The 117144-nt window shown below is 45.3% G+C and overlaps 3 protein-coding genes and 2 long non-coding RNA genes across 7 annotated transcripts; 2 read left to right on the top strand and 3 right to left on the bottom strand.

Annotated features, from left to right (window-relative positions):
• Window positions 1-15867: 15867 nt before the first annotated feature.
• On the bottom strand, window positions 15868-20734 carry PSMB10 (proteasome 20S subunit beta 10). Of its 2 annotated transcripts, XM_003758431.4 has the most exons (8): window positions 20391-20720; window positions 19966-20053; window positions 19732-19829; window positions 19257-19397; window positions 18958-19073; window positions 18129-18187; window positions 16191-16342; window positions 15868-16046 (listed from the first exon to the last, which is right to left on the bottom strand). In XM_003758431.4, the coding sequence occupies exons 1-8, from the start codon at window positions 20444-20446 to the stop codon at window positions 15935-15937; spliced, it is 822 nt and encodes a 273-aa protein (XP_003758479.1). In that variant the 5' UTR covers window positions 20447-20720; the 3' UTR covers window positions 15868-15934. The 2 variants fall into 2 exon arrangements, with proteins under 2 accessions (XP_003758479.1, XP_012395781.1); XM_012540327.3 differs by having other exon boundaries at window positions 18958-19397; window positions 20391-20734.
• A 5469-nt stretch (window positions 20735-26203) lies between these two features.
• On the bottom strand, window positions 26204-31586 carry LCAT (lecithin-cholesterol acyltransferase). 2 transcript variants are annotated; one of them, XM_003758436.4, is made up of 6 exons: window positions 31373-31586; window positions 30649-30805; window positions 29760-29875; window positions 29469-29564; window positions 29143-29367; window positions 26204-28704 (listed from the first exon to the last, which is right to left on the bottom strand). In XM_003758436.4, the coding sequence occupies exons 1-6, from the start codon at window positions 31527-31529 to the stop codon at window positions 28079-28081; spliced, it is 1377 nt and encodes a 458-aa protein (XP_003758484.1). In that variant the 5' UTR covers window positions 31530-31586; the 3' UTR covers window positions 26204-28078. The 2 variants fall into 2 exon arrangements, with proteins under 2 accessions (XP_003758484.1, XP_031806096.1); XM_031950236.1 differs by lacking the exon at window positions 29760-29875 and having other exon boundaries at window positions 31373-31522.
• Window positions 31587-37103: 5517 nt separating this feature from the next.
• On the bottom strand, window positions 37104-92649 carry SLC12A4 (solute carrier family 12 member 4). The gene is made up of 24 exons (XM_031950235.1): window positions 92465-92649; window positions 70285-70379; window positions 67961-68092; window positions 58982-59128; window positions 58538-58592; window positions 55107-55237; window positions 53999-54240; window positions 53267-53481; window positions 50549-50713; window positions 50307-50405; window positions 48908-48965; window positions 46640-46814; window positions 44824-44942; window positions 43978-44076; window positions 43463-43582; window positions 43123-43227; window positions 42586-42754; window positions 41813-42008; window positions 40679-40848; window positions 40365-40496; window positions 40177-40284; window positions 39668-39852; window positions 38523-38656; window positions 37104-38019 (listed from the first exon to the last, which is right to left on the bottom strand). The coding sequence occupies exons 1-24, from the start codon at window positions 92586-92588 to the stop codon at window positions 37928-37930; spliced, it is 3267 nt and encodes a 1088-aa protein (XP_031806095.1). The 5' UTR covers window positions 92589-92649; the 3' UTR covers window positions 37104-37927.
• On the top strand, window positions 57929-63428 carry LOC116421324. Its single transcript, XR_004231646.1, has 2 exons — window positions 57929-58018; window positions 62939-63428. It is a non-coding gene; the product is annotated as an uncharacterized LOC116421324 (long non-coding RNA).
• LOC111718689 lies at window positions 90732-108829 on the top strand. The gene is made up of 2 exons (XR_002769201.2): window positions 90732-91233; window positions 107806-108829. It is a non-coding gene; the product is annotated as an uncharacterized LOC111718689 (long non-coding RNA).
• The last annotated feature ends 8315 nt before the right edge of the window (window positions 108830-117144 follow it).

Raw genomic sequence — 117144 nt, 5'->3', positions numbered from 1 at the left:
TTAAAACATATGCTACAAAACTCCAAATAAATATTCAACACAAATATAAAAGATCATATCACAAAAATAATTAGCTAATAAAAGATGCTTTTCATACCTATGGCTAGGGGGAGAATCTTGTGCGTGTATGTGAATGTGTGTGTATCTATATCTGTATATCTATATATATATGCATAAAAATGAAGGAAGCATTTTGAATTATATGACATTAAAAAGCTTTCACATGAACTAGAATAAGAGAAAATTTCTAATATGGGGGAGAGGATATTTACATCAAATATTTCTGATAGATATTTTGTTCTGGATATATGGGAAATTTGCACAAATATATGACCAAGAGTTATTTCCCAGTTGATAAATGGCCAAAAAATAGAAGTTTTCTTTTTAAAATTTGATTTGATTTTCAGTTCCATATTCTTTCCCCACCTTCATTCATTGAGAAGACAAGAAAAACAAAATTCATTACAAATAATAGAGTAGAGTAGTCATACAAAACAAATTCCCTCTTTAGCCATGTTTCCCATCGGCCCTGCCAACAACAAAAACAAAAACAAAGAAATAAAGAAAGAAAAAGAAAAAAAAATAGGTTTTAATCTGCATCCTGAATCCACTAGTTCTTTACCTGGAGGTAAATAGCATATTTATCTCTTTTGGAATTGTAGTTGGTCAATAGTGTTAATCATAATTACTAGTTCTTTCAAAGTTGATTGTCTTTAAAATATTGCTGTTACTATATAAATTGTCCTCCTGGTTTTGTGAACTTCATTTTGCATTGCTTCATACAAGTCTTAGGTTTTGAAATGAGAAACTTTCAAAAGAAGTTGCAAACTCATATGAAAAATGTCACAAATTGCTGAAAACAAGGGAATGAACATTAAAGTAGGTTCTTTAAATTAATCAAGAAGATATAAATGGAATTGGTCTAACCATTCTGTAAAACTATTTGAGAAATATTACTAAACTATTCATACTGTTTGACTTCAAATATGTAGCCATATTAATTTTCATATTCATATTCACTTTAAAAAGATCTGTACACAATCAAAAATTTAATTTTGAAAAATTAAATCTTAAAAGTTTAAATCATATAAAATACAGTATAGTATCTTTATTTTTATTTTAGGGTCATAATGCTTCTTTATTTTGTATATATATCTGTAATATTTTTTCTTTGAAAACACTTTTACTGGTGTTTTTTGTTTTTGTATCAGTTATATTTGCCATTATATTCCTCCCCCTTCTTTCTTACAAAGAATCATCCCTTATAATGATTATTCAAAATAAGAAAGAAAAAAGGTTCCACAAAATTAGCTAACATCAAAAAAAAAAGTCTGATATTAAACATATTATTTCACATTCATGGTCCCCCTAACACCAGTAACAATGCCCTACTGAGATCATCTTTCCACAAGTCTTCCACATTAATTATTCCCATCTGTTATTATCCTTGCCCAGTTTACTGGGTTTGAGGTAAATTTGTTTTGATTTGCATTTCTTTTATTATTAAAGTGATATGGAATATTCTTTCATGTGACTGTGAATAGTTTGTAATTCTTTTGAGAACTGTTCATATCCTTATCCTATTTCTCTGTTAGGGAAATAGCTTTTAGTCTTATGTTTCTTTTCATTTCTATATATTTTAGATTACAAATCATTATCAGAGATATTAGATGCAATGATTTTTTTTCAATCTACCATTTCCCTTCTCCTAGTTGTATTAATTTTGCTCATGCAAAAGCTTTTCAATTTCATATAACAAAATTACTTATTTTATCCAGTACAGTATTTTTTTAAATCATTCAATCGCTACAAAAAGGCTAGGGTCTTTTAAAACAAGGTAGTCTGTATAAGAGTAGATGGAGCGGAGATAGTTGCTATGGAAACAATTGAATGTAATGTTAAGTGTGTATTGTCCATATAAAATGTCTATGTCAACATAGTCTAAATGTGGCTCATAGTGAGACATTAGTAGTTATTTCAGGAAATTTCTCCCTTCCCTTCCCAAAGAAAATTATGATTTTTTTTCCCCCTGGAGATAGAGAAAGGTAACAGGGCTAGCCACTCTCTTCTTTTCAGAGAAAGTGGGGTACCAGATTAGATTTATGTCTGTCAGTTCCACTAAATGTATTTGTCAAGGGTCATTTTTTTTTGCATTCAACATAACTTTCCTTATTAATATACCTCAAAGGGGAGAATGCAGAACACAAAATTTTTAAAAATAAGTGCTAAAAATAAATAGTCCTATGACAAAAAAAGAAAGATAAAATTTCCCACAAAAGATGTATATGTATATATTTTAAAATCCTTTAAAAAATTGAGGGGATCCTCCCCAAATTGGGGAATGACTGAATAAATTGTGGTGCATGATTGTCTTGGAATATTATTCTATGGAAAAAAGAACCTGGAAAGTCCTCCATGAACTCAGGGAAAGTGAAATGTACTGTATACAAAGAAATAGCAATGTTCTGGGATGACCAGCTGTAAATGACTTTGCTATTTTCATCAGTACGATAATCTACCACTACTCTGAAGGACTTAAAAATGAAAAATCCTATCCATATTCAGAGAAGGAACTGATTGTATCTGGTTACAGATTGAGTTATACTCTCTCTCTCTCTCTTTTTTAATTTTATTTTTCTTGAAGGCTTTTTAAAAAAATTGGGGTGGAAAAATCTATGTTTTCTTTTACAATATGATTTATATGGAAATGTTTTTGCTTAAAAAAAAGACTTTAAAAAATCTTTTAAAGGGGAAAGGATAACCCAGACTTATATCCATATACTGGTTACACAAAAGATCATCCCAAATAGTGAATAGTGAATAAACTCGTTTATCCTCACAAAGAGCAAATAGAAATTGGAGAAATTATATATATTAGAATATATCAGTCACAGAATATATAATATATATTAAGTCATAGAATGAATGAGAATGAGATATCTCAGCTCAACCAAGAAAGAGATCTTGATCACAGAAACTCCCCAAAGTCTCTGTGGAGGCAAGCTAGAAACCAAGGACATATTGATGTGCTGACTTTCCTCTGTATATTTGCCTTTTAAAATATTTTCTCTTTTCCCAGAGTAGGTCCTGAAGAGAGTTTGGAACTATATGTGTGAGTGTCTCTTTTTCAAAACAGGAATGAAGAAGAATCTCTCTTCTTTCCAAAGCTCCTGGGTTCATTCTGCCCCTCACACAAGCACACAATGAATAATCATTCTCTGTATAAGTCCAGAATCGCACTTAAATAGTAGTCCACAAAACGATCCCATTTAAAACGGTATGTATCCAGCCAAACTATTGATCAGAAAGAAAGAATAATGACTTCTATTGAGGTAGGGGGGGAAAAAAACCCATGCATAGGTGACAGGAAAATTGAGGATTTAGGCCTAGATGAAAAATAGTGAATTTAGATTTAGAATGCATAAGTTCAGGCATGGCTCTTAAGAGGAGAAATGAAAATATCCCATCGCACTCCTTCAAAGAGGCAGGAAGTCCACAGTGTGATATTGCATGTTTTCAGATTTTTGATTTGTTAGTTTTGCAGATTTTTTTTTCTGTTTTCCTTTTCCTTCCTTCCTTTTTCTTTCTTTTTCTTTATTTCCTTCCTTCCTTCCTTTTTCTTTCTTCCTTTTTTCTTTCTTTCTTTTTCTTTATTTCCTCCTCCCTCCCTCCCTCTCTCCTTTTCTTATCCTTCCTTCCTTCCTTCCTTCCTTCCTTCCTTCCTTCCTTCTTTCCTTCCTTCTTTCCTTTCCTCCTCCCTCCTCCCTCCCTCCTTCCTTCCTTCCCTCCCTCCCTCCTTCCTTCCTTCCTTCCTTCCTTCCTTCCTTCCTTCCTTCCTTCCTTCCTTCCTTCCTTCCTTCCTTCCTTCCTTTTTCTCCCTCCCTCCCTCCCTCCCTCCTTCTCTCCATCCTTCCTTCCATCCCTCCTTCTCTTCGTTCCTTTCTTTTTTAAAATAGTATTGGTTATGTATTGGTCAACCTGCCATCTGGGGGAGGGAGTGGGTGGAAGGAGGGAAAAAATTGGAACAAAAGGTTTTGCAGTTGTCAATGCTGAAAAATTACCCATGCATATATCTTGTAAATAAAAAGCTATAATGAAAAAATAGTATTTGTTATATGAGCTGGCCTTCTGAGATGTGGAAAGGGAAACAGTGGTAATGTTAAAAACAAAAGATATACATGAAAATTAATTTTAAAACAAGATCAAAACTTTATTGTCACTTTTTGATTGTGTAACCTTCATAGTCACTTCTCTGAAGTTTAGTTTGTTTAGCTCTTAAATGATAATAATAATATATAATGTTATGCCCAGAGTTGAGAAAAAGTTCTTTACAAACCTTAAGATGCTATAGAACCTACCTTCCTCCTAACTTCCAACTCAGAGAGCTAATGTTTCCCAGATTTAGGTGATTCATTGAGTGTGGCAGAGTTGGAGGGCTTTAAGCCAGCCACCAAATGATCCTAGTCATTTATAGAACCTTCTTTTATTGGAATTCAGACGTATACCTGGCTGTGCCTCCCAGTCTCCTAAGTGTGACTCCTGGACCTCAGTATTTCAAAGATCTGTGATTTCATTTCCATTATAGATTGCAGCTCCTCCATGAGCCTGGTGGTGAACCTCCTGGAAAGGAGATGTCAGGATAAAATGATTAACTGCAGCATATTGAAGGATATGAGACTTGGAGGTAAAGGATATCCCTTAACTACTGCCTTTGGTCAGTTGTTGTTGTTTGTCCTCTATACTCGAAGAGGATTGATGACATCTCCATGTCGGGGTCAAGGTACAGTGTGTCCAGTCCAGTATGAGCTTGAAGGCTGGACTACAGCTTGGACACAGATAGTCTGCTTATCTTTGGGATGGAGATGGCTTTAGATTTGCACATTTCAGGTTTCCTTTGGGCTGCTCCATTGTTCCTGAGTTCTCTCCCACCCATCCATCATCACAGTTCTGGTGGGATAGTTGGGGGGAAAGTATGGAAAAGTTTTCAGTTGGATGTGATGAGATAAGGATATGGATGCCTTAGGTCATAGGAAGAGGGAGGGAATTGTTAGGTATTCATAGATATGATTTGGAACTGAGATAATCTTAGATATCATAGATTTAGACCTTAGAGATCATTAGGTCCATTTTAAATATAGCAAAGGGTAATTAGACTGGACTGAGAAATTTCCCATGGTGTTGCAGAGTTGTCCCAAACTAATCCCCCAAACAAGGCTATACCAAAAATCATTGGTGACTTCCAAGTGTCAGGAAGAGCCAAACCCCACCTAATCTATAAGAAAAGGAAAAGAAATAGTTAAAACCTTTTTTGAGATTCTTTCCTAGTGTTTTCTCTTCTTTGGATTTCCAGAAAGGGAGAAGGGATTTCTTTCCCCATTTCTCTCATTTTGCTAATTAAAAGATAGGTGTCTCTGCTAACCAACACTGGTTCAGTCCTGAGGAATCTGACTAGAGTTCAGATTTCTCCAGCTCTGGATATGTCCCTTGCCTGGAGCAATTCCAGGAAAATTGCTAAAGTGAAGCTTAGGTTGGCTAACATGACAGGAAAGGGAAATTATAAATGGGGACGGTAAGGATAATAGGGAAAAATAGGGGCAATAATGCACTGTTGGTAGACTTGTAAACTGATCCATTCATTCTGGAAAACAATTTGGAAATATTGCTAAAGAAAAAAGAAGAGGATCCAGATATACAAAAACATTTGTAACAGCTCTTTTTCTGGTGGCAAAGAATTAGAAATTGAAGAGATGCTCATTAATTGGGCAATGGTTGAACAAGTTGTAATATGTGAGTATAATGGAATGCTGTTGTGCTGTGAGAAAGGATAAGAATGGTGATTTCAGAAAAAACTTGAGAAGGCTTATTTAAACTGATGGAAGGTAAAGTGAGTAGAATCAGGAGATCATTGTGTACAGTAACAGCAATTGTCTAACAATGATCAATTATGAAAGATTTAGCTACTCTCATTAAGGCAATGATTTAAGACAATTCTCAAGGACTCATGATGAAAAATGCTATCCATAGTCAGAGAGAGAATATTGAAGCATATGAAAATATACTTTGTGTGATTTCACATATATAATGGGAATTATATTGCTTGCCTTCTCAGTGAATAGGGGTAGGGCTGGAGAGAGTAAGAGAATTTGAAACTGAAAATTTTTAAATGAAAAATAAAAAATTCAAGTGTAGCATATGGCCCATGTCTAGGGACATGCCTAATTGGTGGCAACAGGCTCCCTTGCAGAAGTGACACTCATCATACAAAATGGATATTAGGCATAGGACAATCATTTATTCATTCATTTATTTATTTATTTATTTAATAGCCTTTTATTTACAGGATATATACATGGGTAACTTTACAGCATTAACAATTGCCAAACCTCTTGTTCCAATTTTTCACTTCTTACCCCCCCCCTCCCCTAGATGGCAGGATGACCAGTAGATGTTAAATATATTAAAATATAACTTAGATACACAATAAGTATACATGACAAAACGTTATTTTGCTGTACAAAAGAATCAGACTCTGAAATATTGTACAATTAGCTTGTGAAGGAAATCAAAAATGCAGGTGTGCATAAATATAGGGATTGGGAATTCAATGTAATGGTTTTTAGTCATCTCCCAGAGTTCTTTTTCTGGGCATAGCTGGTTCAGTTCATTACTGCTCCATTGGAAATGATTTGGTTGATCTCGTTGCTGAGGATGGCCTGGTCCATCAGAACTGGTCATCATATAGTATTGTTGTTGAAGTATATAATGATCTCCTGGTCCTGCTCATTTCACTCAGCATCAGTTCGTGTAAGTCTCTCCAGGCCTTTCTGAAATCATCCTGTTGGTCATTTCTTACAGAACAGTAATATTCCATAATATTCATATACCACAATTTATTCAGCCATTCTCCAACTGATGGACATCCATTCAGTTTCCAGTTTTAGCCACTACAAAAGGGCTGCCACAAACATTCGTGCACATACAGGTCCCTTTCCTTCTTTATAATCTCTTTGGGATATAATCCCAGTAGTAACACTGCTGGATCAAAGGGTATGCACAGTTTGATAACTTTTTGAGCATAGTTCCAAACTACTCTCCAAAATGGTTGGATTCGTTCACAACTCCACCAACAATGCATCAATAGGACAATCATTTATTTTCTCTACCACAGAAACTGTATGAAATGCAGAAAGACTCATAGGTACATAACAAATTCAGAAAACATAAAACAACAACAAAGATATCTTTGTAGGAATGCTCAACAGATTGTTTCCACATTTTTTCAATTTAATATTATTTTATTTTTTTCCATTTACATATGGAGATAGTTTTTCAACATTCACCTTTCTAAGGTTCTAAGAGTTCCAATTTTTTTCCTCTCCTTTCCTCCTCTTACCCCTCCCCGAGAAGACAAGCAATCTGATACAGGTTATATGTGTCCACAGATTGTTTCACATTTACTTTAGTAGACATATTTCTCAACTAGCTAGCAAATGGCTATCTTTAGTCTTTCAAAGACAGGATGATCCTGGAAGTGTTCATCTTCTCTTCCAAAAAATCTTCTGTTAAGGAAATCTTCCTCCTTCTCATCAGCTGATACTTAAATCCCTAACTCAGAAATGTGACCCACAAGCAAACTTTGCCTAGGCTTGAAATGTCCATATTCAGCTTCACTGGTCACTGGCTAATGCTTAGGGAAGGAAATGGAAAGAAGGTAGAAGAAGGCAGCATGACCTCCAGGCCCAATTTCAGGTCTACCTAGACAAAGACATTTGTGTTGCCCAGTGCTCCTGCGACGAGCTGCCTAGGAGAAGAGAAAGAAAGCCCTGCTATCTTCTATTTTTCTTCAGATTCTTTTGTAAACCACTGGAGTCTCTCCTCTGCACTCTCATCTTAAATGCCTCTTGTCATTGGAGACCAACCAATTGGGAGTTTCCTTGTGTTACTCTCAGCAAGGAGCTCCCTGGACATTGCTCCTGGTCCAGAAAATTAGGGCTTTCCTTGATCATCCCTGCTATGCAGAGATAAGGAACTGGGCCCACAAAATTTCAGAGGTGGAAGGACTTTAGTCCAATGGGAACCCTTTCATTAGCAGCCTTGACTAGTGGCCAGACAACTTCTACTTGAAAGCTTCTAGTGATGGGGAACTCTACTTCCCCAGGCTCTGTTAGGAAGCTTCGTTAGGAAATGGTCTCCCCAAGATCAAGAAGCAGAGCCAGAATTCCCATTGAAAAGGTCCAGTCCTCTTGTGATAGCTTTAGAATCCAGACTAAGATTATAAGCACATGAAGGGCATGGGACGGCATCCAACAAGATGAAAACTGTATCAGCGATAAGCCGTCCCACCCCCTTCTCCTGGGGGTCCCACATTGGACACAGGAGGCCATACAGGCTAAACTTATGCACCCAAAAGGCACTGGGTCTCCAAACAAGGTCTAAGCATGTTGGTCAGGATCTGGGCCCTGGGTTCAGCCTCCTTCTGAAACTTCCATTACGGTAAATAGGCACACAAGAAAGTGAGGAGCAAAATGGCTCCTAAGTGCTCTGCGCACCTGGCAGGAAGGATGACCAGCCTGGTAAAAGAGAAGGGGTGTTTGATGGCTGAGCCCCACTGTGGGTCTACCCTGAGCAGTGCCCAGGTAAACTGGGAAGACAATGACCTTGCAGAAGAACTGGCCATTACTCTGTGCATCCAGAACAAAGCAGACAAAGAAAGGCCGTCCAAGCAGGGATAGGCAGTCAGCTGCAGCCAGGTTCTGGGGCTAGCAACCACTAGATCCTTTCAGCTTTGGGTCACCCAGCAGCGGGGTGCAAAAGTTCCCCTGTGGTGAACCTTAACCACTAGGGATGTACTCTGTGGGATGAGCCCTTTAAGATGATTCAAACTGTTCCTCACTTAGATGGCATTTAATTTTTTACCAAAAAAGAGGAAGGACCTTGGAGAAGTTATTTTTCTCCTTTTTAGTCACTATTTTCCCAGTCTGAACACACAGAGAAGCCCAAATCTGGGCTCCTTCCTTTCTCCTTCTCACTGACCCAATAAAGCTGAATGGCCAAAATTAATCTGTTAACAATAATTCCTAAGGGGTTTGTTAAGAGATAATAATGCCTTAAAGTTTTGCCAGCCCCTTCCAGGATTTTAAAAAAGATGGGTCTTAAAAGTTCCAAAGAGGGGCAGCTAGTGGTACAGTGGATAAAACACCAGCCCTGAAGTCAGGAGGACTCGAGTTTAAATGTGATCTCAGACACTTAACACTTCTAGCTATGTGACCCCGCACAAGTCACTTAATCACAATTGCCTCAGCCAAAAAAAAAGTTAATGGTGGGTAATACAGGCAGAATGCAGGAAGGTGGAAGAGATCTTTAGGGGTCAGTTTGTGTGGGCTCTTTCTCCCCTTCAAATCAGGACACACTTAGGGAGGGTAGGCAGCCCAGGGTCAGAGTGCATATAGGCAGTGTGTTTTAGAGATGGTTCTGTTCCTGAATTTGATGTTTGGGGGAGACTTCCCAGGGCTGTCTGTCTTTGACAGGAGACATAGGAAAAGGATGAAGAGCTAAATCTTTCTAGGCTACTACTAGAATGGGAGGTGAGCAGAGGGCAGGGACATGGATTTCTTTCTGAAAAAGATCAGTAAAATGAGGATTATCATAGCACCTACCCCCAGCATTGTCATGAGGATGAAATGAGTTCATTGTAAAGTGCTTAGCATAGTACCTGGCACATAGTTAATGCTATAGAAATGTTAGCTGTTATGATTTAATCCGACCTCCTTATTTCACAGATGAAGAATTGCCCAGAGATGATGCTAAATGGCTTGCTTAGAGCCAAGCAGATTAAGTAGAAGTCAGGAGCTCTGACCCCAAATAGGTAGAAGTTTGATTCCAGATTCTCAGAAACCCAAACCAGGATGTAAGCTCCTTTCCCTAGTTCCGGAGCCCAATTGGAATTGTTGCTGAGACTTCCCTGATAGACCCACCTGAAGACTGGGCCCTGCAAATAGTGACCGAGCTGCTTCCATCTACCTCCTGAGGCTGCCCAAGAATCAGGGTTCTTGAATCGCAGCAGCAGGAGATAGAAGGAGAAAGAGGGAGGGAGATGCCCTAAGTAGATTTTAGGGCAAAGTTCTGCTTCCGGATAACAAAGTGGGAGGTGTATAGAGTGAACCTGGTATGCATGGACTACTATGAAAGGCATTCACTGTGAAACTGAGAAATCAGACTTCTCTTTGACAGGTGCAAAGTCTCATTTAGTGAAATTATAGCCATAAATCATGTGGGGGAATAAGGGAGGGCAGGAAGTAACAGGAGTTCCTTAAATTGGTGCATTTTGGAGAAACTCATATTTTCAAAGTACTGAAGGATTTGCTAAGCACTTGCCTCACAAACATTTCAGTGCCTCCTCATTTGCATCATCTCACTGGGGCTCTTCAACTGGGGTCCTTGAATTTGGTTTTTTAAATATCTGGACACTTGCATTTCACTTGAATTGTTTTCCTTTGTTAATCCTATGTATTTTATTTTATGCATTTAAAAATGTGATTCTGAGAAAGAATTCATAAGCTTCAGCAGACTGGCATAAGGATCCAGGACCCCCCAAAAAGGTTATCCCCAGCATGACAAATAGTAGATACTTAATAATTGCTTATTGACTGACTATACACTCACACACAGGTACTACTGTCTTGGCAGGATGAAAGTCACAGTTGGGAATGGAAAGTCCTTACTGCCTCATCCATCAAAAAAGAAATATAGTCACAGGTAATTTTGTGCTTTCCACCATTTTCTGTGATTTCCTTCTGGGATTTCCTCTGGGATGAATTGGTATCTAGAGTCTGTGACTGTGTAAAATGTTTATAGTATACTCAAATTACAAAGTGGTATCCTGAAAAGCACCCATCCCTGGGGGTATCAGGACTTATCTTGGCACCCAGAATCTGAGAAAATAGGTACTGTCTAAAACCAGACCTAAGGAAAATATGAATGATCTTTGGATACAGAGTGTGTCCTTCAATTTGGCTCTACCAATAAGCTAAGACTCAAGGCAGAATGAATGGCATTGGATTGTAGAAGGTCTCACAGGAAGCTAAGTGAATCTTTTTCTTTTAAAATTTATTAGTTTTTTGACATTTGTTTTTAAAAGATTTTGATTTCTATTTTTTCTACCTCCTTTTCCTCTCCCCTCCCTAAGATGGCAATGAATATGATGTAGGTCATACAAATACAATCACATTAAACATATTTCCACATTAGTCATGTTATGAAAGAAGAATCAGAACAAAAGGGGAAAATCATGAGTAAGAAAAATAAACAAACAAAAGTGAAAATAATGTGCTTTAATCTGCATTCAAACTCTGTAGTTCTTTCTCTGGTTGTAGAGAGCATTTTCCATAATGAGTCTTTTAGAATTGTTTTTTAGATATTGTATTGCTGAGAAGAACAAGATCTATTAGAGCTGATCTTCTGCACAATGTTGCTGTTGCTGTGTACAGTGTTCTCCTGATTCTGCTCTCTTCACTCAGCATCAGTTCATGTAAGTCTCTCCAGGCTTTTCTGAAATCTTCCTGCTCATCAGTTCTTATAGAGTAATAGTATTCCATTCCATTCATATGCTATCATTATTCAGCCATTCCCCAATTGATGGGCATCTTCTCACTTTCCAGTTCTTTGCCACCTCAAAGAGAGCTGCTATGAACATTTTTGTACAAATGGGTCTTTTCTCACTTTTTATGATCTCTTTGGGATTCCTAGTAGAGATATTGATGGGTCGAAGGGTATGCGTGATTTTATAAGCCCTTTGGGAATGGTTCCTAATTGCTCTTTGGAATAGTTGGATCAGGATGAGTCTTGAAACAGAAAAAGAAAGGCAGTCTTTGCTTGCAGCTTGGCTGGACAGGTTATACTCAAGGAGGGATAGCGCTTGTATAGGTTAATTAGGATCACAGGTGTAACCCTTGGTGCATGCACTGTGACACTTAGAGCACTGAGATAGCCTAAGCATCCCAAGTCAGCTCATGGGTCACCTTCAAGCCTCTATAGGAAGGCAGTATGTTACTCTATAATTAATTATTCAAGAGAAAGTATTGTCCACCAGGGAGCACTGTAATCAAACCGGTAGCCAAGAGGTCTTTTCAGTCTCTCTGGCACATGTGACTACCCTACATCTCAGCTTAAAGCTGGTACTGATAGCCAAAGGTTAGTTTGAAAACTAAAGATGACCGTCTTCTGAATTTACCCAGAGAATGATGTGAAATACTCCTCAAAGACACTTAAAATAATAATGTATGGTTCTGCCCTCACCCCATGTCTGGAATTTCTTCTCTCTGTTGAAGGACCTCCACATTTAAAGGACCCTGGGAGTCAATATTCTGTGGTCATGTAGTAGATTAAACAGAGCAAAAATGATCTTGATCTACCCATGGCCAGGCAGGTTCTCTGGTGGAGGCAGATAATGTCTCAGACTAGGGCAGTCTGTGACCACCATTAACACATACCCAAAGACAGCTACTGTTTATCTCCTGGTGACAGCAAACCCTATTCCAAAATCAGCCACCGGCAATCCCAGTTCCCCATGTGGTGAGCAAGATATCTGTATGAAGGCCCAAAGGAGAAAAATAAGGAAATAACTTTCTGTGACTCACAATTTTGTTTCTCTTTATGGGAACTTGCAGTGTTTCCCTTGGTTCCCCAGAGGAATGGACCTCGTTGCAAAAATACCTCCTACCTGGGCATTTATGTCTATAAGAGGAATCAGGGGCATTTATGGTCCCATCCTCACCATTTTGCAGCCTCAGAGAGATGAGTCACAAAAGAAGTAAATAATAGATGGGAATGGAAACTGGAACTGTGATTTCATTTGCCTAGGGAGCTCAAGTGAGGAAACTCTCTTCTAGCAGATGGACGCCTTCTCTGAAATGTATACTTACAGAGGATCGCCAAGATATCTAGGGGTTTAAGTGAAGGTTGAAGTCTCACAATGTCCTTCTTTGAGGATCATCCAATCCCATGTTATCACAATTAAGATTCAGGTAGCTGTCATCTGTTGACCACTACTCCCTCCCAGGACATTCTTTTTTTCCCTCCTTACTGGTTCAGTCTTTCTCTTCACTCCAATTCTACTCCTCAAACTAGGCTTCTTCAATATAAACATTGGCACTTTCAATGCCCCAACTTCCTAATTCTTTAATCTAATTAATTCCCATGATCTCCTCCTCGACCCCACTTCCGAGGTTTCACACTTTTGGTCTTACCATCACCCATCGTATTCTACTTCCATGTTTGTGAACACTGGAATTCCTTTTTCTAATCATATTTTTTTCATTCCAAGATTCCTACTGCCTTATGTTCCCGTTTACCAGTTGCCTCCTCCCCTCAGTTCTTGTCCAGGCCATTACTTCTGCATTGACTGTGTTCTTTTCTCTTTCCTATCTCTACTCCACAGTGAATCAGGTCAAATCTATAATTGTCCTTTAATCTTGAAACCTGTCTTTCATTCCATTTCTGATCCTCCTTTGCCAAGCACAAGTCCAGTATTACTTGTATTATTCCCATTCTCCACTGCCTTTGCTGTTATTCACATGCTGCTGACTGGAGGTGGAAGAAGTCAAGGGGTGGGCTCACTCCACTGAGTATATGTATTATCTCCACTGGGCCTTTATTGTGTCCAGACAATCCTTTGGGTTCACTCTCCCACTCACCACAATGGCTCTCCCAAGCCTTTTCATCCCTGCTCAAGCCCCCTTCTCTCCACTCTCTCAGCTGAGAATCTAATCTCAGACCCAAGTGAAAAAATTGAAACAATTTGCTGAGAGCTCCCTCTCTTTCAAGTTCCTCTCATATCACTTAGAAATCTTCCTTTATATTTTCTCTTTCACTGCTCTCTCATATATAGAAGTGGCCTTTCCTCTTGCCAGAGCAAACCCCTTTAGCTGTACAAGTGGTCCAGTTTTCTTGGGCATTTCCCATTCTCTCATCCTACTCTCTGTTTCTCCCTGTCTCTCTTTCCTACAAATAGAGTGGGTCAGTTCTGTGCTGATGATTCTCATATATATTATATCCATCCCTAATTTTTAGTCACACATCTCTAACTGCCTTTAACTGAGTGTCCCAGAAACATCTCAAACTCGATGTGTCCAATTTATTATTTTTACTCCAAATCCTCCCTTCTTCCCAACTTTTCTATTACTGTTGAGGATGGCATCTTCCTCTTGGTCACCAGGCCGATAACCCGTGGGTCATCTTCAATTCCTCACACATACTCACCCCATGTATCCTATTGTTTGCCAAGTCTTATTTCTACCTTCTCAGTCTCTCTAATATCCACCCCCTTTTCTCTAATCACAGAGCTTCTGCCCTGGTGCAGGCCCTCATTACTTCATGCCTGGACTGTCGGAATAGCCTTGGCTGATCTCTCTGCCTTAAATCCCTTTTTATTTGGTTCCATCTTTCATTCAATATCAAAATGACTTTCCTAAAGACAGTCCGACCACGTTGCCCAACAGGGTGTTGTTAAACTCCAGTCGCTTCCCATTACCTCCAATATCAAATATAAAGCCCTCTGTTTGGTATTCAAAGCCCTTCATAGTCTGTCTGTTTCCTACCTTTCCACTCATCTTTTTCTTGCTGTTTTTCAAATATGACCCTTCATCTCCATGAGTTCAAGAAAAACACATTGTTTGTTTCCCCTGGCTCTCCGGTCTTAGAATGCACCCTCTCTTCACTCTGTCTTCTCACTTCCTTTGGACTCAGCTCACATTCTATCTTCTGCAAGAAGAGTCTCCTGTGGAACCCCTGCTGATCTTCTAAGAGCCCTTTCATTTATTTATCTTGGGTTTATAACTATTTTTCATGTTGTCTCCCTGCTTAGAATGAAATCTCCTTGAAGGCACAGACTGTATCCTCAAAACTTAGCTCAGTATCTGGTACATGGTAAACCTCCTAATAATGCTTTTTAACTGACTGACGGCCAGTATATGTTGGAGGTGGGCTTTAGGCTCAGGTCTAAATGACTTGTCCATCCATTACTCAGTATGCCTCTCAAAAGTAGCAAAGCTGAAATTAAATCTTGGGTCTCTGGACTCCAGAGCCAGCGCTCTCTCCACTATATGCCATAGATGGAAGTTGGGCCAGGACTAGATGGGGAGAAGCATGAGGGGCAAAGTTAAGCTTCATTTAGGCTACCGGTGACTGTCCAGGATGATGAGTGGGGTCAAGGAAAAAAATAGAATGCCTATAAACATTAGTCATAGAAAGGGATGTGCAGGGGTGTGAAAGCATCTGCAAAGCAGCCTGTATTTGGGGAGGAATCTCTGTGACTAAATATAAAATTACTGCATCCGGATGAGAGGGAACCTTAAAGGTCAACTCATGCAGCTCCCACCTGAGAGGAATCATAGATTGATGAAAGGATGGAGAAGGAGATGGGTGGAGAGATATAGAGAAATAAACTTAGTAGTCCAGATTTAGGATGACCAGGGCAGGAGGGCTCCCCAGCCCAGAGCCAGAAGTACCCTCAGGAGACTTGTGTTCTACATTCTCTCCAGCCCTACAATTTCCTATTTACTCAGCTTTTCGATGATTATTCAGTAAGGCATCTTCTGAAAACCCCAGCATTTATCTGGGTTGAACTAAGAAAAGAGGTCCTAGTGAATCGGAGGAGCAGAGCTTGGAAGGTTCCATGTGGTGGCAACAGCCTCGGGATGCCCACTTGTTAGAGGAAACCTTGGGGAGAAGGCCCTGGGCTTTAGTCACCCTCGGGGCTGCTCCCTGCCACCCTGTCAACAGTTATTTATTAAGCACCTACATGTATTCGGCATCGCCTTTTTATCCCCACCATGAGGGGATACATGGTCTAGAAACTCTTGGAACTCAGGAGTTCATTTCAAAAACTTTTATTTTCTGGAGATTTCCTGGATGGGGCCCCGTGACCCTTGGGGCTCACTTACTCCACCTCCATTGTCTGCACAGTCTCCTCAATCATCTCCAGTGCCAGAGGTGTCACGGTCTCCTTCATCACTGCTGTAGTTCCCTTTGGGTAGCGATACTTGCCCTGTCTGAAAAGTAGGGGATGGACCAGACCCTTTGTAGTTATATCCTTCTTGCCCTCCCCATAAGCTGCTCCCCCATACCTCCCTTTCCTTGTGTCCTCCCATCACCACACATTCCTCCCCACCTCCACCTGCCATCCTGCTCCTCACCTCTTAGAGATGACAGCTGGGGTGCTCACTGCCCTCTGGATCTTGGCACCAGCTTGGGTGATCACACACATATCCACGTTGCTTCCTGAGCCCAGGTCATCCAGGATCCCAGCAGTCACAGCCTCCACTATCAGCTGCTGCCCTTCCTCCAGCTGGGAGCCGGTGGGGGAGACAGAGGTGGGAAAGAATTAGGGATGAGAAGAGTGAGCTGTTCAGTTGATAGAAATAAAAGAAATGAAAGAAAAATAATAGAATAAAAAGAAATAAAAGAAAAAAGAAAAGTGGTGCAGTGGATAGAGCACCAGCCCTGAAATCAGGAGGACCTGAGTTCTAATCCAATTTCAGAACACTTAACATGTCCTGGCTATGTGACCCTGGGCAAATCACTTAACCCCAATTGCCTCAGGGGGAATAAAAGAAAGAAAGAAAGAAAAGGAAATGAAGGGATTGAAAGAATAGAGGATAGACAGTTAATGAGAGTTCATAGAATAAGAAGGTGAGTGGAGGTGGTGAGGGAATAAGATAGGAGAGGGTGAAGGGACTAAGATGAAGGAAGAGACGAGCAATTGAATGGACAGAGAGGTGAGGGAGATAGAGGTAAAGATGGCAAAGGGGGACAAAGAGGGAACAGAGAATTGAAGGGAATGGGAGAAGTGAAGAGGGTATGAACAGAGCAGAAAACAGTGTGAGTAAGGGGGACGGAGGAGTGAGGGAATCCCTGAGTTAGGATGTGATCAGCCTTTCCAAGCATCCTGGCCCCCTCCCCCATCCACCTATCCCCCAATTCTCCCTGGCATCTCCCATTTCCTCCTTTGCTCTTTTTCCCCAAGTCTCATTCCTTTGCTCTCTTCAGGAAGGTGAGGCAGCTGATCCCCCATCTCCCTTCTCCCCCTCACCTCCAAGCTCAGTCTCTTATGGCACTGCGATCCAGCCCAGCCCAGCCCAAGTATGGACAAAGTCCTTTTATTTAATGTAGTTGCTTCTCTCATTGGATTATCCTGAGGAAAGAACTTTACTGATCTCATTGGCCTTTGGGGAACATGGGTGGGTGGATTGAGATAAGACTTTTTTTACTAGAATTAAAAAAAAAAAAAAAGACCTTCTAAAGGCCTTTCTCAAGGAAACTAAGGTCAAACAGAATCAGAACTAAAAGGCCCAGAAGAAATGAGTCAGTGGGCCCAGGGGCTGGATCCCAAGGGAACCAACCACAGTCTGGGTGCAGAATCTGATTTCCCCAGGCCCTAGATCTATTCTTCATTCTACTTTGCTGAGGGTTGGGGGCTTAATCTATCCTAGAACGAGGCTGGCTTTCTTCACTTATTCTGAACTCTCCTTGCCAGATGGCCTTGGGAACATTCAGTCAAAATCTGCCTCTCTACAATTTGTATTCAGTGAACCTAGTTCTGTCTCTGGGACCCAGCAACCCCTGTGAACAGTTCCTCTTTCCCTCCTCCCCCACAAAGTTTCCCCGGTCCATCTACAATTTGCTCACTCTCTCCTATCTAATAGGGAACACACTGAAGCATCTTAAGGTTTGCAAAATGGTTTTTTTTTTTTTTCTTTTACAGGCATTCTATCTTAGGAACAGGCTGTCTTCTCCTCCCATTTCAAAGCCATCCTGTACTTTCCACTATTCAGCTCCCTAATGTGTTCTCATTTCCTGGCTGAGGAAGCATCTGCCACTCAACTCATTTACAGAGCAGGGGAGGTGGCGGACAGGTCCTGAGCTCAGCCCGTCCCATCTTCTTCCCACATCCCCCAGGTTCTTATTGCTAGCCTCTCAGTCAGCCCCAAGGACTCTTCTTTGATGTGTTTGCAATAAGAAAAACATGTAGTGTTGCTCCCCATGGTAAAGGAAGCTGGTTTCAGGAGAGTGCTGAGAAGATGAGGAGGAGGAGGATGGTGGCCCAGGGACAGGATAGGGGAAGGAGTTCTCACCGTCATATTTGGTTTGAAGCGATCCTCTAGCACAGAAATGGCTGCTTCCTGTCCAGAGCCTTTTGGAAGGTGAGGGAAGGTAGTAGTGGTGAGCAGTGTTAAGTACTAGGCAGCCTCCCTTACCTTTCTCCCCATGGACCCTTTCCACAATCCCCTAAGACACACCTCCTGTCCTGGTCTGTTGCTATATATACACAGGACTTAGAGGTTTGTTTTTTGAGGGAAAAGGGTGAAGAGGTAGAGTTGGGGGAATATCCATAGAGACATTTGGTCTCAGAAGTCTCAATTAATTAATTATATTAGCTATTATTTTCATAACACCTTAAAGCTTACAAAGTGCATATCTCACTTGGATCCTCATGTTAATCCAGTGAAAGAGTGCTGTTAATGAACTCATTTTATGGGTAAGGAAACCAAGGCTGAGTGAGACTGGGCACATAAATTGCCAAGAGTCACAGGGATGGTAAGATAAGGACCCTAACTCAGTCCTTCTGATTTATAACTCTGTTCCTTGTGCTGCCTAGCAAACATGGAGGTTACACTGGAGCAGATTTAGATTGAGTGTTAAAGAAACTCTTTCCAACAATTATTGGCATCCTGTCTAGAGAAGCAAAAGGGGGAAAATGTCAGATTTGAAGTTGGAGGCCCTGGATTATTAGAATCTGGACTTTTGTATTTACGTATGTGACCTTGGGCCAGTTACCTAAGCTATCTGAATCTCTGGTTTTTTATTGTTAAATTGGGGGGGGGGTGGATGTCCTCTGGGTATTTTCTACCTGAAATTCTGTAATTCTGGGAGTGTGGGGTGGAGGAGGGATCAGGGACTCACCCAAAGCAGTGAAAAGCAGACGGCTGTAGGAGCCATGGGGATGCACACTGTAGAGAAGGGGGCCTGTGATGTCCACTCCCCCCACAATCAGGGAGGCCCCAATATGGCCCTGGTAGCTGTGGGGAGATATCTCATCATTTCTTCTCCCCACCTCACGGTTCCCCCAACCGGCCCATTTCCCTCGGGCTCTTGCTTCCCACCCATTTATCTTCCAGCCCCATCCCAAGCATTCCCTCTCTCTGCCTCCCTCCCAGATCTTCCAGAATTGTTTTAACTCCCCCACGCAGGTCCCACAGTACCGGAACAGCATCTGGCGGAGCATTCGCGTGACGGTGACCACCCGAGGCTTCCTGCCTGTGGACAAAGCGTGGAGCTCCATGTTGGACGCCATCATTTGTGTGGTCATCTCAGCGTCCGCTGCTACCCCTGCCCCGCAGCAGCTGGGAGGAGAGTCGGCGTTAGAGAAAGAGGCTTGTAGGGGGAGGGTCAAGCTAGGTTAGGGTTAGGGGGACAGGGAGAAGCCTGGAGTAAAAGGTCTGCTCGTATTAACTATGGAAAGAACTTGGGTTTGGAGCCAGAGGGATGATTTTCAATCCCAGGCACCTCTAACTCCATCTTTAACTCGCTTCTTTCCTTGTGGACTCAGTTTCCTCGTTTGTAAAATAAGTGGGTTGGTCTGGGTGATTTGCGATGGACGCCTCCAGCTCTAACTGCGGTGCAAGGAGGAGGTGGCGGGGATGAATCAGGGGAGGGGAGGTGGGAGAAGGGACTCACTAGATGTTGGGCGCGATGAAGTGGATTTTTTCGCAGTTCTTGTCGGCCACGACGGAATCATTGGTGGCCCGGGTGTCCGCCCCGAGGATGACTCCATCCTAGAAGGCAGGTCAGGGTTTACTCCAGCCCTGGGACTACGGGGACTTCCACCAGCGCCATCTCCCCACTGCCCCGAGAGCGATTCCCCTCACCCCGCCTCCGGCACTCTCCTCCGCACCCCGCCTCCCCCCTCACCTGGAACACAAGGCCGGCGATGGTGGTACCGGTTTTTCGGGCGTGGGGGACCCGGAGTCCCTTTAGGGAAGACTCCAGAAATGCATTTCTGGGGTGTGGGAAAAGGAAGAAAAGACCCTCTGGAGTCAGAAATCGCATTAGAAGGGGTCCCCAGAACACAGACCCTTTCAATCCAGTTTATCGTTTTTTCTCCCCCTCTCCCCCGCCACCCACACACCCGTGAGGCAGTCCCAGGACCTTCCGGGTAAAAACTGCAGCAACCCCCAAGATTCCCCCTCCCTTCCCCCACCCAATCAGTTTCACTTTTCACCCGAGTTCCCAGAAACTCAAAGCAGCTGCCCCGAGTCTTCAGAGAAGGGGGATCAGGGACGGCCCAGTGCCCTCCCTCAGGCCGGAGCGCCCTGCCCCGAGCGGCTCCCTCTTACCTCTGGCAGTTTTTGAAGGAGAAGCCCCCCTGGGGGTTCCAATCTGCCTGCAGCATGGCCTGAGCTGCGGGGTCCTGCGGCGGAGCGCGGGGGAGGAGGCTGCCCCGGTCTCGGCAGGTGGGACGAAGGGCGGGGCTGAAAAGGTTGGGGAGGCAGACAGGGGCACGAGGGGCGCGCCGGGGTCGGGATCCTGCAGGACTGCCAGGGGACTGTGCACAGATAACTTGGAGACTTCCTTTTCTTGTAATTTCAGCTTTCGCTTTCACCTTGGCTGCTGGCGGAGGAGGGGCTGGGGTGCTGGTGGGAGGCGGAGGAAGGAGGGCAGCAGGGAGGCCGCCTGGGCTGTCAGCCGGAGCAAACTTCCCTCCCCAACCCAACCCTCCTCCCACTCCCATCCCGCCCTAGGGCTCCCACCCCCAGGGAAGCAGCGGCAAATTCGGGGGTTCCTGCTGCCTCCGCTACCACCTGTGAGGATTTGGCGGGGACAGGGGCCTCTTGGGATCGGTAGCTTGGCCACTGGCCGGCTAGGCTAATGACGCTTAAGGTGGTCAGAAGAGATTTTGCCCCTCTTTAACATAGTTTCCTTATCTTAACCTGGGGGGTTGGAATTGATCTCCGAGGTTCTTCCGCCTCCGACGTTCTGATCTTCGGGGCCTGTCCCCTTCCCTTCCTTGCCCTCTTCTCCATCAAGCGTAAACGTGGCTCTAAATACAACAAAGCAGCAGGGTGGAAACAATGTATGTCCTACAGGGCCAGAAAGCACGGAGAGTAACGAGCTAGTTACATCCCCCTCAGGGGCCGCGTCACTGCGAGATTACTTGGTCTCAGATTGTTCAAACCCAGAGACCTTCTGGTAATAACCACAATCACTTGTACATATAGAGCATTTTTAAAGTTTGCAAGGGGAAGAAGGTGCTGCTATCATCTCTGTTTTAAAGAAGAAACTGAGTGAGGTAGATGGAAGTTAAATGCCTACGATCACACAGGTCTTCCTGATGTCAAGTCCAGTGTCTATCCACTATGTCACCTGGCTACCTCTGAGGGAAGAATCTATATCCTCAAACCACCGAGTAAATAAAAATCTCTAAGGAACAGGGAACTCTCCCTCTCTCCTCTCTATCTCTCTGTATCTCTGTCTCTCTGTCTCTCTCTCTCCTTTCCTCCCTCCTCCTCCTTCTTCTCTATCTCTTTTCTCTCTTCCATCTTACTCAGCCAACTCCCACAAAAAGTTCTCCATTTGTGTTGCCTTTACTATCTCACTTTATTCCTTTGCTTCCTATAGCACCACTTAATAGAAACCTCTCTCTCCAAAGAGGTTATTGGTAACCTCATAACTGATAAGTTGGACGCCTTTCCTTATTCTATTTTAAAAGAACCATTACCTTTGCAGTTCCCCTGTCCAAAGTAAGTTCATGGGGTTTCCTGAAAAACGACACTGTGGGGAGGCCTACATTAGGGAGACGTGACTTGGCAGGGAAGCTCAGAAGAAAGAATCAGGTTCAGGGGAAGGTGAGATCTATGAAATGACTCTCGGGAATCCCTGGAACTGAGTCCTAGGAAGAAAACTGCACCCCTCTCCCCAGCATCCTCCCCAACATGTCCTGTGATTCTTAGTGCTTGCAATCCCTGCAATTCACAGATTTCCCAGATAAAATGGTTTTCTCCTTGGTGAAACTGAAATTTCATCTCATTCCCTTTCCTCTTGTGTGTTCTTTCTCCTAAATGAGTCTGTACAGCTTCCCTGATCACTATTTACTGCTTACATTGATAAATGTATCCTTGCTGTCCATGATGATTGTCTTTTGTGTATCAGGTTTGGGAAGGAGAGAATCAACCTGACCAAGAGGAAGCTGCTAGTTATCCTTCCATTCTAAGGCTCCAGGACTGTTTCCCACCTGGAACAATTAGGGAAAGGGACTTTTATCCTGAATTCCCAAAAGAGCATCATATCTGTAGACCAAAATTATCTGATGTATATATAAGTATCTTCTTGTTTATTCAGTTGTATCACTGTTCTTCATGACCCCATTTGGAATTTTCTTGGCAAAGATACTGGAGTGCTTTGTTATTTCCTTTTTCAGCTAATTTTACATATGAGGAAACTGAGGCAAGCAGGGTGAAGTGACTTTCCCAGAGTCACACAGCTAGGAAGTGTCTGAGACTGAATTTGAACTCAGGAAGATTTTTCCTGATTCCAAACCCCATGCTGTATTCACTGTACCACTTTGTTGCTCACAATTTGTTGTTATTCAGTCATGGGTAACTCTTTGTGATCCCTCCCCCCCTCATTGAAAAGGCAAGCAATATGATATCAATTATAAATGTGAAATTATGCAAAGCATATTTCTATAGTCTCAATGGTGAAAAAAAAACAATTAAAAAGAAAAAAGCATAAGGAAAATCTGCACTCAGAGTTCATCAGTTTTTTCTCTGCAGGTGGATAGCATTTTTTATCCATTGGATTTGTCTTGGATCACTGTAGCCACTGTATCAATCAGAGTAGTATTAATGTTACTGTGTACAATATTCTCCTGGTTGTGTCCACTTCACTTCACATCAATTCACATATGTCTTTCCAGATATATTTTCTTTTTTGAAAACTATTCTGCTTATAATTTCTTATGGTGCAATAATATTCTATCAGAAGGCAGCTATGTGAAGAAGAATGCTGGGCTGGAATCAGGAAGACTCATCTTCCTAAGTTCAAATCTAGCTTCAGTCACTTTCTAGCTATGTGACCCTGGAAAAGTCACTTTACCTTATTTGCCCCAGTTTCCTTATTTGTTAAATGAGTTGGAGAAGGAAATGGCAAACCACTGTAGTATCTTTGCCAAGAAAACTCCAAATGAGACTATTAAGAGTCAAACACAACTGAAAATTATTGAACAATTTTATTACAAACATATACCACAACTTGTTCAGCTATCCCCATGTGAATGGGCATCCCCTCAATTTCCAATTCTTTACCATCACAAAACGAACTGCTAGAAATTTTTTTGTACATATAAGTCCTTTCCCATTTTCTTTTATCTCTTTGTGAAACAGATCTAGGAGTCGTATTGCTGGGGCAAAGAACAGGCACCGTTTTATAGGCTTTTGGGTATAAATCTAAATTATTCTCCAGAATGGTTAGACCAGTTCACAACTCTACCAGCTGTGCATTAATGTCCCTATTTTCCATATGCCCTTCAGCATTTATTATTTTCCTTTTCAGTCATATCTGATCATGTCTGATAGGTATAAAGTGGTATTACAGACTTGTTTTCATTTGCATTTCTCTAATCAATAGTCATTTAGTGTTTTTTATGTGACTTTTGATAATAGCTTTCTTCTTTTGCAAATAGTTCATATCTTCTGACCATTTATCAATTGGAAATGGCTCTTATTTTTATAAATATAGCTGAGTTCCTTATATATGAGGTCTTTGTCTGAGAAATTTACTGTAAAATTCTTTTCCCCAATTTTCTGCTTTCTTTTTAATTTTGGCTGCATTTGTTCTGTGCAAAACTAATGTAAAAAACTTATCCATTTTATTTCCCCTGATCTCCCCTCTCTCTTGTTTGGTAATAAACTCTTCCCTTATCTTACATCTGAAAGGTATAATTTTCCATGCTCCCTTAATTTGCTTATAATTTTTTCCCTTATGTCTAAATTGTATACCCAATTTTGACCTTATTTTGGTATATGACATGTTGGTCTATGCTTAATTTCTGCCAAGTTGTTCTCCAATTTCCCTAACAATTTTTGTCAAATGATGAGCTCTTGCCCTCAAATCTTGGATTTTGGGGTTTAACACATACTAGATTACCATAGTCTTTTATTACTATGTATTATGTACCTAATCTGTTCTCCTGACTCACTGCTCAATTTCTTAGCCAGTTTCAGATTGTTTTGATGATAACCACTTTGTTTTTTTTATGTTAAATCCAATATATTTATACATATTTATATAATTATCTTGTTACACAAGAAAAATCAAATCAAACCAGAAAAAAAAGATGAGAAAGAAAATAAAATGCAAGCAAACAACTACAAAAGAAGCGAAAATGCTATGTTGTGAACTACATTCAGTTCCTCTCTCTGGGTGTAGATGGCTCTCTTGATCACAAGATCATTGGAACTGATCTGAATCATCTCATTGCTAAAGAGAGTCACGTCCATCAGAATTGATCATCGTATAATCTTGTTGTTGCCATGTACAGTGATCTCCTTTCACTCATCATCAGTTCATGTAAGTCTCTCCAGGCTTCTCTTAAATCATCCTACTTATCGTTTCTTAGAGAACAATAATATTCAATAACATTCATATACCCATAACTTATTCAGCCATTCTCCAACCGATGGGCATCCATTCAGTTTCCAGTTTTCTGCCACTACAAAAAGGGCTGCCACAAACATATTTGTACATGTGGTTCCTTTCCCTCCTTTAAGATCTCTCTGGGATATAAGCCCAGGAGTAACACTGCTGGATCAGAGGGTATGCACAGTTTGATAACTTTTTGAGCATAATTCCAAATTGCTCTCCAGAATGGTTGGATTCCATCAACAATGTATCAGTGTCCCAGTTTTCCTATATCCCTTCCAAGGTTTGTCATTATCTTTTCCTGTCAACTCAGCCAATCTGAGAGGTTTGTAGTGATATCTCAGAGTTGTCTTACTTTGTATTTCTCTGATCAAAAGTGATTTAGAGCACTTTTTTGTATAACTAGAAGTGGTTTCAATTTCTTCATCTGAAAACTGCCTGTTCATATCCTTTGACCATTTATGATAACCACTTATGAAAAACCATTTATGAAGTCTAGGCCATCATCCCTCACTTTTTTTATTGATTCCCTTGATATTCTCAACCTTTTGTTTTTCCAGATGAATGTACCTAATCTATTCCATTGACTCACTGCTCAATTTCTTAACCAGTGTCAGATTGTTTTGATGATAACCGTTTTGTAATATAGTTGGAAATCTAGGCCATCAACCTTCACTTTTTTTTTTATTGATTCTCTTGATATTCGCAACCTTTTGTTTTTCCAGATGAATTTTATTATTTTTTTTTCCTAGCTCTGTGAATACCAGTACCAATTCTTTGGTAGTTTAATTGGTATAACACCGAATAAGTAAATTAATTTAGTTTGAATTGTCATTTTTATTTTGTTGGCTCAGCCCACCCATGAACAATGAACATTTCTTCAATTGTTTAGATTTGTCTTTATTTATGTAAAAAAGTGTTTTGTAATTGTGTTCACACAGGATACTGTCTTGGCAGGTAGATTCCCAAGTACTTACAATGTTCATAGTTATTTCAAATGGAATTGTTTTTTTCTATTTCTTCCTGCTCAATTTGTTGATAATATATATAGACATACTAGTTATTTATTATGTTTTAATTTTATATTCTTCAATTTACTAAAATTTAAATTGTTTCTAGTTTTTAGTTGATTCTCTAGGGTTCTCTGAGTATAACATGATAGCATCTGCAAAGAGTATAGTTTTGTTTCCTCATTGCCTATTTTTATTTCTTCAGTTTATTTTTCTTGTTTTATTATTATAGTTAGCATTTCTAACACAATATCAAATAATAGTAATGATAATGGACATTCTTGACTTACCTCTTATCTTACTGAGCAGACTTCTGGCTTATACCCATAATGCAAGCATTATGCAAGCTCTTCATTTTAGATAGATACTTCTTACTATGCTGAGGAAAGCTCCATTTATTCCTATGCTTTTTATTGTGTTTAAAAAAAATAAGAATAGATATTATATTCTGTCAAAAAAGTATAATTTCTTTTAAAAATGAAATGAACAGAGACAGGAGAACGATTTCCACAATAAATAATATTGTAAAGATAATCAACAACGAAAGATATGGTAACTCTGATTAACCATAGTTCCAAAGAATGATTCAATATAGTATCCACTTTCAGGCTGAAAGTTGATGTAGAACTCTAGTGCAGATGGACACATGGTCTTTTCCTTCCTTTTAAAAATCTTGAACATAATCAATGCAAGGATCAGTTTTGCATGATATATACATTTGTTATAAGTTTTATATTTCTTGCCTTCTTCATGGATTAGGAGTGGGAGATGAGAGAGAGAATTCAGAGCTGAAAATAAAATTGAAATAAAAAATGTGTGAAGTGTTCTAGAAATAAGGCAATGGTTGGGGAGGGGTGGAGAAGGGAGGCCATGGGCCAAGTACTGAACTTAGAAAGGAGGGAGAATGTCTTGGGAATTAATAGATAATGACCTGATTGACTAATGCATTTTGATTGCATGAAGTTCACAAATGAAGAGGTTCCTTGAGTGATTGTGACAGAGAGAGGATCTGGAAGTGACAACTGGATTCAAGGAATATTCTGATTCCTTACCATAACCAGTCTGGGATAAGAAAGTAGAGTCAGTACCTGAAGGGTGGTCAGAGATGTAGTGACATCCAGAGGGAGCAGGTTTCAGGGAGAGCTACAAGATGGCAAGAGAAGTTTTAGATGAAAGGAAGTTAGTGATTTGTGGACAAAAATTCCACAGAAGGCATGGGAGAAAGGGAGAGCAGATCTGGAGCAGGACATTGGGAAATAGGGTTGAAGGTGTTGGTGTTTGTCCTTTATTCTCAAAAAGGTCCAAGAGTTCACCAGGAAGATGATAGCTTGACCTGTAAGTGAATTGGCTCTAAGTGCAAAGTCACCAACTTCAATCTTCTTCAGAACCATCTGGTTCCACTGCAGGATATAGATTAGGACAACTGGAGATGGCTCTGTTATGCAGTGGGAAACTTTAAAGTTTCTAAGCTAATATCTTTCCCAGCTGTCATTTTGTTTGATTAAGGCTAGGTTTTAAAAAAATGAGGCAAAAAATGAACTCTTGCCTACTTAAAAGAAAAGAAAATCAATCTGGAAGGGGAAAAAAAAATCAAATTAACTCTTTTTGCTCCATGTAATTAAATTCAGCACTGGAAAAGCAAGCCTATTGTTTTCAAATGGAGCTACCTGACCATATCTTAGATCCAAATCATTCTGGCTCTCACTGGCTAGATCTCAGTCCGAACCTTATTTTGATCATTATTTGGGTTTTGATGGCTCCAGAATGAGAATGGGAAGGAGGGCCCAAGTAACTGAGGCTGTGGAGGAGGTTTGTTCTTATGAAACTGGTGTTTCAGAATCCCAAGGATAGAGAACTTTAGTATAGAAGGCTGCAGAAAATTCCAGAGGATGAGGGCTAAGGGAAAAAAAATCACTAAGTCTAGAAATTGAGTATTGTTGACAACATTTATAGCCCGCAGTTCTAGTGAAGTCATAGAGGTGGAAGCCACTTTTTTACATATGCAAATGTACTTATATAGTATTATGTATCGTAGCTACATTTGTGTCTCCTCTCCTTCTGGGACTATAAAAGCCACAGCGAAGCTTTCCTATCTAAACTTTATGTTTCTCCCCGTCCCCCATCACCTATCACAGTGCTCTGCACACAATACATGCTTAATAAATGTTTATTATTGTTCTCCTCCTCCCACTTCCAGAGAGTCGGGCTTCCTCCCTAGTCACTCCAGAGATGGACTTCAAAGAAGAGCTTTTGATTCATGTTGTCCGATGTCCCCTAGTCCCAGGCAGGGGAGACCCAAAGTCTGGGGAGGAGCCAAGCTTCTAAGGGACGCGGTGCTCCCGCCCTTTCGGCCCCCGGGTGTGGCCCTCGGCTCCTCATAGGTGGTCTGTGACCTTGTCTGTGTCTGTGTCTGTGTCCCGGGGGGTCGAAGCCAAGGGGGGATCCCCGGAGGGGGCAGGGTCCGGGTGGGGGTCCGTTGTTCGATAAGCCCCCAACAGGATGGAGTTGATGTAGTCCAGCGTCTGGTTGTTGAAGACCATGTTGAGGTGCTGCAGGCCGGGGATGGGGAAAACGTGGACGGGCTGGGGCTGCTGCTTGCGCCAGCGCGCACAGAGCTCCATGCTGCGTGTGGCTACCGTGTCGTCCCCGTCTTCGTAGAGGATGGATACGGGGTCGTTGTAAGGGAAGCCCTCGTCGTAGATGTAGGTGTGGGGGGTCGGCAGCCCCACGCCGTACAGGCAGTAGACCTCCACGCCGGGCGCGGGCAGCCCCGCAAACAGGTCGCGCGTGTGCAGCCACATGTACCAGCCGTCTTCGAAGCGCAGGTCTGCAAAAAAGCGCTGGAAGTTCTGGAAGGTGTAGTTGACGGTGGGCGTGGAGAAGAAGACGTGGTCCTCGGGCCAGGCGAGGCGGGAAGGGAACATCCATGGGGAGCTGGTGCTCCTCCGCGGGCCCTCGCGGAGCTTGATGTTGGACATGATCGGGATGCCCTGGTTGTCCCCTGCGGACGGGTACAGGGTGAGGGGCTCGGGCCCACCCAGGGCTAGCTAGCCCTGCCAACGCCCCCAAACCTGGCTCTGCCACTATGACCTCCGCACCCCTGCACCCCCCCTTATCCATCTCCGCAGAGAGCCCCGGGAGGGATTCAGGAGGCGAAATCTCCCTCCACAGGTGTGTTGGATAGGAGGGCCTGGCAAGGGAGCCAGAAAGGCTGTAGCCGCCCCTAGGTGGGTCCTATCTGGATATGGGGGATCCATGTGAACACTATTAGTGGGCGGAGGGACGTGCAACTGGGGGCCGGTTCTGTTCCTGAGGGTGTCTGTCTGTGAGTGCCCTGGCTCTGGGTCCCAGGGATCTGGATGTGTCTCCCAAGGTTCCTGAGGATTTTACAGGTGGGCATTGACGCGTTTCCCCATATGGCAGTGGCTGATGCCCTTACCAGAAGTGAGGACCTTCATGGGTTTGATGGAGCCAGCCCAGGGAGCTCCCAGGGCAATGAAGCCGTCAATGAAGCGGTCCTTCCAGGCCTGAGGCTGATGCACAAGGAAGTAGAGCAGATGAAGGTTGCCCAGGCTGTGTCCAATGAGGAAAACGGGCTTCCCGTAGGTGGCGTACATCTCCTCCACCAGCCCCGCTAGCTTCTTAAAGTATTCTTCCTGCTGGGCTGGGGCCAGAGAGAGATGGGACACCAGCCTCAAGGGCTTGCCCTGGGCCCCCTATTTCTCAGATACCACGCCCATCACCCCCCACCCCTACCCTACTCACTGGGGTCTAGTCTCCAGTCATATGGCGCAGCCCGAACCGTCTCGTCCCGAACGTACCCATTGTTGACGAGATTTTGGACTAGTGTGTGCATATAGCCTTCATTGGGTTGAGGAGTGGGGATGGAGATACAGATAAGGGGGTTAATGACAGTTATAGGGGTACCCTCCAACCCAACCCTCCAGAGTACGGGGTCTTGGGGAATCTCCCTCTAGTTGGACCGGGACTTAGGTGACAAGCAAGCCAGAGTGGGTTCCTGGCTTTTGGGCAATCAGCCTGGCCTCAGCTTCCTACCTGCCAGTTTTTTGGGGTCCAGATACTCCACGGAATAGGTTTTGCCAAAGCCTGGGACCCGAATCTGCACCCCAGGGGCATTGGACATTTGCCCTGTGGTCCTGTTGTAGACCACCCTGTAGAGTCAAGAAGGAGGCTCAGGCTCCAGAGGGGCATGTGTGAGTGTGTGTGTGTGTGTGTGTGTGTGTGTGTGTGTGTGCAAGCACTGTGTGTTGTGAGTGTGTGTGCAAGCACTATGTGTGTGAGTGGGAGTGTACAAGCACTCTGTGTGTGTGTGTGCAAACACTGTGTGTGAGTGTGTATGTGTGTGTGCAAGCACTCTGTGTGAGTGTGTGTGAGTGCAAGCACTCTGTGTGTGTGTGGAGGGGAGATGTGTGCAGGTATAGAAAGGTGGGATGTGCTTGTAAGTGGATGGTGCAGTCAGCACCCATGGTCATCCCCAGCCCAGTCTCTACTGAGCCTCTCTGAGCTGAGAGTGGGCAGCTGGATGGGACATGTGGATGCCCGTTCCGGCCCCAGGAGAGTCCCCAGCAAGTGTGACTCCTTCCTGGAGCCCTGGGTAGCTTTCCTGCTTTCTAAAATGAGGTTGGTAACCCTCTTGGGCCTGTCCTTTGGCTCAAATGGACCAATGGATTTTCTAAAAGTTGATCATTTTTTGGAGTGTGGAAGGATCTGACCTAAGGGGTAGGGGGTAGTTGGGAGGCTTCTTGGCTTTGGGCGTGGCTGGGGGGCTCCTTGGCTTTGGGGGTGACTGGGGGGCTCCTTGGCTTTGGGGGTGACTGGGGGGTTCCTTGGCTTTGGGGAGTGGTTGGGGGGCTCCTTGGCTTTGGGCGTGGCTGAGGTGCTCCTTGGCTATGGGAGGGGGCTGAGGGCAGTTCTCAGGGCCCACCTGGTGTTGTCAATCCAACAGTCAACCCCGAGGGGCAGGAACATGTTGAAGTCAAACCAGATGGTGAAGAAGTCCTCTGTCTTCCGGTAGCACAGCCAGTTGACCACATCTGGCTTGTCCAGCTTGGCCTCCAGTTGGTTCCCCAAGCAGCCAGGCACTGTGGGCAGGAGGACCCTCACCCTCACATCTCCCCCTCCCACGCTCTGCCCTCCCCTGGCCCCTCGTGGGGAAGGGGGAGGAGCCCTGGGCTCCCACCAGGAAGAGGGGGTGGTGTCCCTGACCCCCACCTAGGACAGAGCTAGATAAACACAAACATCCCCTGTCTTCCCTTGGGGCCTCGGCCAAAGTCCAGGCTGGAGCAAACAGTTTGGGCCTGGCTGACAGGAAGCCACCAGAGATAGAAGGCCGGTGTGGCGGTGGGCTTTGGGGTGCAGGGGACAGAAAGACCCAGGGAGCCAGGACTCCCTTCCTTTGTCCCAGCCCAGGCTGCCGTGGGGGGCTGCCCCAGGAACCACTTCCCCGTCCCCCCAGGGGGCCTTGGGTTTGGAGGAGCAGATGCAGCTTCCCAAAGCCAGAGCCACAACTGCAGCCCACCCCCGCGAGACCTTCTCCTACAGGCTGCATCCCTCAGGGGGCCCCAGGGCCTGAGATGGGGAGCAGGGCCTCACCCCCGTTTCCCATAACCACCAAGCCCAGGCCGGAGGTGGGGCGGGGAGAGCCTTACCCAGCACCACGGGTCTCGTGTTGTTGTTGAGGGCAGCCTTGGGGGTGGCATTTGGGGGGAAGAGGACGTTCAGGAGCCAGAATGGGGTGGCCGAGGGCAGCAGGAGGAGCAGGCCCAGGAGGGAGCAGCGGCCGTGCAGCCGCCCCAGAAGCCCCATGCTGCACGCCCGGAGATGGGCAGGCCACACTGGGCCCTTATCAGGGGTGGTGGTGGGAGGGACCGGAGGAGGGCGGCTGCTGGAGGAGCTGGGCCCTGTGCGGGGAGGACCTGGGCTCTGGGGGCGGGAGCCGGGGGGGAGGAGAGGGGCAATGTGGGAAAACTGGCCAGGACACTGACCTTTTCCAAGTACTCAGGGACACGGAGCCAGCCAGGACGCTGCCCTTGGAACCTGGGCCAACAGAATAAATGCTGGACTTGGGCAGGGAGGAGGTCAGGGAGACACGAGTTCAAAAGCCACTGTGACCACTGGGCTTCGGCATCCTCGGGGTAATGGGGGCGTCAGCCCGGGGCCATTACAGGCACCAGTGACAGAGGGGGGAGCCCAGGGAGAAGGCGAACTTTCACTCTGTTGTCTGCTTGCATTTTGCTTTCTCTCATTTTTCCCCTTTCTGACTGGGTTTTTCTTGTGCCACGCGGTCATCGGAGAAATGTGTATACGCATAAAAAACGTTGGCTAATATTACTAAGGGGCCAGGATGAACTGGTGCCCTTTGCCTCTGAAGGGAACAAATCCCGTCTCACCTTCTTCCTACCAGAGCAACAGCTAGGCAGCTCTGCCACTCGGGCTGGTTCTTCCTTGGAAAACCAGGCTAGGACTGATGTCCTCAGACCCTTGAGAAGAACAATAATATCCTGAAAGCAAACACTTGTCTAGTGCCAAGAACTGTGCTAAGGGCTTTACAATCATCTTACACGACCTTCCCAGCTATCTGGGGAGGGTTTGGCTCCTCGGGAGCATGTCCGACTCTTCCTGGCCCCATCTGGGGTTTTCTTGGCAAAGATCCTGGAGCCGTTGGCCATTTCACAGATGAGGAAACTGAGGGAAACAGGGACCTGCCCAGGGCCACACGGCTAATGTCTGAGGCTGGATTTGAACTCGGGCTTTTTGAATCTAAATTGGGTGCTCTATCCCTGTGTCCCTAAGGAGCATGGCACAGTGGTTCTCAGGTTGGACCTAGGATCTGGCAGACCAGAGACTGTATCCCATCTTTAGTACTTACCTTGGGCAAGGCCCTTAAGTTTGGTGAACTTCAGTTTCTTCATCTGTAAAATGGGGATAACAGCACTCACATCATTGGTTTGAGTCCATTGAGATCATGTATACCAATTTCTTTCTAAATCTATTATGTAAATGTGTGGCAATATTATTGTCAACCCAAGATCTGTTGATCTGTAGGAATCTAGTCCAAGTTCTGGTTTTCCCTTTTAAAAAAAAAATCTTAAGGGACCAGAAGAGTTCTGAGCACCTAAGAGCACTCACTAAAGTGTTCTTGATAAATCACTTTTTTTTTTTTGTCCTCTGTAAAAACTGCTGTACATTTGGGATTTTTTGTTTTGTATTTTTTTGGAGGAGATAATTGGGATTAAGTGAGTTGTCCAGTGTCATACAGGTAGTGTCTGAGGTCACATTTGAACTCAGGGCTTCCTGACTCTAGGGCTGGTACTGTATCCACCTCACTGCCCCTTAATTTATTCCTAATCTCACTTTTATTGACATTTTTTAACAATGAAATCTCAGGTCCATGTCTTATTTCTTTTGTTATTACACCACTTTCATTTCTAAATATGTTTCTCCTCCCTCTACCCAGTGACCCATCCTTTGTAACCAAGGTTTAAAAAGGGAAAAAAGGTTCAGTCAGAAAGCATTTGTACCATTATATACCTGGACTTTCCCACCTCTGCAAAGATGGATGTATTTAAAACCAACTGTGTCTGAAAGTGCAACATTATATACTCATAGTTCCCTCACCTCTGCAAAGATGGTAAGCACGTTTAAAATCAGTTGCATCAGAAAGCATATGCAACATTATATACTCAAACTTCCTCACCTTTGAAAAGACAGAAGTGTTTAAAACCAACTGCATTTGAAAGTGTAACACTAGCAAAGTTGTAGGATACAAAATAAACCCACATACGTCATCAGCATCCTTATATATCACTAACAAAACCCAACAGTCAGAGTTACAAAGAGAAATTCCATTTAAAGTAACTACTGATTGTATAAAATATTTAGGAATCTATCTGCCAAGGGAAAATCAGAAACTTTATGAGCAAAATTACAGACCACTTTTCACACAAATTAAGTCTGATCTAAACAACTGGAAAAACATTAAATGCTCTTGGATTGGGCGAGTAAATATAATAAAGATGACAATGCTACCTAAACTAATCTATTTATTTAGCGCTATACCAATCAGATTCCCAAAAAACTATTTTGATGACCTAGAAAAAATAACAAAGTTCACATGGAAAAACAAAAGGTCAAGAATTTCAAGGGAATTAATGAAAAAAAAAATTAAATGAAGGTGGCCAAGCTGTACCAGATCTAAAATTATATTATAAGGCAGCGGTTACTAAAACCATCTGGTATTAGATAAGAAATAGACTAGTTGATCAATGGAATCAGTTAGGTTCAAAGGACAAAACAGCAATAGCTTTAATTATCTAGTGTTTGACAAACCCAAAGACCCCAGTTTTGGGATAAGAATGCATTATTTGACAAAAATTGCTGGGAAAATTGGAAATTAGTATGGCAGAAACTAGGCATTGACCCACACTTAACACCATACACCAAGATAAGGTCAAAATGGGTTCATGACCTAGGCATAAAGAATGAGATTATAAATAAATTGGAAGAGCATAGAATAGTTTACCTCTCAGACCTGTGGAAGAGGAAAGAATTTATGACCAAAGAAGAAATAGAGATCACTATTGACTACAAAACAGAAAATTTTGATTATATCAAATTGAAAAGTTTTTGTACAAACAAAACTAATGTAGACTCGATTAGAAGGGAAGCAATAAACTGGGAAAACATTTTTACAGTTAAAGGTTCTGATAAAGGCCTCATTTCCAAAATACAGAGAGAATTGATTCTAATTTATAAGAAATCAAGCCATTCTCCAATTGATAAATGGTCAAAGGATATGAACAGACAATTCTCAAAGAAATTAAAACTATTTCTAGCCATATGAAAAGATGCTCCAAGTCATTATTAATTAGAGAAATGCAAATTAAGACGACTCTGAGATACCACTACACACCTGTCAGATTGGCTAGAATGACAGGGAAAGATAACATGGAATGTTGGAGGGGATGTGGGAAAACAGGGACACTGATACAGTGTTGGTGGAATTGTGAACACATCCATTCTGGAGAGCAATTTGGAACTATGCTCAAAAAGTTATCAAACTGTGCATACCCTTTGAGCCAGCAGTGTTTCTACTGGGCTTATACCCCAAGGAGATACTAAAGAAGGGAAAGGGACCAATATGTGCCAAAATGTTTGTGGCAGCCCTGTTTGTAGTGGCTAGAAACTGGAAACTGAGTGGATGCCCATCAATTGGAGAATGGTTGGGTAAATTGTGGTACATGAATGTTATGGAATATTATTGTTTTGTAAGAAATGACCAGCAGGATGAATACAGAGGCTTGGAGAGACATGACATGAACTTATGCTGAGTGAAATGAGCAGAACCAGGAGATCATTATATATGTCAACAACGATTCTGTATGAGGATGTATTCTGATGGAAGTGGATTTCTTCGACAAAGAGAAGATCTAATTCGGTTTCAATTGATCAAGGATGGACACAAGCAGCTATACCCAAAGAAAGAACACTGGGAAATGAATGTAAACTGTTTACATTTTTGTTTTTCTTCCCGGGTTATTTATACCTTTTGCATCCAATTCTCCCTGGGCAACAAGAGAACTGTTCAGTTCTGCACACATATATTGTATCTAGGATATACTGTAACCTATTTAACATGTATGAAACTGCTTGCCATCTGGGGGAGGGGGGGGAGGGAAGGAGGGGAAAAATCGGAACAGAAGTGAGTCTAAGGAATAATGCTGTAAAAAATTATCCTGGCATGGGTTCTGTCAATAAAAAGTTAATAAAAAAAAAGTGTAACATATAATCTACATCTGATTGTTTGCTATTTGGGGAAGTAAGGAAGGGAAGGAGGGAGAACATTTGAAACTCAAAAAGCTTATAGAAAATGAACGCTTAACACTATCTTTACATGTAATTGGAAAAAAATAAAAGTTTCCTAAAACAGCAACAAAAATACGGAAGAAATATTCAATGCTTATGGCTAGGCCATGCCAGTAAAAATTGATATTACCCCCAAAAGCATATGCAACATTATGTATCTGTAGTTTTCCACCTCTGCAGAGATGGGAGGTGTTTTTTTCAACTCTTCCCCCAAACCAAGCTTGGTCACTGTGATTACACACCACCACGGTCTGTTTTTTTTCTGGCAAAGTGGATTGAAAAAGGAACTGGAGTCAGAAGACCAAGGTTCAAATCCCAGGAAAGATAAATGTTTGAGTCTGGGCAAGTCCCCTTTAGTTTCCTCTTTAAAATATTATTCACAGCAGGCTTGTTGTGAAGAACAAATGAGGAAATATTTGTAAAGTCCTCTGCAGCTCTTAAAATGCCAAATAAATATTAACAATGCTTGTTGTTGTAGCTACTGGGTAGGCTGGATTCTATCTCCTCTCGGGCTGGTTATTATGGCTTCCATGCTTCTCTGAAACCTTCACATTCATTGTTTCAGAGAATTCAAGAGCATTGTGGCCCATTACTACGTACCACAACTGCTTTGGCCATTCCCCAAGCAAGCCCTTCAGCTCTGGGCAAAGACAAGGATTGGGTTTGATACCTTAGAGGGAGGAAAAGGATGTAGCTACAAGGGAGGGGTGATGAATTTGCAGAAGGGCAGCTGGGTGGCACGAGGGAGGAGGGGAAGAGAGGGAGGGAGAGAGAGAGAAAGAAGAGCGAGGATGGAAGGGAGAGAGAAAGAGAAAAGTAGACAGAGAGAGAGTGTTAGAGAGAAGAGGATAGAGAGGGTGGGAGAGAGGAAGGGAGGGAGGGATAGAGAAAGACAGAGAGACAAATACAAAGACTGATGGAGAGAGGAGAGAAAGAAAGAGAGGAAAAAAAGGAGAGACAGACAGAAAGCCAAAGAGAGACAGAGAAGGAAGGAGGGAGGAGTTTGCAGTATAATTGACAGAATGCAAGATATGGAGGCAGAGGATCTGGATTCAAATCCCAGCATTCCTATTTATTGCCTGCAGGACCGTGGACAATTCACTTTCGCTTAACAAGAGGTTCTAGGAAGGGGAGGAGGAAAGAAATAAAATAAAGTGACTGTTTTCTAAAAGTTTCTTGAAGCTCTCAATCTGTAGAGCACAACTCACTTCCCTATTATAAAACTTCTTGATGCCTGGAGCTGGCCCCCTGGGGAGGGGATGTGGAAGCTTGGGAGGTGAGACATTTCTACCCCTCCCAACCCCCCTAGGAGTCCCCCTTTCTGACAAGTAGCCAGATCTCAGGGCAGGAGGCAGAACTGGGGCAGGGATCGTCCCAGACAAGGAGGGAGGCTGGGCTGGGGCCAAGCCAGCTCCAGGGGCCTCCCAGCTGTTTTTGAAGCCAGGCCTGTCTCTCCCTGGAGCCCACTCCCTTCTTTCCTCTCAAAGCAAGAGGAAACAAAACCAAGTCGGGGAGTAGGAGAAAAGTCAGTAAACAATGTTTTATTGGGAAAACAAACAAACAACAGCCCCGACTGGGGACCTTCTGCTTTGTTCACTTAGGTTTCCAGGGCAGGGCGAGCCCCGAGGACGGCTAGTGAGGAGGGAGGGCGGGGGTGTCCGATGGGGGCTTCCCTGGCACAGTCTGGGCCCTCACAGCCTGGCGGGTTCCTCGGGGCAGGGACGTGCCCGTGGTCAGGGGAGAAGCCTCGCCCTCCCCCCAAGCATCTGTCTTCCTGCTCTCTTGCTCCCTTGTAACTTTCCTGACCAATAAATACACAAATAAATAGGACGCGGTCCCCAGGCCACGGCCACTTGCAAACATAATCCTCATCTCTCTCAGCGTCATTGATTCCCGTCTCTGTTGCCGCGGGCCTCGCGGCCCAGCCGAATGGCCCCCGCGGCCCCCTCCCCGCTGCCCAGTGGGTCTAGGGAGTCAGGGAGAAGGGGGCCCGGGAAGGGGGATCAGGAAACAGCCTTCAAGGCCCGACCCCAGATCTCCTAGCAAAGCTTCCAAGAATAGTCCTGGGAACGGCCTTCTCCTCAGCCCCCACTATCAAGCCCTTGTCTACAAGGAGTTAAGTTTCAAAGTCGGACACTGTGGGCGGAAGGTGAAACCGGAGGTGAGCAGTGTGGGAGGGGCTGGGGGCTTCCTGTGGGGAGGGGGATGCCCGGCTCTCCCCCTCAGCCCCCGAGGGGCCCAGAGCAGGGCAGCGTGGGGGAGGGGGCAGAGAGGGAAGCAGGAGCTGCTGCTGTCCGGGCGGCCCTGGAGTGTCCGTCACTGACCAGAGAGGCCCCGGCTCAGGAGTAGATGGTGATGACCTCCCGGCCCCCGCCCCTCACCAGTAGCACCCGCTCCAGGCCCTCAGTCAGCACCTCCAGGAACTCCATGTCTGAGCAGGCAGTCAAGGGCCGTACCCGTGCCTCAGGGCTGCCAGCAGGGCCCACCCCCCACATGCACATTAGCCCACACTGTGACCCTCTCCCCGGCTAGGCCAGAAGCTTCTGAAGGGGGCAGCCTGTGACTAAGGGCCTGGGTGGGCACCCCTGCCTTCGGACACCTGGGCTGGTGCCAGGAGCTTATGAGCAGGCTCCTTCAGGGCCTACACAGCGACGAGAGCTGGGGGAAGGCACAGGGGCTCCCTGCAACACGTGGGGCTCTCAGCCTGTGGCTCTGCCTCCCGGAGGCCCCCGACCCAGGCCCCGTCAGTGAGGAGGCCCCCAACCCAGGCCCCATCAGTGAGGAGGCCCCCGACCCAGGCCCCGTCAGTGAGGAGGCCCCTGACCCAGGCCCCATCAGCGAGGAGGCCCCCTGACCCAGGCCCCATCACCAGCCAGCAGGGAGGCTCCCCCCCCCATAGCTCCCAGGCCCCCCCATGAACATCTCCAAGGATACAGTTCTCGTCTCCGTCGCTGTTCTTGGGCGGGCCGGGCATGTTCAGAAGGACGAGCCTGGCATCGTGGGAGCGGTTGACAATGACCTCATTCAGTTTGACCGCTGTGTGCATCCTTCGGACGTTGGACTGGTCTCTGTGAAGCAGCGGAGGTCAGGGTTGGGCTCAGTGGGGAGGGCGGGGGGGGGGGAAGCAGAGATATCCCTTAGGTCACCCACGTCGTACCGGACAAAAGCCCCCTCCCCTCTTTTCCTTCTTTCCTCTTCCCACTCCCTTCTTTTTCTTCTCTCCCCCCCTCCCTTTCTCTCTCTCCTCTCTTTTCCCCTTCCCTTCTTTCCTCTCTCCCCTTCCCAGAACCTCTTGTTAACACCATGCCTTCACCTCCCTCTCAGCTCCCACCTGGCTCCCAGTTTTCCCTTCCCCACGTGCCAGGGCACACACTCCGAGGGCCTGTGGCTCCGTGAGCTCTCTTTTCTCCAGACTAAATATCACCAGCTCCTTCGACTCCCCTTTATGGCCCCGGCTGCCATCGGCTAAGTCTGCTCCAGTTTATTTATTTAATTTAAAGCTTAAGACGGCCCCTCTGCCCATACGCCCACCTCCCCCAGACGTGGGCCTCCTAGTGTCCCGTGCCGGCCGATACCCCCCACTCTGCTCCCCCGGTCTCTCCACACCCTCTGCCCCTGGCACATCCACAGGACTGCCCCTTAATTTTGTCTGCCCTCCTCCCCACCCCAAACAGGTAAGAGTTGTGTTTCCGTCTGTGTTGGGGTCACGGGCCCTGCCGGACAAAGCCCACGAAGGCAGAGACCACGTGTTTAAGCTCTGCAGCTTCCCTTGGACCCGCACAGTGGGCTTAGACCCCGGCCCTCCCACCTCCTGTATGCACACATACCCCTTCCCTGAACCTCCCCCCTCCAATCCCTGCGAGATCAGCAGTCCCCGGATCCCTGAGGGTGGGCCCAGATGGCGGCAGGGCCTCCTGGCTGGCCCTGAGAGCTTCCGCCCCACGCCCCGGCCCCAAGGGGGCTCCAGCCCTGAGGGGGCCTTGACACCGAGGGGGCCCCGGCCCTGAGGAGGCCCCAACACCGAGGGTGCCCCAGCCAGACTAGGTGTGCACATTGGGGGTTCTGCCCCCGGCACTCACGGCTTGATGCTGATGAGCTCCCGGAAGTTTTCCAGAGTGTTGCCCCGGTTCCTCCTCTCAGCCTCGTGCCTGTCCCTGGTCCAGGTCATTTGGACCTTCTCGGGCCTGGCTTCCCCCTCATCCTCCTCGTCCGAGTAGAGGCTCTCGAGCCGGATTATGGAGTGCCGGTCCTTAACCAGCTGGGCCTGGGGAGCGCACAGAGCCGTGCGAGGAGGCAAGGGTGAGGTGAGGGGGCAGCAGAGGAAAGGGGCCCTTGCTCCCAGGCTCCGCTTGACTCCTGCGCCCCATCCCCTCCTGTCGCCCCCTTCTACAGCCCCTTGGTTGTCTCGTTCTCCTGCTTCAGGCTTCGGCTCTGGCTCCTGCCTCTAAAGCCCGGAGGAGGAAGAAGGCCGGGTCACGGGGCAAGGGGTTGGCGTTGGCCCTGATGGGACCCCCAGGATCTCTGCGGAGGCCCCAGCTCCAGGAAGCCAGGACCAGACCAGCCTCTCTCTCCCGGGAGGACTCCCTACCTCCCTTTCCCTCTCTGTCTTAGTCAGCCTCATCTGCCTGAGCATCTGCGACCTCTGCTCCATCATCAGCGTCCGCTCGTAGGTGTAGGCGGAGATGTCGCTGTTGTGCTGGGGGGGAGACAGAGCGGGCAGTGGGCAGCTGTTCTCGGCCGGTCACCAGGGCAACCTGGGGCGGGCACAGCTCTTACCATCTCCACCACCTCCACCTCCGCCTCGATGCGCAAGTGGTACAGGAAGGTGGCCAGGTCCTTCTTCATCTGGATGCTGTTGTCGTCCATCTGGGCCACGGTGAAGATGCGCATGCGGCACTTGCGCCAGACCTGCGGGTGGGGGGAGGTGGTCAGGGCTGGGAAGAGTGGGCACTCTGCCTGCTGGCCCCTGCCCACCCACCTGCTGGCCCCCTGCCCACCCACCCGCCGGCCCCTGCCCACTCACCTGCCAGCCCCCACACGCCCCCTGCCTGCCAGACCCCTGCCTGCTTGCCCACCGGCCCCAGGGGCACCTTGTGCTGCTTCAGGAGGAAGGGGAGCAGCATGAGCATGCCGCCGTCGTGGACGATCCACCAGACGTCGATGTTGCCCTCATTGTAGCGCTCGTGGTTGCTGGGGTAGAAGGAAACATTCTTGGGCACCAGCAGTGCCAGGTGGGCAGCCGTGGTACAGCGCACAGTGTCTACAAGGCAAAGGTAAGCCGGGTGACGCCCAGTGCCCCCAGGATCCCATAGCCCATCTTTGGGCACCAAGGGGGGTGGGGTGGGCACAATCTCTCCTCCCTCCTCCCACATCCCACCTTGCAGCCTTCTCCCTCCCTAAGAACTGACACCTGTTTTCTACAGTCCAAAGGCCCTCACTCTAACCAAAGCTTCAGTGATATCAGCTTAAAGTGCTTTTCCACATGCAGAGGGAAGTGGGAGGAGGGTATGATGGGCACAAAGCTTGCCAGGTTGTGCCCTCAAATTGTCTCACTCTAGTAACTTATCTATGCTTCCAATTCTTTTTTTTTATAATAGCTTTTTACTTTTCAAAAAACATGCAAAATGTGTATAACATATATTGGATTATTTGGAGGAATGGGGGAAAAGGGGAGAAAAATTTGGAACACAAGGTTTTGCAAGAGTCATTGTTGAAAAATTAATCATGCATGTTTTAAAAGTAAAAATAAAATAATTTAATAAAAACAATACACTTAAAAAACAATTTAATAACAAAAAATTCAATTTTAAAACTTAATAAAAAGGATAATTGAAAAGGACTAATAAAATAAATAGTAAAATAATTAATGGTTTAATAAAAGATAATGAATTTAACATAAAAAAATAATTTAACAGGGGAAAAAACCCAAAAACAATACATGCAAAGATAGTTTTCAACTTTCACCCTTGCAAAACTTTGTGCTGTGTTTTTTCCTGCCCTCTCTCCCTCCTCTTATCCCTACACAGCAAGTAATCCAATAATTTTTCTCAGCATGGTTCCACTTTTATCATCATGCTTCCAAGTGTTATGACCGAGCCGGTGGGAGACCCAAAGCTCCGAGGGCTCTGTCTGCTCAGCCCCCGTTCGCACCCAGCCCTCCCAACGGTGCGGGGCGACTGCTTAGCGAGGAAGGGGTCTGCCTGGGACCAGCGCAGGAAACTCACCAATGAAGGTTTTCCACGCCCGGGGGTCCTCGCTCTGCCGCCAGCCGTAGGGCCAGCCCAGCACCACCGAGTTGTGCTTCATGCCCCCCAGGCCGCAGGACTGGATGAGGTGGGCCAGGCCTTCCCTCACTTTACTTGTTACCACCACCTGGCAGAAACCCTTCACCTTCTCAATCTCAATCATGTTCTTGATTGTCTGAAAACAAGAGGTCGCGGTCAAATGGGGCAAATCAAACCGGGGTTTCCACGTGTTCCCCCGGAAGCAACATTCTAACTTTGGTCCCACTGAGTGCCTTCAGACGTGAGTTACTAAGGGGGAAGGAGAAGGATACAGGATGGGGCGTAGGAGGACTCGGGGGGGCACTCAGAGCCCACCCTCTCTCTTCTCCTTGGCTCCCGGAGCTCTGGGAGCTCCTGCCACCCCACAGGCATTCATCTCCATACATGTCTACGTTAGACCGTGAGGTCCTGGCTCTGCCCTCCTGCCACGAGCAGGAAGTGCCTGGGGCTGGCTGAAGTGCCTGGGGCTGGCTGGATGCTGTCGCTGGGCCCCTGGGAACCGAGCCTGGACCGTTAAAGGCGTTTGTCTTGGGGAGTACCCGAGGGATGGAAAAGGGAACATTCGCTTCCAGCTCTCCCCAGAAATCTCCAGCCAGGCCCAGGTGCAGTTTTGCTCCTCTGGGCTGGGCCACGGAGAGTGGCTTGGGCCCCCCAGATCCTGACTCGGGGGCCTCCTCACAGAGGGGCCGGAGGGAACCCCAGGACGCTGCTACCTGCTCAGCCGCCTGAGCTTCCCCGTAGCTTTCCAGAAAGTTGCCTTGGATCACGGAGCCGATGATGGTCAGGCCTTTGCCAGCCTTGAGCTGGGAGGCAAACGTGAGCAGCCGTGGGTACTTGACGTGGAGATCTTCGTCCAGCTTCAGGAGTACCAACAGCTGGGGCCTGTGCAGGAGGATGGGGCAGAGGCCCCCGTCAGCAGCAGCACCCACGCCCCATCTGCTCGGACCCTAGTTCCGGGGGCGTCAAGCCCAGTCTCAGATAACTTCAGACAACAGCAACTGGGCCTTAGAGCGAGCATTTGGGCCTTCCCTTTCCTATCCCCTCACTCTGGGGGCTACGGCTAATGACAGTCTTAGGCCAACAAACTGCTTCGACTTCGGCAGGATCTCATCAGCTCCAGTGGGAGGCGCAGCCACCCTGGGCCCGTCCAGAGGCCCGTTCCCTCCCTGACCCCCTGCCGGTCTGTCTTTCCCCCTTCCCGGCCCCATTCGTCCGGCAGAGCTGGAGGGGGCTCGGGGCTGGCACCTTACCTCCAGTTCTTGGTATGTGGAGGCCCCTCCTCCAGGCGAAGGAGCGCATAGCGGGCTGCGCTCAGGGAGAGGCCCCGGATGCCGTCACCCCATTCCTTCTCGGCTCTGCAGGGAGGAGAACTGACAGTTTGTCCCAGAAAACTCTTCCTTTCCTGAGTCCCTGCAGGACACATTCCCTTCCACCCCGAGGCTGGCGGCAGCTCCCCCCGCTCTCCCACCACCAGGAGAAGCCCCTCGGGCCCCTGACTTCTCACCCCTGGCCCAGCTAAGCCAGAAGCCCCCTCCCCTTTCCTTGAAGCCCCTTCCACCCTGAGACCTCCAGACCCCGAGCCCAACTCACCCCTGATACTCAATGTACTTGTAAATCATGCCCGCAATCAGCATGGCCACCAGGGCATAGTACCAGGAAGAAATGAACATCAGGGCGAGGCAGATGCTCATGCCCAAAAAGGACAGGGCCCTGAAACAAAGTCAGCCGTCAGTCAGCGAGCACTCAGTAAGCACTTACTGTGTACCGGGCGAGGGGGTAGCAGAAACGGCCCCGGACCCTGAAGCGCCTCCATTTCATCAGCAGGTGTGTCATCTGCACCCACACTCTCCACACACACACATTCATTATGAGGCTTCTCACACCTGGTCCATCTTTCCCCCTGGAAGCCTTATTGGCCCTCCATCTATCCATGTCCCAGTGGGGAGGAGAGCCAGAGGCATCCAACCCTGGTTTCCGGGGGCTGAGGGGGTGGGGTCAGGGGCCCGCGGGGAACGCGGCAGGGGCAGGACGGGGAGACGGCGGCTTCCACTGTTGTCGTTCATTCCCGAGGGATGTCGAGTCCCATAAAATGACCTTTAACTTACCAGTGGTAATATTTGAAACGGGGCCGCCAATTGGGGGTCCTCAGGAGCGTCTGCACCGCGCAGGCCAGGTTGACAAACAAGTAACACATGAGGAAAAACCTGTGAAGTTGGAAGGAGCCTCAGAGTCCATGATCTCCCTTCTGTGGCCAAAAACCCAAGGCCCAGGCTCAATGACCCTGGGCCTTAGGGCCCTGGATATGAACTGTGATGGAAAGGAACAAAGCAGGGAAGAGAAAACAAGGGAGGAAATGAAAGAAAAGGGAAGAGGGAGGGGAAGGTGGAAGGAGATGGAAGAGAGGGAACACAGGAAGGGGGAAAAGGGGTAAATAATAGGGAAAGAGGAAGGGCAAGTGGAAGTGACCTGAGTCTGAAAGATTTTTTTAATTCCTTAGCCGGATCATAAAGCAATGTGTGTTAAAAATCAATCAATCAATCAATTAAAAAATTTCCTAGCTGGGTCTTATTTAAAAAAAAAGAAAAAGAAAAATTCCAACTGAGATTTGTATGCTGGTTGCCTCGGCAACCAGTGCCGCTTTTACAAACTGCTTTCTACTGCAGCCTGCCCTGCGGGAGACTTCCAAGCTCATAGCAGATCCCAGCTTTTAAAAACACTGAAACAGAGAAAGCACAGGCTGGAAATCTGGAAGCAGACCAGCATCTCTGGCTGCTCTTTCGTTAAGTGCTATTTTAATGGCTGTCCAACGCTGGGGACCGACAGCGCAGGAACTGTGAGACGCTTGTAAACAGCCCTCGCACACGGCCCCTCGGCTGTGCTGGGAAGGAATTCTGTGGAGGAGGAAGGGGAATTCGGAGCAGCGGGGGAGACAGACTCGCAGACTCGCTTACATGGACAGAATGGGCGCCACCATATCCAGAGAAGCGATGAGAATCCCCAGCTCGGCGATGAAGGCCGTCAGAAGCAGAGCCCAAGTTGGTTCCCCATTTGCCTTCCCGTGGCCAAACACCTAAAGCCAGAAAGAGGTTGGAGGGGAGGAGGTCCCTGATCTCTAGGGTCTCAAGCGCCTCCCTGTCCTTTCCCCAAGTAGCCACTGCTGGTTTGGTGACTTCAACACTGACTTAGATTCAACTCCCCACTTTGGATGGGTCTTCACAGATACTCTGACCCGGGGAAGCCTCTCACCTCCTGCCCCTTGATTCTTCCTCTCAAATCCACACAACAACAGGGGAACATCGTGGAGATCTGAATGGAATGGCCCTAAGAGCCCAGTGTATTGGCCAGGCCAGGTCTCAGACCTGGTCCTCCATCTTTCTCTCTCTCTCTCTCTCTCTCTGTGTGTGTGTGTGTCCTTCGGCATGGGACCCTCATGGATCACTTCTCAGAGAGGGTTTTTAAATAAGGGAAAGAAATTCCATTTTAAGGTCTTTTCCCATCCAAGTTCTTGGACTGCCTGAAATCTCTCCCTCAGATTAAGAACTTCATCCCTGGATCCCCTTCTCTCCAGATTAGGAACCTCTGTCCTAGGTTGTCCCTCGGTCCCCTTCTCTTAGGAACCTCTGTCCTAGGCCGTCCCTCGGTCCCCTTCTCTCCGGATTGGGAACCTCTGTCATAGGCCGTCTCTCGGTCCCCTTCTCTCCGGATTGGGAACCTCTGTCCTAGGCCATCCCTGGATCCCCTTCTCTAAGCCCCCCCCCCCACATTCAATCCTGGACTTTCCTAAGGGAAACACACTTCCCAAAACAGGACCAAATCACATTAACATCAATGTCTCAGTCTGTTATTACTGAGTTCTTTCGACTGTGTCTGACTCTTGGTGAACCTGTTTGAAATTTTCTTGGCAAAGTTACTGGAGTGTTTTGTCAATTCTGCAGCTCATTTTACAGGTAAGGAAATGGAGGCAAACATGGAAGTGACATGCCCAGGGTCACACGGCTAATAAGTATCTGAGGCCGCATTTGAACTCAGGTCCCTGACTAGGGCCTGCGCTCTATCTGCTGTCCATCTCAAAATGTGTCGTGTTTCTAATTCCTTGTGCTCCACATTGCCTTTTCTGGGTCAGAACCTTGCCAGAAGGTACCAACAGGATGAATTACAGAGGCTCCCCTCCCCTTCTCCCATCGATCCCTGGCAGGTCCTGACCCCTGCTTTGCCCTGGAGAAGTGGGGCAGTCTTTTGGTCCTGTTGGCCGGGTCTGAGTGAGTGAGCCAGGCAGTTAGTGCCACCAGCCGGGTTGTGCCCACAGAATATGGGAGAACATGGGGAGACCAGGAAGGGGTCAGAAAACCTGGGTCCTGATCCTGTCGGGGACCTTGGCCAAGCCATCAACTTTGCCATCTATAAAATGGGAACACAAATACAAAGGAGCGAGCTCCCCTACTCTACTGATTCTGTCCCATGGCCATAAGTCAGGGATTTCTGAACTAGGTGGAGGCTGGCTAAGAAGCCCTCAGAAAGCCAATGGCTTCTTGTGGCACAGGGAGGGTCCGACTGCCTGTATGTGCATTCAGAGGAGTGTAAGTGCTCTGGGGCTCAGTTTCCTCATCTGTAAATCAGGGGATTAGCTTTAATGGCCTCTAGGGTCCTCCCCAATCCGGATCTGTGACCCGTTATCCCAGAGTTCCCGGGAAGGCTGAATAAGATCATGGCTCCAGAAGCGCTCTGATGGGTCTGGAGGACCCAGAGCCCGTGAAGGGAAGGACAAACCCGCAGGAAAGGGATGATGTTGTCCTTGGCGATGGCCTGCAGCAGGCGGGGTGCTCCCGTGAGGCTCTGCAGGCCGGCCCCACACGTGGAGAAGAAGGAGCCAATCACGATGACCCATGGAGAGGGCCAGGACAGTGTGCCCACCACCAAGTTCTTATTCACCCCGTCACCGTACCTGCGGGGGATAAGACGCCAGAGTGAGCCTCCCATCAAGGCCTCCCTGCCTCCCCCCCCCAAAATCCTAGAGCAGGGGATGCTCACACCCCATTATTTATCCAAAGGGGAAGCCAACCAGGAGACCCAGTGTCCCCAGCAGGCCCCAGACAAGTTAACAAGCATTGTCAGACACTGTGCTCAGGGCTGGAGATAGGAAGAAAGACAAAATGGCTCCTGCCCTCAGTTATGTTCTAATTGAGGAGACCTAAATAACTAGGCAGATAAAAAATATGGCAGATGGAGGTCCTCACACAGGTAAGGGGGTGACCCAGGGCCTGAGGAAACCCAAAGGAATTAAGCAGTACAAGGGAGGGGGTGGAAAGTCCTAGCACAGGGCAGCGACGAGAGAGGGGTACGTGTTCAAGGGACTGCACACTTAGGCCAGGGCGGCTGGGTCACGGCGGAGGCAACCGGTCCCATCTGGGATTTACCAGATTCCTTCTGGCAAACGTGTGGGTATGGGTGGAGTGGGTGGGAGGACCAATTGGAAGGCTGCTTCAATCACATGGATCTGAAGGCTGAACAAGGTCAGGGGGCAGAATGGAGGGGAGAGGGCATCTGCAAGAGGCGGCAGGGAAGCCGAAATTAAGGACCAAGAGTGAGGAGTCCCACTAGACAGCTAGTGGGCGCCATAGAGCACAGAGCACTGGGTCTGGAGCCGGGAGGACTCATCTTCATGAGTTCAACTCCAGCCTCAGATATTCACTAGCCACGGACAAGCCACTTAATCCTGCTTGCCACAGTTTGCTCATCTGTAAAATGAGCTGGAGAAGGAAGTGGCAAACCCTCCAGTACCTCTGCCAAGAAAACCCCAAATGGAGTCGCCAAGAGTCGGATACGACTGAAAAACCACTGAACGACTTGGCAAGATGTTATTTGTACATGTGATTAAACACTGATGATTATTTACAATTTAACACCAGTTCCTACTATAAATGAAAGAGATGGGATTAATTTATCAAGTTCAAGGGCAAGGTGGGAGATAAGAAGCATAAGTAGAGATGGAAAATTATGTAAAAAGCCAGGGTAACCATTCAGTTAGTGACTACGAAATGTATAATTTTTCTTATGTCAAAAAAAAAAATAGGATTTGGAAACGGTTTCTATATATTTTCAGAGAAACCAATGTTTTCAACACTGCTACTTTAAACTATGACTAAATATATTCCAGGAAAAAAAAAATATATATATATATATATGAAAAGCTGGGAAGTTTTGGAAGAAAGATAACGAGTTCTGTTTTGGACATGCTGTAATTTGAGATGCCCATGGGACGTCCAACTGGAGATGTCCAAGAGGTGGTCAGTGCTCTGGCACTGAAAGTTAGCGCACGGGGGAAGTTCTCCCTGGCCCGCCGTCTGGCACTGGCATGGGGAGAAAGGAGCAAGGGCCACGGCCATCTTGGTGCTATGGGGCCGTCCTCACAGATGGGAGGAGGGTGGACAAATGTCCAGGCAGAGGCCGCTAGATCTGGCCAAGCCCGGGTGCTCCCGGCCAACCCCAGGGCCTTTCTTTCTCCTGTTCCCCTCAGCCCCTTCTAGCATCCCCTTTCTCTGCTTCTCCTCCTTGGTTTTCCAGACCCCGGATGTTCCAACAGGCCATTTGGGGCAGCTTCTCCCCAGAGGGAAGGGACCACTGGCAGCTGCCAAAGATGCCGAAATCAAAGCATCCCCTGGAGGTAAAGACTGGACCCCAAGGCTATACTCAGAGTCGGGGCTGGGAGGGCAGCATCCTGTAGATGCGGACACTGAGGCAATAAATTGCTTCCTTGTTTTTCTTTGCAACCGAGAAGAGATCAATCTGCCAGAGGGAGGGAGGGAGAGACTTCCCACCCCAGCTGAAATAACTATGACATAAAAAGGCATCAATAAAAGGTATCTTTTTACCTTTTTTTCTGGTGAGGCAATTGGGGTTAAGTGACTTGCCCAGGGTCACACAGCCAGTGTTAAGTGTTTAGAGGCTGGATTTGAACTCAGATCCTCCTGACTCCGGGACCACTAGCTGCCCCAAGATATCCTTTTAAAAGCAGAAAACAAATTGTAAACCACTCACTTATCTCTGAGGACTACACCCTCAATGCAGGCTCCAAAAAGCACCACGCTGCTAAAGTCTGGGAAAGGCAGTCAAAGAAATTGTCAACGGTTCTCCCGCCAACCCCCGGCCCAGGTGCGGATTCCGGGGTCCCCGTAGGAGGAGGTGGGGAGGCCTGAGCTCCTAACATGCCAGAGGAGCCCAACTGGAAAACCTGGGTTCTGTCATCTCTGGGGCCTGGAGCCGATCCCACCCACGGGTGATGTGGCCCGTGGGAGGGGAGGGCAGGAAAAGAGACGAGACTGGGGCTAGAGGAGGGGATGGAGCAAGAACGAGGTAGGGAAAGTGGACGAGAGAGCGGGGAACAGGTGCCCGGGAGGAGTGCTCTGTGGAACAGTGTGTGCATGGGGAGCGTTGGGATGACGGGAGGGTCACTGCTCGGGGGACGAGGTAGGCAGGGTCTGTGCATGCAGGCGGGGGCAGAAACGGTGCGGGACATGTGTATGAGGCGCGGGGGGTGTGGGCCCTGTGACTCCCTGCAGGTCACAGTGGAATCGGACAAAAGCTTTTTATTTGTGTCACTGAAATCGCTTCTTTTGTCCGTTGGGATCTGCTGAGTCCCTGGTCTGGGCAAGGGCATCCCCTTAATGTGTACTGCGCAGGGCCCAGCTTCGTTTTATGCGTTGCTTGAAGCCATTTGGGGCTCGTCGGGGTGGGGACGTCAGAGTCAGCCTTAAGCTGTTCTCACTAGTAATGTGTGTTTGGGGTTCCCTGAATCCTGAGCCGGGGGTTCCTTGTGGTCTGTTCTGTTCCCCTTTTCTACGTGTAAAAAGGCACCCGTTTGTTCCCTGCGGCTTTAGAATGATGTTGGGGGAGACACAATTCAGCTGAGGAATAACCAGGAGGCCACAACAAGGTCACCCCTAAGACCGGGCCAAGGAGGGGGAGCCCCAGGGTGGAGGGGGCCCTGCAGCTTTCCCTTGCCCAGACTCGGCAAAGCAACCCCAGCACCCCCCCACCCCAGGATTCTTTCTGACCAGCCTTGGAGGGGTTCCTGGGGCTGCCAGCAGGTGGCGCTGAAGGCCAGTGTAGCCCAGCAGGGCTAACAGGGCCTGGGGCTGAGAGGGCCGGGGCTGGGAGGATCAGGGCTAACAGGGCCTGGGGCTGAGAGGGCCGGGGCTGGGAGGGCTGGGGCTGGGAGGATCAGGGCTAACAGGGCCTGGGGCTGAGAGGGCCAGGGCTGGGAGGATCAGGGCTAACAGGGCCTGGGGCTGAGAGGGCCGGGGCTGGGAGGATCAGGGCTAACAGGGCCTGGGGCTGAGAGGGCCGGGGCTGGGAGGATCAGGGCTAACAGGGCCTGGGGCTGAGAGGGCCGGGGCTGGGAGGGCTGGGGTTGTGGGATCAGCATTTTAAAGGATACAGACTAAAGAGGTGGTGACGATGGCCAGGATGGTCCCCACTGGAATGGATTTCTGGGCATCCTTGAGGTCTCCAGACCGGTTTGACCCAGCCATGATACCTTCAAGAAACAAAGAGCGGTTTTTCTCCCCCCACCCCAGGGGGCCTGAGGGGCTCCTCAGGAAGTCTTGGATTCCTGGAATGGCTGGGAGGTCGAAGGGAAAGGGTCCCACACGGCTCCTCCCCGCAGGGCCACGGCCTCACCTGTCACGGAGGGGAAGAAGATTCCCACCAGCACCGTGAAGGACGTGGCGATGTCCGCAAAGACGTAGAGTGGGAGGCTGCCCTTCTGGCCAGGGACGTCGACGGAGGGCATCCCGGGCTTCTCCAGAATGTCGCCCTTCTCCAGGTAGCTGCTCCACAGGTTATCTTGTGGGGGAAAGAGGAACATCAGCCCGAGGTAGGGCCGGGTGGGCAAACCCGAGCTTGGAGAGCATGTGCCCAAGGTCCTCCCCACTGAGTCAGCCTGGCAGACAGAGCTCCCCAGTGACCTCCATTTCCCATCAATAAAATAGGAGGCCCGACTGTCGGGACATAATGCCGCCAGAGGACTTGGATTAAAATCCACATCAGAGAATTACTAGCTATGGGACTGTGGGTACAGGTCCCTTTTCTGGGCCCGTTTCCCTGGCCAGCTGCTAGACTCCTCCCCACTCCAGATGGATGATCCTGTGCCTTCTTCCCCTCTCAGCTCTCTCACCCACAAACTGTATCATCTGTGGTCACCTTTGTCCTTGGCCCCCACCTACTCATGACACCTGGGGGAGAAGCGCTTCTCCAGCACCTGCTGAATCACACAGCTAATAAGCCAAACTTGGATTCAGGATTTCCTGACTCCTGGCCCCGTGCACTATTCACCAACTCTCTTGGTACAGAGAGTCTCTGAGGTACTGCTGGTGGGCAGGGGTTCTCCATCTCCTCAGAACATTCTGGGCTTTGACAATGCTTATTTCTAGAACAACCAAAGTTACCGGGGATCATTCTTGCAAGTGTCAGAATTATACCCCCATTTTACAGATGACTGAACTATCTACAGCCCTGAAAAGGGACATAGAAACCTTCTGTGATAGCCTTTTTTGCATAAAAGGTAAGTGATCCCTGGACTTCTGTACATCTCATGTGTTATATTTTGTTTTAATTAATGATCAGCTATGGAATGTAATATTTCTGGTATTTATATATAATTTGTGTATAATAATTTATACAGTTTTTATAAATTTACATGTTTATACATTTATGTATGAATGATAACAAATATGGATTGTAACCATTTAAAAGAGGGAACATTTGTCACTTTTTACAGAATAATAAAGGAATTTCATATTAAAAAACACTCAGGAAAGATCCTTATTGATCTGATATATTGTGATGGCAGGCATGAAGACTGATTTCTCGATGTAAGAGCGTTTCTAAAATGTGTTGGTGAAGGACAGTGTACAATCTATCACATTTCTTCTCTTATCTATAGTCCTCAGTTCCAGTAATTGTAAACTCTTGGAACAAAGGGACTGTGCTTTATTTCTCTTTACAGCTCCCAAAGACAAAGTGCTCTGTGGACGTTTGGGAAGGAGTGAAGCCCCCAACAGCTCCCTGGAGAACATTCAGGCCCACCAGCCCTATGGGATGGGATCCAAAAAGTAGCTAGAAAGTGTGGATGTGGGGGCAGCTAGTTGGTGCAATGGATAGAGCATCAGCCCTCAAGTCAGGAGGACCCGAGTTCAAATCTGACCTTGGACACTTAACACTTCCTGGCTGTGTGACCCCGGGCAAGTCACTTAACCCCAATTGCCTCAGGAGGAAAAAAAAGAAAAAAGAAAAAGTGTGCATGCTGAGACTGCAGCCCCCTCACAAGTGACCTTTAGCCAGCAGCCCTTAGCATCATGAACCTGAGCAGACTGAATGCCCAGTTAGCTGGCTAGCCCCAGGCCCTCGCTCCTCACTTCCCCCTGCTGAAATCCTTTTCTCCTCCCTGCCCAAATTTGGGGGCTAGCCTGCCCTGGCTGCTAGTTTTCTTCTGCTTACATTTTCCTGGAGTACTTCCTCACTTGTATCTGTTTTCCCTCTGCAGGGAATAAGGGGACGGGGAGCTCGAGGACAAAAACCATGCCATTTTTCATCATGAAATCCCCAGCCCTTATTAAATACTGACTTGAACTGCTGGAATAGTTAACGACATGGCTCGGCAGGCTATTTGGAGATCACCCGCCTCTTTTGGCCAACGGCATTTGGAAACATTACTCCAGAATCTCAGAACTGGGGGAGCCTCTCAGCAGAACTGGGGAAGTCTCTCGGTAGAAGTGGCCATGGAGCCTCAGCCAAGAAAGAACCATGAGCTCCAATCAATCAATCAACTGATAAACATTCAAATACCAAGACGCGCCCGCCATCAGAGAGCTTACGCTTGGCTCCAGGTTAGAGTCTAGGGTTCCAGCTTCTTACAGGAGGCCTGGGATCCTCTGGGGTCCCCAAGCCTCTGGATCACGCCTACCACTGGTCCCAAGCGCCCTGTGAGGCAGCCCTGAGGTTGGCAGCCCCGCCCCACAGGAGCCAGGCCCGAGCCAGGGTTCAGTAGGAGAGCGCTCGGCCGCTGCCAGCTGCCTAGACAGAGGCCTATTATGGGCTCTGGTAGGAACTTTTCAGGCCAGCGTCACCCGGGCCTGACTCTCTGAAGGGAAAAACATCGCCCGGTGGCTCTTGTCCTGGGATGCTGGGAAAGGGGCGCGGGCTCAGAAATGCGTTTAGTCACCAGGACAAAGCTGCTTGGAAAGCCTAGGAGGCCGGGCCAAATGTCCCCGTGACACTGTGCCCTGGCGGGGGGTGGCTGCAGGGAAACTCCTTTTTGGAGGCTGGTCCCTGCCTCCTCCCTTTCCCAGGAAGCGAGGGCATCCGACTCCAGCGGGGGCACCCGCTTTCTGCACCCACCCTGGAGAATCCCGCTGGCGGCTCCAGGGATGCCAGAAATCTCGGTGACGTTGTTGAGGAGGAAGTACTGGTCGCAGCCCTCCGAGGTGAGATTGGCGGTGTGGCAGAAGAGGACCCAGAGCTTCGTGGCCACCGTCTCGTTGTCCACCACAGTGGTCTTGGCGCAAACATCAAACTGGTCCCGAGACAGGGTCCTGTTGCCCAACATGCAAACTCTGATGGGAAGAAAGGTCAAAGCGTGCTAAGTCAAGGGTAGGGGGCCATCGACACGATCCTGCAGCCAATCTGTCGCACCCGTTTTGGGCGGGACAAGGGTCCTGGAGAGCTCAGGACCCAGGGGGCCCGAGGGGTGCGTTCTGCACTGACAGGGGAGGAGCCTGCGGCTCGTCGCCTTCCCCCCATTAGAAGAAGGGACAACAGATGGGAACAGGGATGAGTCGGAGTCCTGCTTGTGATACTCGTTGGCTCTAGAACAAATCAGCCTCTGCATCTCCTCCCATGCATCCATGGAGACTGGATCAGATCCATTCCTGGTCTCCTCCGTGCATGAGCCCTGGCCCTCCCCCTAATGTGGCTGCTTTCCCTTTCTCCTTTCTCCTTCCAACTGACTGACCCGTCCTTCTGGGAGGGCCGGGAGCCCTATTCTCAAGGACTCATGAGGAGCCGACCCAGCCAGCCCGAGTGGCCCCTTACACTCCGGCTCCCCCTGGCTCTGGCACGTCCCTCACTCACGGAAACACCGGCGGGTCAAAGATGGATTTGATGCCACCGGCGTAGATGGACAAGATGGAGATAATCACGCAGGCCAGGAAGAGCGAGGCGAATTTGTTGACATACTTCACGCCAACAAACACCACCACGGTCATGAAGGTCAGAAAAATGGTCCCATAGACGCGCATGTTGTTCAGGCTGGCGCTCGAGGTGTCGTGAGCCCCCGTGGGGTGGAAGATGGCGGCCGGAGGTGCAATGTATGTCTGAAACAACAAGAGCGGGCTCGGGGGCGTAAGCTCCGATGCTACCATCTCGTTTCCCAAGGACCGGGTGGCCAGGGGCCAAACTCCGCTCCATTCCCAGGGGCAGGTCTGAGGCGGGAAGTGGTGACTCCCTTCCCTCTGTGGGAACCAGGGTGGGGCGAGGAGGCCTCCACCCCACCCCCCGGACTGGGTGGGGTACCCTAAGATCCCCGGTCCGTGGCCCCAGCTTCCTGCTCAGGCTGTCCTGAGATGCGGCGGCTGCTGCCAAGGCTAAAACTGAGCCTGGCCGGAGCTGGGGGAGGGCTCGGGAAGCCAGATGTTGGCTAAACAAGCAATTTCCCCAGGACATTAAAAAAAAGTCCGGGCTCTTCTTGTTGCAAGGGGCTCCTCCTCTGCAGGAGTTGGGCCAGAGGGAGACAAGGTCCAGCAAATGTGGACACGGGCAAGCAGACAGACACAGACACTGACAGGAGGAGGAACCAGGAAGAACAGATGGAACAAGATGACACGGATGCGACGCTTGGTGTGTGCCGCCAAGTGAAAATCAGGCACGAAATTAAGCCCTTCACAAAAACCAAAGCTTCCAATCCCAGCCACAGATAAAATTATTCTTGGCCATATTTAAAGAGGCAAAGACAAGGCAGATGTGTCCGAGCTGCCCCCGTCCTTCCCCTTCCCCCCCTTCTCTCACCGGCTCTCAGCCAGAGGCTCCCTCCCTCTTCACCATTGGCCCAAAGGGCAGATTCCTAGGAGCAGGGTCCCAATCCCACCCTCGCCTCCCCCCAGGCCATCACTGGCCACAACTGGGCCCTGATCCTGGCCTTTATGTTTGGGATGGGGGTGGGGTGGGGCCAAGCCGGACTCACCAGCAGGATCTCTATGGCTCCCAGGATGTACATAGCGGCTGCGAAGGTAGTACCCAGGTAAAAGCACAGGCCCACGGCTCCTCCAAACTCGGGCCCAAGGGAGCGGGAAATCATGAAATAGGAGCCCCCAGCTAGCAGGGACAGAGAAGACACTGAGTTCGCTGCTGAATCACAATTCTCCCCAAACCCCAATGGTTCCCTCAGCTTCAGAGCTTGCATCACAAGGGTCCACACATTCGCAGCAGCCCGAGGCCATCTTGGAGGCCCAGATAGCCCTTCAAGGACAAACCCTCCTCTGCTACTCACTAGCTGGATGCTTCTGGGCTTACTGTTTGTCCTTTGTTCTCAGACAACCATAACCTACAAGTGAGTTAGATTTGAGTGAGTGTGAGCTGTGCAAAGTCACCGGCCTTATTCTCTCCTCCAAGAGCCATCTGGGTCCAATGGCAAAATATACATCAGATGGCCCTGGATACATGGGAGATCTTGAGTTTTCTAATGCCCTTAACGGGTCTCAGTCTTATGGAGGCATCTGCAATCACTTAACTTCTGGGGGAAATGTCTCAGTTTTTTCTTCATCTGCACTTTACAGCGAGAAATCTGGCCTTGAAGGCCACCTAAGTTCTAGGACTCTGAGGACTTAAGAGGATGGAGTGAAGGGAATGGCACCGTGAAAGACTGTTACAAGGGAATGGCACCGTGAAAGACTGTTACAATGAAGAGATGTGATATTTAACCTATGTTGGATTACTTGGGGTCCAAGGAAGGTGAGAAGGGGGAAGGGAGGGAGAAGGTTTTGCAAAGGTGAATGTTAAAAACTATCTTTGCATGTATTCTGAAAAATAAAAAGCTGTTTTAAAAAAAAAAAAGATCAAGAGATGCAAGAAGCCAGCTTCTGAATCAGTAGCCTTGGGTTCAGGTCCTGCCCCTGATACACACTGGATTGTGTGACCCTGGACTGATTTCGTAACTTCTCAGCCTAACAGGTAAAATTTCCCCTTTAGCTGCAGCACGCTGACCCACACCAGTAAATGGCTTCCCTCCCTGCCGCCTGCTTCTCTCGACCTTCTGTCTGGCAGCCGGACTGCGCAGGGGAAAGCGTGCTGGCTGGGCTGGGGGTCAGAAAGCCCTAGGTTTAAATGTGGCCTTAGACATTTAGCAGCTGTGACTCTGGGCAAACAATTTCAATTCTGTCTGCCTCCGCTTTCTCAGCTGCAAAACAGGGATAGTAAGAGCCTTTTCTCCCAGAGGAGATACTGATAAAGCACCTAGCACAGTCTGTGGCACTTGCTTAATAAGGACTTACTTGTATCCTTCCATCCTTTTTGAGCTCGGTGTGGGCCAGGATGTCAGTGAGACTGGGGCAGCTCCCACTGCCCCACCTCTGCTCCACCATTGCTGGGCTGTGAGGTCTGAGGTAATCATGCCCATCTCTGGGCTGGCCTTGGACCCAGATACAGACAGTGGTAGGACTTCCTGGCCTGAGGCCCTTGTTCACTTTTACCTTCCTGTGCTCTCCTCTGTGCTCCCCCGGGGGTTACAAACATGCTTTTTTTTTTTTTTTTAAAGCAGCGCCTGAAGCTTGTCTGAACCCTCAGGTTCTGTGGGGTCCCTCACACCAAATGGAACCGTGATCCCCGTGGTGGGGCCGGCTCTGATGGCCCCGCGAGACTCTGCGGGAAGAAAGCCCCAGTCTGCGACCCCACTCTCTTCTGCCAGATGACAGAACTGAAGCTCTGGGAACTCAAATGATGTGGCCAAGAAATTAGCATCAGGGTCTCCTGACGCTCAGTCCAAGAGGCCTTCATTTAATTTCTCCCCAGGGGAACAATGAAAGACTCTGAGGCAAAGTGTTGGGACTTGACTCTTGCCTCGTTACCCAGTCCCCGTGTGACTCTGGAACCCTATTTCTGAGCCACCGAAGCCCTGCTTTAAAAGCCAGGGTTTGAGAGTGTTTCTTTACGGCCTCATTTGAGTCCATGAACGCACTCTTTCCTCCTAGTCCGCTCCATTAGCTGGTAAATCATTATTCTGAGGCCCTAGCTGGCTGGGAGCCACAGCAGCAAAGAAACTAGCCCGGAGGAGGGAGCCCGGCCAAGGTTTCAGGCCAGTCCCCCAGCAGGCTCCCCCAGAACAAAGGCTGCAGCCTCTAATCCTAGGGCCCTTTCTGTGGCCGCAGTCTCTGGGCCGCTCTGGCTTCAGAAGCCCCGCAGGCGATTGTTTTAGCCTGAGAAACTCCGAAAGGGTCATTGACCAGAAGGGAGAAGTAGCAGAGGGAGACGGGTCGCTTCCAAGTGAGATAAAACTGGCTCCTTTCCCCCATGAGTGAGTGCTAAATCACCCCTGCCATCTGGCTCCACACTGGCAAGGACAGTAACGGTCAGCAGCCGCCCAGCCAGAGAAGATAAGCTCTCGTATCAGGGACGGACCTCCCAGCAGGAGGGCGGGGGATGTGGATGGGGCGGAGCCCGGCCAAAGATGCTACCAGGCTTCTGAGCACCAGACCTGCACTGGGATGGGCTGCAGAGCTCAGTGACTCCTGCACGAGCGGGACCCGCAGGTGGCTACCTGGACCTGCCGGGAAGCCCCCCGACTGACTCCCTGCTCTACCGGACCCCTCACAGACCTGCTGAGAAGCCCCCCGACTGACTCCCTGCTCTATGGGACCCCTCACAGACCTGCCGAGAAACCCCCCGACTGACTCCCTGCTCTACTGGACCCCTCACAGACCTACCGAGAAGCTCCCTGACTGACTCCCTGCTCTATGGGACCCCTCACAGACCTGCTGGGAAGCCCCCCGACTGACTCCCTGTTCTACGGGACCTCTCACAGACCTGCCGAGAAGCCCCCTGATTGACTCCCTGCTTTCCTGGACCTCTTGTTGAGGTTACTCAGAGCACAAGCTCTAAACAGTAAGTCTCTAGGGTCAGAAGAAGGGGCATTGGACCAGGGCCTGGAAGGAACCTGGACACTCATCCTTCTTATTCTACAGGAAATGAATCTGATGCTCCTGAGGCCCAGAGAAGGGGACATGGTTTGCCCCATGTCGTGGAGCCAGGATCTGAATTCAAATCTAGTGCTCTTTCAAGTTCACAAGGAGCAACAGGAGCCTGGGGAGCCTGGGCTCCAGATCTAGCTGTGCCATTGCCTGTTGTGTGATTAATGGTGGCCACATCACTTGAATTCCCAATCAGTTAGTTTTCCTCATCAGGTGAAAAGTCCCTTCTGGCTCTAATGATTTGTGGGTACCGGGATGACCTCTGAGATCCCTTCCCATTCACAGACTCATGGAACTTCAGAGCTAGGAGGGAACTCAAGAGGTCAGCTGGTCCCCATTCCCTCTGTCTGGAGATGGGGAAGCCGGTTCTTCTAAGCTCTGGCCCAGAATACTGTATCCCAGAACACCAAGTATCACATCTATAAACAAATACCTGGAACTACCCCATTGGTGGCGATGGCACTCATGGATATTGCTGTCAGCAGGGTCTATAAAGACAAGAAATTGTAGGTTACGAAAAATTCCCATCAGGAAAAGCCTCCATTGTTAGTCAAAGAAAGCTTTCACAGATGTGTCAAAGGGAGGGTCAGTCTGTTTTTTCAGTATTTTTTTCTTTAATAAATCAAACATTCCTGCCCCAATAATGAAGGAAGGGCTAATGGTGATGGATGCCTCAGAACTGAAGCACTGAGTTCTACGGATCAGAAATTTCTTTCCTCCTGACATCTGTTATTCTTCAGGGGTTCCTCACTCCTGCCCCCCAAGGGTCTCACTCTAGCCAGCCAGGCCAGCAGAGCAGAGTCCAGATGTCTGCCTTTTGGGTGGGAAAAGAAATGGAAAGCGGTGCCTGTGGTCAGATGGGAGGGCAGATACTCACACAGCAGCAGCAGATGAGGACGATGAGGAAGGACTGCAGGACGCCGGCCGTCCCCACCATCCAGGTCAGTCGGAGGAACAGGATCACCCCGAAGATGTTCTGCATGCAGGGCAGGTAAACGCCCATCAGGGTGCCCATGCTGGGTGACTGGAAAGCAAACAAATGCCCCGTCTGAGTCACCCAAAGTCACATTTTTGGCCCTCATGATGTATTCCTTGTTCAATGTAAAGCTCTTGTGAAGCACCATGGTCAGGACAGTTAAGGATTCCGGACCACAGAGAGCGACTTTCCCATTTTGCTGGAAATGACCTATAGACCCACTGAGGGCATCCTTGATGATCTTCTGAAAGGGGGACAGCAAACAAGCTCCCTCCAACAGAGCCCCTCCCCGGCCCCAGGCCAGGGACCCGCAGGATTCCGGGTGATACCACGACAAGGACAGCCTTATCTGGAGACCCAGCCTCTGCTTCTACCAGCACAAGAACAGGGCCAACTTGAAGAGGCTGGACCAAGCTCTCGGCCTCTGTAAGGACTTCCTGCTGCTCTCGTTGGCGGGCAACACTACGCTGACTGTCCTAAAGCCCTGCTTGCTTCAGAACATCCCAAGGAGGAAGGACTCAACAGTTTGGCTTGTGTGCCAACAAACAAAGAGCAAGATGAATTCACAAAAGTCCAGGAAGACGTGGAGTGAAGGAAGCAATGGAGGAAGGAAATAATATTCATTACAGCTTTAATGGGCACTCATGGAAAGAACGAGAAATACACAACAAGTAAAACGGAATGTGGCAAAATTACAGAGAATAAGCTTGGTGCCAGGAGGAGCCATTTCTCCCCACGCCTATGGAGAAATCACAATCTGTGATTATGAATTTATGAATTTTTTTCCCTCTTTTTCTTTCTGTTATAAGGGCTGGCTCTCTGGAAGGAAGGTGGGAGAGAGAGACACAGGGAAATCTAGATGATACAAAATGGCAATCAAATCTATTTTTAAAAAGGTCATCCTAATCATCCATACATAAATGGCTAAGTGGATGAAAAATGAAAAATGAAGTCAGATCAAGGGTCTATAAACCTGTTTTTTTTTATTCTGAGAACTTTTTCAATGCAATTGGTTTTGTTTATAATCCTGTGTATTTCATTTTATACATTCAAAAACATTATTCTGAGAAGGGACTCAAAAGGCTTCACCAGATTGCCAAAAGAGTCTTTCATAAGAACCTCCACAAGCTGTATGGAGAAGCTAGAATGCACATAATGTATGTACCCACACATACCCATTGTGTATGTACATATGTAGGCTATCTATATACCGTATACAATAGCGTGTACATAGGTGTATATAAAATGTACATGTGTGTGTACATACGTGCCCATATATGCATGTGGCAGGTCTGGAGTCAGGAAGATTCATCTTCTTGAATTTAAATCTGGATTCAGGGACTTACTGTGTGACCCCGGACACTTCACTCTGCCCCATTTTCCTCATCCACAAAATAAGCTAGATTAGGAAATGGCGAACCACTCCAGTGCCTTTGCCAAGAAAATCCCAAAGGGGGTCGCCAAGGGCTGGTCGTGACTGAAAACAACTGAACAATAACGTGTGTATGTGTGAACACGTAAATGTGTGTGGGTGCACAGATATATTTGTGTTTCTCTCTCTCCCTGTCTCTTTCCTCTCCTCTACCTCTCATCTGATGCTGCAAATGGACAACGATTTGGGCTCCACGTTCTCTAAGAAAGGAATGGGCTAGAAACTCGGGACGCTTAAAATTTTAAGATGACCCCAAGCCTCCCCCTTAGTAAAAAGGCTCCTCTCTCTTTCTCGAAGACCATGTTATTTTGCTGGGGTGACACGGTTATCAGTCATGGAGCAGAACAGCCTCTGAAGGCCCAAGGGCCATAGAGAGGTCTATAGTAGCTGGAAGCAGGCTGAACTACGTGACCAATAAGGAGCTGCAAAGGAGAACCAGAGCAAAGGAAATCTAAAAAGAAAGGAATGGGGAGAGGACAAGGGACAGGGGGCAGCTCCGGGTGCTCCAGGAGCATCCCTGGGAATTCAAGGGAAAGTGAAGGGGGCTCCCAGTGGGTCCCTGCCACGGCCAACTTAGGGAAGGACGGAGGAGAGTCCTAGGGCATGGAGGGCTGATGGGCCATCTCATGGGAAGGAGAGGTACTTCTTTGAAGTCACTGAGTAATGGAAGGAGCCACCAAGTCTACCACCCACGGACACCAACTGAGGGCCAGGGAATCCTTGCCTGAAAAGGGGCTGGGCACGGGGCAAAGATGACCAAGTTTAACGTCAAGAGACGTGGGCCTGAATCCCAGGGGCGCCCTGACTGGTCCTGGCCACGTCAGCCAACTTCTACGCTTTGATTTCCTTCCCTATAGAAGACGAGGTTTGTTGGAACTGAAAATCTTATAAAAGGGAAGGAAGAAAAGGATCTTTCCTTGGAAATGGAAAAAAGTAAAATACTATTAAGTGTGTATGTGGGGAATTAGAAAAATACAAGGAATTTGGCCCAGATTACCGCTTCTGGCTATGAGTCTCAGGACACGACTGGAGGTACTGTAATAAATAATGTTCAGGGAGAAGGGAACATCCAGCTAGGCTAAGTTAGAACAGATCACGCCTCGGAGAAGACACAAAAAGGAGCCATTGGGGGCTTTGGGAACTTAAAGGAGAAATGATTCAATGAAGGGGGTGGGGGAATAGTGGGAGAAGGAACTAAGAAATGACTCAGAAGCGTGGACTCACAGTATGGGGGCAGGACAGAGCTCTATTACAGACCGAGGGAGGGAGGAAATCCACGTCACAGAGTCAGAGAAGTTAGTGGGAAGTCCCTGGGAGTCTCATAAAAGCTGGGGGGGATGTCACAGGAATCCAACAGGAAGGAGGAGGACTTTGTTCTAGGAGCCCTTCCACTCTGACGTTCTAGGATCCACAAAGATGGCCCTGGGAGAAGGTACAGAGATCCCAGGTGGGGCAAGGATGGAGACAGGGACTGGAGTCAGGAAGACCCAAGGTTAACCCTGCCCAGGACAATTCCCAGCTTTGTGCCCTGGGCAAGGAATGTAACCTCTCCTTGCCTAGTTTCTTAATGTGCAAAAAATGTGCAGCATTTACCTCCAGTGAGGATCAAGATAACATATGTAAAGGGTTTCACAAGCCCTTTTACCTTTTTTTTTTTCTTTTTTGCTGAGGCAATTGGGGTTGACTTGCCCAGGAAGTGCTAAGTGTCTGAAACTAGATTTGAACTCAGGTCCTCCTGATTTCAGGGCTGATGCTCTATCCACTACAACCGAGCTGCCCTGCAAGCCCTTTTAAAAATAATATTTTATTTTTCCAAATACATGCAAAAATAGTTTTATCAACATCTTTGCAAAAATCTCATGTTTTTCTCCCTCCCTCATTTCCATCCCTATCCCCAAGACAGCAAGCAAAATGAAAATGGGTAAAACATGATGTTTTGCAAACTTTAAAGCGATTTACAAATGCTAGCTATAATTATTATTATATAGTGCTTTCCTAAACCCATCCTGCCTCTTTCTCCTACATGGATCCCTCTGTAAAAAGGGCAGTGAGGGAAAAAGCAATGAAGAAAAAATTTCCTAGGTCCTAAAATAAGTTCGTAAATCACCTGGAATCAGAACCCCCTGCTCCAAACAGACCATTTTATCTTAATAAGATCATCCATCTCCTTCTCCAAAACTACCAAATCTGACAAAAAAAATAAACTGGCCTATCTGTAGCACAACTGCATTGCAGGATATTGAAAGAACTGGTAAATGTGACTGACTCTTGTTGGTAATATAACAACTCCCACAATAATAACAATAATAAAAACAGGAAGACATAATGCTTTATGGTTTGCAACATGCTTATATATTCTCTCATTTAATCCTTACATACAATCATGTAAGATAAGTGCCTTTTTTTTTTAATTCCTATTTTTACAGAAGTAACCAAGACAGATAAAAGTCAAATTCAGGACTGCAGAATTTAGAATCAGAGAATTAAGCTCATCCAAGTCAAATTTTGACAAATGAGGAAACCAAGACCCAATGACCTGATGTGACTTGACCAAAGATGAAGAAGAAAAGAAGAATTACTTTCGCATAATGAGTCAAAGGGCAGGAACAGTTTTCAAGTGGAGAATTGCAAACAATTAAAAATCACATTAAAATGTTCCAAATCACCAATAAGAGATTCAGTATGAGACAAGTAATTTTTATAAATTAAAACTGACTCAGCAAATGTGATAAAGGACAAAAGTAATCAGTGCTATGTGTGGTCAGGGAAGGTTATATGCTAATATGCTGCTGGGGGAGCTACGAATTGGTCCAACCATTTTGGAAAACAATTTGCAGGTGTGAGAAAAGCCACTGGAAGGTCCATACCCTTTGCCCAGAAGTCTTAATATGAGGTGTATGATCCAAGGATGTCAAAGGCAGGAAAAAAATGATACACACATTTGATATTATTAAGTTGATTAAATTGCATTTGATTCTTCATGACCCCACTCAGAGTTTTCTTGGTAAAGATATAAATGTCGTTTGCCATTTCCTTCTCTAGCTCATTTTATAGATGAGGAAACTGAGGCAAAGTTAAGTGACTGGCCTAGGGTCACACAGCTAGTAAATGTCTGAGGCCAGATTTGTGCTCTTGGAAATTAGTCTTGCTGATTTACTGATTCCAAACCCAATGTTCTAGCTGTTGTTCTATGTGTATACAGAGGTATATACACAGCCAAAGATACACACACACACACACACACACACACACCCCACAGACAGACAGATGGAAAGATTATGAAGAACAACACAGCTAACAGTATACAAATACATGAAGAACTTGTGATTTTGTTGGTACAGGAGCTCCCAGTAGGAACATCCCCAAGAGTCCCTGCAGGGACCCAGAACGTAACCTGCTTATAATGTCTATTCTTAGAGCCCTGCCTACTGGGAAGTGAAGTGACTCATCCATGGTGAGAGCAGCAGGAAGTGTCAGAGAAGGCTCCAAGGGTGAGTGCCATCCACACCTCCACACCACCTCTCCGTGACAACTAGAATACACACTCAAACAACATCAGAACGTGACAGAATTTGTATGAAACACAATGACCACCCTTGGTTCCAAAGGGCCACTGATGGAAAGGAAACACACACCCCTTCTCTAGGGAGAGAGATGGAGGTCTCCAGTGGGGAAGCTGGCCTGCTGTCAGAGGGAACTTGTAATAATGGCTGGTTTTGCCTAATTTGTCTGGAGAGTTCTCCGAGTCAAAGGGGCACTTATTTGGAATCTGACTAAAGAGGAAAAACCCCAAAGCATTCCTGAGATGTTCTTTTTCAAATAATAAAAATAAAGGGACTTGCCTAGGTTCACACAGATAGAAAAGAGCAAAGCCAGAATTGCATCTTACAATTTCTGACTTCAAATCCAGTTTTCTTTCTAATACAGCACACAGAACTCTGCAGGGGTAGTGTCTTCAGTCAAGAAGTACTGAGTATCCACTGTGCGTAAAATGTACCAAGTACTATGTGCAAGAAGTACTGAGTATCTACTTTGCAAAAAGCACTGATTACTGACTATGTGCAAGAAGTACTGAGTAACTGCTATGTATAAAAAGCACTGAGTACTTAATACGTGCAAAAAGCACTGAGTGCTTACTATGTGCAAAAAGTAGAGTACCTAATATGTGCAAAAAGTAGAATACCTACTATGTGCAAAAACACTGAGTGCCTATTGCGTGCAAAGAGTAGAGTATCTTCTATGTGCAAAAAGCACAGAGTGAGTACCTGCTATGTGCAGAAACCAGTGCAGAGGGGGACTGAGCCCAACGGGGCCCTGAGGAGAGCAAAGGGAGGCACCCTTTGTTGAAAGACCAGTTCTTCCTCTGCCCCATAGAAAGAGCCTTGCTAAAAGTCCTCTTACCCACAGAGACTGAGCTAAACGCCAAGGCTGCCTCAAGAAGTCACTAAAAAGCTGCTGGTGGCTAATTGGCCTCCCGTTTCCTGAGCTCACAGCCAGAGGCTCCCCCAGCCGCCCCAAACATCTGTACCACGATGGCTGTGGGGGTTCCGTGCTGGGCAAAGACTGGCCAGGGGGAAAGAAGGGGTGGGAGCAGGCTCCCAAACACAAACCCAGTCACCCCCTGCCTGGGCCTGATATTGCTCCCTCACCTGGTCTCTTAAATAAGGCAGGCCCAAGAAAACACTAACTCCTCAGTTCTCTCTTTCCTGGCCAACAAGCCGCCCAGTGTTCTCCTTGGCAGCTGGAGGAGGGGGGTCAGCTTGAGCAGCAGCAGTGGGGGGGGGGGGAAGCAAAGAATACCCAACGCTCTGGGCTGGGGGAGGGGGCACCCTGAATCCTCACATCTTCCAGGGTAGCTGTGGGGAACAGGAGATAGGGAGCTCCAGCCCCAAACAGTTAATCCGCCCCTCCAGAATCAAGCTGATTCACTGCGACTGGCTTGCTCGGCCGAGAATGATAACAGCTGCCTCTCTGTGCTCTGGGCTCGCAAAGCCCGAGTGGTGGGGGAATCAGGACACCCGAGCCCGAGAGGGCCCAGAAAGGGTGGGCCCAATCAAAGGAAACTCTGTATTTACTGAGTGCGTTTCTGCCACCCAAAATGGCGGAGAGGAAGTGATTTTGTGGCTCTCTGGGCCCATCTCCACAACCTCCCGGCACTGATCCCAGGGGTTCTCGTCCCCATTCATTCACCGACAGTGAATCCTCAGACACCAGTGACATCTAACATTTTACTCTACAGGGGTAGTGATTCAAAATCTAACATTTTCCATCCTATGCCTCAGAATATTTGCCGGTGAATTTTTGTTAAAATGAAAAACAAGAAGAGTATAAAATGGGTTGCAAAGTGGTTAAACGGTGATGATTGTGTTCACTATCCCTTCCCTTAGAAGTCTTGGGTTTAAGTCCCTTTGGCAGCCTGGAAGACCCACCAGATGGGTGTTACAGCCCCTGCATAAGCATCTTTGGTGGCCTTCAGCATAATCCACTATGGTTGTGTTAGGTGGTTTTTAGTCATTTCAAACTGTGAACCTTTTGGGGTTTTCTTGGCAAGGACACTGGAGCCATTGGTCATTTCCTTCTCCAGCTAATTTTACAGATGGGGAAACTAAGGCAAACAGGTTGAAGTGGTTTACCTAAGACCATTCAGCTAGTAAGCACCTGAAGCTGGATTTGAAGTCAGAGCTTCCTGATTCTAGTCCCTATATTCTATCCACTCTACTGGCCAGCTGCCCATAATTTACTACCAGCGATGTCTAAATCCAATGTCATTATAGCCCAATTCTATCAGCCTCATTGAGACCAAAGCCCTTCCTGGAGACAAATGGAAACTAACACATGCTATGTTCACTTTTTTTCCTTTTTTTTTTTTTTTTTTTCTGTCTCTCCCTTCCTCCCTCTTTCCTGTTTTTTTGTCTCTTTCATCTCTCTCCCTGTCTATCGCTGTCTCAGTCTCTCTCTTCCTCTTTCCTTCTACCTCCTTCCCTTCCCTCCCTCCCTCTTTCTCTCCTCACTACCCTCCATCTTTCTCTCTCCAATATAAATGACATGTGTCATCCAATCTTTCTTGGAAGACACTAAGGGAAGGGATCCTACTACTTCATGACGGCCATTGCTTCTTCTTTCTGTTGTTCAGTCCTGTCTAACTCTCTGGGACCCGATTTGTGGTTCTCTTAGCAAAGATACTGGAGGGATTGACCATTTCATTTTCCAGCTCATTTTACAGATGGGGAAACAGAGGTAAGCAGGGTTAGTGACGTGCCCAAGGTCACCCAGCCAGGAAGTGTCTGAGGCTGGATTTGAGCTCAGGAAGGTGAGTTTTCAGGACTCCAGACCAGGAGACCACCTAGATGCTGCTTTAACCTGAGCCTCTTGGTCAGTCCCCCAGGAGCTCCAGCAGAGCATGACCCTCCCTTTGGCATTCCACAGCCCTCAGACCTTGAAACCAGTCCCTGTGTCCTTCTCTGCTCCAATAACTCTGGTTAACCCTTGCCTGATCATGAGGATGGCCCCCATCCCAGCCACCCACCTAGGGACCCTCCAAATGGTCCATTTCTTCCCTATACAGGGCGCCCCAAATGAAGCCCACCTCCCGGGTGGTGTCAGGCCTACAGCTACTCCAGCCTTTATGGGAGGACACTGACTCACAGCCCCTCTGATGTCCGGCCTCCTCATCCTTGTTCTCCCTAACTCAGATTCCTTGCAATGACCTTTGCCTTCTGAGTTTCGGATGGTTTGTCCCTCCCGGGTACCCCAGGGAGTTCTCTGAACTCTGGGAGTGGGAGGGCTGGGTCCCCTAACACTGGCCCGGGCACTTCCAACAAAGAAGTTTAATACATGCTTGGGAACAAATGATCACCAACAACCTGGGCCTTGGACATCTTTATGGAGATCAAGTCAGATAAATTTAATCTCCAGGCTTTTCACCCAGTCTCACTTATCTTGAACTATTGTTTTGAGTGTGCACAACCTCCAATACCTCTTTGTTTAACCAACAGAGCAAAGGGCATAGCCCAAGTGGGAGGAGTGGCTGGGGCCCAGGCCGCTGGGTTGGCACCCTGGGACACTGAGGTAGGAGCTTGGGGTCTCCAGCCCGCTCTGACTCAGGAGATCATTTCCCCAGGCAGATTCATTTGGCAAATGCAGAGAGCGGCTGTCTAGAAAACCACACTTCGGAGCACCCCCAAAGCAGCAGAATGGAAGTGGGGACTGCTGTCTCCCCAAAAGTGACCTTTCCTGAGTTGGAGACCCCGGTGCCTTGATTCTAACCCAGCACCTTCCAATTAAAGCAACAAATCAGGCTGCCGGCCAGTGACCAACACCCCCAGAGCCACCAAGCTGCCAGAGGGACCCGAGCAATTTGGCCGGCTCATAAGGCCTGGCTCGGACACCCGGGAGTGGCCGGCCGTTTCTGGGCAGAGGGGGGTGGCTGAGCAGGCCGGCCTACTCACTTTTGAAACTTTTCTCCGAGACCCCTCCACATTCTCAGCCTCTTCGTGTTCTTTGGCCCCCTGGGTGAGGTTGGTATAACTGACCAGCTTCCCGAGGAGAGATGAGACCTTTGGGCGGACATCGAGTTCCTCCTGCAGACAGAGCCAAGGAAAATGTGAACAGGACAGCCCCCCTCAGATGTCTTTTGGGGCATTCAAAAAGCCAGGTCCTAAGTCAGGGAAAAGGGAGGAAGGGAGGGAGGGAAGGACAGAAGGAGTGAAGGAGGGAAGAAGGAAAGAAAGGAGGAAGGAAGGAAGGGAGGGAGAGAGGGAGGAAGGAAGGAAGGAAAGAAGGAAGGAAGGAAGGCAAGCAGGCAGGCAGGCTGGCCCTCAGTGCTTCCCCCTCCTCATTGTTTTCTCCCCACCACTGCCCTTCCCCCCAAGTTCCTGCTAATATTTTGACCCCAACTCATATCTCATGATTAGCTATCACAAGCCCCCAAGGATTAAATCAGGATAAACTAGTACAGGTGCAAACAGCAGGAACTGGGTTTGAAATCAGGCTCTCTGTAACCCCAAATTCACTAATGAGGCTATTAATGCCGGTACTCCCGGCTCACGGGCTTGTTAGATGGAAAGTGCTCGGTAATGCTGGAAAGCTCATTACTGTAATTATTAACAAGTATAACAATGACTATCATGATAATGATTAAAATTGGGATAAAGACAACGACCTCGGACCAACCGGCCCTGCTTCCAGTTCCTCCTCTGGCTGCCCTTCCCCTCCACTTTGCCTGCTGTACCACTCTGGGCTGCAGCATCTGGGGGGGGGGGGGACAACGCTCCTTCCCCCCACCCCAGAGGCCCATAGACAGACCCTCAGCCCCAGACCAGGGCATTGCAATGTTTCAAATCCATTTGTACAATGAGTGGCTGTGAAAACCACAGCCCCCCAAGGGATGCTGGGGTAGGCTCCTGTACAGGCCGCTCAGCTAGAGGCCTCCTCTCTGCCGGGGCTGGGTCTCCCTTCTGCTGCCCTCCCCAGTCCTGCCCTCACTTACCCTTTCCTTGCTCCCTCCCCAGAGGCGCTCTGCCACTGCCTCCCATCTTCCCTCCTATCTCCTTACTATTTTCTCCCCGCTGCTGCTCTTCCCCCCAAGCGCCTGCTAATATTTTGAACCCCTACCTCATTTATGATTAGCTTTCAAAAACCCCCATGGACTAATTCATAATTCAGGACTTGCTCAAGGGGCCATGAAGCAGATGAGGTCATTCTCAGCTTCTGGATCTCAACTGATCATCTTGGTCAGATGAAAGTTCCTTCTGCTACCCCAGCCCATTCAATTCTGTTCAACAGACATTTATTAAGTGCCTGCTGTGTGAACATGGTGCTGAAGAGAGGATTATAAATGACACGGTCCCAGAACACGGTCTGGTTCCATGCCATTCCAACAGCAGAGCTAGGCCTGAGAATGGACTAAGGTCAAAGGTGGGGGGGTCCACTGAGTGTATCCCAACCGTTCCACAGAAAGAAGCAGCAAAGTCTCCTTCCTGTCACTTCCCCATCCTGTGTGTCCTTCTGGACCTTCCCGCAGCTTGGGAGGTACTGACTTGACACTGGGCCTGGGTTTAGCCTGCGGGCCTAGGAGGGTGGAAGGAGTGACGCCCCCAGATGCTACAGCCTAGGGTGGTAAAGCGGGCAAAGCGAGAGGAAGGGCAGCCGGCGGAGCCGTCTGGTCTGAGGCCATCCTTGTCCGGATTTTAATCGTTACCATGATAGTCACTGTTGGGCTTGTTAATAATAATTAGAGTAGTAATAAGGCTTTTCAGCATTACTGAGCCCAATCTCGTTCCCCCACTTGTGACTCTGTGTCTCAACAAGGGCCCATCTTCAGTAGGAACAGGAAGAACAAGGGATTCCACCATCCCTCAGCTCATGGTGAAATAAAGGCACCCCTACCCTTGCCTGCAGTGGGTCCTGCTTCAGGTCTCCGGTCCCCAGAGCCAGTTCTGCCTCTTTCCCGGATCTCTGGGCAGCCTTTTTCATGGAACGTTTCCCTGACCACCTCAGGGCCCACATCTTGTCCAAAGGTCTGCCTCCTTCTCATAGAAGTGACCCATCTAGCCTCCCTACTAAAGGGGCAGAACCTCTCCTTTCCTCCTCTCTGTATTCCAGGGATGGCTGCACGAATGAATGAACGACTGAGGAATTAATCCAGGATCTGAAGCTGAGAGAAGGGACTAGGGACTCCACCCTTGAACCCTCTTCCCTCCCTCTGACTTAGCAAAAAGTCCAAGTCCTTAGGGGTTTAGATAATAAAGGAGGAGGAAAAGCAACATTTTACCTCAAAGAGGGCCAAGTTTCTATCATAGTAATCGCTTCCTTTACTGGCTTCGGAGCAGCTAAGGAAAGGGCTGCTTTCCTTGTGATTGCCGTGACCTGCGGAGAGAAAGAGAGGCCGTTGTCGCTGGCTGCCCAAAAGCCCCCTTGATGGGTACCTGGGGGACCCGGAGAGCCTCTCTGCCCCCCTGAAGCCACTGGCTGTGGAGCATCAAGGCAGGGACTCCAGGAGAACCTATTTCCCTAGGAAGGAAGGTAAAGGAAAGAAATGAGCAGTAATAAAGCACAGACTGCGTGCTAAGCACTTTTGCAAGAGATCCTTATAACCACCCTGGGAGACAGACACTATTATCTCCATTTTACTTTTTTTTATTTCTCCATTTTACTTTTGAGGAAACCCAGCTACTCCTAGGAAACTAGTTACTTGTATATTTTTGTAAATTATATATAATATATATTTATATTATATATATAACTTGTACAAAGTTGATATATATAAATATACATATTATATATAAAATATGTTACATATTATATTATGTAAGCTATTCCTATAAACTAGTTACTTGTATATATATGTAAATTGTATATAATACATGTTTATATTATATATATAACTTATACAAAGTTGATATATATAAATATACATATTATATATAAAATGTTACATATTATATTATGTAAGCTACTCCTATAAACTAGTTACTTGTATATATAATTATATATATTTATATTATATAGTTTACATAGTTTATGTATATAAACATACATATTATATATATATATGTTACATATTATATTAATTATGTTATATATATATGTATATATGTAAGCTACTCCTATAAACTAGCTAGTCTGAGGTAGATTTGAACTCAAGCCTTCCTGATTCCAGGTCTAGTGCTCTCCACTGGGCTACCAGTTGCCTCTAAAACAGGACAGGACTTGGCAAAGACAATGCTTGGGAGCCCAAGAATACATTTAGTTCCCTCTAAAACCATTCTTAGGGACGGCCAGGCAGCTGCAGGAAACAGCTGTCTCACAGATTCATTCTCACACCAATTAGCAGAGGGCTAATGTTAGACCCTCTGGCCATCCTGCAAATGTCCTCAATGTCAGTCAAGGCCGTCCGTGGCACAGGAGAGAGGGCGCTGGCGTGGGAGGCAGAGGAGCCGGACTTGAATCCCAGTTCTGCTGCCGTTACCAGTGTGACCTCGGCCGGGCCCTTCCAGCCTTGACAGCCTCCTCTGTAGAGGAGGAGGGATGGGCTGGGTCGGACAGTCCCCAAGGCCTTCCCCAGCTCCAGAGTCTATGCTCCTGCCCCCAGGTACCAGAGTTTGCACAGGCAGAAGTCTCGAGAAATGTGCTGGGCAGTCCGGCCAGCTCCGCGACCCCTCCCACGGCCCCCAGACCCTCCCACTTAAACCTTGTCTTTTTTTTTTCTTTATTAACCTTTTTATTTTTCAAATCACATGCATGGATAATTCTTCAACATTAGCTCTTGCTCCAATTTTCCCTCCCTTTCCCCCACCCCTTCCCCTGGCCTGCATGCAATACTGTGATCATGGGAAGGAATAAGGGATTCTGCTTTCTGCATCATCTCAACCCCTGACAGGCCAGCCATCTACAACAGGAACTTCTATCCTCTCTGCCCTGACCATGCATCCTCCAAGCAGCCCCTAAACTGATTTTCCCATCATCTCCTACTCAACACACTCCACTGGCCCCCGCGACCGATAGGATCAAATACAAAGGGGTCCGTCTGGCATCCAAAGCCCTTCATCCCTCAGCACCCTCTACCTGCCATCTGGTTACACCTTCCTTCCCGAAGAAGTAGGCTCCTTGATCCAGTAACCCTGGCCTCTGGCTATTCCACGGACACAACACTCCAAGGTTCAGGCCTTCTCTCTGGCTTGTTCCCCAGGCCTGGCACCCAATCCCTCCTGTCCTCCCATTACTGACCTCCCAACTTCCTTTAAGTCTCAACTCAAATCCTGCCACCTCTCCATTCCAGGGCTTCCCTCTCTTAATTATCCCCCATTTGTCCTGCATACGGCTCGATTCGTACACATCCGTCTGCGTGCTGTCCCTCCCACTAAACCGTAAGCTCTTTGAGGGCAGGGACTGGTCTTTGCCCATTTTTTGCACCCAGTACCCAGAAGGCACTTAATAAATGCTGGATGATTCATCTTCGAGTATATCAGAATCTGTCCTGAAGAAGACAGTAAGCACTTAATAATTCTGCTTGACACCTGAGGGTACAATTCAGAGCAAAGCCTCCAACTTGCAAAGAAGTACATTTTTGTTCGATTTAAGAGAAAAACTTCCTGATAATTATTGATGTTCCAAAGTGGAAGGGCAGTCCACTGCCCCATGAAAGACAGTAGCTGTCTATTCAATGGAGATTTTTGAGGGGAGATTGGGAGGGGGGCACTTTTTGAGAATGTAAGCTCCTTAAGACTGATGATTATCTCCCCCAATTTTTTGAGGGGGGAAAAGAAAAGAGAAGCTGTGTTATCTTTGCTAGGGAGGGGAGGGAACATAACTGGAATCTCTGCATACAGTAGGCACTTAATTAATGTTTAAATAGAATTCCTATTCATGGTAGATCAAGGTAAATGATTAACTCAAAACAATGTCCCTGATATTAATGCCTCCTCTCCTAGGGATGGCTGTATTCTTGGACAACTAAGTTGTATGGTGAATAGAGCACCAAGAATGAAGACCTGAGTTCAAATCCAGCCTCAGACACTTAGTAGCTGGGTGACCCTGAGCAAATCACTTAACCTATATAGGTCTTAGTTACTTTATCTCTAAAATGGGGATAACAATAGCCCTTGCCTCCCTGAGCTTATGTGAGGATTAAGTGAGATAACAGTCCCTGGCACATAGTAAACACTACATAAATTATTATTATACTGTATTTTAAATTTATTTTTCTTTGTTATTTTCTATCCAACTGGAATACAAGTTCTTTGTGGGGCAAGGCCATTAAAACGAAAATCTTAAGTCTTTGTATCGGCAGCTGCAGTACACAGTAAACGCTTAATAAATGCTTGTTGAATGAATGACCTCCTGGTACGCTGGGTGGTTTAATTAAAGTCTGAGGCAGAGTACCTGAGTTCAAATCCCAGCTGCTATTTTGCTGCTTGCATAGCTTGTGTGAGGCAAATCATTTACCATCTCTGAGCTTCAGTTTCCCTATCTGTAAAACAGCGGTGGAGCAGGCTGAACTAGATAATATCCAAACTTCTTTCCAAATTCTAAATAGACTTATGGTCTCTCCAGGGTGGCCAACCCTCCAAGATATTATTATTGGAATATTATTATCATTCCTATTTTGAAGGTACAGAAACTCAGAAACCCAGCTTCTCTGGGTCTTTTGGTCCAGTCCAACTCCCCTTTACGCCACTCTAAGTCTGGGCCAGGGTGCAAGGTCTGCTCCAGGAAGGCCAACCCGCCCCTTGTGCCCAACTCCACAGCCATCCGCCTGGAGGACAGCCCCGTTACCGGCTGGTCACTGTTGGTTCTGAACAGAGTGACCTTGACTTGGGAGCAGCAGTTGCCCGGGTCTGTTGCAACCAGTGAGTGTTGGGAACAGTCACTAATTATCCACGGCTCCCTCTCCACGCCCCTTCTCTCCTTCCCTTTGTCCCTCTTTTGCTGACCTGAGATACTAAAGCCACAGAGAGCGCCCTTCCTACCCTTCCAGCCCAGTGGTGGTCTGCGACAGACCAGTTTGGGGTCCGTGAGCAGTTTAGGCCAGACATCAGACAGGACTGTGATGTCATGATAAAATAGAAAAGTCAAGAGGATGAAGAGCAAATCCTTCTGATCAAGGGACCGCCCCCCTGCCTCAGTTTCCCTCATTTAGCAAGAGAGGATTCGATGAGCTTTTTGATGGAACTTCCCAATCAGATGCCTGTTTCCTTACTTATAAAATGAAGCACAAAAAACCCAGCTCCAAGACTGGATCGCAGACAAAAGCTAGATGCAGACCCCACAGGCTGGATCGCAGAACCGGGAGGTGGGCTAGAGAGGAGAAGGAATATGAACCAAATTACAGGACCCTGGGAGTGGGTTGTCCAGGTCTCAGTCTCAAAGAATAATAATAAAACAAACTAACACTGAGTGCAGAACAATAAAAAACAACTCAAATTTCCACAGCACTTGGGGAGTTACATGGCTGAATCCGGGGGTAGGGGGGACAAATATTATCTTCATTTCACAGATGAGAAAACTGAGGCTCAGATTAGTAAAGTGCCTAAGCCAAGGTCATACCCTAAGAGATGGTAGAACCAGGATGAGAATTCAGGCCCAAGTTTCTTCCCACTATACTTTCAGGCCTTTCAGTCAGTCAATCAATCAACACTTATTAAGCAAGCACCTACTATGTGCCAGGTATTATACAAAAAGGCACGACAGACAGCTCCTGCCCTCAAGGAGCTTCCAATCTAAAATAGTTCCTGCCTTCAAGGAGCTACAATCTAAGGGCAGGGGACAAAGAAAAATGCCAACGCCCTGAAGGCTGGGGCCACCATGAGACTGATACCAACCCTGGGCTCAGCAAGGCAGATGTCAATGAGAAATGACCTCTTGGCCCCTGCCTTTCCCTCCTGGAGACTGGCCCCCTGCCCAGAGCACTCAGCAGAGGCAGGGTTGGCTGTGACTCTGCATTAGGGGGAAAACTTCCCGAGGGGAGGCAGTGGGGCCAGAAGCTTCTGGGCCAATCCCTGGATTTAACAAAAACAAACCGAGGCTTGTTGGGGTTAAATTGCCCCGTTGGTTGTGTTCTAGCTACAGCTCTTCCCATATAGGGACCATATTGCTCCCTAGATGGGTAGTAATAATGATGACGATGACAGTAATAATGATAATAATGGCTAGCATTCGTATAGTACTTTAAAGTCTATAAAGCTCTGGACAGGTATCTCATTGGATTCTCACAGCAACCTTGGGAGGAAGCTGCCATCATCATCTCCATTTTACAGATGAGACAACTGAGGCTGAGAGAGCACTGGTGACTTTTCCAGTTAGGAAGTGTCTGAGGTGAGATCTGAATTCAGTACTCAAATCCACTTCTACCCCTCCATCTCCTGCGCTGTCCAGCTGATCCTTGAGTCCCGCTTTTCCGTTTTAGAGGAAAGGAATCTGAAGAGGAAAAGGGATTGGCCAAGTAACAGTGAGTCTGCAGTAGCCGGGGCCCAAGACCTGGCTTCCTGCCTTTGCCAGGCCACCTCCCCGGGGCTTTTGGGTGGATCTAGTCCCTTCGAGGCTCCGGCCCCTGCCTCCCTCTGGCCTTTCCCCCCAGAGGTCCTCCCAGAAGTTCCTGCCCTCCACTCCACATTTCTGGCTGTAGGAGTGGAATCCACATTCCACATTGGGCACTTCCCTTCCTCCTTCCCTGATGTTCCCAGGGGTTGGTCACACCCTGACCCCGAAGATCCTGAGGAAAACCAAAACCTCACAGACAAGAAATCTGCGGCTTCCCTAGAAGGGCCTGACTGGGCTGGGCTGGGTCAGGCTGGGTCAGGCTGGGCTGGGCTGGGCTGGGCTGAGATGCCCCCGGATAATAATGACAAGACACAGAGACCAATGAGAGAGGACATAGCCTCAGCCTGCAAGCCAAGCAAGATTTGGATTCAAGCTCTGCCTCTGTGGGCTGGTCACTTAAACCATCAGGGCCCCAGAGCACAAACTGCAGAGAAGGTACCGAGCTGCACAGGAACGGAGGAAGCTTCCTCCCCGGGGTACCCTGCTACCAGGGAAATCGCGAAGAACAATTACTATCACAGCTATCACTTATGGAGTCACTTCTATGTGCAAGGCACTGGGCCAAGCACTTTACAAACATAATAACAATAATAATAGGAGCTAACATTTATACAGCATTTACTATGGGCCAAGCACTGTGCTAAAACCTTTATAAATCATAATCTACTACTACTACAATTACCATTATTGCTGCTGCTGCTGCTGCTGCTGCTGCTGCTGCTGCTGCTGCTGCTACTACTACTACTACTACTACTACTATTATTACTACTGCAATAGGAAAGCAGGTTCAGAGGTAGGAATTACCTGGACACCAGCCTTGTTTCTCAAAGGAAAAGGCTTTACTGTTGTATAAAATAGGATGAAACCAAGCAGCATCAGAAGGCTGGTTGGTCTGAGGGGTTACTTCAAGATGAGTATTTTATAGAGAAAAGTAAGGCTGCAGAGGAGATGTTACTCTTTATCCACTGGCTAGTCTCTCTAGGGAGATGTCCACCTCCCAACCATTGGCCAAAATTTGAGAAAAACAAGAAATAGAAATGTATAGCAGGATCCAAGCTTCCCAGCATCCTGCTTAGCAGAATCCAAGCTCCCTGCCCCTGGGTGTATGGTACTACAACCAAGTCCTGTTTACCACAACTCAAGCTCTCCGTGCATATCCTGGTGGGCAATAACAACTTGTTTCTCTTCCCCTGTCTCCGACTACAAACAGAGACCTCACTGGGGCCCACGCTACCACCACCAATACTACTACCGCTGTTGCTACTGAGACTGATAATTACAGCTAATATTTATATAACTGACTGTGTGCCAGGAACTACTATACTATTGATAAGGGAAGCTAATATTTATGTAATTTACTATATGCCAAGCACTGTGCTAAGAATTTTACAAATATAATAATTAACAATGAAAATAATCTTGGAAATAATACTAGTAGCAGTGAACATTTATATACTATTACTAAGAACCAAACACCATGCTAAGCACTTTACAATCATTATCTCATTTGCTCCCAATTCAAAAAGAAAAAAAAAATGCTCCAATATTTCAAGGCTCCCTGATTTCCTGTCGCCCCACTTTTTTTTTCCTTAGCAAAGATCTCAAGCAATCCACAGTTTGGCAAATGGTTTTCTAAATTTTTGTGCCCAAACCTTTTATCAACCGATGGACCAATTTCTCCAGAATAAAACCTCTCTGAATTTTAGCTGCACTGGTCCTCAGAAAATAATCCACACTCAAGCCAACACCTGCCATTTTTCTCATTTGGTAGAACGAGAATTCTTATTCTCATATGCACAAGCAGAATCAAGACTTAAATGTGTATCTATGTCATAATAATCAGAAAGAACTTTACAAAGACAAAGTAAAAACCAGTCCTGCTCTCAAGCAACTTATAGTCTAGGCCAAGAAGACAACTTCTACTTATATACACGTGTTTACACATATATGCATAAAGACATAATCAACAAACTTCTGTCACTGTACATACATGTGTACTTATTTATACATGCATGTATTGCATAAATACAAGTAATAAAATACACACAAATATAGGTGAGTCTATATATACAAATGCTATATACGTGTATATGTAGAACAACATAAGTGTATATAGAGTAAATATGTGTATATGTAAATATATATGTGCACATGTACACACATACTTGTCTCTGTGTATGTATCTGATTTGGGAGGGAAGATATTAGCATCTGGAGGAGGTGGACGAGGAAAGACATTCTGTAGAAGGGAGTTTTTGATCAGAATCTTGAAAGAAACAAGAGATTTGAGAGATTCTCAGGTGGGGGTAAGGCGTGGAGATGATTAGCTTGGAAGAGACCTCAGAGATCAGTTAATCTAAGCCCTTTGCTCTACAGATGAGGAAAATGAAGACTCAGGAGGCTGGTTTGCCCAAGTTTTCATAGGTAATTAACAAGTGGCTTAAAATAGGATCCAGAACCAGTAGGCTTTACCCAGATGGCACTGAGTGAGAAACTGAGGCAAGAGGTAAGGTGAGAGCATTCCCTCTTGGCAACCTACCCAGGGTCCTGGGCCTGATGAGCTCAAACTCCTGCCGGAGCAGCTCAGCCATTCCACCTTCCAGGCAGATAAGGTCACAGAAGGAGCCATCAGTAAGGGTGTCCATAGTGGTCACGGATGCTGCCCGCTCCTCCTCCACCCATCCCAACATGTCCCCTAGGAGTGGGCAGAGAGGAACCCCTCAAGCTCCCTCTATGGTAAGAGCCTGGAACATCCAGAGGTATTCTGGGATAGCCCCTGTGGAAGCAGCCCCCAGAGGTGGGAAGTGGGGGCCTCCCAGCTGGCTACCATGGCAACAGCACAGAGGCATTCCAGCCTCCCAAGGCCAGCTAACCAGAACTTGAAGCCCTAGGGGCAGGAGTGGCTTTAAGATCCTTCCTCTTTTGTAGCCCCAGGAGAATGGTCAGGAAACCAATTTACAAAGAAGAGCATGGAAGAGAATCTTGGTTATGGCATCTGAGGATTTAGAGATGGAAGAGGATTTAGAGGTTATTTAGGCCAAGCCATTCATTTTACAGATAAAATGGAGGGGGGGGGAAGAAAGGGAGAAGAGGAAAAAGGGGGGAGGAGAGACAGACTGACAGAAAGAGAACAGTGAGAGAGAAAGAGAGAGAGAGAGAGAGAGAGAAAGAGAGAGAGAGAGAAGGAAAGAGAGAGAGGGAGGGAGAGAGAGAAAGAGAGGAAGAAAGAGGGAAAGAGAGAGGGAGGGAGGGAAGGAAAGAGAAAGAGGGAGGGAGAGAGAGAAGGGAATAGACTTGATCAATGTCTTACACACACAGAGAATGAAACAGACTTGCTCAATGTCACACACAGAGAGAATAGACTTAATGTCAGAGAGAGAGAGATAAGGAAATAGACTTGATCAATGTCACAGAGAGAGAGAGAGAGAAGGGAATAAATTTGATCAATGTCACACGCATACAGAGAAGGATACAGACTTGATCAATGTCACACGGAGAGAGAGAGAAAAGGGAATAGACTTGATCAATGTCACAGAGAGAGAAGGAAATAGACTTGATCAATGTCACAGAGAGAGAAGGAAATAGACTTGATCCATGGTCACACGTAGTGAGTGGCCAACCAAGAATTCGAATCTAATCAAGGTCAAATCTTCTGGTCCAAAGTTGCATCACTATCTCCCAGCACAGAACAAATTATGGAGGATGAATGTAACAGAATACTGTTGTGCTATAAGAAATGAGAGAAGGGATGTTTCAAAGAAAACTAGGAAGACTCAAATGAACTGAGGCAGAGGGAAGAAAACAGAACCAGAAGCACAATTTATATTAACAACATCATAAAAATATATCTTCAAAGGCCTTAAGCTTTCTTATCAACATAATGATCATTGGTATCAGAGAGCCAATGTTGAATGAAGGCGAGATCATGGACTCAAGAGGTGGGATCAGATATTATTTTTAGAAATGGCTAACATAGAGGCAGCTATATGCATAGTGGATATAGCACCAATCTTGAAATCAAGATTTGAATTCAAATCTAGCCTCAGATACTTGACACTTATTAGCGGTGTGATCCTGGGTAAGTCACTTAACCCCAACTGCCTCACCAAAAAGAAAAAGAAAAAAAAAGAAGAAAAAAAGAAACCAGCCAATGTGAGAATTTGTTTTGCTTGATTATATATAATTGTTAAAAGAAAAAAAAAAAAAGATCTTACTACTTCCCCAATGGTGGGGATATGGTGGGAAAGAAAATTACTTTTTTTGTTAATTAAAAAGCTCAATTTAAAAAATAATAAGCATTCCCCATAAAAAAATTGAGGAAAAAGAAAAGTCCTCTCTGCACTTAAGCACAATACCTGGTACAGAGCAAGCAAGTATTTAATCCCTATCTGTTGATTGATTTACTGATAGGTTCATAAAATTTAGGGCTGAAAAGGACCTGACAATTCACCCAATCCAACTAGACCATTTTGTAGATGAAGAAATCAAGGCTCAAGAGGGGAGATACTTTTCAATGTCTCACAGGTAGTTTCAGTCCCAACTCTTCTGACCCCAAATTCACTGAACTTAATAAACACTTGTTGACTTGACTTTCCATTCACAAGTTCTTAGGCAACTTAAATCAGCAGCTGACTACACCAAGAGGTCAAGCCAACTATTTACTCTGTTCCAGGGCCTGTACTTAAGCACTGAGGATTCAAGGACAAAGAAGTCCCTCCTCTAAGGGAGTTCAGTCTAGTGGGGTGAGCATCTGCAAACAAGTATGTGTAAACAAGCTTATAGATGGGAGAAAGGATTCCCCTCCATAGAAGGAATACAGAAAGCTTCTCTGAGAAACTAGGATTTTAGCGAGGACTTGAAAAGCCAAGAGGTGGGGGTGAAAGGAGAATACCTAGAGGCCTGAGTTAAGAAAAACAAAAAGTGTTGCCAGTCCCAGAGTTTATAGAGGTGGGAAAGGTGAGAGATTCTGAATGGCTTTATTTTCTTTTTTAAAATTTATTTTTCTTCCTTTTTTATGAATGACTTCATTTTATTCATTTTTATTTTTTCTTTATTATTTCTTTTTTATGAATGGCTTTATTTTCTTTTTCTTTTTTAAAATTTATTTTTCTTCCTTTTTTATGAATGGCTTTATTTTATTCATTTTTCTTTATTATTCCTTTTTTATGAATGGCTTTATTTTCTTTTTCTTTTTTTTAATGAGTGCCTTTAAAGAGCAAAAGATTTTCTATTTAATCCTGGAGGTGACAGGAGCCATGGCTTCCCCCTTGTAACCACATCTACTTGATCACACATCTGGAATCCTGCTCAAGGTTCTGATTTGGAGCATTCAGAACAAGGCCCAGTTCTACCTCTAGCACCCCAATTAGGTCAATCTATACCTCCTTCCATCCTATTCTATGTCTTCCTCCCCCAAGTCTTCAGTAACGGCTTCACTGTCTCAGGTGGGGTCACACAGACATGGGGCCCAATCTTGGTGGCAAAAGCAGAAAGAGAAAGCTCAAGTGCTTGGGATAAACATGCAGAAACACATAGTGGAGGGTGGGATAGACGGAACGAGACACAACTGGCCCAGACAGGAAATACAAACTAGAATGAAGAACAGCCTTTCTTTTGGGGGGGGGGAGTGGGGGAAGAAGGTAGCTAAGTATACTCCCAACCTACATGAAGGCAAGTGAGGGCAAGATCCAAATACCATGTCCCCTGGTACTGCTGGGAGAGGCGCCCCACCCCATCCAGTAGGCCCTGGGGGAGGCAGAGGGAGGAGAAAGCTGCCACCATTCGCAATCTACATTTGGAGACACCCAGGTGTTCCACACCAAGTCCCAGAATAGAAGGACTCCCCACCCCCAAAGACTTGGGGATTCCCCACATGGGGAGAAGGTTCAGGTTCATTATTAGGCCAATGGTTCTGAAACTTTTTACATCATGAACACCTCTGCAGTTTGGGGAAACCTATGGACCCCTTCCCTGAATATTTTCAAATACAGCATAAAAACTAAATTCAACAGAAATCAAAAGTTAATGAAAATAAAGATGTGATTTTTTTTTTCCTCCATTCAATCCCTGCCATCTACCCACGAAGTCCAGGTTAAGAAACCCTGGTTCTTGACTGAGAAAGCTTGGAAAGCAAAGAAATCAGATGCACTCAGGGAAAAAATGGCTGGAGGGCTTCTAGGGATGTCTCTGTTACTCTAAAGGCACCACAATCTGGCTGGCCATCTGAGTGCAAGTAGATAAGGAGGGAACTCTAAATGGCCATTCTAATCAATAATTAAACTGTAGTGCAGACATTTTATTGGGGAAGTTAAACACAATTCAAAATGAAAAACCCTCTTCATTATTTCCTTTGATCTCTTAGATGGGACAACCTATCCATCCTCAGGTCTGATGAGGGCCACCAAGATACTCATTCGTTTATATTATTTCTCTCTTTCCTTCTCTGTCTTTCTCCTCCCCCCTTTTCCTTTTTTCTCTCCCTCCTCTCTTCTCCTTTCTCTCCTCTCTTCCTTCCCCCTTTCCCTCTCCTTTCTTTCTTCTTCCCTGTTCCTCTTTTCTTTCTCTTCTCCTTCCCCTTCCTTTATTTCTCCCTCCTTTATTCTTCCCCTTTCCTTCCTTTCTCTCTTCTCCCCCTTTCCTCATCATCTTCATTCTCCTCCTCTCTCTCCTTCCTCTTCTCTTCCTTCTGCTTTTTTTCTCTTCCACTTTTCTTTCTTTTCCTCTCCTTTCCTCCTCTTTCTTTTTTTCTCCCTCTTCTCCTCCCTTCCTTATTCTTCCCTCCTTTTTTTCTTTTCTCCTCCCCATTCTCTGCCTCTGTCTCTCTTCCCCTAAGCAAGGGCTTGGGCATCTCCAGCTGGCACTGGGGCCTCCCTGGCCTATTCCTCCAACTCATCCAGGAAATGCTTCAATCTGGGAGACAGGAAGATGAAGGAGATTAACCTTGCTCACATAATCGCCAACGCAGAATAAATTCTGTGTTCAAGGTTAAAAGAACCCACACATGGTGTCATATACCATGGATGAAAGGTTTCAGCCCCCATGGAGAAGCACCCAATCACTCCCACTCCCTGGATCAGCTTTTCTTTCCTGGGTCCCCACTGTAAGAGACACTAGACCAGGGGTTTTACCTAAAAGTCTATAAACTTTTTAAAAATTTTGTTTTTCGATCACTATCTCAATACAATTAGTTTCCTTTGTAATCCTCCGTATTTTAAATTATATATCTTGGGTGACAAGTAGAACTTGGACTCTGATTCCAGTGTCCTTTCCGCCCTTCCTTCACCATTCCAGAGATTTGGGGAGGGTTAGGAGTAGAAAATGTGAACTCTCTTTGCCCACACAGATGGGTACACAGTGCCACAGAGCTGCCCACACAAAGCCTTACAGAAAGCAAAGAAGGGTTGGCCACCCCTCAGAAGGGTCACTGACCCAAGCTGCTGACTCACATCTTACAGTTGAGACAGCGAGGCAGACCCTTGTGCTACACAACATGTCAGCACTCTGCAGGCATCTGATCAAGGGAGGAAAGGATTTCTGGAAAGAGGGCCAGATCTGGAGTTAGAAGACCTCCACTCAACTGCCAGTTCTCTCCATCAGGCCGATCACCTAAGCTTGTGGGACCTGGCTTCCTACAAGACTCAGCTTCAATGATAAATGTGGAAATATGTTTTAGAAGAATTGTGCATGTTGGATTATTTGATATATTGGATTATTTGCTAGATTATTGGATATATTGGATTATTTACTGGATCATTGGATACATTGGATTATTTGCTGGATTAATAAATATATATTGGATATACTGGATTATTTGCTGTCTAAGAGTGAATGGAGAGAGAGAAAAATTTGGAACACAAGGTTTTACAGGGATGAATATTGAAAACTATCTTTGTATGTATTTTGAAAAATAAAAAGCTATTAATTTTTTCAAAATGACAGATTCTTCAACCCATGGGTAGAATGCCTTTCCCAGCGCCCATCTCCCTCGGAGATTCCCTTCATATATTTTGTCTATATCGTGGACATACCTAATTATCCTCATGTTGCCCCTTCCCTCACTAGAATGTAGACTCCTTGAGTGCAGGGATTGTTTTTGTTTTTCCTTTCACTCATTCCATTTCATTCTTTGCACAATTCCTGTAAATGCTCCTTGACTGTTTCCTTGGCTGTAAAAATGAGTCAGTGTTAGCAAGTTGCTAGGGTTTCTTCCTGTTCTAAATCTATGATCCCTTGATTTTTATTTTTTTAAACGAGGCAATCGGAGTAGTAAGTGTTAAATGTCTGAGACTACATTTGCTTGGGTCCCCCTGCCTGAGACCGGTGCTCTAACCATTGCACCATCTGGCTGCCCCTGATTCCCTGATCTTAAGGGCAACAGAAGATCCCACAGTTCAGGGCAATCTCCCCACACACCTGACAACATCCCCTTGGAGCCAGTTCCCTTCTCCAGACACACCGAGGAGGCTGCTGAGTTCCCAAGAGTGACAGTGACCACACTTGGACCTGCCCCATCACCGGTCTTGGGATCAGGTTTTCCATCCCTGGATCCTAGCTGAGGACTAACAGGGATGAGGGATTAGGCAGCAGAGGGGAGCGGCGGACAGGTACCCGGTCCCCATCCCCCAACAGGCAAACAACATTCTCTGCCTCCTCACAAAAAGTACTAGAGTACAAACCTATTCTCTTGTACGTGGATGTACAAAAGACATTCCTGTCTTCAAAAGGATAAGCAATAATAATAGCTAACATTACAGATCATTTTAAGGTTTGCAAAGCACTTCACAAATATTAGCTTGGTTGATTAGCAACCAGAGGCAAGTGTTAATATTATTCCCATTTTACAGATGAGGAAACTGAGGCAGAAGTTATGTGTCTTGCCCAGGATGACAGCCACAAAATCTCAGAGACTAGATTTGACCAGGACAAGGACTATTATTCCCATTTTGCAGAGAAGGAAACCGAGTCTGTGATTTGCTTAGACTCAGAGGTGGAGACCCAGCAGGGCCAGGGGATTGGCCTACAAGGACACCCTTCCCTAGAGAAGTCAGGTCTCACAGGACTGCAGTATCTCAAAGGCATTAACAGTGTGCAAATTCCCTAAATTATTTAAAAGATGATCTCCTTTATATTCCCCATATATATAGCTCAAGGACATCCAGAACTTGAGTGTACAAAAAAAACCCCAAAACCTTCCCTACTGAAGGGTTAATAAAGTACACTCTTCAATGAGGATGTATAACAAACATCGATACTCCTTCCCCTCTACAATGTCCCTCTCTGCAATACAGGTCTATTAAGATCAATCTTGCTCGCCTCCCCTTACAGGCCAGTGGAATCTACGCCACGTACCCCTGCAAAAAATACCAACTTTCCAGTTTGGCAGAAACTAGGATTAGACCACCATCTCGCCCTACATACAAGACAGGGTCAAAGCAGGTACATAATTTAGACATAAAGAGTGATATAAGCAAATTAGAGGAGCGTGGAATATCTTGGCCGTCAGATGTAGATAAGGGAAAAATTTATGACAAAATGAGATCTAGAGCATTATGGCACGTAAAATGGATATTTCGACTACGTTAAATTAAAAAGATTTTACACAAACAAAATCAAATGCAAACAAGATTAGAAGAAAAGCAGGAAACTTGGGGGAGAAATTTTATAGCAAGTTTCTGTGATCGTGGTCTCATTTCTCAAACATATAGAGAAATGAGTCATATTTATGAGAATGAGTCATTCCCCAACTGATAAATGGTCAAAAATATAAACAGGAAGTATCAAACTGTCAATACTCAGATTTTCAAAATGCTCTAAAAAAGACTAGAGAAATGCAAATTAAGATAACTTTGCGGCACTACTTCATATTTATCATATTGGCTAATATGACAGAAAAGGAAAATAAACATTGGAGAAGATGTAGAAAAATCGGGACACTAATGCACTGTTGGTGAAACTGTGAGCTGATCTAACCGTTCTGGAGAACAATTTGGAACTAAGCCCAAAGGACTATAAAACTATGTTTACGCTCTGACCCAGCAATAATACTGTATCCCAAAGAGATCAGGGAAAAAGAACTATCTATCTACCTCCAAAACAGCTTTGTGTCTGTGAGTGTGCACACATACATGCACACACACAGTGGCAAGGAATTGGAAATTGAGACAATGGCCCACTTGGGGAATGGATGAACGAGTTCTGATATATGATTGTAATGGAATACTACTGTGCTATAGGAAATGATGAGAAAGATGGTTTCAGAAAAACCTGGGAAGATTTACATAAATTGATGCAAAGTGAAGTGAGCAGAACAGGGGAATTTTATTTGATTGTATATGATACAGCAATATCATTTGATAATCAACTTAACTATTTTCATCAATACAATGGCCCCAAACAATTCCAAAGGACTTATGACAAGAAATTTGGAACACAAGGTTTTGCAAGGGTGAATGGTGAAAACTATGCATGTGTTTTGAAAATAAAAAGCTTTATATAAAAAATTAAACTAAATAAAAAATGAATGTGAAAATTGTTATATATAATTGGGAAAATATAACATTTAAAAATATTTTAAGAAATACATGTTTATATATTATGTAAAATTATGTTATAATATGTTAATAAAATGTCAATTTCCCCATAGATTGCAAATTAATTACCTGGAGTTAAGAAGCCCTGACTTAGGTGGACTGGACTATGACTGGGATAAGAGGCATGGGGGGTGGGGGGGAGGCAGGGGATCTGGATTGTTATAAGACTAACCCAAGCCCCAGTTTCAGGCTGTATGTGGAGTCCCGCAGAACCTGGCTTTCTTCTTAGCTCTCAGCAATTTAAAAAATGTTGCAGCAGGTCCCAACATGTCTGTACCACTGACTGCTGCCTAAGACACAGCCCTCCAAGCCCTTCCCACAGCCGGCACACCAACCACCCTGTGGAGGACTGGTGGGCAGGAAAAGGGCACTCACTCAGTTCTCCCATCAGGGGCACAGCCCGTTTGGCAAAAAAAAAAAAAAAAAAAAAAAAAAGCCTCTTTTACTGACTCAATTTACAGTGACGCAATAACTTAGGCCCCCCGCCTTCCATCCTCATACTTGTGCAGCTCTTCAGGAGGAAACCCTGAGGTTTACAGGGGGCAAGTCAGTCAAGAAGCCTTTGGGAAACACTTATTATGTGTCAGGTACACTCTCCTAAGCTCTGGGATACCAAGGCCCAAAAAACCGGTCCCTGCACCAAGAAACCCCATCCCAGGAGGGGAGATGATCCCCAGGAGGGGAGATGACCACGTGCTAATTATGTACCACAAGATACATGCAGGGTAGGAGAAAGGTGGTCTGGCATTAAGGGGCACCCTTCACATAGGGTGAAAGACTTCACATAGGAAAGAGACTTTAGGGAGTCCATTCTAGGAGCAGGGATGAGGGACTGGAGAATCTGAGAGTGAAGGAATCTTTTAAGATCATTTAATCCAGATCCCTCATTTAACAAGCAAGGAAATTAAGGCCCCGAGGGCCAAGCTCTACAGTAAGCCAGGTGCATGAGAGCATAGGACCAAGATAACTGGCTTCCTTGTGCAATCTCCCTGGGCATCTGGGATGGAATCGTGCAGTGATGATGGGAGTTTTGAATTTAAAGACAGAAGTCCTGGTTTCAAATTCTAGCTTTGCTTTGGGGGACCCAGGACTGATGATTCCCATCTCCAGGCCTCAGTCTAGTCCATCTGTAAGAAGAGGAGGGTCCCGCTGGGCTCTATGCCCTCCGTCTATGGCTTCCTACCATGTGCCCCGAGTTGGGCAGCCTTCGGCCAGTGCAGAGATCTGGGCCCTCAGTGGGAGGAGAAAGAAAACAGCACTAGCCATGCAGCTGGGGTGGCCTAAGAGGTGACCCCCAAGGCTGGGACCCCCAAGTCAGAGACCCTGGGTCTCCTTAACCATAAACACAAGGGCTGAACAGCAGAGAGGTCAGAGAAACAGACAAATAAATCCTTGGAGTTTTTAAAGACTTGGGACAAAAGGGGGTTAAGGGGCAGAAGCTAAAGCCCTGGGAGGAAACTGACAGCAGATTGGGGGAACAACAAGGAGGGTCCAAAAGGGAAGACTTGGGGGGGATGAGACAGAGAAGGGGTAAACACTAACAAGGAGACGTGGGGCAGGGGGCCCAGCAGAAAGGAGACCCAACATTAGCCCTCAATGGCTCCCCTCCCTGGCCAGCTCACTTTGGAGCTCCTCCCAGCCACTGGTGGGGGACAATTTGGGGTGTGGGGGCTGCTAAAGGCTACTCACCACGAAGAGGGCCCTGGATGTCCCCCATCGAGCCAGCTGCCAGGTGCTCCCCAAGTGTGTGGGGCCTGGCTCCGGACTCCGGGCTCCTGGGAAGGCTGGAGGGGGGTGTCATGCCTGGCTGGCTTCTCCCCGGCCAATCAGGCTGCGGAGGGTTTTAATCTGGGCTCAGTGTGAGGTGGGTGTGAGGGATCAGCTTCAAGACCACACTTTCCTGGCCGGGCAGGAGGCGGTCGCTGGTGTGGGCTCGGTGACCAGGCAGAAGGGCAGGTCGGCTCAGCAAGGCCGGGGGCTCCCACCGAGAATCTCCCCGATTCCCAGTCCCCTCACAACCTCCTGCAGCTCAGTTACTGGCCCTCGACGGCGGGCCTGAGCCGGAGAGCCCACGTCCCAGGCACTACCTGCTGGACCACCAGGCCCTTCCCTGGCGAGCCTGGGCAGCAGGGCAGGGCCGCTCTCCCCGTGTCACACACAGCAGACGTGACCAGAATAAATGTCCTTTCCTCAGCGACAAAGGAATGAGGGACAGATTGTTCCTGCCTCTCAGACGCAGGGCCTACCGGCCCAGACAAAACGTGAGCGTGTGTGAGGTGGGGGGAACAAGGAGCTGAGGAAGGGCCCTCAAGGCAGGGCAGCCCCTGAGGCAGGGCAGCCCCCGAGCTCTGTTGGCCCAGGTGGCCCCAGACAGTGAAAGTCCTATGACCTCAATTTCCATGGCTTAATGTCCTTGGAACCAAAACAGGCGAGTTACCAACAAGTCTCTAACTCAGGCTGCCAGACGCTTCGGCTACACATATGTCCATTCATATGACACAGAGTGGACACAGCACAGTCATCTGGATGGAAGGGGGGGTCCCCAAGAGAGCCTGGGGAAGAAGACCCCAGGAGCAAGTTCGCCGACTAATGCACTGGGGAGCCAGAAAGGCCCGTTGAGGTGATTCTGGGCCCAGATAATCTGAAGGAAGGGTGGGATGGGGGCCACATTCTGATGTCCAGACAGCATGGCGGGAGGGCAGCCCCCTAACCCATTCACAAGGGCTCGTCCCCCAGGCCTGAGAAGAAAGCTGAGGTCCTACCACTCCCCAAAGACCCATGCGTGTGCCCCAGAGGCCGGAGGTACTGCCAGCCCCCCTTTTTCCCTTTGGTGGGGTTGAGAACTCTGAGAGGTGGACCAACCTGAGACCTCGGGGACTGGAATCTTTCCTCTGTCCTTCCTCTCTGAAATAGGCTCAAGGAAGACGGATGGCTTAAGGCTGAAGGGGAGCTGGACAATGTATGTGTATGTGTGTATACAGTATACAGGTGGACAACGTGGCAAAGGGCACATAAACAAAGGAACAGTTAATAAGTGAGTTACTTCTCCCCACCCCGTGGCCTGTGTCCCGTACCCAGAAACTTACTGCAGACCTTCTGTCAGCCCTCTGCAATCGGGCACAAGGCAAACTCTCAGACACTCATTTATACTACAGTGTCAATGACAACTAAGGTATTACACTTGGAGTCAAAGGACCAAGATTTAAATTGTAACTCTGCTATAATCTAAGTAAAACATTAAACCTCTCTCTCTGAAATTCATTTTCCTTACTTGAAAAATGAAGATGCTGAGAGTGACTTCTAATGTCCTTCCCATTAAGATATATTTGCATTCTGAGAGGGGGAGAATGTCTTACTCCATCCCAGTTATAGTGGGGCATTCTGGGAATAGTTGGAAAGGTTTTACCCTTGCCCTGTCTATCACAATATTTGTTCATCCTTCCCTAAGATCTTTAACCTTTCCCTCTCACATGTATATGACTATATAAACATGCATTCATATGCACATTTGCATACACACATACTTCTCCAATCAAGACATTTATATTTATGACTACCACACACAAGACATTATGCTAGACATCATTTGGGAAGGGATGATTTAGAGATCCCTGCCCTTAGGGCACTTAAAAGTTGGGGAGGTCTTAAAGACCTGCCTGGATAGGAGAAAAAATAAAACCTGTATAGGATCTAAGTCAAGTTTGGCAATGATGAGGCAACAAGGCGACAGACACAGTGGACAGAACACTTCCTGATTCCAGGAAGAACCAAATTCAACTGGCCTCAGACCCTTAGTTGCTATGTATCCCTGGAAGATTGTTTCCTCATCTGTAAAATGGGGATAATAACATTTACCTTCCAGAAGTTATAAGGATTAAATGAGATGATATTTGTAAAAAACAGAGTGCATTCCACAGAGAAGGCACTTAAATACTTGTTCCCATTCCCTTTCTCCAATGCCACAGGAGTTTAGAAAAGGGAAGTCCTCACAGAGGAAGTGGGATTTGAGCCAGACCTTGAGGGAAAATAGAATTCAGATGGGCAGAGAAGAGGGGGGGAGGGCATTCCCAGAGAAGAGGAAGATAAAGCATGAGTGAAACTGAAGAAATGGGGATGGCCTATGTATCTAAAGGGCAGCAAGGTGGGGTAGGAAGGAAGAGAGGGAGAGGAAAAGAAATTGGAGAGAGACAGAGACTGAGAAACACAGAGACATAGATAGAGGAGAAAGATTCATCTAGTGAAGTAAATTTTAAATGTAGGTCTGGGCCAGCCAGAACGCCAAATTACTGGGTGAAGGCAGAATATCTGTGTTCAAGTTTGACTCCGATATTTAATCTTCATGTAACTACGAGCAAGTCAACATCTCTGGGTTTCGGCTTTTTCACGTGTAAAATGGTGATAACAAATACTGACATTATCTAGCTCACAGGATCTTTGGAGGAAAGTGTTTTATTTGTAAAAATTAAAAGGCTGTGGAAATGTAAGCTAAATTTCATTTCTTTTGTGCACCAAGCACTTAGTACCTGAAAATGTAAGGTTAAAAAATCTACTATGTGTCAAGTACTGTGCTAAGCACTTTACAGTATCTCACTCGATCCTCCCAACACCTCTATGAGATAGATTATTAATATCTACATTTTACAGCTGGGAAAACTGAGGCAGAAATCAAGTGATTTGCTGAAGGCCAAACAGCTAGTGTCTGAGGTAGGATTTGAGTTCAGACCTTCTTCTCCTGTTGAGCTCTTTCAACTTCAAACTGACTAATAGAAAGTCATGGGAAACTTAAGAGCAAAAGAACAACTCAATTACTAGATGAAAGTAGTATTTTGGGAAGATTAATCTCTTTGGGTGGACAAAGTGATACTGAAGGGGGAGAGGAGAGAAGGGGAAATCTCTGGTCTGACTCAGGGCTGCCTGTTGAGAAACCTCCACACTCAGAACAGGAAGGGGGGCCAGAAAATGAAGTGGCCAGAAACTGTGAGAACCTAACCCAGTGATAATAGCACAGGATCTGAAGTCAAAGGCTCTATATTTGAATACTGACGCTGTCAGTTACTCTCCGTGACTGGTGAATCATTCAATAGCTGGCACATGGTAAGTGTTTAATATATGCTTGATTGACTTAACTTCTCTGGATCTGAGTTTTCTACTTTCCTATCTCTAAACCATGAGGGAAGAGGGGTAATATAAATCTGGACTTTTAAAAATTGTTTTTTATCACAGACACTTGTGAGTCTGGCGAAGGCCACGGACCCCTTCTCAGAATGTTTTCAAATACATTTAATAAAATAGGAAACCAATTATATTGGAAAAAAAAGTTATCAAATGTGGTTTTGTTTTTTTTCTAAATTAAGTTCATAGACTTCTTGTAAGAAACCCGTGGACTAGATAATCCCCAAATAAGCTGCCTTTCAGCTGCCTTTCACTGGAAATCTATCCTTAGATCAGGAGAGTTTCGGAAAGAAGGGGTGGTCCATACTGGGAAGGTCATCTGGCCGTGCCGGCCTCACTCCCCCCAGCTTTAGGAACACACAAACAGCCTGAGTGCCAGGTAAGGTTAACCCAGAGGCTCAGAATTCACACCCAAAGCTGGGGGAGGGGAAGAAAAGAGGGGTAGTCGGTCCGAGAAGTTCCCCGAGCCTGCGCCAGACTCCCAGCCCTGAGGATACGGGAACGGGAAGTTTTGGAAGTTTAGGAGGGGAAGTGGAAGGCTGCGGAAGGGGTGCCGATGGCAGGCAGTGGGGAAGGGGAGATGATCATATCGGACAAACCATCTAGCCAGAAGCTCCGGAGCCTTCCCGGGCTTCAAGCTGCGAGGTTGAAACTTCAGCCCCGCGGCACCGGCCAACTTCACGGCCGGACTTTTCAGGCCAGCTCGGCTCGGCCCGGCCCGGCCCTGCGCCACGTCTGCAGCCCACGCCCCGGCTCATCCCGGCTACCCCCGCCCTGGGTGGCCGCGCGTCCGCGGAGAAGGAGATCCGCTAGTGGGAGTAGAAGCAGAGGCGCGCGAGCTTCCGCGAGGGTGTCTGGATGATTTATCTGCGTCCATGCGTGTCTGAGTGTGTGCGTGGGTCCCAGAAGTGGAAGGGGCTGGAAGTGGGACTCCTCCGCGACAGCGTGGACGGGGATTAACAGTGTGTGGGTGCGGACTGCGCCCGGGTGGGTCTGCGGAGGGCAAGTTTTCAAGCCCTTGGTGGGTGGGTACGCGGGACGGGCCGCGTCTTTATGCGAGCGCGCCGGCGTGGGTCAGTTTGGGGTTCGCGTGTGGGCGCGAGTGGAAGCGAGGGTCGGGGGGCTGGGGAGGGGGCCGGGATCGCGCTCTCACCGTCCGAGCCCACGGAGTCCTCGGGGTCCCCAAGCTCGCGGTAGTCCACCCAGCTCAGTCCCTCTAAGTTGTCGTAGTCGCCCCGGCGCGGCCCCTCCACGGGCACCACGGTGAAGTGCGGCATCCCCGCGGCGGCCCCGGCCCCGGCGCCGGCTCCCCACGGCCCCGCGCGCCCCGCCCCGGCCCCGCTTCCCTCCCGCATTCCTCCCCCGTGCGCTCACTTCCTCCGCCCGCCCCCCGGCCTGGCCCGGGACCGCCCAGGGGGGTGGAGGGGAGGGGGAGCGGAGGAGCGGCCGAGGAGGGGGCGGAAGGGGCGGGGGGTGGAGGAGGAGGAGCCAGGCCATCGGACCCGGGGCTCGGGGCGCCCTCGCACTGCGCTCCTGGAGGGGCTGCGCTGGACTGGGGCAGAAGGGCGCCTGCCCAAGGTCCGAGCCCCCCTTCCGCGCTGGGCTCCGTGCTGGCAATGTCCGGGGTGGAGCCGGGCCCGGGGTAGGTTCTGTACTTGGGTCCTTGTTGCGCGGGGCATTGGAGAATTGGGTTTGAATCCGGGACCTGGATGCAAATCTTGCCCTTGCACTTAGTCCCTTCCTGACCATATCATTGTGGTGCTTGTGAGACGGATCCGAAGTCGCTCCTATCTAGATGTGGATACAGATGTGGATACAGATGCGGATACAGATGCGGATACAGATATATGACCCCGTAATCTGAACATCTCGGCAGAGGAGACAATGTTTCCCCTAGCTGCTCCTTCAGTGGCTATCAGGGGCGGGCCAGGCTTGCTTTGGGGCTCCCATTGTTCCTTCCTCACTAAAAATGCTCCAGGAAGCCCGTAGGCGGGGCGCCCGTGTATCTATCCCCAGGAGGCAGGGATTTCCCCATAGAGCAAAAATGCTAACTGCCTTTCTCAGGGACACAGCGGATAAGGGGGATTTGAATAAAGGGCTTGAAGACTCCGGGTTTGGCCCTCTGTCCCAGATGCCCCTCTGGACTAGAAAACAAAGCTGACAAGGTGAGAGGTGAGAGGGTCATTACTGATTAGGAGAAGGTGAGAGGTGAGAGGGTCATTGCTGATTAGCAAGGCAGTAGACCCTGAAAGCTGCTTTATCTTCTCCGGGCAAGGCCTTCTCCTTGGGTCTCTGTGCTCCCCAACTCCCACGGAGAGCGGTACCTAAGGTCCAGCTCAAATACCCCCTCCTTCATGAAGTCTGAGTTACTTTGGAAGCCTGGAAGTCTATACCACTCATTTAGCATTTAACATGGACTTGTATTAAAGTTATCTATACAGTGTAAATTCCATTATTCTACTATCACTCTAGATACATGATAAATGTTGAATGCATATCTATCTCGGATGCCCACTTTTTGGGTCCATTGGATACTTTCCACATAAAGAATTACTCGAGTCCACCTTTATAGGTCAGGGATATCAGAGGCCATCTGGTCCTACTTCCTCATTTGAGGAAAGCAAGGTCCCCTTAATCATGAGTATCACAGGTGGGGTTGGAACCTAGGTCTGTAAATTTCTGAGCCAAGGGTTTTAATTTTCCACTTCATTGGGCCTCCTCCCTTTAGGAATTGCTCTTCATGCTACAGCTCTTCAATCCCCTTACCAAGGAGAAAAGAAATTGATTACAACCATGAAACTTTGTTTACCTCTCTATTGACATCCAAATCCACATTTCTCATAGGAATCATATAGTTTTAGAACTGGAGAGACAATGGAATCATAGTTTTAAAGCTGAAATGGATGTAAGAAAATCACTGAGGTTTAACCCTATTTTTCAGATGAGGAAACCAGCCCAGAGAGGTTAAACAAGATCTCCAAGGTCACACGGGTAGAGCCAACATTCTCCACCGATTCTGAATGATTGCTTTTCCACTATAGCCCAGGGAATTTGGCTGATGTTCCAATCCTGAATCTCCAAATGCTTCCAGGTTCTCTAATTCAACATTCAAATGTAGAATCTATTTTCTCATAACACAGGTTCTTTCTCCCAACATCCTTTCTCTCAGTGGTTTCAACATTCTCCAAGTCACTTAGGATATAATGGAGATAGCTTTGATTTCTCCTTACTCCTTGATGTATAAATGTGTCAAGTCCCATGAATTCTTCTTTAGCCATTCACTGGATGTATCACTCCAGTTCAAAGCCCATCTATGGTTTTCTGTTGCCTCCCACACAAGATATAAGAAACCCTAGCCTGGCAGTCGTATACCTTCAGAGTCTGGTGGTCCCCAGTCTCATCTCGATGACTCTCATGTGTGTTAGTAGGATTCAGCCATACTGGACTACATCTCTGAAGGTATCCTGCCTCTGCTTTTGTTGATGCCATTCCTCCCTGCTCCTCCTCCTTATTCCACATCCCACCTGCCTTTTGAAATCCCAGCTCGAATTTAAGGCCCCATTCAAAAACCATTACTTTCTCTGACCTTCCTAATCAGTAATGGCCTTCTTATCCCTCACTTCTCTTATCTAATCATCGTGTATTGTTTTCTTCTTTGTAGAGGCATTGTGGTCAGAAGGCTAAATCTAAAGCCTCTATTGTGTGATTTACCATCTTTGGGCCTCAACTTCCCAACATGGGGATAATGCTTCTTGGGGTTGTGAGACTCAAATGGGATAATTCATATAAAGCAATTTGCAAGCATTAAAGTGCTATGTAAATGTCAGATTCCACCCCCCCCCCCACTTCCCAATCCCCAAATACATGCTCTTGCTTCTAAAAATACACATTCTTGCTATGTAAAGGTCACCTGTTATTATTGCCATCTGTCAAGGACAGGAACAAAACTAACACAAGTTGAAAGAATGTGGATGGGTTTTGATCTGGCCCAGGAGAAGGACTTTCCATATTAAGAAGCTCATATGTAAATCTACTGAACAACCCAAGTTATCACCACAAGTCCCAAACCCCTCTCCCTTGTTGATAAACTCCATTCATAATTTCAGGGGATGCAATTTATTTACTTTTTCTATCTTCCCCAGTGCCCAGCGCAGGGAGAGGTGCACAATAAACACTCGAGTGTTTGGTAAAATACTAATAACCTATTGTATCCAAGGTCCAGTACTAGGGAATTGTGAAAAATGCAAAAAATCATAAATGGGATCTTGGAAGTAATTAACCCATTTTACCGGGCAGAAACTGAGTTTGAGTGAGATGAAGGGACCTGCCAAACTTAGAAGTCCAATTTTCCTTGTCCACAAAGAAACTTCAGGTACTTATCTTTTAAAAGTTTCCAGTCTAGTTAAAAAGATAAGACAGATTACCGCATAACGATAAGTAACTATACAAAGCAGTATAGAATGACAATAAATGCTGGAATTCAGAGGAGAGAAATCTTTTCTGGTCAAGATGAAAAAGTTCAGAGAAGAGGCAAAATTTAAGCCAAGCTTTGAAGGTTGGGGCAGACTTGTAGCTGCTTTCTCAAAGACCACCTACTCAGAGGATCATAGATTTTAAGTTGGAGAAAACTGAGACGGGAAGGGGCCAAGGTCACCCAGATAGTGTCATAGATTGGGATCAGCAAAGAAGGAGGAGAGATACCAGGCAGACAAGAAAACACAAATCTAAGCAGAGGACAGGGAAGAGCTTGTCTAGCTGGAGCAAAGGGTTGGTTCTTACAACAGAGTTAAATGATACCTTAAAAGTTATTTTGAATCCAATCTTTAATATTAAGCCCAAGTTATTTATATTGGTCTTGGGAGAGTAATTTCATTCTCATATTTTAATGTGAAAATTTTGGAAATTCCAATTTAGAAAATAACAACCACATTGGGAAAGTACAATTTAGGACTTAGAAAAGATTCTGATTACTCATCCCACTCCAATGTTTAACTACTCCCAGGCTTCTCCTTTATTCTGGGGACAGATATTCTCAGTTTGAGAATGGTGCAAAACACTGGACTCCCATTGAGGGTTGTATGATATTTTTTCTTTTCCAGGAAAGCAGTTCTGGGGGGGGGGAGCAGTACCACAAGCCCTACACCTAGTACTAAGGGAGCAGCCCCGGGTCATCTGAAAGCCCCTGCCCAGTTGACTCCAGAGGGATCACAGGCCGAAGGATGTGGGATGTGGGAAGAGAGAAGGGAAGAGGAACTTGGGAGATTTTCCAAGCTGCTTGACCTATAAGAAGTAAGGATACAGGCAATACCCACCTGGCCCACATCCTTAGGGCAAGGGAGGTCATCGCTTGGGAATGGAAGCCCAATGAGGGGGAGGGGTGCTCCTGATCACCGAACAGACCCCTGTGAGGTCAGAGGTCAGGGGAGGGACCCAGAGCAGAGTCCTTTGCTTGTCATGGGGTGACATGCAGAGAGAGAGAGCGTTTCCAGCCAAGACCGGGGACCTGGGTTGTAAGCTTTGCGACTCCCAGCCTTCCCTTTGAGGGGAGCTTTCTATGAAAAGACCAAACTATTGAGAACACCCAAGGAACGGTTGGCGATTGTGGGAGCGGTCACTGACACCATCTGCTGGAGAATCCGAGGGGAGAGATGCTACCTGGAGCCATGGCAGCGGTGGGGTTTGGAGTAGCTATGGGAGTAGTGACCCACTGCCATCTGCTGGGGAGTCTGGGGAACTGCACTGCATTGAAGCAGGGCTTTAAAAAACCCAGTGCTATACTTACTTCCCAGGTGTCCGGGGGAGCCCCGCAAGGGAAGGCAAATGAGGAGACCCACAGGATCCTTTGTTGGGACTATGAAAAGCCTCATAGGCAAGGTCCTACCTACCAGTGACTGAGTCTATTTGGGTCTCTAGTGGAGGTTTGTCCACAAGCCCTAAGGGGAATTCTGATTGTTGGTTTGTGTTGTATTTTGTTTTGTTTTTGGGTGGATATAGCAACTTGTTCATTGTTTGAGCTTTCTTCCTTTTTTATGCTTTTTTTATTTTATCTTTTTTATTTTTATTTTTTTGCTGAGGCAATTGGGGTTAAGTGACTTGCCCAGGGTCACACAGCTAGGAAGACTAAATTTGAACCCAGGTCCTTCTTACTTCAGGGCTGATGCTCTTTCCACTGAGCCTAGCAGCCCTGTTTGAGCTTTCTAAAAAAGCCTGTGCTTACACAAAGAGTTAGGTACAAACATTATCGGATATCATATTGCTTAAATGGAGTCGATGAGCCAGAAGAAGTTCCCAAATGTAGATACCTAGATAGCTCAGTAGCGAAAGGGCTCAACTTGGAATTAGGATGACATTATTTCAAATCCTGGCTCACATATAAGTCACTCAATCTCTTTCTACCTCAGTTTCCTCATCTGTAAAATGAAGATAATCATGACACCTACCTCCCAGGATTGTTATGAGGATCAAATGAAACAATATACATCAAATCCTTTGCAGGCCTTAAAGTGCTATATAAAGGCTACTGTCCTTCATGTCATGCACAAGTTTTTGATGCAAGGATTAAATAATAATAACCACCATCATAATATAATAAACAATGCATATTAACATGATATTTTGCAAATATTTTCACATACAATTATTTCATTAACTTCACAACTTTTCCATCATAAATATTCATTGGTCTCTCTCCCTCTATTTTTCTTCTTTTTCTTCCCTGTGCTATATTCCCAGTTGCCAAATTTATTTATGTTGCTAAATGAAGAGGAAAAAAACCAAGTTATTTTGTGTGTGTGTATATATATATATATATATATATATATATATCTTGTGTGTCTATAGTTGTTTGCATGTTTTCTCCCCCATTAGATTGTGAACACCTTGAGGGCAGGCATTGCTTTTAGCTTTCTCTGCATCCTCACTGAGATACTCAAAGCTATCTTCCAATGTAATCCTTAAAATATAATAATTGGTGCATAATTTTTGTTGTTTGGATCTTTTCTGGTTGTGTCTGACTCTTTGTGTCCCTGTGTGGGGTTTCCTTGGCGGAGATACTAGAGTCATTTGCCATTTCCTGCTCCAGTTCATTTTACAAATGAAGAAACTGAAGCAAACAGGGTCACAGAGCTAAAAAGTGTTTGAGGACAGATTTGAATTCATGAAGATGAGTCTTGCTGACTCAAGGCCCCAAACTCTATCCATTATACCACCTAACTCCCTATCTCCAATTTACAGATTGGGAAATTGAGGCTCAGGAAGGTTAACTTTCTTCTTTGAATCCACACAACTAATAAATGGCAAGGCCAATACTTAAACCTGGATCTTTCTGACATCAACTCAAGTGTTCTTTCTACCAAATCATGCTGTCTTTTCCAAAGTTTAAGCACATGGGAAGTAAGCAGAACCAGGAGAACATTGTACACAATAACAGCAAGATTCTGTGATGATCAACTATGTTAGACTTTTTCCCACAATGATTGAAGATAGTTCCAATAGACCGGAATGGAAAATATGTCATTCACATCTAGAACAAGAACTATGAAGACTGCATGCAGATTAAACAGAGTATGTGTATTTATATATATTATAAATAATATATAAATATATATTATAAATATTATATATAATATATATTACAAATATATATATAAATACACACACACTCACGTATATATATATATATATCCTAAATATGTATCTAAATTCTAATATATCCCAAGCACTTTGCACACCTCTCTATAAATGCTGTCTATTTTTATTGTTTTTAATAAATATTACATGGGAAAAGAAAGAAAAGAAAGAGGAGGAGGCAGAGAAGGAAAAAGAGGGGAGGAATGATTTATTCCTGAGAAAAATTGAAAGCGTTCCAACAGGTCTTTTCTTACTGCTCTTGATTGGCCTTGACTTCAAAGGAAAATAAAAGTAAACCCCAGCAGTAATGACATCTATAAAAGATTATGCAAACAATTACTTGTCAACAAAGAGCAAAAATTTCCAGCCCAGCCTGCCTGTGGGTGATTAAATAATCCATAGCTTATACAGTGCCAGTTGCAAAGAGAATGATGTAGGAGAAAAAATAATAAACTGAAGTCACGCTTTGAATCCTGCTCCTGGCAGTAGTTCTGGGGAAGTCACTGACACTCTCTGAGTCTAAGCTTCCTCCTTTCTGGAATGAAGGTATTGAATCAGATGATCTCTTAATTCCCTTCCAAATCTGAATCCTAGAATCCTTTAAAAGCCTCCTTCCTTGGGATGTAGGAAAATTGAATCCTAACGAGTTGTTAGTGGAATCATGAACTAATACAACCATTGTGGAGAGCAATTTGCAACTACACCCAAAGGGCTATAAAACTCTGCATGCCCTTTGATCCAGCAGGGTCACTACTGGATTTGTATCCCAAAGAGATCATAAAAGAGAAGAAAGGACCCACATGCACAAAAAAGTTTTTAGCAGCCCATTTTTTGTAGTGAACAGGAACAGGAACAGGAAATTAGTGAATGTCCATCATTTGGGGAATGGTTGAATAAATTATGGCATATGAATGTAATGGAATATTATTGTTCTATAAAAAATGATGAACAGGTTGGTTTCAGAAAGACCTGATGCTGAGTGAAGCGAGCAAAGCCAGCAAAACATTGTACACAGTAACAACAAGATTGTGTGTTGATCCATCATGATGGACTTAACCATTCTTAGCAATTGAGTGATCCAAAACAATTCCAATAAATTTTGGATGGAAATTGTCATCCACATCTGGAGAGAGAACCATGGAGACTGACTATGGATCAAAGTATACAGTTTTCACCTTTTTTTCTTTCTTGTGATTTTTCCCTTTTGTTCTGATTTTTCTCTCCCAACATAAGTAATATAGAAATGTGTTAAAAATCAATGTACATGTATAACCTAAAAATACTTTTTTAAAAGCCTCCTTCCTTGGGGCAGCTAGATCATCTAGTGGATAGAGTACCAACCTTGGAGTCAGGAAAATCTGAGTTCATATCTGGTCTCATTTACTAGTCATCTGACTCTGAGCACCTGGGTCACCTCAGTTTCCTCATCTGTAGAATGAGCTGGAGAAGGAAATGGCAAACTGCTTTAGTATCTTTGCCAAGAAAACTCCAAGTAGGATCATGAAGCATCAGGCATAACTGAAAACGACTCAAAAAGAAGAAGATATATTGGGCATAAATACACTAGGGGCAGGAATTGCCCTCAAAGAATTCACATTCTAATATGGAAGACAACATGCAAATCATTGTGTACATTCAAGATATGTTCTGAATGAGGTATTAGCAGTTTAGGGAATCAGGAAAAGATCTCTTACAGAAATAGGGATTTGAGCTGAGTCTTGAAGCAGTTTTTGGGTCAATATGAGGAAAAATAATTAGAGTTCTTTAATAGCCTCATGGACTGCCTTGGGATGTAATTAATTCTCAATCATTAAAGATATTCAAGAAGAAATAAAGTGAACACTTGTTAGGAATGTTGTAGAGATGGTTCATTTGAAGATGATATTCATTATTCCCAAAGTCCCTTCCACTTCAAATTTTTATTCTAAAGGAAAAATCCCTCTTCTCCCCTTTCCCCAGTTTATCTAGTCTCCAGGCCAGGTGGCCAGTCTTCTCAGATCTACCTCACACATCCTACTAACCGTTCAGATTCCACTAGACACCCACATACTAACAGATGTGAACTCACAGAAAACCTTCCCCAATTCTCACTTACAGAGTAAAGCCTCACCCTAGGGCTGTGTGTGTCTGGGATAGACCTAGAAAGTGTGAACTGAAATTCTGGGGAATAATTTGAACTCCCAAATTCCAGTTAATTCCTTGTGTGGATTTATATAACAACCTACCCAGGAGCCACTGTTCCCTACTGCAAAGCAATTCTATCTCCAGGAGATGTGACAGATTGTAGAGTTAAAAACAAGAATAGAAAGCAGGGCCAGCCCTTCCAGATATATCCTGTCCCAGAACTATTTGGAGGCTTCTTCAGCAGGATTACTACTAGGTCTATATCCCAATAATAATAATGATAACATTAATATCTGATATTTATATGGTACTTTAATAAGATTTACAAATCATTTTCCTCATAACAATCGTGTGAATACATTACCCCCATTCTCACAGATGAGGAAACTAAGGCTTTAAAAAATTAAACAGTTTGCCTAAAGCTAGAGGTATGACTAGGAATTTTTGCATCTGGAAAAAGATTCAGGAAAGGCACCCATTCCCATATGAGGTAAAAAGATAAACACTCCCTTCTTCACCCAGGAAAGCCAAGACTACTCCCTCCCCTGCCATCAGCATCTTGCAGCATCTTAAGTCAGTTTGTTCTAAATTTAGCAAACAGTGCCTAGGACTAAGCCCACATTGCCCATCATAGTTATGGTAGCATGTAAGAGGCAATTTTTAAACTCAGCTCATCTGACTCTAAGATTAATAGTATCCTTTCCCCTACAACTGTCTTCCTCTTAGGGAGCCACACTCCAAAGCCACACACACTTGGCTGGAAGTTCCTTTTGTTTCTCATTATTGCACCATCACTAGCAGACACTGATTTCCCTAGCTTTTTTGTCTGGGAATCCTTTGCTTATTAAAAAACAAATTTTTTTTTGGATTTTTTGGGAAGAATATTATAAGCAATTAAGGGAAAGATGAAAAAAATAAAAGATTACCAAGCAAAGGAATCTTCCAGGGATGCTCATTTCTTCCTCCATGTTTTGAATACTCTTCATTTCATATACCCCTACTATTATGAGAGAATAAGTTTCCTTCCCTTTTTCTTTTTTTCTCAACTCTCTTATCCCTCCATAGGGGCAGTTAGGTTGTATAGTGAATAGAACTTTGAGCCTGGTACAATGCATGGAACCCAGTGCATTGAATAGAACTGAACCTGGAATCAGGAAGATCTGAGTTCAAATGTGGTTACAGAAACTTACTAGCTGTGTAGGGAAGTCATTTAATCTCCTGTTTTAATTTTCTTTCTCTCTTTCTCTCTCTCTCTCTCTCTCTCTCTCTCTCTCTCTCTCTCTCTCTCTTTCTCTCCATCTTTCCCCCTCTTTCTCTCTTTCTTTCACTGAAGCAATTGGAGTTGACTTGACCAGGGTCACACAGCTAGTGTTAAGTGTCTGAGGGCAGATTTGAACTCAGGTCCTCCTGACTTCAGGGCTGGTGCTGTATCCACTGCACCAACTAGCTGCCCCTGTTTTAATTTTCTTAACTTTGAAATGAGAAATCTCACAAGGTGGTTGTTGTAAGGATTAAATGAGATATTTGTAAAATGCTTAGCACAGTGTCTGGCACTTAATAATGAATGCTTCTTCTCCCTCCCATTTCTGTGTTCTCCTAAGACAATCTAAACAATATAAAACCACACTCTTAGGCTTTCTGTTTGTCATAACCAACTTTCTCCATGATTCTTGAAGACATGAGAGTTCTGAGAAAATATTTGTTTCTTCTCATCCATTAGTGTATAAGCAATTTATACATACATTTAAAATGCTCAGATGGCTATCTATATGATATATATACATATATACATACATGTACATATATGTATATATATATATTCTTTAGATTTCTTCATTTCAAATTATCTATTCAGTTCTGGGTTTTTTAAATAAAAATACTCAGAAATCCTTTATTTCATTAAAAATCCCTATTTTCCCTTATAGGGAAATATGTCCTTATATTTTGCCTTTTGAATATCATATTCCAAACTCTCCTCTATTTTAGACTGGCAACTGCCAAGTCTTGTATGATCCTGACTATGGCATCTTGGTCTTTGAACATTTTATTTTTGGCTCCTTGCAATATTTTTTCCTTTGACCTAGAAACTCTGAATTTTGACTACGATGTTTCTGGGAGCCTTCATCTGGGGATTTCTTTCAGAAAGTGACCAGTGTATTCTATTTTTACTTTGACCTCTGGTTCTAAGAGATCTAAGCAGTTTACATTTATGATTTCTTGAAATATGATATCCAAGTTGTTTTATGGCCATGATTTTCAAATAGTCCAGTAATTTTTAAATGATCAATCTTTAATCTGTTTTCTAGGTCAGTTGTTTTTAATAGTATATTTCTTATTATTTTTCTGGGGTTTTCCCAATCTTTTGATTTTATGTTAATAGTTATTATTTCTTTGAATTATTTTCTATTTGACTCCTTAAAATTTTTAGGGCGTTCAGTTCTTAGGTAAGTTTTACTTCCATATATTCTAACCTATTCATGTATCTTCCCATTTCTTCCTGCCCAACTATTCCATTTTGTATTTCTTGTTTCTATTCTTTTTTTCTTCTGAGATTCTACTTATACTTGTAGAATTACTCTCTTCTTCTGGATTTACTCTTTGGTTATTTCTCACTTCAAGGTATTTCTTCATTGCGTTTTGCATTTTCTTCCATTTACTTAGCCTCATTTACTGGATTGGATTTGTGCTTAGATGATGCGGGCAGGTCTTGCTTGGTCTTAAGAGTGGTAAATAAAACTAGGAATCATCTTCTACAAGAATTGTCTGGCCTTCTTGTTGGTGGAGTTGTGAAATTCGGAGTGCAATTTGGAACTGTGCCTGAAAGGCTATAAAACACTGCATACCCTTTGATGCAGCAGGATCACTACTGGATCTGTATCCCAAAAAGATCATAAAAGAGAGGAAAGGACACACATGTGCAAAAAAAGTTTGTAGTAGCCCTTTTTGTAGTGGTCAGGAATTGGAAATTTAGTGGATTCCCATGAGTTGGGGAATGGTTGAGTAAGTTATGGATATTATTGTTGTATAAGAAACGATTAGGAGGATGATTTTAGAGAGGCCTGGAGAGACTTACATGAAAATGAGCAGAACCAAGAGATCATTGTACACAGTTATACCAAGATGATCGACTATGATAGATTTAGTTTTTCTCAGCAATATAGAGACCCAAGACAATTCCGAATAGAAAATACCATCTGTATTCAGAGAGGGACCTATAAAGACCGAATGTGTATTGAAGCATAGTATTTTCACCTTTTTTGTTTGCTTGCTTTTGTTTTCTCATGTTTTCTTCCCCTTTTGGTCTGATTTTTCTTGCACAACATGACAAATATGGAAATATCTTTAAAAGAATTGTACATGTATAACCTATATCAGATTGTTTGCTGTCTTAGGGATGAGAGAGAAAAAAAATTTGGAACATATAGTCTTATAAAAATGAATGTTGAAAACTATCTCTGTAGGCATTGGAAAAAATAAAATACGATTGAGGGGGAAAAAAGAATTGTCTGGCCTTGTCTGTTGTAATTCACTTGAAGGTTGCCCTGGATTCTGCTTTGATGCTGCCCTATAGTGACTATTATGTGGAACTAAAATGTGAGAATGAGGTGCTTCACACTGCCCCTTCACACAGTGCCATGAGCTTATTGCCACGATTCCTTGAAGAAGGTCAAACCAGACTTCTCTCCTCATAGAATATAAGACCTGGAAGGAACCTAAGAGGTCACCTAGTTCAATCTATACTTTAATAAGAATCCTTTCTAATTATCTCTGAGAAGTGGTCATTCAATCTCTACTCAAAAAACTCCATTAATTGGAAAATTTTCCCATTTTACTTTGTGATAGCTCTAAATATTGTTTTTGTGTGTGTGTTTATATATATATATATGTATATATTTACACTTTAACTCCCCCGATTAAATATAAGTTTCTTGAGAGCAGGGCTAGTTTAATTCATTTGTTTGTTTGTTTTCCCTCCAGTCCTTAGCACAGTACCTGGGATACAGTAGGTGCTTACTGATTGATTGGCCCCAAGATGTCTTAAAGTTTTTACCCATACTCTGAACAGATACATCTTATACAGCTCTCTGTTTCTTCATCACCATGCTATCCTTCTCTGGACAGGGTCCTTCACTTTACCTTAAAATGAAGGCTCCAAAACTGAACTCAGTGCTCCAAATGTGTTCTGATGAGAGTGGAGCACGTGGATACTCCTCTCTCTCTAATCTGAAGAACTCTACGCCTCATAATAAAAGCCTAAGGTCATACTGACTTTTTTGAACTACTGTGTCACATGGCTGAATGATATTGAGCTCTCCCTTCAAAGCTGTCCTCATTTCTTTGCAGGGTTTGTTTCTTTTGAATTTGTTATTAACTCTGAATTATGAAAAGACCAATTAAACTTAAGGAATTGGGGAGGGAGAGGAAGGATCAGGGGATGAGTTCCACAGCCCAACTGATGGAATTACAGAGATTCAGACTTTGGCCCTTTTGCAATTTTATAGGGTATAAGGCAAAACTTTTTTTAGACTGGCCAAATTTGCATATGAAAGGGGCCAGGAAACTCCCCTGAGGTTAGACAGAGGCGAGGAAATTTTCTATAACTGTGGACTGACTTTTCTACACCCACTCACTGATGTGATCAAATGAGAATCACTTGATAAATTGAAACCCGGAGAACTGACTCTGGCAGAGGTTGCCATCCATTCAAGGGAGTCTATTCTAAAACAGCATCTCTAGCAGGATGCAGCAAGAGGGTTGGGACAGGGGAAATTCTTCTCTCTCCCCTTCTGCCAGCCCTAATAGCATCCTGTAGCAAAGCCCATGGCCCTGTGGGTTTTCCCTCAGAAGGGAATTTGAGGACATTGCTTACCGAACTTCAAAGAACGAATAACAACATGGAGAAAAAAGTTCAGGGACAGAGAACTCAGAATCTGGAGCAGGGATCCTGCTGCTTGGGAAATGGTCAGCCTCAGAGTCAGGATCTGAGGAAGAAGAACTGGAGATGCTCCTCTTGGTCCTAGGGTGAGGTCCTGGCCAAGGGTTGGCCCAGTGAGGAGCAGTGTAAGGACTTGGTGAGAAGGCCCACGGTATTAAGGATAAAAATGGTAAATTATGAACCTCTCATGAACCATCTTCAACTTGTTCAATCTCCCTATTGATGGGGATGAATATGGCATTGTAGGAGAGAATGTTCTATTGCAAATCTTACTATGCCATTCTAGTAAATGGAGATAGGCAGCATTTATGTAGCGCTTACTGTATGTCAGACACTGGGCCACAGAAATACACAAAGGTCCAACTTTTTCCCTCTTTCAGAAATCTTAAATCACATTTTCTCAGTATCTTTGTCTAAAGTCCTTGTTTTCATATGAATAAGAAACTATCTGGATTTAATTCTAAAAAGACAGTGCCCTGCACCAAAATCTTTTTGCTTCATTCTGATCAAAGGCCTAATCAATTTTTAAAGAAATATAGGCCTGATCCACCTAAGAAGGATTGCTCCTTGAAATTGATTAGGGTAATGATCAGAGGAAGAGCAGGAGCCTCTTGAATAATTCAACAAAAGAAGTCTTATTGGCTCAGATGATTTAGGGAAATGATTCTCCCAGGTGCACCGGAAATTAAGTTGTTATTATGCTGTTGGATGAATCAGAACTAGGACCTAAGCTTTGTGTTCTTGTTTAATCCTGATTATGGAATTTGGGGTTTGATCTTGAACCCTATGAGTTATGAAAATGCTTTGGGTCAGAGAGATTTTCAAAAGCAGGATAGGTCTGTGTGCCTTTGGATTCTTCTTTCTCTGAGCAGAGATGCTTGGAGTTTAATTAATAAATTTGTTTTTTGATGGCCTTCTGGCCTGAAAAGGGCAGGATGCTGAATTTTTCTTGGCTAGGGATAATTCCAGAGTGTGCTATGTTAACATTAGCAACTAACCAGAAGCAAAGACTTTCCTAGGACTGCATATGCTGGGTGACTCAGTAGATAGAGTTAATGGCCTTGGAGTCAGAACAGCCTCGTAGCTACATGATGCTGGAAAAGCCACTTAAAATCTCTGCCTCTGGTTCTTCAACTGTAAAATGGGGATGATAATAACTCCTCCCTCCCAAGGGTTGTTGAAAACCAAATGAGGTAAAATTTGTAAAATGCACGGTATGTAGTAGGCACTTAACAAATGCTTCTTTTCTGATTCCTGTCTTCCACATCCTTCTTGGTTGTTTTCACTCCATATTTCTCTATATATTTTCACAGATCAAAAGGGTCAGAGAAGACCTCAGAGATTATCAGATCTAGTGCATACCTGACCTAGAATCCCCTCTGCTCCCTCCTCCTCAGCTTTGATGGCAATACATCAATGAACTCATTCCCTCCAGAGGTGTTCCATTCCATGTTGAAAGAGCTTAACTTATGGTAACTAGCTATGTGATTCTGGGAAAGTCACTTAACCCTCTTCTCCTCAGTTTCCTCATCTGTAAAAGGAGTTGGAGCTGAAAACTGCAAATACTCCAGTATTTTTGCCAAGAAAACCCCAAATGGGATCACAGAAAGTTGGACAGGACCAAACAACAATAATCCCAACTTCAGATGATCCTGGTATGGAAAATTCATCAGCTCTGACTTCTTTATCTGTGGTCAAGAAAAGAAATCAGAAAATAGGAGAAAGGGATTTAAAAAAAAATTTTTTTAATAATAAGGGCAGTGATGGTGTCTTCTTCCTTCTAATCTTATGATTTGGACTTCCAGGAAAGGGAAGAAAATGTGAATAAGAACCAGATGCGGGTACTCCTCACAGCATTGGCCAGAAGACATGGCGTGAGAACATCAAAACCTGGAGCAAAGAAAGTAGCTGGAAGCTTTGATGGGAGAAGAAGCACAGAGATGCCAAAATTGCCAGCTGTTGTGATCCTGTTCAGCTGGGGAAGCTCATCTCCCCTTTTAGTTCTTGGGTCTGAGCTGAGTAGCATACCTCCCTTTCCACCAGCATTGGGGAGCTGCAGTTAGGATTCTTTCCTTCCAAACCTGAAAATTGCATAGGAAGGTGAGAGGAGGGGTTGAATATGACTGAAAAGGAATGTTCCCACAAAGGCATATTTGAGCTACTTTCCTTTTCAGTTTTTTTTTATGTGTGATAAACTGATCACAGTGTCCTGAGTCTTTGAATCTGAAGTAATCAGATTGATTCTGTTTTATTTTTTCTATTGATCCTATTTGCAATGATTGATTTTGTCATGATTTAAGTCATGATTCTTTGTCTCAGAACTTAGTTCAGAAATTCAGTGGTCCTGTAATGAGTTAAACTGAGAAATTCAATTCTCTTGTTCATCACTGTTCTGTTCTTGTGTCAAAAAATATAATAGTGTTGAAGAGTGTAGGTGGACAACAGAGAGTCATGTCTAGAATTTTTGCTCCACCAAAGCTATCCTCCAAGGACGTCTGGCTTATTATCCAAAGAAGTCTGGCCCATTATATCTAACCTTGAAGGCAGAATCAAACAACGAACATTTCTTGGTCACAGGAGAGAAGGAGGGGGGCTAATCTCTCATTCCCAATTTCTTACTGATCTTGTTGTCCCCCACTCTTCAGCCCCCAATCTTACTGATTTTTACCATATATGATATCAAGCTCTTTTAACCAATCATAACTTGTTTCCTGACTATGAAGTCTCATTCTTTGTTCTGTGCTTTACAAAAAACTAAAAAAATGTAGCAATTATTCTCCATTTTGAGGGCTTAGCCCTGCAGGAGAAGCTGAGATTGAATAAATTGTATGCTGAATTTTGTGCCTCAGTTTGCCTTGTTTTGACTATAAAAATCACTTGTGAATATAGAGAAATAAATTAAGAAAGAGGATTTTCACTGTTGGATGGGAGCTCTGAGCTAGATAGTGAAAGGAGATTTCACATTTTAATATTTTGAGTAATGTCTCTTTTCATCCCTTAGGTCAAAGGTTCTTAACCTTTGTATGTCTTGGTTCCCTTTGGCAGATTCCTAGTAATCTGGACCCCTTCTCAGAATAATGTTCCTAAATGCATAAAATAAAGTACATAGGATTACCAAAGGAAACCAATAATATTGAAGTAATTAATATATATTTTTTTCCAATTCAATTCAAATTTACAGATATGCTGAAATCTATTCACAGACCCCTTGTTTTTAAGAATCGATGCCCTAGATTAAGTTTGTGTTTGCTCAGGGAAGGGCTTATCACAGTCCCATTTAGTCTCGAGTAAGTCTGGTATTGGAGAAGCAACCAAGACAACCTGAGCTCCTGCAGGCTCTTGCTCATGCTTGCCATGGGTCTACTACAACTACAAGCTTGGGCTATAGCTCAAGTAGAGTGACCCCTGGTGGGAAATTCATTTATTTGCATCCACTAATTAAATTTTCTTGTGGGATAATTAACACAATGATACAGATTCTGTCTGTAGGTTTAAGGAGGCAGCACCTGAGGCATAAAGCCAAAGGGACCCTAAGGGGGGGCAGTTGTTGACATATGTGAAATGCCTTGAAAATTTTAAAGCACTATAAATATTATTCACTACTAATATTACTCCTCCTCCTCCACCATTTCTACCCCTGCTACTATTATTACTACTTCCAACACCACCAATACTTTTACTTTTTATCTCTACTATGTAGAATAAATTGAGTGAGACATTCATGGGAATATAGCTTTAAACTCTTACCTTCACTGTGATTGGAGTCTTTATACTAACAAATGGAGCTACAGCTAAAAAAGTTGCAGGTGTTTGTCCCCTCCTGTTTCCCACCATCTCTTAATAGCATTTAAGTACTTTTTTTTAAAGGTGCCGATGGCTTTGAATTCTCTTATCCGAGGATATCTGCTTGTATAGCAGTTCTTGAGGGAAATTTAAATTAAGAGTTTATTATTATTGACTTGTATTCTTTTGTCTCTGGGATAGATTTCTGGGTTTAGACTCCCCCAAACAAGGAGAAAAAGGGCCAGAATGGATGGGGGGGTTTGGGGGATTTGGGGGCTTTTGCGTTCAGACTATTTAATCTTGTTTGCAGTTTTTACTCTGAGCTCCTTTTACTGACAAACACCTCGCCAGATGGAAGATGTCCTTTTTCAGGAGATCGTAATAAACCCTTTTTTGCTTTTTCTTACTCTGAGAGTCTCTGATTGTTTTTGTGGTTGATACCGTCCCATACAACTACTATCATTACTACTACTGTGACTACTACTACTATTATCATTCTACACTACTTGAAGACCACCCCCAACATACCCACACTCACACTCCTTCTCTTATTCAGGTTAAATCTCTCCAGTTCCTCACCCAATCCTTGTATGAAATACTACCCAGGTTTCTCTTCATCCTGGTCATTTGAATCAGCCTTTGAAGAAGATCCACTCCAGCCACTTTCTCTTCTAACAAGCCCACGATTCTTAGGACTATTTTTCCACCCTGCCCCCTCCCCTCTATTCCCCTCCTCCACCTTTTCAGCTGCCTTTTATGTCTTGTCCACTCTCATTAGAATTCAATCTTCTTTTTTTTTAATTAAATTTTTTTTATTTTTCAAAAAAAAATATATATATATAGCTAATTCTTCAATATTAACCCTGGCAAAACCTTGTGTTTCAACTTTTCCTCCCCTTCTCCCATCCCCTCCCCTAGATGGCAAGTAGTCTAATATATGTTAAACATGGTAGAAATATGTTTTAAATCTGACATATGCATACATATTTATACAATTATCTTGCTGCACATGAAAAATCAAATTAAAAAGGAAAAATGAGAAAGAAAATAAAATTCAAACAAACAACAACAAAAAGTGAAAATGAATACAATCTTCTTGAAGCAGGGACTATCTTTTTCTTTTTCTTTGTATTACTGGCGTTTAGCAAATGCTTAATAAATATTTTCTCTATCATCTCTCAGGTTATATAGTTCATTTCTGCTCCTGTGTTCTTCACTTTGTATTATTTTGTTTTGTCTTTTAGCAGCACAGCAATATATAATGATGAGAAATAGTTGCATGGTTAGCCACAGAAGAGCTGTTCCAATACCCTTATTATTTTAAGATATGAACTAGGGAAATGACTATTTTCATGTCCCATCCTTAGGAAGGAAAAGGAAACACTCAAGCACCACTGTTTAAAGTGTGGGAACCTTCCACATGCCAGAGGACGCGAATTGGGCACTCAGGGATTTTATAATTAAAGGGGGGAAAAGGAGGAGATGGAGCCAGACTCCAATTGATAAGCCAATAAGGCATTTGTTAGGTAATGCAGAACAGAAAACAGTGTACTCTGAATAAGAAAGACTCCAGTTCAAATATGGATCAGACACTAGCTGGCCAGTGACCTAACCTCTGCCTCAGTCTCCTCAACTGTAAAATGGTGAAAATAATAGAACCCATCTCTCAAGATTGTTGTGAGATAATATTTATAAAGTGCTTTGCAAACCTTGGAGCACCATAAAGACTAGCTATGATTCTTCTTCTCATTATTATGTTCAGGTTATGCAAAGGATCAGGGACTGCCCTTTCACTTTTGCTCACTTTCCTAGTTTCTTCATTCGTGTGTTGATGGTCCACCATGATCACATTCCCACCTGTGATTGTCTATACCTGGCCAGTAAGACCGGGTTGTCCTTCTGGAACCAGTATCTGGAGCTAGCCAAACTCCCTAGCTCTTTGGAGACAGGTCTGCCCCAATCCAGAAAACAGTAGGATTCCAGCACCAAAAGCATCCTGTAAAGGTCCTTTCCTTGGTACCTCTGCCTCCAGCACATCAACGATCTGTATCTTTCTTTCACCAGGTCTCTCAGTCATCCCCTCCCACTGAGTCCGAAGCAGGTCCCAGAGGCTTCACACCTTCACTCATTACTTAATACAGCAGCATTCACCTGTGACCCACAGAGTACGGATTCCAGCAGTCGTTTCCTCCTGCTCTTTTCCAGGCTGAGCGACCTTGATAATTGGGGATAACGGGACCTGTCCAGATCTAAGAATGTAGCTCATAAGTGACTGGGCTGCTCAGAAGGTCAACAGGCTTGAAGCCCTTTATATAGAATCTTTGGCTGCTCTTTGTACTTTCCAGCTGTTTTAGTAGATGATTGGCCAGGGTTCCATCCCAGTCAGTGAAGATGATGGTACAACTTGGTAGCATAGCAGATAGGATTCAGGAGTTGGGAACTGGAAGACCTGAGTTTGAATCCAGCTACCAGACACTAATTAACTAAGGGAAGTCACTTCCCTTTCTGTGCCTCATCTATAAAATGGGGATAAAAAGAAAAAAAAAACCTTCACAGAGTAGTTGTGATGGTTAAGTGAATTAATATAAATAAAATATTTTGCAAACCATATAGTGCTGTGTAAATGCTAGCTATTATAATTTATATATATATATATATTTGTATGTATTTACCCCTCAGAGTGTATACATTTTAAAAGGTTTTTTAAAAATATTTATTTGCATATGTATACATATATTGTATTTAACATATACTTTAACATATTTAACATGTATGGGACTACCTGCCATCTAGGATAGGAGGTAGAGGGAAGGAGGGAAAAAGTTGAAACAGAAATTTTTGCAAGGGTCAGTGTTAAAAAATTACCCACACATATGTTTTGTAAATAAAAAGCTATAATAAAAAAATTTAACATCAAAACTTTAATGGCAGAGTTTTCTGGTTTAACTAATAAATAAGAAAACATTTTTTAAAAAATGTTTATTTGCAGTTCTAAATTATTGCCTTCCCTCTACCCTTTCTTCCACCCATTGAAAAGATAAGAAATACAATATTCATAATACATATAAAATCATGAAAAACAGATTTCCACATTAGCCAGAACATAAGCTTCGAGAGGGCAGGGTGAGTATCAATTTTGTTTTTGTATCCCTAGCACTTAGTTCAATGCCTAGCATGTAGTAGTTGCCTAATTAATGCTTGGTGAATTAAAGTATATTGAATTGAATATAAGGGACTTAGATTTGAAATCAGGATAACTTGGATGACAATTCTCTTCCCCATACTTATTAGCTAGCTATGACTGTGAACAAGTCATTGAAGCTGTCTGAGCTTCCATCTCCTCTGAAAGACTTTTTTGAGGAGGGAGTTTCTCCTTGACAGGCCCTTTGACATCATTCTTATTTCCCTTATGAAATGGCCTTGGTTTACTCAGTCATTTTCAGATTATTAAGCATTTAAATGATTTCTTGTTTTTCCCAATTCCAAATCTGCTCTCTTTGAACAGGTAACTCTTTTAAAATTAAAATTTTTATTTTGATCTTAAACCTACAAAAATACGATCATTTCCATACATGCAGCAAAACACAAAAAAAGAATTCAGTAGGAAACTGTGGAGCTCAATTTCTCACAGCTTGTTTTTAAAATAAAAATATGTAGGAATTGCTCGTCACTTGGCAACTATCCATCAGCTGATGATAACAAAATTTTTTTATCATCTAAAAAACAAACAAATCTATGAATCCTACCTTTAATTGCAAAACTGTCTAGCTTGCCTGTACTTTCTTTTGTCTATACATTTTTTAAAATGACATAATCTCTCTCTCCTTCCATCCCTTTCTTTCTCTCTTTTCCTCTTCCCTCCCTCTCTCACTCCTCTTTCTCCTTCTCCTCTTTATACTCCTCCTACTCATCCTTTCCTCCTCTTCTTCCTCTTCCTTCTCTTCTTCCTCTTCCTCCTCTTCTTCCTCTTCCTCCTCCTTCTCTTCTTCTTCTTCTTCTTCTTTTTCTTCTTCTTCTTCTTCTTCTTCTTCTTCTTCTTCTTCTTCTTCTTCTTCTTCTTCTTCTTTCTTCTTTTATGTCTCTATCTGTCTGTCTCTTTCTGTCTCTGTCTCTCACTACCTCACATTAACTAGTAAAAAGAAAGAAAAAATAAAACCTTCCTAATTAGCAAAACAAATCGACACAGTGGCCACTTCCAAAAATGCATGGGTCTTTTCTTCTCTGTCAGAAGGCAGATAGCATGCTTCATCATTGGTCCTCAAGAGATATAGCTGGCTATTGCATTGATCAGAACTCCTAAATCTTTCACAGTTGTCAACTTTTACCATGATTCTGTCCTTATATAAATTGTCCTCTCACGTGCCTTTCACATTGTATCAGTTTGAACAACCCAGGATTCTCTGAAATTATCTTTTTCACCATATCTTCCTGTGCAGTCACATTTCATTATATTCCATCTACCTCAGTCTGGCCATGCTTTCCCATTACAAAGCCACCTACCTTGTGACACAGGCAGTGGAAATTTTATTATCTTCATTTTACAGAGGCATTTGATTCAGAGTTGTACAGGGTTAAATAGCTAGTAATAGAATATAGGCCTCCTGACCGCATATCCAACACAAGTTCCCCTTCATCTCTTCAAAGCATTATCTCTAGGTCAAAGGGAATCATTATTTTCATAACATTATTTTTTCTTTTCTTTTTTTTTTGAGATAGCATCTCTCTATCTTACCCAGGCTAGAAGTACATAAACTCCTTCCTACTGCTTATCAGCACAAATTTTTAACCTGCTCCATTGAAAACGAAACAAAACAAAACAAAAAATCTCTATTAATCTTTCATATTCATTTAATAAATGAGTTCCAAATTCTCTCTGTCCTTCTTCTCTGTCCTCCACTTATTGAGAAGACAAACAGCATGATATCAACTACATATATAAAATTGTGTAAAACATATTTCCATATTAGCCATGTTACAAAAAAAAAAATTAAATGAAAAAAAAATCTGCTCAATCTTCACTCAATTCGTCAGTTCTCTCTCTGGAAGTAGAAAGCATTTTTCATCATGGGTCCTTTGGAATTTGTCATGGATTGTTATCTTGATCAGAATGGCTAAGTCTTTCACAACTGATCATCATACAACATTGCTGTAACAATGTACGATGTGCTCTTGATTCTGCTCACTTCATTTTGCATGAGTTCATATTAGTATTCCCAGGTTTTTCTTAAAGCATTCTCTTTGTCGTTTTTTATAGCACAATATATTCCATGACAATAGTATTCATTCCATGAATAGATTCCATGATACATTCATGTATCATGTTCATATCATATTCATATATCAATATTCAGCCATTCCCCAATGGATGGATATCCCTCAACTTCCAGTTCCTTGCCACCACAAAAAGAACTTCTATAATGAGAAATGCTGATTAAAACAATCTTGAGATATCATTTTACTCCTACCCAAATGGCTAAAATAATAAAAAGAAGTGATAAATGTTGGAAAGGATGTGGAAAAATTGGGACACTAATTCATTGTTGCTGGAATTGTGAACTGATCCAATCATTTTGGAGAGCAATCTAGAATTATGAACCAAATTGCCTAGATCCTTTGACCCAGCAATACCACTACTTGGTCTATTTCCAAAGATGATTTAAAGAAACAGGAAAAGAACTTGTATGTTCTAAAACGGTTTATAGCAGCTCTCTTTTTGGTGGTCAAGGGCAGGAAATTGCAGGGATACCCATCAATTAGGGAATGGCTAAAACAAGTTGTATTTTACGATTATGATGAAATACTATTGTGGTATAAAAAGGATGAGCTCAATGATTTAAAAAAATCATGGAAAGACTTACATGAAATAATAAAGAGTGAAATGAGAACCACAGAACATTGCATACAGCAACAAGCAATATTATTTTAAGAATGACTTTGAGATAATATTATTTTGTCTAACAAAAATACCCAAATTAACTCTAAAGAACATATGAAAAAAGATACTATCTGAATCCAGAAAAGGAACTGATAAAAATGTTTATAGAATAATTTTACACACACATCCAGATACACCAACACATACCTTTTTGTGTCTCATGGTAGCTATTTCTAGGGTGGAGGTATGGGGATAGAGAGGGAATAAAAAAAGAAAAAAAAGAAATTTACATAATTTTGTTATATATTTGAAAGGAATAGCAAGTTGTACATAATGGATTTACAGTTTCATGTGCAATCATCTTTTTATTGTACTATGTTATCAAAAATACTTTTTTATGTTGGAGGGACTAGGACACTAATACATTGTTGGTGGAGTTGTGAACTGATCCAACCATTCTGGAGAGCAAAATGGAAGTATGCCTAAAAGACTTTGGTCTAGTGTATCCCAAAGAGATAATGAAAAAGGAAAAAGGACCCATATGTGCAAAATTGTTTGTGGCAGCCCTTTTTGTAATGGCAAGGAACAGGAAACTGAGTGGATGCCCATCAATTAGAGAATAAGTTATGATATGAATGTTATGGAATATTATTGTTCTATAAGAAATGCTCAGCTAGATGATTTCAGAGAGGCCTGGAGAGACTTACATGAACTGATGTTGAGTGAATCAAGCAGAATCAGGAGATCATTGTACACAATAACAAACAACAAGATTATGTGATGATCAGCTCTGATGGACGAGGTTCTTCTCAGCAATGCCGTGATCCAAGACAATTCCAGTAGACTTGTGATGGAGAGAGCCATCTATACCCAGAAAAGAACTATATAGGGACTGAATGTGGTTCACAACATATAATTTTCACCTTTTTTTGTTTTTGCTTGTTTTTTTGTTTTCTTTCTCATTTTTTCTTTTTTGATCTGATTTGCCTTGTGCAGCATGATAATTGTGGAAATGTGTATAGAGGAATCACACATGTTTAACACAAATTGCATTACTTCCTGTCTAAATCTAAGGGGGGAGGGAGGGAGAAAAAATTTGGAACAATATTTTACAAGAGTGAGTATTGAAAATTATGCTTATGTTTTGAAAATAAAAAGCTAAAAATACTTGTTTTATTTCATAAATTAAAAATAAAATAATTTTTTTAAAAAAAGAACTGCTATAAATGTTTCTGTATATTTAGGTCCTTTGCCCCTTTTCTTTGATTTCCTTAGGATACAGACCTAGTGGTATTATTGCTGCATCACAGGATATATACAGTTTTATAACTTTTTGGGTATAGTCCCATTTGTTCTCCAAAATGGTTGTACCAATGCATAGCTTCACAAACAGCCCATTAATATACCTATTTTTCCATATCCCCTCCAAGATTTACCATTTTCCTTTTCTGTCATGTTAACATTCTCAATAAGTATGAGGTAGTAC

This window comes from Sarcophilus harrisii, chromosome 2, assembly GCF_902635505.1.
Source record: "Sarcophilus harrisii chromosome 2, mSarHar1.11, whole genome shotgun sequence".
Taxonomy (NCBI): domain Eukaryota; kingdom Metazoa; phylum Chordata; class Mammalia; order Dasyuromorphia; family Dasyuridae; genus Sarcophilus; species Sarcophilus harrisii.
Note: the sequence above shows the minus strand (reverse complement) of the source record. Positions and strands in the feature narration are given on the sequence as shown.

Excerpts from the sequence above, each read along its gene's own strand:
- SLC12A4 (XM_031950235.1), bottom strand. The coding sequence starts at position 92,588 with ATGCCGCACTTCACCGTGGTGCCCGTGGAGGGGCCGCGCCGGGGCGAC. Across the intron at positions 48,966-50,306 it reads CGTCACCACCTCTTTAGTCT|ACTTTAGCAGCGTGGTGCTT; the intron begins GTATCCTTTAAA and ends TGCCTTTCCCAG. Across the intron at positions 39,853-40,176 it reads AGACAGAGAGGGAAAGGGAG|GCCCAGCTGGTTAAGGACCG; the intron begins GTAGGGAGTCCT and ends TGCGCTCCCCAG.
- LCAT (XM_003758436.4), bottom strand. The coding sequence starts at position 31,529 with ATGGGGCTTCTGGGGCGGCTGCACGGCCGCTGCTCCCTCCTGGGCCTG. Across the intron at positions 29,876-30,648 it reads TGTTGGATTGACAACACCAG|GGTGGTCTACAACAGGACCA; the intron begins GTGGGCCCTGAG and ends TTGACTCTACAG. Across the intron at positions 29,565-29,759 it reads GGACCCCAAAAAACTGGCAG|GCTATATGCACACACTAGTC; the intron begins GTAGGAAGCTGA and ends AACCCAATGAAG.
- PSMB10 (XM_012540327.3), bottom strand. The coding sequence starts at position 20,446 with ATGCTGCAGGCAGATTGGAACCCCCAGGGGGGCTTCTCCTTCAAAAAC. Across the intron at positions 20,054-20,390 it reads TCCTTCAAAAACTGCCAGAG|AAATGCATTTCTGGAGTCTT; the intron begins GTAAGAGGGAGC and ends CCCACACCCCAG. Across the intron at positions 19,830-19,965 it reads TCGCCGGCCTTGTGTTCCAG|GATGGAGTCATCCTCGGGGC; the intron begins GTGAGGGGGGAG and ends CCTGCCTTCTAG.